We start from the raw sequence: 144,179 nt of genomic DNA on the forward strand, positions 1-144,179 counted from the left end.
AAACAAGCAGTGGGGAAGCAAACTAATCTGCTAGGAGAAGTTCAATGGTAGCTCTTAACCAAGGGGTAAGAACATGACCATGGACCAACTGAAAGAAAAAGATGAAATAACATTTGTAGTCAAAGGTAAAAAAGACATGAAGTGACAACATCTGGGGAAAAATACAAAAATAGGAAATCTAAAGCAAAAGAGGTAATTGGAATAGAGGTACAATGAAAGCAAGTAAAGTTAAAACAAAGCAAATAAATATATTAAAGTTACAGGTGAATGTAAATAGAGAAAGTGTAACTAAGCACAAAACTAGCACAGAGGCCAGGAAATATATACAAGAGAGTGGAAGTATAAATCTCCAATAAGAAGTTAGATATGCAAACAGAATGGGTGAGGAGAGATAACATTTAAAAGAAAACTGGCAATACAAGCAGGAGTGGTGTATAGAGTGGTGTATAGAGAGTGTGAACAAGCTCTTGCAAATGACAAACACAGAACATTAGCTCTAGCAATGAAACAGAAATGTTAATATGCTTTTGTATATAGTTTTTCTAAATGTAAAGTGCTGGGAGAGGGAAACAACTTGTGATTTTTTGATACTTGGCTTCATACATTCTCAGACTTTTCAAACAATAAATGGGAGACATGAAGACAGGAAAACAAGAAACTTACATAGGGAAGGAGATGAGTAATTAATAAACATGGGAGAGCCAACAATCAAGATGACATTACTGATTTTTATAATATAAAAATATAAAACAATTATGGAATGTAAATGGGCCAAAAGAGAATAGAAAGGAAGAGAGAGTGCTCTAATATTTACAAAGGTATAAGGTGGATGTAGTGATACTACATGAAACTCTCCTTAATAAGAGGGAACATGCTGGAGTTATTAAAAAGACTAGAATGCAGGGATATTATTCAGCTATGTAAGGATAAAACAAAAGAAATATATATTTTATGAGAAAGCACTCACTGGATTTAAAGGTAGAAGTAAGTTTAAAGGATAAACTAGAGAGAAATGCAGTGATATAAGGATTTTGGAAAGGTAAAAAGCAGACACTGGCAGGGGTATATTTGCCCTTGGAGACAAAAATAAAAGAGATTAAGTGTGTTGTAGGGCAGGAGATGCCATTCCATCAGGAAATTACAATCATAGCATGGGATTGGAAAATGGTTTGTAAAAGTTGGGACATATCATGGGACCAGAGTCATGAGGGAAATAGCTTAAAATATTTGAGTGTATTTGGAATCCTAGATGTTATGAGATTAAGACTAGGTGATCAAACAATCAAACAGGGAAAACACTTTCTTCTATATTAAATATAATACCTGGGCAAGGCTGGATAGAGCATATATAACAAAAAAAAACATGTTTACTTGGTGAATGACCAAGTACAACACCCAACAGTAATATCACACCATGCACTGAAAGGAACACTGGTAATTCCCAACATACTTGATGAAAAACAAGTTATTTGTAAATGGATAGACTGGTGTTTGGATATGGAGTTAAAAGAGTTTGAGAAAGAAGTGGGAAGATATAAAGGAAAATGGGATAAACTAAAGGAGAGGTTAAGACAAATGATAACATGTAAGGTGAGTGAGATATGGAAAAACAGCAGACAGAAATTTTGGAGGCACTGGAATCAATAAGGCAATCACAGAGGACAATACAGACAAGTTGTTCCCAACACAGGGATGAGCAATTCAAAAGAGCTAGTTGAAAGTGATAAACATCCAAACGAATTATCCACACATTAGATTATTTATTAGATTATCATCCATTAGACTGTAGCACCTCAACATTTCCTACATACATATAAGCTAGTAAACAAGTTAAAGGAAAACTCCACTTTGGAAGGTCTGCAAAATCAGAGGTGAAGATGAAGAAAAGGCTGGCTGAGTATGAGACTGCTCAAGAAGAGATGTTTCAAAAAATGGTTGAACTAGAACACAGAGCATGCAGGGAAAACCTAAGATTTCTGCTGTTCTAGAAATTGGAAGGAACAGACAATATTAATTTTTATGAAAGCACAAAAAAGCAACTAGATTGGTATTCTACAGCAGGGGTCATTAACTGAAAGGGCACGTCATGTGTGTGTTCCAAACCTGGCCATGAGAAAGCTGCCCAGACCAGTATTAGTAAAGATGCAATCATACCTGCAGAAAGGATAGGTCCTGACAAAATTGTGGCAGAAGGGCAAAGTATTAAAAACTGGAGGCAGTAGAATGTTTGTGGAAAATGATTATTCAATGTACACCAGGCAAAACAGAAACAAATTTATGCCAGCAATCAGGGAATGTTGACAGGCAGGTGTGAGATTTAAAATGCTATATCCAGCTATCTTCAGAATATTTTTCCTAAAGGCTCAAAATAATTTATTGATGCAGAACAATCAAAGGAGGAAATACAAAAGTTTGTACAACAAAAAGTGAGCCATCAAACAGAAGGGAACACTTCATCTCATTCATCTGAAAATAAATCTCCTAGAAAGACTTTGCCAGTGAATCATTTTCCAATGTTCCAAAGGAAAATTCTTCAGAGACAGAAAAAAACATAAGATCTGACTAAAAAAATCAGAACTCCTTGGACTTGAACCATTGTCTGGAGTTGGGAGATGGGGATGAAAAAGGAGAAGGCCAGCAACAATGAAATTAGTGAATAAATGTGAGATTATAAAACATCAGTCACTTTTGTCAAAGATGGCTGTACAAGAATAAATGGAAAGACTGGACCTTTGTTGACTTTGTTAAACTTGTGGGGGACTGAAATGTATATGCCTCACCTCATGTCATTAATGTTTGGAAGGACACTAAAGTGAAGGGAAGAAAAAAAGAAAAAGGTAATTGTAAGTAAAACAATTTTTGTTCTTAATATTTGTATAACACATATCATGGTATAAATTACATGTTATGTTTACAAAGCATTTTCAGTTATTGTTGTATGTGATACTAAAGTAAATGAGTCCTCTTTTCTTCTTTTTTAGTTTTAAAAAATGTAGGCATTACTATGTAAAATGAGAAGAAAGGCTGGACAAAAGCATGTTTAAGTTAATATGTTGTAATCTTGGGTTGTTGAGGTGGGGGATGTGGTGTAAATGTACACAGAGCATAGTATATGTAGAGACAATATGTTTTCTCTTACTTTTGTATGGGCTTAATCCAATAACAAGTTTTTAGTGTAAGTAAATAAGAGAATAGTGAATGTAATGAAAAGTTTTGCTTTAGCAAATAAATGCTCAGTGTGAGTTGAGATGTCTGCAGCTGAGGGCAGCTGCATATTTTGGGCTTATGTTTACACTGAGAAAAGCTGATTAAAGGTCATTGCAATAAAACACAGACCACTTTTTTTAAGGTTAAAAGTAAATGTCTCCTGAAAGAATGTAAGCTGTTTTTCACATCTGGGAGGGGAATAAAGGTAAGACAGGAACAAAGCAATCAGTGTAAGTAGGAGCACAAGCTGTAACATGCGTCTTAGCATGGCTAAACTTAAAGGAAAACTTCACCCTAGAACTAAAAAAACTTTTTTTCACTCTGTCTTTGTTTTCTGACCTATTTTTACACTTCACAATCACTCTAAGTGCTTTATTTGTAAATTTAGCCTGTTTTCCACAACATGGCTACCAATGGGGCTTGATGTATCAACATGAACTTGTACTCCCTCAACCCTTTCTCTTTCCCATAATACTTTGTATGACTCATGCCAGACATAAGGAAGTAACTTTGAATTCCCATGCCATTGACATATAATGGGATTTGGGAGGGTCAGCTGTTATTTTCTTTACCTTCTGTAAAAGGACTGCTTCTTTTCTGTCTCTAATCACTCTAATTTATGTTTGGTTCAAACCTTGTTTTACACTATACTTAGATGTTATCCAGCTACAACCAGAAAAGTAACTAAACGGCAGGTCTTTGTTCAGTGTTTTCTTTTGTAGTTCAAGAGGAACTGAGAGTCCCACCCCCACACTAGTGCAGAGGTGTTAAAACCATCACTGCACTCAGAGACCCTTGCAGAGTCAATTCCTTAGACTACAAAAGAAAACCCTGAACAAAGGCCTGCAGTTTAGTTACTTTTCTGGCTGTAGCCTGAAAACTTCTAAGTATAGTGTAAAACAAAGTCTGAGGCAAACATAAATGAGGGTGATTAGAGACAGAAAAGCATTAGTCCTTTTACAGAAGGTTAGGAAAATAACAGTGACCCTCCCAAATCCCATTATATGTCAATGGCATGGGAATTCAAAGTAACTTCCTTATATCTGGCATGAGTCATGCAATGTATTATGGGAAAGAGAAAGGGTTGAGGCAGAACAAGATCACGTTGATACATCAAGCCCCATTGGCAGCCATGTTGTGGAAAACAGGCTAAAATTACAAATAAAGCACTTAGAGTGATTTTGAGGTGTTAAAATACGTTAGGAAACAAAGATAAAGTGAAAACATGTTTCTTTTTTAGTTCTAGGGTGGGGTTTTCCTTTAATTAGTAGGACTAATTGCCTGTACAAGACTGTAGGCAGTGCCCAACAGGGAGAATTACAATTTCCCTGTGCTATTTCATGCAGGGGGAGACAAACTTTTCTGCCAAAATGTGTGAGAAGTTAAGCTTAAAAAATGTGTGGATTTTATCTTCCATTGATTCCAATACAGGGAAATAAACGTTTCATTAAGTACAAACAGGTTTCTGTTACCTAAACAATACTGAAATCATACCGTAGGGAGAAAAGCAGCATAAGTGTTGAGCTAAACCATAGGAGAGGGTGAACTTTTCATTTAATTCATTTGCTATTGTTTAACCAGCAGAGCATGAATTAAATGCTCTTTGTCATAAGGTGTTTCTCCCAATATTCTCTGAAACTCTGCTCATGGTATGAACAGACATGTCCACACTTCCCACAACAGTTTTGTCCATTAGGACACACAGCCATACATGCCTTGCCTGCAGACACTTGGAGCCCTGAGTATGTTTCATGGTAATATCTGTCAGTGCAGACAATTAAGATTATGAGCTGTTAATGTGCTGCATCCTACAGTCCATGGTTTAATTCCATCAGCCTTCATTTACCTATTTTGTGACTCTAAACAAGTCATTTAACCACACAGTTTTCCCACAGCACCCATGGAAATGGACACTTGAGTCCAGTAGAGTTACCTCATCAGCAAAAACAAGAAGCTTTTTGTGTTACCTTCATGTACCACATTATGGATATATCCCCCCAATAAAAATGCTCAATCATGCATAAGCTAGGAGGCACCCAGTATTAACTTAAAAATTCTGATGTTGCATTATGAGATTCATGTTCAGTCCTTCCAGCCTCACTTCTATTGCTGTTGTCAATGACCAAGGTTTCCCTGACAGTTACCAGAACCATCTGGTCCATATGAATTGTTTCACCATCACTTAAATATAGGCAGTCCTGAGGATTTCATTCCAGCCACAAGCAAGCATAAGGTTGGAAAGCAAAATCCCAGGCATTGGATTTTGGAGATCCACTCAGTTACTGTTAATTCTATATCCCTCAGGATGACAGTAACCACTGTACCTTGAGATGCGGCCCATAAGCACACTGCTATTTCCGAAAACAGGTCTCAAACCAAGTTCCATGATGTTCAACCATCTCTCTTTCTGAGAATGTAAGATTCACAGTAGATGATTCTCTTCCTAGATGGTCTCTTTTCTGTCTTGACTGCAATCTTCATGGCCATCACCTGGAGGGCAATTTTGCTTTCATCTGAACATGATACAAAATTGCTGGCCTTTACATCTTACTGAAATACACAGCCTTCAATGGCAAGAAAATATTGTGGAAATACATTGAAGGTACTGCCTTATTTTTTAACAAAAAAGCCATGTATACTGTATTTTTGTTAGGTTTTGATTGGATTTACAAAATAAACTTGTTTTTATATAAAGTCTACCTTTGGTTACTACATGACTTTGCCTGCACTGCAGTGCTGTACTGCAGGAATGCTGCTATGAAGTGTATCAGTGAAAAATTTTGATGCAGCAATGTACACAGAAATATGTAAAGTAAACTGGTACATGGGCTGGATACCAAAAGACAGTTGCAGATTGTGCAGCATGCTAAAGGAAGACATCACTGCACAAGGTGGATGCAATTCCATAACATATGCGAAAACAAGACCAACTAATTATCTATTCAATGTAGGATAATTGCAGACACCACTCACACCCACCAGATTCCAAAACACTGTGGGTGCACCCAATGCAATTTAAATGTGACACTGTACATCACAGACGATTTTCTGAAAGCCCTCAGCAGAGGCCATATGTGCTTAATTTTAATGCTACTATATTTAATGAATTCCTAGGGAATCCTATGGATTCCATAAACCTAACTTAAAAAAATGCAGCTAGCATTTAATGCATTACATCAGGCTGGGGTACTTTGAGCCATAATAGAGGACAATCTGCAAAGGCATCCCAGAAAGTAGCCAGCCAGGCACAGGGCCAGACTACAGTTAAGCCAGATCTCTGAACAGGAAATAACAGACAGATACAGATTAGGCAGAGATCTGACACAGGCTGTGTACAGGATATATGCACCCCACATGTATGCTCACAGTCTGATGGGTAGCTCACTACCAGTAGAAACAAAAGTGTGCCTGAATGTAGGTATATTGGCCTCTGGGACATTTCAGTGGCATGTGTGAGATGCAGTAGGATTGTTCCAGACAGCTGCCAGTCACATTCTCACACAGTTCCTGGTAGCAATGTGCACCAAGCTGGATGACTACATCCACTTCACAACAACAGTCATGAAGCACAGAACTGTCATGCAACAGTTCTCTGCTATTGTCAACTTTCCCATATCCCTGGTGCAGCAGACTGCACTCATACCAAATCAAAACCCTAGCTGTACCTGATGCTGAATGGTATATCGGTAGAAAGGGGTGGCCATTGTTCAATTCTCAGGTGGTGTGCTCTGCAGATGGCTTCATTACTAATATATGGCAACACAGTCTGATAGTTATAAACCACAGCAATAACAAAAATAGTACCCACAATGGGAGATACATTCCTGTGGCAAAACAGCAATAAGTACATAAACTTTGAATCATAGACAGGAACTGTATCAGCAGTTTACCAGCTTCCACCATGCTTAACTACTAGCAATATTATAGTCCATAGAACTCAGTGATGTTAAATAAAACTTCTTTATTTGAACAGAAAGTAAGTGCTTTCACCATTAGGCTTCTTCAGACTTCAGGAAAGTTTTATTTAACATCACTGAGTTCTATGGACTATAATATTGCTCGTAGTTAAGCGTGGTGGAAGCTGGTAAACTGCCGATACAGTTCCTGTCTATGATTCACAGTCTGATAGTGTTCATGATGCAGCAATAAGGAGGCAAAGTGCCCTGAGGTCTACTTTCCAACATGGTGAAATACTGAATGGGCTCCTACTAGAAAAGTACATGACCATCGCTATATGGTAAGCAGCAGCCAGACATTGCAACAGGAAGCAGGATTAACAAATATAACTGAAAACAGATAATTGTTGTTATCCATTAGAGCCTTGGCTAATGACGCCATCCATAGCCTCATCAACCCCTGCTAAGGATGTATACAATGGAGCACACACTGCAACATGAAACACCATCAAGCGTGCCTTTGGCATGCTGAAAGCAAGATTGAGATGTCTGGACACATCCAGGGGTACACTCCAATACACACTAGAAATGGCATCACAGATGGTTACTGTGTGTGCCATGCAGGACCGGCCTTAGGTCAACAGGTACCCTAGGCAAAAGGGTTCCCACGACGCCCCCCACCACACCACCCAGTGCCCCCATCCTGGTCTACCTACAGTAAATAAATACTGAAAAATTGCCCTTGCTAGAGCGGCGCCCTAGGCGACTGCCTAGTTGGCCTATGCCTAAGGCCGGCCATGGTGCCATGCTTCATAACATGATAAGGTCAAAAATGGTGGTCTTCCAGTCATGTGTGTGGGTGACCTACCCTAAGAACTCCATATGTCTGACAATGAGTTATCAGAGCTGTCACAAGATGATCAGGAGGACACAAGGATGAGAAGGAATAGATGTGAGTGATGGAGGATACGGCCACAGTTCCAGCCTCAGGCAACATGGAAGCATCTTGAAAGAATTGATTATACTGTAGCATGCTGGAATTAACTGGAAACAACTGAAATGAGACTGGAATAAAAGTCTTTATCTGTTAATTACCCAAATTTTTGCTGAACAGGTGCCAGTCTATCCTTTATGGGCCAAGTCTTTTGTATTTTTCAGAATGAATTCTCCAAACACTGTAGTTCAGTTAATAAGGCTTTATTAGATGTTCACAATATCTGTACTGTCATTAACAGTGCTGATAATAACAGTCTGTAGAAATGCTGGAATGCTGTTAGTAATAACAGTGCTGCTAAATATATCCAGAGTTTCTGCACGTATATTCTGATTGTCTTGAATAATATAAACTGAAACAGTTTTTATGTGATCTGTCTTCTGTACTCCAGCTCAAGTATCTGTATTGCACAGACCCTTTTACATATAAGTCGAAAAGCTAACTTCCTATCTGAAATGCTGGGTATTTCATCTTTTCTGTATGCCAGTCCAAACTAACTAACTTACTGACTTCACTCACTGTATATGAAGTATATTTTAATAACACCTTCTTCTTCTTCTTTCGGCTTTTTCCCGGTTAGGGGTCGCCACAGCAGATCACATGTCTGCTCATAATTAACAGTGGAGTTTTACAGTGTTGAGTTGCCAGCCCGGCGCCCAACCTTCCATGGAAGGCACACACACGCACGCACTCACACCTACGGCCAATTTAGAGTGTCCAATCCACCTACAACATGTCTTTGGGATGTGGGAAGAAACTGGAACACCTGGAGGAAAACCATGCGACCACAGGGAGGACATGCAGACTCTGCACAGAAGGCACCCCAGCCAAGGATCGAACTAGAGAACCTCTTGCTGTGAGGAGAAAATGCTAACCGCTGCACCACCATGGGTGCCCTATATTTTAATAACACCAAAACCGTGTAATGCTTTACATGCCTCCTTAGCCTTGGTTACCTTGGTTTTCAAGCCCTGTCTTGCATGTGGCTCATTCTCTAGCATTCCATTGTTATGTACATCTTTCCTTGAGAAAGGAACATTCTGTAGCCGGCAAGATTGTATCTTTCTCTTGAGAAAGGAACATTCTGTATTTTTGTATTTTCTGCACATTTCATGCTTACCTTTCCTTTCTAATACACTGTTTTTCTCTGAAACTGATGCATACATGTCTGACTCTATATTTTCAGGCCTTATTCTACCTTAATGTACTATAGTGAATTCACCGAGAATACCCTAACTCTAACACACCTTTGAGTCATGATAAACCACATGTACAAATGTACACAAATGAAATAGTGATGTTCACATAGTTTTGCCCCACAGCAGCAGCATGAGGATAACTACTGATAAGAAACATTAGCTGTCCACATTGAACACTATACACAACAGAAGCATATGATATACCTGTAAGACCATATACACAACATTAAGCAAGGAGCACACCAGGCTGTATACATAGGAAACATCACTACAGGAAGTCTCCCTGCAAAGTATATCACCAAAGAGGGCCACCCTGCCACATGTGTGGCACTCAGGAGATGTGCACAATAGAAGGCGTTGTTGTATAAGTAGGATATCATCATACATATAGTTAGCATGAGAAGGAGGCTGTAAAATAGCAAATACCACATGAAATAATGGTTCATGCAGTATGTGGGAATGTACCAGCACAAACATTACCTAAAAGCAAAGTTTGTACACTAACATCAATGCATCACACATAACATGGTGTGATGTGTCACTGTGTTGTACAACACAGTAAACAGCATGCAGTAGCATGAGTACTGACAAACATCCCAAGTACAAGCCAAAATGAAAAATACCACAAACAAGCCTTACATCCCATGCCTAACATGCAATATCATACATAAGGCAATGCATCAATGCACAGGTTACTGCTGAAACATGACTAATTTAGAGGTAAGAATACATTTATGCAGAGCATCAGTGACAATGAGTACACATCAGAAACGGAACATGCATAAATGTTTGGTATACAGCAACAGAGGTATATATGCATCTGCATGCAATCAGTGAGATATGGGAAGGCACACATGAGAACTACATGTCAGCATGTGGATACAAAATTAAAACTGGTCCATAGAAATACAGTGAATGCTGAGAGTGAGGCATGTTCAGTACTATATTAAATACCATAAGTTACACTGGCATGCATACAGAGGCATACTTGTGCATGTGGGAATTACAGACAACACAGAAATGTGTAATGTAGCAATCAGTGCTGGATGACTAAGATAACATGCTGTTAACCATGAAAATATGTGATTTATGTCAACTAGCAAAAGTTACAAACATAGAAAGATGGAGATTGTCACATTGTGAAAAGCATTAGTGTTGTGAGTGTTTGTGCTAACATATTAATGACAAATATGTATTTACATATCGCATCTTGAAGCTAACCACTTAGGTGAGAGAAATACTTTGAAAAATCCTGTGACATCAGGCACTTGAAAAATCTATTACAAATAGATTAGTCAGCGATCATCACAGTGGTCATCATTGCCACAGGGTCAGAATGACAAAACAGGACCCACACTTGATCAGCTGTCAGTGTTGCTCTAACACAGTCTAGGGCACCCAAGCTGATGGCTCACATTGCAGTCCTGGCTGTTCCTGCCATGTCTTGAATCACTTGGCCCACTGTGTTGTACCATGGAGCTGGATGTAGTGACACTAGCATTTTGGGACACCATTTGTGTAGGTACAGTAGGACAATGTGTCTGTCTGGACATGACTACTGGGCTCACAGATGAGTGACCTGCAGCAGATGTGTGTGCACATTACAACACAGGCATTAATGTCTGAGGGCCATGTATAGGTCAAATGAGAGGGGTGTTTGCCTCTCCCCTCTGGAGGTAATCTGTTCACTACAGTTAGGGCACATAACACCTGGTTTGTACTATGGCACTGCTCCTGCACTGCTGTAACAAGGCTTTCAACAGAGCGTACCACAGATACCAGACTGTCATGCTGTGCAGCCAATACTGCCACAACCTCTCCAAGTCTGCGCTCCTGATCTTCATGTAACACAGTTGGTGTTCTACATGATCACTGACACAGGCAATTGTATGCAGGTCAGAGTCATGGTATCAATGTGAACTTTCACATGGCTGTACTGTTAAGCGAACATCCTCTGACATGCTTCCAAGTACATTAGCTACATTCCCATGTGTACTCTGATGAACACTATCAGTCCATTGAGAGGAACAGTTGTCATCATTACCAGACTCTACACTGGACAGTGGGTCACTGTCATCATTATCATGCCTGTTATCTGATGTCCCTACATCATCAGAATGGCCAGCCACATTATCCTCCTTATTGGAGGCTACACCTTGAACCACAAGTCTGTTCCCTTCTAGGCTGGACAATTAACCCAGTGCAGGGACCCATGTGTCATGAGCTGTACTATGAAACTAAGGCACATCACATCCCCCCTCAGGATCAGTGCATGGGCTACTGGAGGAGACAGGTAGTGGATGTGCTACAAAAAGAGAAGGATGATACATGTCACATACATTCACAGTGGTCAAATGATGCAGCACAGGACTGAAATTTGGGGCAACTATATAACTACTATGTTAATGATAATGTGGACTTACCAGGTCATCGTGGCAGTTTGTGGTTCAGAGGTCCTATATAACAAAGATATGCCATGTCACTTTCATATCAATCAAATATGACAGATAATGTCAATACAGCTACCTATCTGATATGTCCTTCTCTAATTCGACAACTATTGAAGAAGTTTGAACTGCTGCTGTTATGTGAAAAGATAAATGTACGCTACTCACTATTAAGCACATATAAGGCATCATGTACCATTTCATCTGACACATGTCACTCAACAAATAAGATATACACATACTGGATGGGTGCTGATGACATTTAAACTGCAGGTGTCTTATGCAGGTGAACAAGACTGTATTAGCCATGAAGGGCAAAGATGTAATTAACAATAGTGAAATGATGCAAACATATAGATTGCCTTACCAGGTATGTCCTCCCTGGTCAGGAAACATATCCGAAGGAAAGCAGAACCTGTATTATAAAAGGGCACTCAAGCAATAACATGTGATTATAATCCTAATTCATAACAGGAGGTGGAGCCACACAACAACTGTGGATAACACTAACAGAATATGGAGACACTTACGTGACAAATGACACTGATGTTGTGGATATACCTTTGTAGGGAACATGCCAACATTAATATCATATATCACAGCTGCGCTAAACAGTGACACACTATTGCAACATTATGACTAACCTTACCAAGTTTGTCTGTGCCTGATGATTCACAGCCCATCTCTTGTAAAGATGTATCTCTAGGTTAAAATGGCATGCAAACAAGTGAGTATATACTCCACAGTCCTAACAGGAGGTAGAGGCACAGGCACACAACAGCTATGGATTATATGATCAGGATATGGAGACACTTATGTGACATGTGTTGCCGATGTGCTGATGTTGATGGGACTGTGCAGCTAAAAAGCACAACATAATACATGTTGCTGACAGTGTTGTGTATGTACTGTGTAGGTAAGATAATATGCTATTACACTTAAATTTTGCATCCAGATCAGATGTGCTGTCATGACCACTGCATAGTTATGCTACTGTAATACAAATATAACTTTATTGTAAAATTTGTGAATGAATGTCCTTTAGTGGGGAATAGGTGTATGCTGCAATATTTGTGAATGTCAGACATACCTGTACATCCTGGAACACCCGCCTCAATACCTCCCAGGTATCTGACAATACCGACAGGTGTTATGATGGAAGGATAGGAATGTTGCTATCTCATCTGGGGGAGGCAATTGCGGCCAACATTCAGTGGAATTCCTCACCCTCTCATACTGGTGGAATATATTGACTGCATGGACAATCATTTCAGAGCAATGGCATCAGCTGGATCCATTGTAGCCACCTACGGCATTAATCATGCATGTAAGGTCCATCCACACTTGATTTCTCTGCACAGTATTATGGGTCTGTCTGAGCAAGTTATGGCCATGCTTGTGCAGAGTGTCTACAATTTTATTTTTGCGTGATCTGAAATCATCCATCCTATTGTGGTTTAATATCTGGAAGATAGGGTGATATGCACATCTTAGAGTTTATATAGGTTTACATATTGACATGACAATGTTAAAACTATATGTCAAATGAATGCCTCACCCCTCATTTACATCGTATAGCTATGCAAAACCATCCATGTCATGTATAACAGCATCATGTACAGATAATTGCAATGAACATAAAAAGTATGTCTGAATAGCTGATCCATGTACTATGACATCATCAGCATACATGTGCACAACTATTAATCCATTCCACAAGTTTGAACATGTCATATATGTAGAGGTGAGATCTGAACCCATGTCAGTGGATATTATGCCAAGTAAGGGCCAAACACATAACCAATGTGTCACAACTTTAATAATCTAACTATGGTATTGTTACAGTTACATGCAATCCAAATACCCTTCCAATTCTACTGCACAGTGTATGATGCTTGGACTACCAAGATGGCTGTACTTAAAGCAACATCTTAATTTCAGCTCTCCCAGTGTGAAAAAAGAAACTGAGAGATAAGGGTCAGTAACTCTTAACAGTTTTAACAAATTCAGTTGCTGGATAGTAAGTACACTGCCTGGTTGCCAGCAAAGAATAAACTTAGACAGCATGAAACTCAACTAGAAATGGTGAAAAGAAAACACTGACTGGGAAGAATCCTGTAGATATTCAGCAAAAAAGCAGTTTAAATTCTAGCTTGTATGCAAGACATGGCTTCAAGTAATCTAGAGGAAAAATAAATCAAATGTGCTCAAAGCTGATTAAAATAAATGAAACATTGAAGGAGTATATTGACTCAAATAACAAAAGGCTGAAAAGTGGAAGAAGCTTTAAACAGTTATTCAGATGAACTGATAAAATGGCAAAATCAGAGGTCAAGATGAAGAAAAGGTTGGCTAAGTATGAGATTGCTCCAATATCCTAGACCTGGTCATTACCAACATGGGAAATCAATGCTCCATGCCTATGGTCACCCCCTCATTAGTCAGGTCTGACCATAAGCTAATCACCCTTAACATCCACATCCCACTCCCACCCCCCCAGTAAAGAAACCACCATAAAAAAACTTCTCCAAAGCCAATTTCATGCTACTCAAGTCAGAAGTGACAAACTTCATAACACCCATGCAGACGGGAACTGAAAGTTCAACTGCTGAATCCTACACTAAGGCACTGTATGAGCACATCCACTCATGCATGAATCGTGCCATCCCAAATAGAACCAAAATGCTCTCATCCAAAAAAGGAAGCCAATCTGGTGGTCCCCTGCCATAAACAAACTTTACAACAAAAGGAAGAAACTTTTGCAGAAAAGAGGAAAATCCCAGGATGCAAAAAACTCCCTTACTAGCCTCAGTAAGAAACTGAGATGCCTCATAAAATCCTCCAAAGCTAGTTACGAAAATAAAATCGCCAAAGATTCCAAAGACAACCACAAAGCATTCTATAACTATGTCAAGAATCTAAATGGCAATGCTCAGATCTGCTCTGAGCTAAAACAGAATGGCATTAAATATACTGATCCAAAGGATATTGCCAATATCCTGGCAGATCGATTCAGTGCCAACTTCACCTCCCTCTCACCCCCTATATGGCCCATCTCAATACCAGAAGATTGCCAAATTCCAGTAATAACGGCCACACAGGTACAAAACGCACTCTCTAAAGCCAAGAATACAGCATCCATGGGACCAGATGACATCCTGGGCTGTGTACTACATGAACTACAATATGAACTGGCACCTCACCTAAGTGTAATGTTTAATCATAGCCTCACCTCAGGTTTCGTGCCCACTGAGTGGTGCAGAGCTACAGTTATCCCAATCCACAAGGGGGGATCCACCTTGGATCCTGGAAACTACCATCCCATCAGTCTGACAAGCCTTATCTGCAAGGCCATGGAGTGTATTATCATGGAACTTATAAACAAAGACATTGGCAACCTTCAAACACTGGACCCCACCCAGTTTGGGTTTGTGAAGGGTCGATCTTGTCTCCTGAACCTGATTGACTTCTTTGAATCAGTCTCCAGAGCCATGGACAAGGGTAAGGTGGTCCACACAGCCTATCTAGACCTTGCCAAGGCCTTTGACACCATCCCTCACTCTGGAATCATAGATAAACTTACTAAGTTGGGCATTAATCCCTATGTCACCCAATGGGTTGCTAAATGGCTTACTGATAGAACCCACACTGTAAAAGTAGCCGACTCCAAATCCAGCTCCAGACAAGTGACAAGTGGAGTACCTCAGGGTTCAGTTGTTTGGCATTTACTTCTCTGAAGTACAGGTCAACACTAAGGGACTCTGGCTAACAAAGTTTGCAGATGACTGCAAAATGGGAGCCATTATTGAATCCCCAAATGATGTGGATACTCTACAAAAGGGCCTTACAGAAACAGATGCTTGGTGCCAGAGCCATGGGCTCAAGCTCAATGCCAAGAAATGTATTGTTATCCCCTTTGGGAAAAAACATGTATCCATGAATTACCATATAGGTGGCAGTACACTAAACACAGAAAGTGTGATAAGAGACTTAGGGACACAGGTGGACAGTGGTCTCACCTTCGATAACCACATCGCCACAACAGTCAGGAAATCCTTCTATGTGGCACACCTCATCATGAAGGGCTTTTCATCCAGAAAAAGGAGGTCATTGTCCCACTGTCCTCATCCCTCATTAGACCCATTATAGAATACAACGCCCCATTTGGTATGTACCTCTCAAGACATCTGCAACAACTGGAAAGGCCTCAGAAATACCTCACTAAAAGAATCATAGGCCTAAAGCAGATGCCCTACGCTGACCGCCTTAAAAACTCCAGCTATACTCTGTCGCATATCGTCTACTCAGAGGCGATTTCTGCTTAACATACAAGGCCATGTCAAACCCAGAGCTGTTGGACATGCTACACTTAAAGAAATCCCAATCCCTCAGAGCTACACGCTCCAGGGATCTAAACCTTGTCATCACAATAAACAAAACATGCTGGAGGGATAGGTTCCTGACCCAGAGACTCCCCAGGCTCTGGAATAGATTGCCCATCCATGTCAAGCAGAATGCCTCTTTGGACCTATTCAAGAGGAACCTTGACGATTGGATGGGAGAAAGGAAATTCACCCCAGGGATCACGTCAGTCGCCCTGCTAGACAGGGGTCCAGGAAAGTAAATAATGTGGGAAGAAATAGCCAGGGAATTGTTATGGCTAGGCTTGTATAGGCCCTAGGGCTGATAGCCTAGTACCAACCTATGAACCTATGATTCAAAAATGAGTAGAATTAGAGGACAGAGCATACAGGGAAAGCCTGAGATTTTCTGCTATGCAAAAGAAATTGGAAGGAACAAACAGTATTACTTTTATGAAAACAGAAATAAGCAACTGGACTAGTATTCTACAGTAGGGTTTGTTAACTGAGAGGACACACCTTATGTATGCTCTAAATTTGGCCATGAGAAAGCAGCTAAGACCAGAATTAGTTATGATGCAATCATACCAGCAGAAAGAGTTGATTCTGCCAAACTGTGGCAGAAGGGTAAAGTATTAAAAATTGGAGAAAGTAGAATGTTTGTGGAAAATGATTATTCAATGTACACTGGACATAAGAGAAGCAAATTTATCCTAGCAATCAGGGAATATTGAGAGGTAGGTGTGAGATTCAAACTGCTGTATTTAGCTGTCTTCAGAATATTTTTTTCCTGGAGGATCAGTCATTTTTTGACGCTGAACGGTCTAAGGAGGAAATGCAAACATTTGTACAACAAAATATAAGCCATCAAACAGAAGGGGACACTGCTTCTTATTCTTCTGAAAATAAAGCTCACAGAGAAACTTTGCCAGTGAAACATTTTCCAATGTTCCAAAAGAAAAAGCTTGAGAGACAGAAAACAAACAGGAGTTGATTAAAAAAAATCAAAACTACCTTGGACTTGAGCTGCAGTTTGGGGTTGAGAGATTGAGATGAACAGGAAGAAGACCAGCATCACAAAATCTAGTGGATAAATGTGAGATTACAAAACTTCAGTCACATTTGTGAAATATGGCTATACAAGAACAAGTGGAAAGACTGGACCTTTGTTGATTTTGTTAAATTTATGGGGGACTGAAAAGCATATGCCCTACTTCATGTCATTAATGTTTGGAAGGACACTAAAGGGAAGGGAATTAAAAGACAAGTGTAACTGTAAGTACAATAACTTTTGTTCTTAACAGTATTTGTATAAATCATATTGTGATATAAATTGCATGTTATATAAGTAAATCATTTTCAGTTATTGTATGTGATACTAAAGTAAACAAGAGCCTTTTTCTTCTTTTTTTAGTTTTAGGAAATGTAAGCATTACTGTGTAAAATGAGAAGAAAGGCTAGACAAAATCATGTTTAACTTTAGCTGTAATCTTTGGTTTTTCAAGTAGGCGATGGGGTGTAAAATGCACAGATCATAATATATGTAGAGCTGAGTTGTTTTCTTTTACTTTTGCATAGGTGAATGCCTGGATAAAGACCTTTGATTTAATCTAATAAGTGTTTAGTGTAAGCAAGTAAATAAGAGAACATTGAATGTAATAAAAAAGTTTTTCTTTAGCAAATAAATGTTCAGTGTGAGTTGAGACATCTGCAGCCATGGGCAGCTGTACATTTTATTCTTATGTTTGCATGGAGACAAGCTGATTACAGGTGCTTGCAATAAAATCCAGAGCACTTTTTTAAGGCTAAAAGTAAATGTTTTCTGAAAGAGTACAAACTGTTTCCACATCTGGAAGGGGAATAAAGATAAGAGAAGAACACATAGCAATTAGTGCAAGTAGGAGCATAGGCTGTAACATGCATCTTAAGCATAGATAACCTTATTTTTAGGTATACTAATTCCTATGTGTGCAGCTGGAGAGTTGGGACAATTGTTCCCATTTGTTTTTATTTGAGGGTTTTAATTAAAAAGTTTTGTAAGATGTGACATGGGTTCAAATAGAGATGAAAAGAAAAGACTGTATAAAAGATCAACCTGCCAACCATTAGTGGGCACATGTAGCACCAAAGCTGGAAACAGACATTTAAAAATTTATAGTAGATGGGAATGCTAACTTTTTATCATAATGGCTACACAATCCATCTTATTATGGAATATGAATAGTCTCACAGGTTTAGACAAAAAGGAAAAAGCATTGAATTGTATTAAGAAATACAGAGAGTAAATAGCAATGCCACAGGAGGCACATTTGGAAAAATGTTAGCGTGTGAATAGGATTTCAGGGTGGATAATTTGCAGAGTGCCTGAGACAAATGAAAAGAGGAGTACTTATGTTAATTGCTAGAGGAGCTCCAATAGTGAGAGAAGAGGTAAAAAAAGATAATAATTGAAGATTTGTGGAAATGGGAGGATGATTATGTTGGCATGTATTTATATTCCATCTAAAACTGGTATTATGGAGCTTAAGAAAATGTTGGGAGAAATAATCAGCTTTCAGCACGTAATATTACTTACAGTTGGGGAAATAGGATTTGATTTGCAACAGTGATGATTTATGTGGGGAACCTAGAAGGGAAAATGTAACAAAAGAGAATAGATTTCAGAAGAAATTTATGAAAATATTTGATATGGAAGATGTCAATTCAGTAGTAGAAACTCAGAGAAAATTTACGTGTTATTCCCCAAGGTACAATAACTGGACTACAACAGACAAAATTATATTTCACAGGAACATGTGCATTTAATTAAAAGCTTCAACACACATCCAATAAATATTTCAGATCCTGTGCCTGTAACAACTAAGATAAAAATGCAGGGCAATGAAGTAAAAATGAGACACCGTTGCTTCCCCAACTCAATTTTAAAAAGAGAGGAATTTAAGGAATAGGTAGTAGAAATCATTTGAGAGTTATTAGGGAAGACAGAAATTTCTTCAGAAGTTATAGCTAGTGAGTGGAGGTGAGTGGAACAAAATGAAAATGGAGTTTAAAAATAGGGCATAAATAAGAAATGAGATATGGTTACGAAGTAACAGGAATTATTTTAAAGGGCTGAGAAAGATTAAAGTATTGTAGAATAAGAAGAATCTCAGAGAATAAGAGGTACAACTGCAGAGTGCTAAAGAGAAAATAAGGGAGTATCTGGATAATCTGGACGAGTTTCAAAAGATTGCTGTTAAGAAACTTTTTTTTTTTTATAATGACTCCAGAGCACAAAAACTTTAGAACAATGACTTTGGTGACAGAAAGCAGAAAAGGTTGCTGCCAAACTTAGGAAGCATGTAACAAGAAAAATAACCAGAGATCCTGTAGCGGTATTCAAGATATTTATGAAATTTTATGAAAATTTGTTTAAAGCAGAGAAATGTGGAACTCAAGATGCAGCGTAAATAGAAATATTTATGGAAGACTTAATTATGCCAAGGTTAGGGGTAGATGAGGCTCACAATTAACAGTTAAGACAAGAGGAGATTATATCAAAATGGTGATGTACAATCAATCTGCAGGAAATTCTCCAAGAATAGATGGTATTCCTGTGGAAATCTGGAAGTTAGGAGGGAAGAAAGTGATAAAGATCTGGACAGTTCTGTTTATCAGTGTTTTAAAAGGAGGGTAAGCACCAACATCCCAGTAAAAAGCTGTGATGACCATAATACCTAAAGATGGTAAAGACCCATCAGTCCCAGCTTCATATAGACCCATTTCAATTTTAAACAATGATTATAAAGTGTTTATGTCTGTAATAGCTAAAAGAATGGCAAAGATGTTGCCAAAATTGAAAGATATTGGATGGGTCTATATTATCGAAACCACTAAAGAGCGAATGCTCTTTAGTCGATATGTAAAGGACGAAGTCACAACACAGCAAAATCTCGGAACAGTGATTTTTTTTCCCAAGAGAAAAAAAAAATCGCTGGGCTGTTCTCAAGACTTTGCTGTTTTTTACACTGAGGTGCGATCTCGGAGTTGGTATATTTAAGTAGGGGGGGTGTGGGGGGCCCAGCCCCCCACATGGGGGGTGTGGTGAGCGAAGCCCCCCACTTTATTTTGTGTTTATTTATTTATTTAATTTTTTGTGGGGGGGGACCAACGATTTTTTTCCTGGGAAAATAATTGCTGTTCCGAGACTTCCTGTGTTGTGACTTCGTCCTTTACATGTCGACTAAAGAGCGTTCACTCTTTAGTGGTTTCGATAAGATAATATGGACTCATAATGGATCAGTGTAGTTGTGTGGATGGTAGGCAAGCATTTGGAAGCATTAATAGAACAATAATGATCCAGAGGGAAGCCCAGTGTAAGGAAATACCATTGATGTTGGTAGGCTTTGTCACTCGTCTGGTAAGGTTAATTTCAAGCAGCTTTATTACACATAAATACATCAGGAATGAGGCTTTGTAACAAACTTAAATAAACTTGTAAACAGACTGACTACCACATTTATACATATTTACACTCTGGCTGTTCTCTCAAAATGGCACTGCTGCCTGCACGTGCTCACTGTTTATATGCACATGCTTACATCTGGAAATGCTTCTTAAAGGTACATACACACAATCTGACTACATTCTCCCTCTTTGAGAAATAGTCCGTATACGAAATGACAGTATTCAAGGACATACAATTAACAGAAATGATCTTTTGACATGCAGAATTAATTATTTGACATTCAATCATATAAAATCAGGCACATGAAAAACAATCATGTTCAGGTTGCTGTGTTTTTTTCACTAGATCTGGAAATACAGCCTGATCATGTAACATAAAAGTCAGAATTGGATCTAGCAACGGGGACTGTCTTCAAGGAATCTACAACTTTGGGGACAACTGGGACATCATCAGGACCAGGAATGGATACTGAGACATGTTCTTCAGTATGAACATTGTCAGGGTTGCTCTAAGATCTAGAGTCTGTATCACAGGTATGATGCTGTAATATCATTTCTGATACAGGAAGAAGATGCCTATGGTTTCTCCTGTATTCTATACCCTCAGATTCCACTAAGTAGGATCTCAGCTCTGCACATATACCTCTCACGTGACCAATTCGATCAAAGCCTTTTGCCGTTTGCATCCTTGCTGTCTCTTCTTCTTTTAATGGACAAAGAAATCTGCTTGTTTTATCATAGCTGGACTTCTGAGAAGAATGCTTCTTAAAAAAATTAGCTTTGATTGCTTTATTGTTTTTAGCATTAGGCACCAACAAACTAGAACTGATAGGTAAGGTTGTTCTGGTTTGCCTAGATAGAAGTCTCTGAGCAGGTGAGCCAAGTAGGTTGTCACGAGATATATTTCTAAGATTAAGTAAATTCAAGAAGATATCAGTATTGTCATGCTTTGACCTGTCTAGTAATTGTTTTGCACTCTGTACTGCATGTTCAGCAAGGCCTTTTGACTGTGGGTATTCAGGACTACTAGTAACATGGATACAGTCCCCACTCTTCTGCAAATCTCTGAAACAATTGACTGGTAAACTGAGAACCTTTGAAAATGGAAAGGCAAAAAACAGTAGAAATATCCAGCAAGAAGATGACCACTTCCAAATGAACCACCACACTTTATTCACATCAATCGCTTTTCTCTCCACTACAGAGGCTTCATCAGAATAATTTAGTACACACACCCAGACATTTAAATACCCACCCCCAATTAACCAATTCACTTTAATTCACATTTAAAACAATATGTACCAATAAAATCACCCCTGCCAGGTTGCAAAAACCATGAAAATATCATAAAAAAATAATTGGGGGTGGGTATTTAAATGGCTGGGTGTGTGTACTAAATTATTCTGATGAAGCCTCTGTAGTGGAGAGGAAAGCACTTGATGTGAATAAAGTGTGGTGGTTCATTTCGAAGTGGTCGTCTTCTTGCTGGATATTTCAAACTGAGAACCTTTGCCAGAAATAACTTTGCTTGGACTACCATGGACTGAGAAATGACATTTTATCTTAGTAATGACAGCATTAGACGTTAGGTTAGGTAGCAAATTTATCTCAAACCAGTTCAAATAAGAGTCTACCAACATGACGTAATGTTGATTGTTCCACTCAAATATGTCACTTGCTACTTTTGACTAAGGTACTTCAGGAATATCGCTTAGCTGACATGTCTCTTTTTGCAAATGTGGCTTAGTACTGTTACACACTGAACAAGAAGAAAGCACTTTATCAATGTCTTTTGATAGAGAAGGTCAAAATACTAGTCCTCTTGCCCTTCTTTTGGTTGAATCAGGACCTGGGTGGTCATGATGCAAAATCTGAATGTATTCACACTGTATGGAAGTATGAACAATAACTTTTGGACCTTTGAAAATGATAACATCTTCCATCAGCATCTCATTTATGTATAGAAAGTAAAGTTGTACTTCTGACGGTACACAGGATTGTGTTGACAGCCATCCAACCTTGATGAAGTGATTGAGCTTTTGCAAAATTGGATCAGTCTTTGTCTGATCTCTCAGCTCATCAAGTCTTGTGGTAGAAAAATTATGCACTTCCATGACATCAAAGTCAAAATTCTCTGCATCAAGCTGTTCCATGGTATTTCTGGGCGATTTGGATAAGGTATCAGCCAGTTAAAAAAGTTTACCTTTTGTATAGATCATTTTGAAATCGTACTTTTGCAATTTGAGCATCATTCTTTGTAGTCTTGCTGGAGTTGAATGCATAGGCTTCTTTAAAATAGTGACTAGAGGTTGATGGTCAATTTCTATCTGGATAGCTTGGCCATAAATATAATCATGGAACTTCAAACATGCAAACACAATTGCCAAAAGTTCCTTCTCAATTTGAGTATACTGCATCTCAGTTTGGGTAAGAGTTCTAGATGCATAGGAAATTGATCTGTCCTCTTGAAGAAATAACTGCACCAAGACCGAACTTTGAAGAATCACAGGAAAGAACTATTGGTTTGTAGACATCATAGTATCTTAATATACTGTAGTTGGGTTAGCAATTTGCTTTTTGAGGTTATCAAATGCTGTCTGGTGTTGTTCTAACCATGACCAGGCAAAACTTTTGCATGTCAGCTCTCTTAAAAGCACTGATAACTCATTAAAGTCAGAGAAAAATTTGCCCAAATAGGTAACCATATCAAGACAACGTTGTAGGGCTTGGACATCGTCTGGAGCTGGCATCTCAAGAATGGCTGCTTGCTTAGAAGGATCTAGTTGTAAGCCCATACTGGTAAATAAATGACCTACATAAGTAACTTCTGTTGGTCTGAATTTGCATTTCAGAGGACTCGGCTTTAAATTCACTTCTGGCACTCTGTCCAGAACTTTCCTGAAGTTTCTGTCATGCTCTGCTTCACCGTTGCCTTCAACCAGTAAATCAACTATTATTGGACATGGGTAGCCTGAACAATTTTGCTCCATTGCATGCTGACAGACTTCACTGGAAGAATTTATTCCAATAGGCATCCTGAGGAATAATCTACCAAATGGGGTACTGAATGTGGTCAGTAGTGAAGATTTGTGGTCAAGAATCACTTGCCAAATGAACTCTTTATATCTAAGACAGAAAAAGCTGTGGTATCTGGCATGAGCGTTGCAATCTTCTTGACTGTATGCATAGGATGATGAGGTCCTTTTAGTGCCTTGTTTAAAGCTCTTGGGTCAATGCATATTCTGATTTCATCTGAATTTTTTTTATAAGCAGCTACCATGGAAGACACCCACTCAGTTGGTTCTGTTACTGGACAAATCACACCTTGCTGCACCATTTTGTGTAACTGGACCTTGACTTTGCCCTGCATAGCTGTTGGAACTCTCCTTGCTGGTCTGACCACTAGACTGACCTCTGGGTCAACTTTCATGGAGTACAAAACTGGAAGTTTGCCTAGCTTGTCATCAAACACATAAGCGTACTCTGAGAAAATAGCATCAGTAAAGCTGGAACTGGGACATGTGCTTACATGATGTACTTCTTTGGTAAAAGAAAGCTTCAGTCTCAAACTGTCTCTCCAACCTAATAATGACTACACAGGTCTTTGGATTATATAAAATTGCAAGCTGTAACTGCTCCCAGCCGAATAGCATAAAAGCACTACTGAGCCTTCAGTTTGAATCTCTTTACCTCCATAGCATCAAACTCCACACAATTAGCCAAATTAAGTTGCTCACCAGCCCTCACCTTAGCAAATGTTTCTGCTGACATTATATTATACTTTGAACCAGTGTCTACTTTGAGCTCTGTGGGTTTACCATAGATCAGGACAGTACAAAATACTTCATTCTTTGTCAACAAATCTACTGCATTAACCTTTTTACTGACCACTGATACTCCATCTACATAGAAAGTAGGGTTGCAGCTCACTACATAATCAACTTGCTTTTTTGAGTAACCTTTGTTAATAACTGAATGAGGCTTGCTTGGTATACAAAACTTTTGAAAATGGTTCTGTTTTTTACACTTGTGTCATTGCTGGCCAATTGCTAAGCATTTCTCTCTTTTAGACTCATGACTGGCTCCACAATTATGACAGTTAACAATAAGACTTGACTTGGCTTTTGCTGACTCACCCTTATACTGTACTGAGCATGTCCTTTTTGCTGAGATAGTCTTGGAACTTGCTAGAAGGCTATGGGTTCTCCCTGCCAAACCCACAGGGGTTGCAGCTGTCATGTGCTTAGGTCTGTTTTTGCTTGTCATGTGTTACATGCTGTCTACATTTGCTCTAGAGGATGCTGAAACCATGCTCTTATCATATTTGTGTGCTTTTCTGTGAGCTCATGGATTTGACAAATCTCTATGGCTTTGCTTAATGTTAAATTACTGTCACGAAGCAAAATATTTCTCACTGCAGCACTTTTAACACCACACACAAGTCTGTCCTTTATTAGCTCATCTTTCAAGTCAACAAATCTGCATGTTTTGGCTTTATTTTTCAAGTCTGTAATATAAGCTGCAAAAAGTTTCACCTGGCTTTTGGTCTCTTGTATAAAATAAGTGCCTCTCTAATGTAACATTTGTCTGGGGGTTATACATTTCTCTAAATTTGCATTTTAAGCATTCAGGGTACTCCCTTGATTCATTTGGTGCCAGAATATGGCAGTTTTTCCCCCTGTCCTGCATATACTTTTGGTCCATACACAAATGAATGCTCTCTTTCAATAGCTTCTGACCCAACTAATTTAAGCAAAATGAATGTCCTAGTACGTGCATCTTTGTCAGAAAAAGCTGCTTGTATGAAAATATTGTATTCTTGCTCAAATACTCTCCAATTTCCTGCTATATTATTATCAAACACAAGCAGACTTGGTCTGCGAAATTCCACATCCATATCAGCACACAGTAGTGTAGGTACTTGAAATTATGTATGAACACACACACATAAATATATATGCCAGAACTTTATGCCAGTACTTGTAATTATGCCCAATAGCACAACAAACTCTTAGAAATAACTCCACTTTGCCAAATAAGTATGTGTAGCATACGAACACTGAAATCACTGTAGTTTATGAAACTACTCCTTATCAGTGCAAGAAATACTTCTAAATGACTATATTTTGTGAATAAACTGTACACACTGGACAAAGCTAAGCAGAAACACTTTGAGATGAATGCACTTTGCAAATAAACTGTACATAGCGCAAGAACCTTTCAAAATGGCTGTACTTTGTGAAATAACTGTACAGTGTAAGAAACACTCTGAAATGGTGGCACTCTGCGAATAAATGCACACAGCACAAGAAACTTTTCAAAATGGCTGTACTTTGACTGCACTTTGCAATATAACTATTTTGCACACAGCAAACTCTTTGAAATAATTGCACCATAATAAAGCACACACTCTGTAAAAACTTTGCACACTCTGAGATACTTCAAACAACTCTAGTCATGCTTTGATTGACTTTGGTCAATGCAAAATAGTAGTTTGTGCCCAAAACACGGTCTTTTACTAAAATAAATGCACTCACCTTGCTCTTTAAGCTTAATTTGCCCTTTATTGTACTCATTATGCCCTTTTAATCCCCTATCATACTTTTTTTGTGCATGTTTTACTTTAAACATGCTCGTTATACAAACCAAAGGTAATTCTGAGCCCCTTATGAATATTTTTGCTAACTTTATCAAATATCGTAGTTTCAAACATTTCATTTAAATAATAATGTGGTTTGTGCCTTTCATTTGGTTAATAATATGTCTTGTACTACTTGCTTGATTAATAATGCATTCTGTGCCTTATAAATGCTCCGTTTCATTTTTTTTGCCAAATAACTCATTTGTGTAGTTTTTGTTACCTTAAATTTATTTCTGGCCCTTTTTTGTTTGTCTGAGTTCTGATTCACTCAACCTGCTTAATCTGCCTTCACCTTCAACTCTGCACCTCATGACTTGAAGAAGTTGTTCTCTTAATCCCGGTTCTGACACCATGTTGCTCGTCTGGTCAGGATAAAACAGACAAACATCCATGGGTTCAGTTCAAGCAGCTTTATTACACACAAATGCATCAGGAATGAGGCCTTTGTAACTTAAATAAACTTGTAAACAGACGGACTACCACACTCACACATGTTAACACTTGGTTGTTCTCTCAAAATGGCACTGCAGCCTGTGTATTTATATGCACGTGCTTACATCTGGAGATGCTTCTTAAAGGTACATGCACATGATCTGATCTACAGGTTTTGATGCTGAGTAAGCATTCAACAGTGTAAGCTGGGATTTTTTGAGTAGGGCAATGAAAAAACATTTGCATTGCCTGATACAATAATCAGGTTAATGTGGGAAGGTTCCTCTCTGACAAATTGTGTCTGAACAGGGGAACCAGGCAGGGGTGTCCTCTTTCCCCTTTGTTATTTGCCTAATATTTAGAGCTGCCAGGAAAGAAAATAAGGGACTCAGAAATTCAAGGATATAATTGATATGGTAATAAAAAAACTGGCTTTATTTGTAGGTAATATAATTTTGTACCTGATAAAACCAGAAAAGGACATTTCAGTGTTGTGGAATATCTTGAGACAGTTTCAAGTCTTTTTGGGATGTAAAATTAATGAAGATAAAACAAAGGTTGTAGCAGTAAACTATGTACCCACACATGAATTGTACCAGCAACACTGATATAAATGGGGACATAATAAAATGAAACGTTTAGGATTATGGATTACATGGAGTCTGTTATGACAGATAAGGATATGTTGGAAGAGTCTAAATAAAAGATAATACAAAAACTGAGAAACTGGAAGCTCTTGTTTATGGATATGGATAGCAAGCTACAGCAGTGAAAATGATTTTAGTTCCTTTAGTATGTTATACAGGCCAGGCATATTTCAGTAACCAGAGAAGTTGTGGGCAATAATTAATAATATATTGAAGGAATTTATCTGGGAAAGGAAAAAGGCAAGGGTCAAGTGAGATAAGCTGATCATTCCGACAGAACAATGTGATTTAGGATTACCTAATTTGAAGGGATATTTTAAAACTACACAGTTAAGTCCCATATACATGACACAAGCAGAAAACTGTAAATCAAAGTGGAAAGAAAGATGAAATTAAGTGATTCAAGAAATGGGGGAGAGAGTGGAGTTTTGAATGCAGATCCTTAAGGAGAATGACAATAGCCACACAACAAGTAGAATTGAAAAAAGTAAGAAAAGTACAGAAAGTAGACTGTAAAAAGGGGAAAAATCTAAGTATGGCATGGATTAACTACAAAAAAGCAGTTGATATATCCCTCATTCATGGATAAAAGAGTGGTTAAAAATGTATAAGATACACCCCACACTGATCGACTACATAACAGTGACCATGAAACAGTGGCAGACCACTTTGCAATTAAGCCACGATAAACCCCAAATTGTTATCCCATGGATAAGAATTCAAAGGGGGATATTCAAGGGTGACTCTCTGTCACTGTTACTATTCTGCCTTGCCCTTAATCCATTAAGCTGCTTATTCAACAGTTTACCCATGGCTACAATCTGGCTACTAGAAAATAACAAAGTGTAAAGACTTCTCACCTTCTCTTTGTCAATGATTTAAAACTGTATAGCTCATCAGATGAGGAACTGAAAGCACAACTGCAAGTTGTCAAATCTTTTTCAGATTATGTCATTTGGTGTTGATAAATGTGCAAAAGCAACCCTTAAAGCAGGAAAACTGCAGCACCAAGAAAACATCAGTTTGGGACAAGAATGTGATATAAAAGAACTGAGTAAGAGGGAGTGTATAAGTATTTGGGAATTGATGAAGGATCAGCGATAAAGCATGAACAAATACAAATGACATTTAGTAAGGAATACTTTAGAAGACTTAAATTAATCCTGAAAACAGCCTTGACATCTAGGAACAAAATTCAAGCTATAAATCAATTTGCTGTTCCTGTCCTAACTTACAGGTTTGGAGTGATGGAGTGGCCCCCAAAACATGTTGGCTAGATTAGACAGGGAAACAAGCAGGATGCTTCATGCTCACCAAATGATTTATAAAAATCAGTGCATACCAAGATTATATATTCCCCATTCTGAAGGAGGGATGGGCCTCCTTGAAATTAATTACATGTATAGATCTGCAATTCTGGAAATTGGAATTCTGGAAGAAATGTAGACAATGCATAAATATAGTTGTAAGTATAGAAAACTCTTGGAACAGCCTCATGTTGATCAGGATCAAATGCAGGAATGGTTAAGGAGAGGCGAATTCAAATCGAGAGATGAAAGGTTAATATTGGTGGCCCAAGATAGTGGACTGCATGCACGTTCATTTATAAAGTCCATTAAACACATGGGAGAAACAGACAAATGTAGGTTTTGTAAAACAGAACTAGAAACAGTTGCACACATCGTTGCTGGTTGTGACATACTAATGGCTAAAGGACTGTATACTGAAAGGCATAATAATGTGGCACGACTGTTGTACTAGGGATTGTGCAAACATTATGATACTGAAGTGGCTGAAAAACACTGGAAATATTACCCACAAAGCATTATAGAAAATGATGAAGTTTACATCACATGGGATCAACCATTACAAACTGTTCAAAAGAGAGACACTAGAAAACCAGATATAGGTTCATAGGTTCATAAGTTCATAGGTTGGTACTAGGCTGTCAGCCCTAGGGCCTATACAAGCCTAGCCATAACAATTCCCTGGCTATTTCTTCCCACAATATTTACTTCCCTGGACCCCTGTCTAGCAGGGCGACTGACGTGATCCCCGGGCTGAATTTCCTATCTCCCATCCAATTGTCAAGGTTCCTTTTGAAGCGGGCCAAAGAGGTGCTCTGCTTGACATGTATGGGCAGTCTATTCCAGAGTCTGGGGAGTCTCTGGGTCAAGAACTGATCCCTCCAGCATGTTTTGTTCATTGTGATGACAATGTTTAGATCCCTGGAGTGTGTGGCTCTGAGGGATTGGGATTTCTTTAAGTGTAGCATGTCCAGCAGCTCTGGGTTTGACATGGCCTTGTGTGTTAATCAGAGATCACCTCTGAGTAGACGATATGTGACAGAGTATAGCTGGAGTTTTTTTAGGCGGTCAGCATAGGGCATCTGCTTTAGGCCTGTGATTTCTTTAGTGAGGTATTTCTGCAGCCTTTCCAGTTGTTGCAGATGTCTTGAGAGGTACATACCAAACGGGGCATTGTATCCTATAATGGGTCTAATGAGGGATGAGTACAGTGGGGCAATGACCTCCTTTTTTCTGGATGAAAACCCCTTAGTGATGAGGTATGCCACATAGAAGGATTTCCTGACTGTTGTGGCGATGTGGTTATCGAAGGTGAGACCACTGTCCACCTGTGTCCCTAAGTCTCTTATCACACTTTTGGTGTTTAGTGTACTGCCACCTATGTGGTAAATCATGGGTACATGTTTTTTCCCAAAGGAGATAACTATACATTTCTTAGCAATGAGCTTGAGCCCATGGCTCTGGTCTTATAAAAAATAATCTACAATCGTATTTAGATATGATACCAATACATGTAACCCTGTACAAATTGCAGAAGGAGTCATCACTGGGCACATTTCAGGTGTTGCGAAGAGCACTTCTGGCTGATGTAAAATACTGAAACAATACTAATTTCATGGACTTTAATTGTACTCTGACTTAGAAATGGTGTCCATTCCTGTCATGGTTTTAGAATCCCAAAAGACTTGGAGAAATTAAAAAAAGTAGCAAAACTATTCAAAGAAATAAGCCAGCACAAGAATGGAGAAAGTAGATTTTGCTGATAAGGATGACTGCAATTAGAGGTGCAGAGAACAGGCAAGAGGGGGCTGGAATTTATTGGAGAAAACTGGCAAAGGAACTAAGGTATTTGGAGCATATAACTTGACAGGGAAAGGCAATGAATGGGAAGAGGCCAAGAACACATTTTGTCTGTAGACTAGAGACTGCCTTCCCTATCAGGGAATGATATCAGAGTGCAGACCAAGAGGATTGATAGGGGAATCCTGAGTGAAAGGCCTACGCTTGTAGAGTTTTTAATTGAATCTAGAACCTAAACTGCTGTTTAAAAGAGGATAATTAGTAGAGCATATAAAATATTGCACAGTAACTATAGGAAACAACCAGAGGAGGGTAGAAACGATTGGGAAGAGGGACTGGATAAGCAATTCATAAAGAAACAATAGGAAGGCATATGCATGGCATACAAGTATGCAAAATAGTCTAGAAGATTTATCATTTTTGATTTGAAGTGTTTTCATATGCATTTTTATATCACAAGTAGATTCCAAATAATTTTACTGCAGGTAGATGGCAAATGTTGGAGGTGTGAAGGGGAAGAAGGAATAACTGAGAGCATATGTTTTGGGAGTGAAATGAGTTGGCAGATTTCAAAAATGTGTATAATTACGGAAATTATTTTTGAGCTGGGATACAAGATCTGCATTGCCTAGACATAATAAGGCTTGCAAAGTTTAATTCCCGTGCCTGATAAAAAGCAATTATTAGAAAATGAAACAAAAGTCTGAACCAACTGTATTTGAAATATTGCATATTGGAACAGAGCTAAAAGAACAGGAAGTGAGATCTTTAGAAAAGGATAGGAGAAAATTAGATAGAATAAATGGAAAGTGTGGGAACAATACATGCAGAATAATGTTTTGGGGAAGGAAAGAGATTTAAGGGAAGGCAGAAATTGAGCAATTTACATAATGTTGGATTGATGATAGTTATACAAAAAAATGTGATGTATTATATTTGTAACTAAGAACACGTTGATATGGTTTGTTTTCTTGTATATGTTTATGCTTGCCTATGTCTAATGTGATAATTCAATAAAGATGTTAAAAAAAAGAATGTAGGATGCATCGCACATATTGTAGCAAACAGCATCACAAATGTGACCATCATAATATGGTAGAGAATACAACTACTGAAACTTATACAGAAACAAGGCAGTAAAACATCAGCTTATGAAAATTACCTGTTATACACTCATAACTACATATAACAGCAACAAGCAATGTCAATGCTAAGCCATCCTATTGTTTCCTATATTCCATTCAATGTGATCACAACTATATGATTAAGCATCAAAGAGTATCCATAAATCAGCCACTGAACGTACAGCATGGGAACAACCCTGTATGTTGCCAGTCTCTGCAAACATACAGTACATCAGATGTTATAGGGAATTCTTTTATGACTATGGATATATGTTGATTCTGTCCATATCTGTAGTTCACAGGACTGGCTTATTGTAGCCATACAACTGCAAATGGGGAAAACGTTCTTGTTAGTGATGGACACATACCCATATGCATGCATATTGTTGAAGTTTTCCACCTTCCTTTGTGCAACAGACAGATGGTAATGCAGAGAATTTCAAACAACATATGCATGAAAACATGTTTCAATTGTTTTACAATGCATGATATGAACACAAGTATGTGATAATAGCTCTGTATTCCACCATAGCAATGCAAGTAGGTGACAGCTTACCTTTGGAAGCTAACAGTCATTTAGCTATATCCCAGTGAGGTTAGCTAAGCGCACACAGCTTAAATGCCATTTGCACCATACATAATTAAGGAGGTTCATTAACGTTCAGTGTTTTGGAATCCCATTAGCGAACAACCGCATAGCTCGGTGCATTAACCAATAATTCAGCATAAGTATGTAGTGCTTAGAGCAACTTACCAATAGGTATCAATAAATGGGAATATCTGTAACACATGCCCTATGATCTCCAATAGTGTGCTACTGCCCTATATGTGCCAACTTTAAAATGTAATATTGATACATTGTCTTATCATATCATTGCTACCTGCGAACTCAGTGGGACCTCAGTTAGCATTTTTTTGGATGGTGTTTGAAAGAAGGCTTTTAGAACCATACTGAGGATGCCAACTGAGAGGGGCTTTGGCAACCCTAGGTGCCAAACTGGACAGACAAGGAGATCACACAGATGCTCACTGTGTATGTTAAACATGAGCAGAGGATGCGAGCAAGCCCCATGAACTTTGAGATGATCAATATCTAGAACCAGATTGTGGGGGAGCACCGTGACAAATTAGGATCTACTGGACTGTTGTGCAGGTCCTCTACTGTTATGATGACCTACATCAGAGGCATGTAGAGGATCTTCACTGGAGGGTCACAGAGGTCTGACTCCAGCCACCTAATGCCTACAGTAAGTTACATACTCCACAACTTAACAACTACATTACCATATACATATATGATACATTATATTTCAAGTGTACTCCATGATTATCTGTAATAATAATAGCAATGTACATGAAAGAATAAAGTGCTATAATCACTAAAGTTAACATTCATGTGTCGACACATTTGGAATGCATCTGCAACTATACTGGGCTAGTATGTACATTATACAGAACTGTCTATTATAACTGTATGTTAACATGGACTTCAGACATACTATTATTATTGCTATTCCATAGCATCTGCTTTTAAAGCTTCTAAAGAATTGTGATGTCTCTTAACACAACCTGTTAAGCAATTTGGCAATCTGAATGTTGGTTGCCTGTGTATGGGATTAAATTCCAATGCATCCAATTTTAGAGAAATTGTTGGCAGCAATTCATTTAATGTTGCACGTCACATATGGATGATATATATTTGTTTAGTAGCTTATACAGTATAGATTTTTACACTTCTAGCATGACCATGGTGCATTGACACCTATAGCACTTAGGTTATGGTGACAATGCATTTCTCCGTTATCCCCAAAGCTTCTAGAAGCATCATGCAGTTACTTCTGTATGTGTGAATGGTGAGTAATGCTTACTTTAGTAAATGCAAATTCAGAACAGTCTTTTGTAATCCTATCCTTCTTTCATCAGTTTAATGAATGTTAGACCAATGCAGGTCATCATTCCTGAATTATGTAAACACAGTGCAAGTACAAGAAGTGTGGATCTCTAATCTTTATATTGTGTTATGACAGTAGGGTTAGCACTGTATGTGAAGTCATTGGGCTGGATTGTGTAAAGTTCCCAGAAGTTATTTGCAGACAGTGCAGAATGCTGAAGGAAGGCTTTAGTGTGCCAGCTGGATGTAGTTACAGAAAACACATTGAAGGCACTCCTAGTAATTAGCTATTCAACATAGAATAATTACAGATTCTACAACGCCTGTCTGATTCAAAGCACATCACACATGCCCAATGCAACTTAAATGCAACAAACTGCAACACTGACTCTGTTTCTGAAATCCTCAGCATATGCTGTATGGGCCACAGGGAATGGAAGCTACTACTATGGAATCTGCCATATTCTGTAAAAATACCCAAAAAAAAGAAAATGCAACCTGCAGTTAATGCACTGCAACAGGCTGCAGTGATACAAGCCATAAATGAGGATGTGGCTGTGCACTCTAGAAGGCAGCCAGCTAGAGTCAGAGCAAGGCTACAGTTAAACCACTTGTCAGACCAGCAAATAATCAACAGGTAGCAGCTAGACAGACAGCTGGTGCAGGCTGTCTGCAACATGTGTGTCTCACACATGTCTGTGCTTACCCTGCTAGGAAATCCCAACACCATTGAAACCAAAGAGTGTTTCCGCCTGGGTGTACTTGCAGTTGGGACATTCCAGACACACATGGGGGAGGCTGTGGGAGTGTCACAGACAGCTACTAGTTTTATTCTAGCAAAATTCCTGGCAGCAAGGCAGCAACGTGTAGCAATGTAGATGATTACATCCACTTTCCATCCACCCCCATGGAGCAGAGAACAGTAATGCACCAGTTTTGCAGCACTGCAAATTTCCCCATGTACTTGTTGCAATAGAGTGCTCACACACATTCCTATCAAGACCCTAGTACATCCTGAAGAAGACTGATACATAAACAGAGAGAGGCTGGCCATTTCTGAACTGCCAGGTTGTCTGCGCAGCAGATGGTAGCATAACAAACTTCAAGGCAATACACCCTGAAAGTGTCCATGATTGCCATGTGGATGGAATGTGAACTGAGGGCTACATTCCAGTAAGGTGAAATACCTGAGGGGCTACTACTGGAAGTCCAGGAACACAGCTAGGATATAAGTTAAGGATATCCCTCTCAACAATATCCATGCTGACAAAATGTGTGTTCACGCCCCTCATCAGGTACTGTGGTTAACCCTTTTTTTTTTTAATTTCTCTAAGTCCTTTTGGTTTCTAATACCATGATGGAAATGGACCCCGTTCCTAAGTCAAGGTATGGTTAAAATTCATGAAATTAGTATTTTTTTCAATCTTTGATGTTAGCCAGAAGTGCTCTTTGCAGCACCCACAATGTGCCCAGTACTGACTCCTTCTGCAATTCATACAGAGATACATGTATCAGTAACATATCTAAGTAGGATTGTAAATCTTTTTTTATAAGACCCATTGCTCCTACTACTATTGGAACTGTCTGTGTATGCTTCTTCCACATTGCCCTCGTTTCCACCTGCAGTTTCAATGATCAATGCTAGTTTTGTCATCTCTTCATGACTACAATATCTGGTTTTCACTCATCAATTTTTCAATTGCTGGTAATAAGTGATCCCATGTGATATAAACTTCATAATTTTCGATAATGCTTTGTGGCTCATGTTTCCAATGTTTATCAGCTACTTCAGTATTATAACATTTGCATAATCCCCAGTGCAACAGTCTTGCCACATTATTATGCCTTTCAGTATACAGTCCTTCTGCCATTAGTATATCACAACCAGCAACAAGATGAGAGACTGTTTCCAATTCTCTTATTAAAAAAAAAAAAAAAAAAAAAAATTTTTGTTTCTCTCACATGTTCAATGGATTTTGTACACCAGCATGTATTTAGTTCATTATTTTGTGCCGCCAATATTAACCTTTCATCTTTTAGTTTAAATTCACCTCTCCTTAACCATTCCTGCATTCGATCCTGATCAACATGAGGTTGTTTCAAGAGTTTTCTATACTTACAACTATATTTATGCATTTTCCACATTTCTTGCCTTCTCATCTAATCCTTCATCTTATATCCTTTTTTTTTTTTTGGCACATTCATTTGCTGCCTGATTTTAATCTACTTCTGGTTTGATTTCCATTCCGTTTTGACACAATATACTTCTGTTAAACTAAGCAGGCAGGTCATCTTATCCCTTTGAGCCATGGCTAATGATCTCATACTGTGAACCATCCAACTCTGCAGAGGACGCCTACAACAGAGTGCACACAACAACCAGAAACAACACTGAGCATGTGTTCTCCGTAATGAAAGCTAGGTTTATACCTCTCAATTGCCCTGTTTTTGGTGGAAAATACCGAATTCTGGCTTAAAATAATGAGGTTTCATGAAATTCTGTGTGGACCTTTTAAATCACGATTTCTTGTTCTCTTTCTCGACAGCCAGAGCTTAATGAAGTTACTATATTCAATATTCAGATCCCCATTACAGGAAGTAGTTTATACAGCTAAATTCAAGCTCTGAATCAGAACATCTGGCTAAAAGGGGCATCTGTTCACTTCTCAGTAAGTACACAGCACATTACTGAGGATTTTGGCTTTTTACAGTTCACTGAAGAACGATTAGAAAGTTATGCCAACAAGTGGGTTTAAGGAGCTTTTTCAGAGCTTCAAAAATTACACGTCTGTTAAAACACTAAGACATTGCAAATTATGTGATCTTAGGACTGTCCCAATCAAAAAAGAATTGCTAGTTTTTTGGGTCACAAGGTTCCACAAAAAGCAAATTTACATGAGTACTGCGAGCCCTTATTTCTTATTTAACCATCTCAAAACGTGTGTCAAAATCACTTTAACACAGTGTATATTCTCCAGGGCTGAGTGGAGAAGCTTCTTTATCTGAGGTACACAGAAGGTTTTTTATATATATACTAGTTTGATATTCTGCTAATTAGTTTAAATTGCCCTCAATCAAAAACTCTGATACAATTTTTTTTTAAGTAGCTAGGCAAAGTGAACACTATTAACACTATTGCTTAAGCAGTGCTGCCACCTGCTGGTGTAGTAAGTAAACACAATAAATGTGCTGTTTAATGTTATTTTGCTTTTTCTGCAAAACTACTTTTGAAAAAGCTTTATCCCACATTTGTCATTTTTTAATTTGTTATATGTAAATGACACATCAGCTACAATCCAGTACAGACAATTTTTGTTGAAGTAAAACATACTGCATCTCATTTATTTAATGTATTTTTTTCTTTTACGATTTTATTCATTTGTTAACATTGGGTAAGTCTAATAGGTTTATTTACCCGAGTGCCTTCTGTGTGGAGTCTGCATGTCCTCCCCGCGGTCGAGTGTCATTTGATAGACATGCGTGAATGGGCGTGCCTTCACTGAAGGTTGGGCTGACAACTCGGCACCATAAAAATCTACTGCCAATCATTAGCAGACCGGAGTTCCACTGTGGCGACCCTAACCGTGAAAAGCTGAAAAGGCAAACACATTTACTGTTGTAATCCTGGAACACTGTTTGGTCGAAGGACCAGTAATAAAGCTTGTGAAAACTGCTAGAATCAAACTCCCAACTGTAAGATAAAACTGTACTGCCTTCTTTTTCACTTTTGGTAAAGTGTCCAAGTTTGAGTCTGACTGAGATTAAGTCTAGGAATTATGTGGCAGTATTCCACTGTTATTGTATTTCTTCCTCAATAACAGTTTTATAGCAAAGTTTCTGAGCTGTCCACCTGTGTAGCAATCAGTTTTACAATTATGCACAGTTTCAGAATTACAAATTGATTTCAATATGAGGCATTCCCCTTTCCTTGTGGTGCAGTGATGTCATTTCACAGTTAATTTTATAAAGTGTCTGCAAGGAAAGACTTTTTGTAATAGTGAGTGTGACAGTCTTTTTATTTTGTATTAATCTGCACTGACATTATTTTTAAACTTGTGCTTTGAAATGGAGATATTCTGTAATCTTACTGGAAGTGGGAGGACATTTTTGATATGCAAATGACATGATAATTAGTTGTCCAGATTTCTGGCTAGATGTACCTACTTTTTAAGAGCCATTGTCTAGATTTTTGATGTATGCAGGTTGAGAGCTATGCTGGACACATCCAAGGTGCACTGCAATACACACCTTGGACAGCAGCACAGATGATGGTGGTCTTCCAGCTGCAGGTGTAGGTGAACTACCCCAAGAGCACCAGATGTCTGAAGATGACATCTTGCAGGTATCAGAGGATGAGCAAGAAGACATAGGGGAGAGAAGACATAGGTATAGGAAACATAGAGTATGACCACAAATGCAGGCTTAGGCAATACAGCAGCATCTGACCCACAAGTTTATGTAATGACAAGCCACATGTACTTACGTACGCAGATTAAACATTGATGTTCAGGTGTTACCCCACTACAGCAGCATGGATTGCATCTAATGGCAATTACCCACTTGATGTACACACTGAGCATCAGAAATAGCACCATAATCATAATATACAACATTATGGACATATACAAATCTGTCACAACAGGATCATCTACTCGGGGCACAACTGACACAGGTACATATACAGACTCAGATTGTTGTATCAGTGTATGGCACACAATAAGGGATACACAGTGCAACACATTCCTATCTCTCCACTATAAAAAACTGCAAACAGGTAAACAATGCAGGACATAATGCAGAACTATTAAAATCTCAAGCCAAATATATCACTGTAAAGTATGGATAAAGTAATGTAATAAATGGAGTCAACTATGTTTATTAAAATTGCTGGACTCATGTGGCATCAGACAGCAACAAACAAACACAGATGACACTGTCAGTGTTCTGCACAGCAATAATCCTTGCCACAGGGTGAGACTGACACTATCAGACAGAGTAGATCAACTGTCTGTGTTACTCTAATGCAGTCTAGGGGGCCCATGCTGACAGCTCACACAACCATGTGGTCTGCCCTTACCAGGTATGGAAACAGGTTGCTCCACAGAAGAGACTGATGGGGTGATACCAGCATGTGGTGGTGAAGGAGCATGACTGTGACTTGTCTTTCTGGTTGTGACTGCTGGACCCATAGCATGGGCCAGCAGCTGAAATGTGTGAACGTATGAGCATAGACATTTATGTCCAATGGGCAAGATTGGTTCTGCTGAGAGGGGGCTTGCCTCTCCCATGTGGCAATCAGCTAAACACAGTCAAAGCATGCAGAACCCTGCTTGCACTACAGCACTGTTGTAATACTGTAGAGGCCAGGAATTATACTGACCATGCCACAGATAACATAGTTTAATTCTAGCAGCCATTGCAGTCATTTCCTCAGTGTGTTTGTGCCCCTGTCCTTCATGCAGCACACCCAGCTAATGTGCATCATGGTCTGTGGTATGGGCAGGTCCATGGATGTCAGATCCATGATGTTGCTGGGAACATTCATTTGCCTGTAGCAGTATGCGGACACCCTCTGACACCTGCCCATGCACACCAGCTGCACGCTGATGTCTACTCTGATAGCCAGTATCAATGAGTTTACATGTATAAAAGATAGGTAATAGTATATCACTGACAGACCCACTCTGTTGTGAGTTTGTGTGTTGTACTGTGGATCCTGCAGTGGGAAGGTAAAGAAAAATACAGCACAGGCATGTATGCAGGCAACAGGATACTGACAGCAAGACCTGTACAACACAGTAACAGGGGATGCAGATACTCACATGATAGATGTTGCACCTATTGACCATATGTTCCTGTGTAAAAAAACAGTGACATTAATATCATGTATCACAGGTCTGCTACATATTGGTGCAAACTATGATGCACTTACTTGGCTTGGACCCCCACTGGATGTAGCTGTCGTGCACAGTGTTAGAGAAATATCAATATGATAGTAAACAGCAATGCCATGAGATGAGGCTGAGGCAATAGCAAGTAGTGGTCATAGTAACACTACATGGAGATACTTACCTGCCTTTCCCTGGTGTTGTCCAGAAGTAAATGGACCTGTGAATATTAATGCAGACAGCTTTACACACATTGGTTGCACTGTTCTGTCTGTACTGCAGTTGTATGAGTACATGTCATTAAACTTAAGTTCATCATCATCATCACCCTATGTGGATCTGTGCATATGATTCAATTCTGTTGCTGTAAATCCAAAATGACAATAAATGAATATGTATGCAATGGCAATATGTGATGATTGACTCTATAGTCATCCATGTCATGTAAAGTAAGATATACATGCTCACTCTGGAACTCTTGCTTCTATCCCACCCCGGAAATGCATTACTCCACACTCACTGTATGCAAGGAGGCAAGAAATACTGTGATCTCATTAGGGGGTGTCAATAGTGGTTCACCACTGGTGGCATCCCTCGATTTCTCATACTGTATAACCTGTTGACTGCATAGAGGATCATGTCAGAGCAGCATTGTCAACCATCCTCATGGGATCTACTGCAGTTTCCAACTACATTAATAATGCTGTTGTTTTCTGACAACACTTCATTCCTCCATACTGTATTCCCTGCAGATCTAAGGAGTCTCCATTCATTTTTCTGAGGGGAGAAATTGTCATACCTAGATCTGTTTGCCTTCTGAAAGACAGTGATATGCACAGGATCATATTTCTTTGGGGGACAAGTTATTCAGATGATTATTTGGACAGGTTATGTCACCATAAACAGTATGCATTCCTGTGCAATGCAAAAGTCTATGAAACACTAACTGTGACATATAAAAAGTAAAAACAATGCCTGAATACATAATAGTTGTAAAAGCAACACACCTTGTGACATGTATAGAGGCTAGCAGTTGGATCTGAACTCCTTACACTACATATCTGTTGAATGGAGGTCCAAAGCCAATGGCATCATACCACAGGAGTTTGCATGCATTTCACATTAAAATACTACACAAATTATTAATTGAACAAATTACGGAAAACACTGAAACCCCTCAGTATCTGTATGCAGGCCACAGACAGTACAGATCCTTTTTATACTGAGACAGTAGTTATACGACTTGTGTTAAGAATGATCAATAAAGAAATATCCATAACAGCAAAAGGAGATAGTACATTCAGATACTGTCAGAATCCATAGGTTTCTGTACATACACCACAGAGTGTAAGAAGTTACCAAAAAGACATACAGATGATCCGTAAATCCATCTTTATGTACTGTTCAGTTTTGCTATATAAATCTGTCTGTACAACTGCATATGGGAAATGAATGCATTTACTTAATGCAGATGGCAACACCTGAATGTATAATGGCAAATCAAACAACACTCCATTAAGTTACAAGCATTTGTCTTAAAGCACATGTTTTCAATAACTCTAAACATGTACATTTGAGAATGAGTAATGTTAACAGAGATAATATTCACCAAAACAGAAAGGCTAGCAGTTGGCAGTTTATGTTATCAGCTACCAATAACTCAGGTATCACTGAAAATAAGAGCACCTAATGTACATTCATCTTTAAGTGCCATAATTAATGGAGTTCATTAAAATTCCTAATGTACATTCATCTTTAAGTGCCATAATTAATGGAGTTCATTAAAATTCCTAATGTACATTCATCTTTAAGTGCCATAATTAATGGGGTTCATTAAAATTCCTAATGTACATTCATCTTTAAGTGCCATAATTAATGGAGTTCATTAAAATTCCTAATGTACATTCATCTTTAAGTGCCATAATTAATGGGGTTCATTAAAATTCCTAATGTACATTCATCTTTAAGTGCCATAATTAATGGGGTTCATTAAAATTCCTAATGTACATTCATCTTTAAGTGCCATAATTAATGGAGTTCATTAAAATTCCTAATGTACATTCATCTTTAAGTGCCATAATTAATGGGGTTCATTAAAATTCCAGGTTTTGGAATCCCATTTGCACACCTCTGTATAGCATCTTGAACTTCAATGAATTAACTAATAGTTTGGCATAATGGCAGTTGCTCTGCACAAGAACCCAATAGGTATTATGAAATGGTACCGGGTATAAAATGTGCCCTTTATCTTCCAATGATCTGACAACATAATATATGTGCCACTTTTAAATATTGATTTTGATACATTTACAGGTCAGGCCATTGCTACTGGCGAACTGAGTGGGACCTAAGTGAGCATTTTTCCATTTGTACTATGTTTTTCATTGGAGTATCCACATGGCTATTTCCAGAAGGCTGTGACATTTCTGGGTAACTGGACCAAGGCAGAAACCACACAGATGCTGACTGTCGATGCTGGAGTGGAACATTGAATGAGAGCCAAGCCAAGGAACTTTGCAATGACTGACATCTGTAACCTGATTGTGAGGGATTATTGATGATGTATGTGAATCTACTGGATTGGAGTGCAGGTTTGCCACCGCTACGATGACCTGCACTGGAGTGATGCAGAGGAGCTTTGTCGGTGGATTGCTGAGGTGTTGAGATAGCCAGTGGATCCCTACAGTATGTGTCACAATCCTACGTATAGCTGAGCATTCCTATAGAATTTAGAGATATAGCTGTGTCCCATATATATCAGATACAAGGTTTTTATAACCATTAAGTAGCTTTTTTAAAATGAGCTCATTTGCATAATTAAAAAGATGTGACTGCTCTCCGTGTAAGTATGAGTTGTATTCCCATACTGTTAATTTATTTAATAACGCTTATAATATACATAATTCTGAACCTTTAGATGTACATTTGTTTTCCACCATATAACAACATAATTTCCCACATCTGCTATAGTCGTGTATCACTCATGTGTATAGCGCCTAGGCCGCTGATGATTATGCATTCCATAGTTATCCGTTATACTACAACAGTGTCGCCTACTCTAGCTGTATATGTCTGAACAGTAACTCACATATAATTTCTTTAATTCATTCTGCCTAATAAAATGAAGACTCTTACTACATTACCATTTGTTTAAGCCAAGAAGAATGCCTGCCCGACTGATTACACACATATATGTTCAGTTATGTGTTGATATCTGTTAATTCTTTAGATTATGGCCAGTAAGTGCTGGAAGTTTCTGTATTCATCTGTTATCCATAGGAATATGGATAAACACAAGCAGTACCTATTTGTTAAGAACAAATACATGCTGCCTGTTAGCTCATCCTGTAAGGGACCTAACCAGTATTCCTATATTTTGGCATGCTGTGGGCTAAAATCCACATAGGGAAAGCATATTATTAAAACATTCTCTTGGTTTATTTCACACATAGTCAGATATTCTTCTCTACATAACTCCTCATTGATATTATAATTTATTTTGTGCATGTTTACAAATAACTAAGTTATTTGTTGAATTACTATGAATATATTTGTAATCTGTAATGGTCTGTTAACAGCTGTTCTTTAAGTGCAGGGTTGGTAAATCTTGCTACAGACTGTTATATATCTGACAAAGTTTTGTGCAATATAGTGCTATTTTTAAAAGTATAAAGTGTTGTTTTGTCATTCATTATTAAATTCACTTCAGCAACCACCTTATGCTTATCTTTTGAGGGAGTCAGATGGTTAGTATTACAGGTGAAATGCAGAACAGAGACATACAGCGATGCATATATTTGATATGTGATGTACACTTTTCCAAGGACTATCTTTAAATGTAATCCACCCACCATAGGTCTCAACCTCTTAAGAGGTCAATGTGGAACACAGACCCTGACAATGTGTGGCAAACAGGCAAAATGTGGAACACCCTATTTTCACACTGCACGAAAACGCACCATTTCCACAGTGCCAAGCTGAAGTGGTCTTTCAAGCAAAATCAGTAAGTTGAAGTATATATGAACCATAAATCTGGCCACAGTTTGGAAGAGACATTTAATTTTTAAACAAGTCTGAACATTTTGCATATAACTATGAAGTAGCTGTGGCAGGTGACAGATAACTGTTGTCTCAGTGCATGTCTGGGGGAGATGTTTGGTCACCAACATCAGTCACAGTACCTCTGTACAGTGATGAAATTTGTAGATTTGTAGATGCACTATGAAAATTTAGTAGTTTAGCATAGCTCCTCATCCCCTACCTTAAAAGACAGCCACCTTCTGTGTACCCTGTGATGTAACACTGGGATGAAAGTGAAAAAAAAAAAAAAAAAACAGAACACAGTAACATAATTCAATTTTTTTCTGTCAGACAAATAGCCGAAAAGTTAGGCACATGTATGCACACTTGATGTTCACAGGTTAGAAATATGAACACAAATGGATTCCTAGCCTAACAAGCTTGTTTAAACTCAGTGAAGGAGCAAGCCAGATCATTATAAGCAAAGTATTTGTTCAGTCAAAAACTGTCGTAGCTGTAAAATAAACAGATATACAACAGGCTGGACTCATTTCTTATTTCTGACTAATAGATTTAGAACCTAATCGCTGACTCAATCTTGACCTGGCTTTAAGTGATTACATTTTTTTGTTTTCTCATCTATAATTCTAATAAAAAGCATTAAGTCATTTCCGAGCAGGTGATAGCTGTTAAGGTTAGGAGTCTTTTAAAATCAATAAATGAGCCATGGATTAAAAAGCGGTCTATAGTTTGCAAACCATTTCTATGGGTTCAGTTTTAAGTCATATTGAGTTCTTTATTTGAGTAGATAGATGTACTGGGTCGAAGGTGTAGTGAATTAACTTGTATATGTTGTAAACTCTTATGGTTTACCTATGCCTACTTATGAACTATAACTGCTGAGTAAGCATGTTGCCATATATATATATATATATATATATATATATATATATATATATATATGTATGTATATATATATATATATATGTGTGTGTGTGTGTACATACATACATGCTCTTACATGTGCACTTATGATAAATTATTTATACATGACCAAGACGGTTTGCACCTGAGCGGTTAATATTTATGTCATGTCACTCTATTTTATTGAATAATTGTTAATTAATTAATGAACTGTTTGTTGAGTATATAACAGTGTTGTTTGATCATGTACATTTTTTCTGAAGAAGTCTTACTGACAAAAGCGTGAATAAAAGGTCTTGTACACTAAAAGTTTGTTTCTCTGACTTTTATTGACCATCAGGTATCCTTGTCTTTGAAGTCTGTGGTTGTTTTTTGGCTGAACATGCCTTTTTGTGGTGTGTTTAACGTAACTGTATTGCAATTCCTTTTTGAATGTATTTTACTTGAGCTTACTGTATGTGGTGGAATCCCACCCTCAGGAACACTTCGTTGATTGGCTCGTAAACCACTACTGCGATTGGCTGTAATTGTGGTATATGAGCCAATCAAAAACCTTGTAGCGCAGCCAGTGGTGTTTTACGAGGAACAGCAGAATGGTTATTTGATTGGTTTGTATACCGCGATGCTAATTGGCAGCAATTGTGGTATACTAACCAATCAAAATTTGTATAGCGGAGCCAAAGCTGTTCAATGCGGAACAGCGGAACAGTGCGCTAGTTAAGGGCTAAATGTGGTGCATTCTGCATAATCCAGGGCACTTGGTTGCCCAGCCATCCACACACCTTACTGTATCCCTAATGTGTACAGCACCTTTGTTAACAGAAGCTATGTGATACATGACACTGTCCCACTGTATGAGGAATGAGGGGTTTTCATTGATGTTAATGTTTGTGACCACAGTGCTGACATGAATTCATTCTTGATAGATATTTCCCTACATGCCCAGCACTTGTTCATTTTTTGAAATCCTAAGCCCTGATCCATATTAGTAGCCCATCCCCCATCTAGCTGATATAAACATAAACATAGACATAAATCCAAGTCTTTATACATGTCTATAAACATATAGACATAAATCCAAGTCTTTTCACTACATTCACAACATGCACTTTCAGTTGAGATGTATTAGCTTGGTAATTAAATAGCAAGATTAGAGTCTGGGTGTACATTAGCATTTTAGGTTTGAATCTCATATCCTGTAACTGTCTTCAAAGATGTAAAGCCTGTGTGTAATATTACAAAATGTGTATGGTGATTATCTGGTATTTTTCAGGACATGATCTGAGCAATGTATATCCCTGCTGCTGGAGGATAGTTGCTCTTCTCTTTTTTCAGGTGATAAAGATAGGACACGGAATCATGCCATATGCATAGAGCAGGTACACATGCTTAAGAAGCAGTGAGCGAGAGAGGTATGTTGTTTAATTTTTTTGTTTTGTTAAATGAAATGCATCTGATCCTTGTTACAGGCCTGTATTTTTTACAATGACATGTATAATACTTAGAATGCCTGAATGCCCATCATGCCTCAGTAAGGTAAGTGCAATAATCACACTATACCTGTGTCTAAAAGTCTGATTGGAAAGAGATATGTTGAAATATCATTTAGCAGGAAGCCATGTTTTCTGAAGATAATTTTTGAAATGTAGACCATAACCTAAATGACAGTTGAGTTTGTGCATCTGTCACACATTTGGTTGAGGTTGATGTTTTGTATGCAATTATTTAGTGCTATGATTTGGAATATATCTGTTGGCACACTTGTATGTGTTTTCCAGTGACTGATCTGTTTTCAGTAGCCTGCCTATTTACAGACTGAATAAGTGTCTGTTGTGCCAGCATTCACAGTGTTGTTTACAGACTGTGTGCATGCCCTTCTGTTTAACATTGGTATTAAAATTGCCTGCAACACCTCGGGTGCTTTTGTTATACCATGTTTGTATTCTGTGTTTGTGGATACTTGTACAGATAAGCATGTTTTTACAACACTTCATAACCAGCTAGCATCATCAGGGTGTTTGTGTTTTAAAGGCTACTGATTGCAAATAATTGTAGGTAGATCATGCATACAGTTGTACACATACAGTAATGTTAGTACAACATACAGTATATTCTCATGTGTCACAGCCTGTTATGATTGAACATTATAAATATTTGTTATGGTGTATTCACTGTATTCATGTACGTTCAGTCAGTTACCTGGCTGAGATGTTTCCATAATATTGTCATCTCACTTTGTCTTCATTTTAGCAATGTCAGTTCGTGGCTGTTCATATGACTCATTACATGCAGACAATACAACTTACATGTACACACAGACATAACTGCTCAGGGAACACATGCAAGGGAAAAAGAAAGGAACTAATGACATGCTGTCAGACACTCAGATGAACAGCTTAATGAAGCAGACAGCATTATCAAATAGTGCAGGTCCCAATAATATTGTCATGCTGACATTTATAAGCTTTTATTTTGTCAAATGTCAGTTATATTAATGTGGCATGAGGCAGTGTTAGGCATAATTCCATTCAAATGTCAGGATATGTTACATGTGCTTGCTTTGCATATGCTTGCAATGCTTCATGGTGGCTAATATTCAAATGTTCAGGTGATGTCATCATTTCCACTGGGTAGCTGTGTTATGCAAGACATTGCATGGCCTTGATTGAACTGCTCACATTTGTGATGGATACATTCTCCCTGACATGTTCTGTTATTGGACATGCCCATAACTATAGATAAAATGACAGAGGGAAGTTGTTGTGTACATTAGGAAACATTCACTAGCAGCAATTGTGTTGATTGTAATTGTGCTATTTACTAATGTTTGCACCATTTCAACTTGAACTGAGTTTTAAATATGAAGTTCAATGTCATCTTCAGGCTCATATTTGTATTTGCAGAATTCACAAGTGGATGAAATGTTAATTAAAGTATGTTAGATTTCAGATGTGTACATTAGTTTCATTTAAGGTCAGCTATGATCTTCATAGTAATGTGTGGTGTGATAGACATTTGCTTTTAATTTCTGATTTGTTTTGCAATTTATCTTGACAGAGCATGGAACCCGTGGATGATTGCTGATCAGAAGCAGATGACAAGCACATGCCAGGCCTCTGCTGGAGTCCTCAGATGATGATGATGATGATGAAGAAGCTGGACTCGCACCTGCCTGAACCATCATGACTGCTGCACCCTTGAGAAGATGATGCCAGAACCAGAAGAGAGATGATTATCAGGGGGAGATCTGGGAGGTTGTGACCAATGTGTTTTGAACACTGATGAGGGGCATAATGGGGAACATGTTCCAGTACATGACACAGGCTATGCATGACTCATTCAGGGAGATAACCCAGGAAATCATTCATGAGGATCATCCCCATCAGGCTGGTCCCTCATATCAGTATTGTCTGTGTATTCCACAAAAAAGGCAATTCCCATAACAACACATAAAGCCACATTTCATTGTGCCTCACCTAGCAAGCCCATAAGTCTAAACACTCCAAAATCCAATATTCTGGTCATAGCAGATGCCATTGTGAGACACAATGATGTCCCTCTTACCAGACTGGATAAGGGGAAGGTTACAGTTAGTCACCTGTCAGGGGCCAGGATTCACCAGATCACACAAGCACACAAATCACTTATCCTTAAGTACCAGAATGATTCAGTCATAGTCCATATAGGCATGAATGACCTGAGACATACCTCCTTGGACTGTATGAAGAGAGAAATGATTGAGCTCTCAGAATATGTGTCACAAGCAGGTATGAGCCTTGCACTGAGCAGAATTATACTGTCTCCAAGGATGATCCTATGATACCAGCAGAAAATGATTGAATTTAACAATTGGCTTAGCTACTGGTATCATTCCAAAGGGGTCCAATACTTGTCATCCTGGGAGGACATGGTTGATAAGCTACACTGCTTTTCCAGGGATCATCTTCACCTGTCACTGTTAGGCTTTTTGATAATGGCAAAAACAGTATCCACCCCTATAGTGCCTTTTTTTAGGCATTGCCAAACAGACTAATCATACATCATAACAAAAGCTACTCAGGACAAGCTAAAGGTATTACTGATCAATGCTAGGAGCCTCAAAAAGAAACTGGACTCCCTGGAAGCTCTCCTCACCCTGAAGAATGCTGACGTCTATGCAGTTACTGAAACATGGTTTAAAACCACTGAAAGCACTCTGGCAGTGCATGGCTATAATGCCTTTCATATATTCCGATCACCCACTGAGCATAAAAGAGCAAAAGGTGGAGGTATCTATCAAAAGATAAGCACACCTCAAGACTGGTCAAACAATATGACATGAGTGATCTACTTCATGTACAAATAACCATGGGAAATATCCATTACCATATTCTTGCTATAGGTTCCCCACTATGAACCAAGAAATCCATACATCATATGTGAAGTTACTAGAATCATTCAACATCCAGCCCAATACCATACTCATGGGTGATTTTAACTACCCCTCCATTAACCACTAGTAAGCAGGACCAAAGATTTCTAGACATTGTAAATTCAAGTGTCCTGGAGCAGATGGTCTGCACTCCCAAGAGAAGAACAAATATCCTATATCTGGTACTTACAAATATGGGAAAGTGCTGCACCCCCCCCCCCGGGGTTATGTCCTCACTAGTAAGATCAACTCACAAAGAGGTGTCCCTTAAAATAAAAGAGTCTATATCATTTCAGCAAAAAAATATTTGTTGAATAACTATTCATTGAACCCAAATTGTTGAAACTTCTCTTTATAGAATGGCCATTTCATCAAACTTTTTCAGTTTTGTTTTCAGTTATATCTGCAATCATATGGGCAACACCCAACAATGTGCAGAATTAGTTGTAGATGGCATCACCTATACTCAGCCGGATTACATAGTAAACTTGCTGGCCAACAAATTCAGCTCAAATGTAACCTCCCCATTAGCCCCAGTTATCCCCCCAAGAATACTCTCCACCACTCCACTGCCGATTATCACCAAATAATAGTTTGCCAACATGCTTTCCAAAGCTAAAAACATGGCTTCATTGGGGCCTGACAATATACAAGGTTGCCTCTTAAACAGCTTAAATCAGGACTTACCAGGCTGATTAGGATCTCTATTTAACCACAGCCTCTACACTGGCTTTGTCCCTACAGAGTGGAGGACAGCAACTGTCATCCCTCTCCATAAAGGGGGACCATCTACTGACCTGGAAAATTACAAACTCATAATTTGACTAGTCTTATATGTAAACACATGGAAAGAATAATCATGGACCTCATAAATAATGACATAGGAGACTCCCAAATACTGGACCCAACCCGATTCGGCTTTGTCAAGGGCATGTCATGCCTTCAAAAATTGGGGAATTTCTTTGAGAAAGTCACTAAGGCCATTGATGAGGGTAAAACAGTACATGACACCTACCTTGATCTGGCCAAGGCATTTGACACAATTCCCCATTCAAATATTATAAATAAACTGACAAAACTGGGCATAAATCCCTATGTCACCAGATGGGTAGCCAATTGGCTCATGGACAGGACACATGGTTAAATTGGTTGACTCCAGATCCAGCAAGAGGCCAGTTACACTACTAGTATGCCTCAGGGCTCAGTACTGGGACCACTTCTGTTTGGAATATACGTCTCTGAAGTCAAGCCAAATGTGGAAGGCCTCTGGATGACAAAAAATGCTAACAACTGCAAGCTGGGTCAATCATCGAATCCTCCAATGACATAGATATCCTTCAGGAAAGTCTAGATAGACAAATGATTGGTGCCAGAACCATGGCCTAAAACTAAATGCAAAAAACAATGCATTATCATACCCTTTGGGAAGTCAAATACCCTGCAAATTGCAACATCAGTAGCAGTCCCCTTAGAGTGGACTCAGAGGTGAGAGATCTAGGTACACAGACAGATAGTAGCCTGAACTTTGACTGTCATGTGTCCACAGTGGTGAGGAAATCCTTTTATACAGTGCAATTTATAAGCAAAGGTATGACATCCAGATCTAAGGAAATTATAGTCCCACTGTATTCATCCCTAATTGGACCAACAATCAAGTACAGTGCCCCATTTGGCATGTACTGACTAAGCAGTTGCAGTAGCTGGAGTGACCTCAGAGGTTCCTCAGAAAGAAAATACAAGGTGTAACAAAATGAACTATGTGGATAGACTTAAAGCCCTCTCTTTTTACTCTGTCGCCTATTGATTATTAAGGGGTGACCTATACCTGACCTATAAAACACTCAGAAATCCAGCCCTGATGGAGCTGCTACACATTCACAAGTCAAACAGGACAAGGGTTACCCGATCTAGGGATCTAAACTTAGTTAGCAACTCAAACAAAACATGCTGGAGAAACAAATATTTAGAGATTGCCCTTTTCTTGTAACAGAGCCCTTCCCTGGCCCTGTTCAAATGAATCACAAATTCACAACTAGGTAATGCCTATGACCCTTATGGACAGGGGCAGTCTGTATGATACTCAAAGTGCAGCACAAATCTATGCTGTCCTCTTGCCCCTTAGGGGCCATATATTGGGTAAAATCAGATTATATTGGCTAGGCTTGTAAGGGTCCTTAAGTTGTTAGGCTAGTAATTTCCTATGAACTTATGAACATGTCCTTATTGTTTTTTTTCCAACCTTCGTCTATCATGTGTTGTGATATTTGTTCTGTGGGTATATCTGCTGTGATGGCCTTCTCTTACTTTTTGCCTATCTTTAGTTTTCCTTCTATTCTTAAAAAAAGAAAAATTATGCATATCCCCCCCCCAAAAAAAAACATATATATATTTATATACATTCTCCTCTGACTTTCCTCCTGATTTTCCACTTCCAACATCCTTCTTGTGTGTCCCTCATCTTCACCCGTACACCCACTTTCTTTGGGTGCATGTGTGTTACCTGCATTGCTAATGCAAGTCCTGCATGCATTTTTAGGTAATGTTAACCGGGGTGATGTGACCGTGATTGCCCTTCACCTTTATTAATTTTTTTTAATTAGAAAATGTAAGGATTCCAACAGAATTAGTAAGTGAAAGTTAACATATTTTTGTGATAACAGAGGTAAAATGATATTCCGTAGTCGTTCTTAAGCTTACTGGAGAGATTCTGTTGTAGACAGGTATTTCAGACTGTCAGAATGCTTGAATTTTGAGATTCTTTCCATAACTTTATGTACTTCACACTTTGACAGTGATTTTTCTTTACTTATGAATTACTTGTGGGTACTGTTTAGTGCACCATTAGTGCTGAGATACTCATTTGTGTGTATATTATATACAATGTGATGCTAAATGTATGTAACAGCTTATGTACTGCACATGGCAGCATTTGTAAGATTCATTTTTGGTTAAATATATATGTACATGTCCAAATGACAAGCACATGTACCCCTACAGATATATATATATATATATATATATATATATATATATATATATATATATATATATATATATATATATATATATATATATATATATATATATATATATATATATATATATATATATATATATATATATATATATATATATATATATATATATATATATATATATATATATATATATATATATATATATATATATATATGTGTGTGTATATATACTTATTAATTTGTATTCTTGCATATGAACATTGCAACTTTGAGTATCATCATATATGTGTACACAATTCTGTTGATTATGAAGTAACAATACACTAGGTTTAGCATAAAATAACTGTGTGCATTTGTAGGTCTTTGTCCACATGGTTAAGTATATCTTTGCAGCTAGACAATGTCATCTTAGACTGATTGGCACGCTTCATAGTTTGTGTAATGCTTCACCTATTTGTTCACAGATGCAAGTTATTTGACTTCCATTAATTCATACAATCACAGAAAAGATTGATTAGCTAGGCAGGTAGGGTTTTGCTTTGTATTGTGAGCAGATGAAAGCATAGTTTTGAACCCAGCTTCTTCCTGTTTGTCTGCAGTAATCCTCATGTATGCACAGCACTGGTAGTGACTGAATATCCAAAATGTGTTACTGCAGTAATCCTCATGTATGCACAGCATTGGCAGTGATTGAATATCCAAAATGTGTTACTGCAGTAATCCTTGTGTATGCACAGCATTGTCAGTGACTGAATATCCAAAATGTGTTACTGCAGTAATCCTCATGTATGCACAGCATTGTCAGTGACTGAATATCCAAAATGTGTTACTGCAGTAATCCTCATGTATGCACAGCATTGTCAGTGACTGAATATCCAAAATGTGTTACTGCAGTAATCCTCATGTATGCACAGCATTGGCAGTGACTGAATATCCAAAATGTGTCACTGCAGTAATCTTCATGTATGCACAGCATTGGCAGTGACTGAATATCCAAAATGTGTCACTGCAGTAATCCTCGTGTATGCACAGCATTGGCAGTGACTGAATATCCAAAATGTGTTACTGTATAGCAGGGCACTTCTTACTAACATGTAATGATGACTACATTTTCACTGTTCTTTTGTTGTATGTAGCAGCCATGTCAAGGAGGGTTGTGGGCAGTATCCCCAGTAAGAATTTATGGTGCCCCATCCACTCATCCAGGTTCCTCTTAAACAGTGTCATAGAGGCAGTCTGTTTCACATGAATTGGCAGCCTGTTCCAAAGATGTGGCAGTTGCTGGGAGGTAAGTCTGTCCCTCCAACATGTCCTTTTAAGTCGCAGGCCATATTTAAGGCTCTGAAATGGGTGGCCATGGTCCCATTTGATTTTTGGATATGTAGCAAGTTCTTTAGGTTTGGGTCTTGGATTGCTCTGTAGGCCAGGCATTAGTCTCCCCTATGAAAGCTATTCAATATGGAGATATGGAGTATAGTGACAGAGATTTTAGTTGATCCATGTAAGGCACATGCTGGAGCACCTTGATCTTCTTTGTTAGAAACATCTGAGGTCCTTCTAATTGCTGCAGGTGTTTAGTACAGTACATGCTGAATGGGGTGCTATACTCAATTAAGGGCCATATAAGTGCCAAATGTAGGGGGTTATAACATCTTTTGCTCTTGAGGTGATGCCTTTTCTAATCAAGTGTGCTATGTAGAAAGCTTTTCTTAGTACATTAGACACATGGTGGTCAAAGTTAAGGTTGCAGTCAGTTTGCGATCCCAGGTCCCTTACTACTTCATGGGTACTTAGGGTACTGTTGTTGATTAGATAGTGTGAAAGGACATTGTTTGTGCTGAAGGAAATGATGATGAATTTATTTGCTGTGAGACCCTCTTGGAATATAGTGACATCATTTGGGGATTCAATGATTCACCTAGTTTGCAGTTGTCTGCATACTTGGTCAGCCACAACCACTTAGTTGTGACCTGAACTTCTGAGAAGCATATACCAAATAGTAGGGGGGCCCAGCACTGACCTCTGTGGCACTCCACTGGTAACAGGTCTGCTGGTTGATGTGGAGTCATCCACTTTGATAGGGTGTCTGATTTGTGAGTCATTTGGCAACCCATCTTACAACAAAGGAGCTTACATTCAGTTTGCTAAGTTTATCAGTATTGCTGAATGTGGGAGTGCGTTGAAAGCCTTTGCCAAGTCGAGGTATGATGTGTGCACAGATTTGCCCTTGTCAATGGCCTTGGTCACATTTTCAAAGAAATTCACCAGATTTAACAGGCAGGATCTGTCCTTCATGAAGCTGAACTGGGTAGGATCCAGGGTTTGCACGCACCTATGTCTTTATATATGATGTCCATAATGATATGTTCCATGGCTTACAGATATGGCTGGTCAGGCTTATGGGTCTGTAATTAACCCTGGTCTGTTGCTAAGCCACCTTTGTGGAGGGGAATAACTGTTGCTGTTCTCCATTCTGCAGGAACAAAACCTATGGTTAGGCTATAATTTAAAAAGGTGCTTAGTGGTGATGCTAGTTCATGTTTTAGCCTGTTTAGAAGACAGCCTGGGATGTCATCTGGTCTGATAGAGGCTGTGTTTTTCCCTTGGACAAGGTTTGGAAGACCTGGTTCTCAGATATGTAGGGTGGTAGGGAAGTTTGAGGGAAGGTTGTTGTAAGTTAGGAGGAGATAAGGAAGTGACATTTTCACCAGAACTATCTGGAAGCAGGTTTGCTATCTCTTTGTGGTCAGTGTATATGATACCATTGGCCACTGTTTCTGCACATGCTTGGGTCCTAGCCTTTGGGTTACATACATAGCTATAAAGGGCCTTATGGGTATACTTGGCTGTACTTGCTAAGTTTCTCTTAAAGGAGCCCTTAAAGGATTTAACAAGTTGTCTTATTTGCCTGTTGAGGCTGAGCAGTGTGCTTTTCCATTGTTGGGGCATTACCTTTGTTTTCTTGGACAGCAACGTTTTGCAATTATTGTAAAGTTTGTTGATGCTGGATGTCCACCATTGCAGCTTGTTTTTACTTGGGGCTGTGGCTTTGATTATTTCTGGTACAGCCAAGTTTATACACTTATGCAAGTAATTATATAGGGCTTTAGTGTAAGCTTCAGCATAGTTACCACTCCCAGTTTGGGGTGGGGCTTGAAATTCATTTATACCTTCACCTAGAAGGGTATGGTTTGCCTTGGTGAAGTTTTTTAGTCTGATTTCACCCTTTGTGAGTTCTAATGCTAGTGCCAGCTTGAAGGTGACTGATTTGTGGTCAATTTTATCTAATGAGTGTCTGACAGTTGTGGCAATGCATCTGTTTGACATGTTGTTGAGAACCAGATCCTGAATGTTTGTTCCTCTTGTCAGGGTATGGGCAATTTGTTCCAGGGCATTTGAATTAAGAAAGTCAAGGAACTTTTGCACTAGCAAGTTAGGGCTAGCATAGGTTTCCCAGTTGATGGTGGGATAATTAAAATCCCCCATAACCAGTGTGCTCGGTAAAATGTGGATTGTCTCCAGTTTGGTTAAGTAGGCTTTATGGGTATTGTGATCCCTGGAGGGGGATCTATAACTGGCTATAACTTGAATGGGGTCTTACCCACCATAACCAGGCTATGGAGTGACTCCATGGAGTTGTCCAGTGTAACTAATCAGGAGGTGAATTTATCTCTAATATATATTGAAACACCACCTCCACTGGTTTTCAAACATTCATTTTGTGGTATAAAGGTATGGAAGGCATTGTAGCCTTGCAAGACTTGGGTAGTCTCTGAGGCCTTGAACCAGGTTTCTGAGACTGCACAGACATCTACATCTTCTAGTGATAGAAGTGTTTGCAGGGAGTGCAGATTTGGTTTAAGCTCCTAGCATTTAGCAGCATGACCCTTATTTTGTTTTATTGGTTAATTTCACATCATTAATGTTATTTTCAAGACCTTGCCTAAAAATGAACTAAGGGGAAAGCAGGAGCCTTTGCCAGCAGCTGAAAGCCTAGAGGTTCTTGGTGCACACTGTCTCTGGCAAAGCAGTGAGGTTTGCCGGCCATGGCTTCCCAGGCTGGCAGGAACTGGATCCCCTTTAAATGACTCCAAACACTGAGCCAGTTACTGAAATCAATCATTTTTTGTTTATACTATGACATCATTCTATGTTAAGGTAGTATGCTGCTCAAGGCTAGGGACATACCTGCCAGGGACACATATTCAGAAAACTCAACCACGTCTCTCTTCATATAGTCCAGTGAGGTACGTCTCAGATCAGAGTCATATTGGTACTTGTTGCTGAGAGACTTGAGTCCATGTGTGATCTAACAAATCTTGGCACCGGACAGGCAGCTGACCGTGACTTTCTCTTTGTCCAACCTGGTGAGAGTGACATCTGTGTGTCTCACTATTGAGTCTCCAATGACAAGAAAATTGTTTTTTGAGTGTTATGCCTTACCGGCTTGGTGGGTGAGAAACTGGTGTTGCTATGTGACAAGTGTGCTATGGGGGCTGTGTTAGTTGTAGCAATCTTGTGTTTTTGAGGTCTCTGGTGTTTCAGAAGATTTTCAAGAGAATCTCTGTGTATGTGGATTTATGTGTTTGATGTGTACTGTGTGTTTGAGTAGTGGTATGTGTATGAATAGTATTACTATGTGCATATGTAGTAGTGGATGAAATGACAACCTTCTCCGTATTACTGTTTTGAGTGAGAGAGAGAGTGTGGACTCTATATTCTTGGTGTAAATACATCTCTCTTACTCTGTACTAGAGTGTGTTATTAGTAGAGGGTTGTCTGTGTACATAAGACAATTGCTACACTGCCTCAAGAGACCCATGTCAACAAGGTTGGTAGAAGAAACAAGGGTAGTCTAACTGTTCATAATGCTAGGTTGAAGACTGTTGTCACTATGGGTAGCATTTCAGAATCTAACATGGATACCCCCTCAGTAGATGAATATTTCTGCCTGGGTCTTAGGGAAGATTTGTTAAATTTAACACTCCGGCTTTGGAGCACAATTGCGTGGCAGTGCACAGTGCTGCACCATGCGCAAACAGAAACTTGCTCAAATGTAGGGCCTAAGTACCAGAAGATAAAAGAGAAAACTTTAGAAATATTCTAAAGGATCAATGAGGATTCTTATTTCAAGCCCTAGATCAGCCTCCCTTTACCAGACAGGTCCCAATCAGCACAATTCTCTCACAAAAGTGCAGATAGGCCCCTTCCAATCCAAATGGTCTGGAAACCATGCTCAGAACAAACAAACCACTACAAACAAGTCCAGAAACTGCAAGCCTGTATCTGGACTATGCTACAACTACTAGCTAGCCTAGTTTCAGCAGGAAACACTATAGAATGTTTAACACAGCAGAAAAATAATAGTGATACACTAAAAAAAACTTTTAAAACAGCAGAAAATCAGCAGGGAGGCCCTAAAGAATATTTTAAACAGTTAACAGATCAGCTATAACTGCCTTGCATGAAAATCAGAACAAGCAGAAAAGATAGCTTTAAAATAGGGAAAATATCCGTAAATACTTAATAAATACCAGTAAATACTTAATAAATACCAATAAATACTTAACTAACAGTGATAATAACAAAAAGCTATGTAAACAGTAAAACAGCAATAAAATTTGATTTAACATGAACAGTAAAACAGGCAATTGCAGCACAACAGTCTGGTTTAGTACACAATAAATAAATACAGTATGTGGTAGGCAACAAAAAGTGCAGTAAATAGTATCAATAAGCAAAAAAAAAAAAGCAACTTATTTTTTTTGGAAGCTCAGAAGCCTCTAGTCATCTAGTATCTCAGCTTATAGTTGTGGCTGGTAGCCCACCTCAGTTTAGCTTGGTACAAACAAGCAGAAACCTGCTCAAATGCAGGGCCTAAATATCATAAGCTAAAAACTTGAAAAATTTTTAAAAGATTCTGAAGGACCAATGAGGATGCTTATTCCAAGCTCTAGACTGACAGGTCCCAATCAGCACAATTCTCTCACAAAAGTGCAGATAGGCCCTTCCAATCCAAGATGGCTTGGAAAACATAGTCAGAACAAGCAAACCACTACAAACAGTTTCAGAAGCAGCAAGCCTGTATCTGGACTATGCTACAACTACTAACTACCTTAGTTTTAGTGGGAAACACGAATGTTTAACACAGCAGAAAAATAGCAGTGAGGCACTAAAAATGTTTAAAGCTGCAGAAAATCTGCAAGGAGGCTCTAAAGAATGTTTTAAACTATTAACAGATCAGTTATTTAAACACTGCTTGGCAGGAAAACCAAAACAACCAGAAAAGATATCTTTAAAACAGTGAAAAATACCAGTAAATTCTTAATAAACAGTGAAAATAACAGAAAAGCTTTGTAAACAGTGAAATCAGTAAAAAATAAAAAAATAAAATTTGATTTAACAGGCACAGTAAAGCAGACAATTGCAGTACAACAGAGTAGTTTAGTACACAGTAAATAAATACATTATAAAAGTAGGTGGCAGGCAATAAGAAAGTGAAGTAAATAGTATAAATAAGCAAAAAAAAAAAAAAAAAAAAAAGATTTATCCCTGATATCAAATAAAGTCTTATAGCTGGATAAGGTTGGACAGTAGTGTGACATCACATACATCACTGTTATAAGACTGTGCAATTTTCACCTGAATTTTCATTCTTTCATCATTTTCAGGTTAATATTTATTATGTATGCATAACATTTTGTTCTGTGCTGAAATGCAACAGAGCATGGGACCCATGCTCGCTCATTAGTCAGACAATGATGACAATGAGCCAGACCACTGCCATCTGAGTTGGACTCCTAGGACTATAGTGACTATGACATGGACAATGATAATGAAGGATGATGATGACAGACTGAGATCTGCACTTTGCCACTGTTCCTGCAGCTCATTGTAGAAAATGTCCACCACCACACTAGGCTGATGACTTTCTGGACCAGATCTGGGATGTAGGGACAGATATGTTTCAGATGCAGATGAGGGATTTGATGAGTAATTTCTTTCAGGTCATGGCACAGTCCACATGTGACTCCTTCCGGAAAATTGCTAGAGGGATCTTTAGTGATGTTTGACTCCATCAGGGTACCCCCTCAGGAATGTATGTTGCTGCCACCAGGGTGTTTTCCATATTACAAGTTTTGCAGCCTAGGCACAATTGTGCAATACCCCATATTGCGGGTTATGCTTTTCAGACATATGTTATAGTGAACACTGCACATATCAGGTCATATGTGGCTTTATTTTACTACTACCGTATGGTACATATTAACAAATGACACGTTACCATTATTCTTTATATGATCACATGCTGTCATTACTGCACACATTGCTCCATGTGGGCAGGGGTGCTACTCCTTCAACGTGTGTGTGTGTGTGTGTGTGTGTGTGTGTGTGTGTGTGTGTGTGTGTGTGTACTCCTGTGCATGCAGTGCAGCATAATATTGTTATGTCTGATAACTCTGACCCTATATGTAACAAATATGCGTGTTGCAGTTAGCATAGTGCTAGGTAGGATACAATTGATCTGCTTGTGTTGCTCTGGTATGTACTTATGAGGGATGACAGCAACTCACATACTACATTATTCCCTTTCTTCTCACATACCATGGTGAGGTCAGTCAAGTGTGTTTATTTGCACGTTATCAATGTGTATGTATTGCACCCATTTGTTTGTTGATTTTTGCTGTCATATGTCTGTTCAACAATATGACATCTCCTTGGCTTTGTACCTTATGTAACACTGTTGGGTCATGCTGTCCCACTGGCACAGTGACCTTGTGCATGCCATATACTGGCAATTACTGTGCCATGTAATACATCGTTTAATACCACTATTGTCTTAGAGTACTATGACAGGTGGATCTGAACATGTATCCTTCAAATACTGCATGGTTGCTCACTAGTCCCTTATTGAATATAAAGAGGTGATACTTTGTTTAACATCATTTGTGACTCCCTTTTTTGTCTGTATCTTGCTTATAGTGCTAGCCAGTATTTCTGAACATAGCTTATATTAGGAAATGTATGCAAGGGTTAGCATACATGTCTGTGTGTACGCATTTGTAGCACATATGCAATGATTTACATGCATGTACATATTTATGGCAATAATATAATCAACACACAACCATGCTTGTAATATGTAACTGGTTACATGTACTTATTCCATTTTGTTGTGCTGTATTTGTGCACACAGGACTATCCTTTTATCAGTCCTACATATATACTGTGATATTTATATCAATAATGGTAACTGTGCCACCTGTTGTACTATGTTTTCATAGTAGCATTTATGGGTATGCAATATTCAAACTTATTTTTGTTGTGTACCTATGTCATTTTCTGTTTGACTGTTGCACATTGGTGTGCTTTTTCTGTTATTTGTACAGAGATGTGTTTATAGACATCTTGAATACACCTTGTACATGTGTCAGATGTTGGCCATTTTATTCAGTGTACCTTGAGAGGACTTGCAGTCTATCTTATGTTTTGGAAACATGCATGTGAACTGTGTCTCTTTAGCTATGGTTGTCCTGCTTTATTCTGTGCCTACTTTTTCTTGCTGGTATTTCCTCACTGATGCGGGCCTATGTTGTCCATCTCATTTCCCCATTATAGTTTTGGCCTATGTTTCATAAATACATGGCATATGTACATGCATATGTTTACCTTCCTGCAATGCATCATCATTGTAATGCATGTGTACTGGTACAATATGACCTAGTGCCTTCATAGGATCATAGGAGATTACTAGGCTATCACCCCACAGGTCATTTTAAGCCTAGCCATTTCAACCCAATGTAATACCGTAGAGGTACTAGTCAATACCCAAGACTGCATTTAATGATGACTGCCCAACTCCAGGAGGGTTGAGGGTGCTATCCCCAGTAAGAATTTATGGTGCCCCATCCACTCATCCAGGTTCCTCTTGAACAGTGTCATAGAGGTGCTCTGTTTCACATGAATTGGTAGCCTGTTCCAAAAACATGGCCATCACTGGGTGATAAATCTGTCCCTCCTACATGTCCTATTTAAGTCACAAGCCATATTTAAGTCCCTGGAATGGGTAGCCCTAGACCCATTTGATTTATGGATATGTAGTAAGTTCATTAGGTTCGGGTCTTGGGTTGCTCTCTAGGCCAAGCATAAGTCTTCTCTAAGAAGTCTATATGATACAGCATATAGTGATATGGATTTTAGTTGGTCCATGTAAGGCACAAGCTGGAGGCCCTAGATCTTCTTTGTTAGAAACCTCTGAGGTTTCTGTAATTGCTGTAGATGCTTAGTACAGTACATACCAAATGGGGTTTTACTCAGTTATGGGCTGTATAAGTGCCGACTATAGGGAGTTATAACTTCTTTTGCTCTCGAGGTGATGCCTTTACTAATCAAGTGAGCTGCATGGAAAACTTTCTTTACAATGGTAGACATATGCTGATCGAAGTTAAGGTCATGGTCAACCTGTGATCCCAGGACCCTTACTACTTCATGGGTACTTAGGATATTGTTATTGATTTGATAGTGTGATGGGACATTGTTTGTGCTGAAGGGAATGATGATGTATTTCTTTGCAGTCAATTTGAGACTGTGACTAATACACCAGTTGTTCGTCTGTATGAGACCATCCTGGAGTATACTGGCATCTTCTGGGGATTCAATGATTGCACCTAGTTTGCAGCTGTCTGCAAACTTGGTCATCCACAACCCTTTAGTTTTGACTTGAAGTTGTGAGAAGTATATACCAAACAGTAGGGGGCCCAGTAATGAGCTCTGTGACACCCCGCTGGTAACAGGTGTGGTGGTTGATGTGGAGTCACCACTTTGATAGTGTGTGTCCAGTGTGTGAGCCAGTTTGCAACCCATCTTACAACAAAGGGATTGACATTCAGTTTGCTAAGTTTATTGGTAATGCCTGAATTTGGGATTGTGTTGATAGCTTTTGCCAAGTCGAAGTATGCTGTGTGCACAGATTTGCCCTCATCAATGGCCTTGGTCACACTTTCAAAGAAATACAACAGATTTAACAGGCAGGAACTTCCATTCACAAAGCCTAATTGGGTAGGTTCCAGGGTTTGGAGGTCACCACTGCCTTTATTTATGAGGTCCATAATGATATGTTCCATGACCTTACAGATGAGGCTGGTCAGGCTTATGGGTCTGCAATTCCCTGGGTTTGTTGCTAGGCCACCTTTGTGGAGGGGAAATAACTGTAGCTGTTCTCCATTCCACAGGATCAAAGCCTGTGGTTAGGCTATGATTGAAAAGGGTACTTAGTGGTGGTTAGTTCATGTTTTAGCCTGTTTAAAAGATAGCCTGGGATATCATCTGGTCCCATGGAGGCAATGTTCTTTGCCTTGGAGATGGCTTTGAGGACCTGCTCTTTAGATATGTAAAGTGGGGGGAAGTTTGGGGGAGGTTTTGTTGTAAGTTAAGAGGAGATAAGGGAGGGAAATTTTCACCAAACCTATCTGCTAGCAGGTTTGCTATCTCTGGGGGGTAGTGCATGTGATACCATTGGCCACCAGTTCTACACATGCTTGGGTCCTAACCTTTAGGTTACGTACATAGCTGTAAAAGGTCTTATGGTTATCCTTGGCAGTACTTGCTAGGTTTCTCTCAAAGGAGCTCTTGGAGGATTTGACAAGTTGTCTTATTTGCCTGTTAAGACTGAGGAGGGTGTTTTTCCATTGTTGGGTTCCTGTCTTCGTTTTCTTAGACAGCAACTTTCTGCATTTATTGTAGAGTTTGTTGATGCTGGAAGTCCACCATGGCAGCTTGATTTTACTTGGGGCTCTGGCTTTGATTCGATCTGGTACAGCCAAATTTATACACTTATTCAGTGATTTTACAGGGCTTTAGTATATGTTTCAGTGTAGTTACCACTTTCAGCTTGGGGTGAGGCTTAGAATGCATTTATACCTTAACCTAGAAGTGTATAGTTTGTCTTGGTTAACCTAGAAGTGTATAGTTTGTCTTGGTGAAGTTTTTATAGTCAGATTTCTCCTTTTGTGAGTTCTAGTGTTAGTGTCAGTTCAAAGATGACTGATTTGTGGTCAGTTTTAACTAATGAGGGTCCAACAGTTGCAGCAGTGCACCTGTTTGACATGTTGATAAGGACCAGATGTAGAATGTTTGTTCCTCTTGTTGTGGTATGGACAATTTGCTCCAGGGCATTTGAATTCACAAATGCAAGGAACTTTTCTGCTAGTGAGTTTGGGCTGAAGTAGATTTCCCAGTTGATGGTGGGATAATTGAAATCCACCATTACCAATGTGTTTTGTCTTCTGTTTAGTTAAGTAGGCTTCATGGGTGTTGTGACCCATGGAGGGGATCTATAACTGGCTAGGACTCAAATGGGGGTCTTACCCACCATAATCTGGACCTGGAGTAAATCCATGGAGTTGTCCAGTCTTAACTAGTCATGACGTGAATTTATCTCTAATATAGATTGAAACACCACCTCCTTTGGTTTTCACTTGTTAATTTTGCAGTCTAAAGGTATGGAGGGCATTGTAGTCCTGATGGGATGGGGTACTCTCTGAGGCCTTATACCTTCAGGATGGCATCATAGTCATGCAAGGCATGTGCACACAAGGTGGTGGCAAATGGGTAGATTCCATCAGTGTTTGTGTTGTGCATTACCCAGACATTAGTGTGTTTCCTGCCTGTGATCAAGCTGGTGACCTTAGCTTTCATTAATCATATATGTATCATCATTTACTTCATATTACTTGTCATTGTACGATGAGCTTTCTTTCAGTTTAATTTCTCCAAGACTTTTGGGTTTCTAATACCATGACAGGAATGGACCCCATTCCTAAGTCAAAGTACGATTAAAGTTCATGAAATTAGTATTGTTTCAATCATTGATGTCAGCCAGTAGTGCTCTCCACAGCACCCGCATTGTGCCCAGTAATGACTCCTTCTGCAATTCGTATGGGGTTACATGGATTGGTAACATATCTAAATATGATTGTATAGTCTTTTTTATAAGACCCGTTGCTCCTACTACTATTGGAACTGTCTGGGTATCTTTCTTCCACATTGCTTTCATTTCTGCCTGCAGATTCTGGTATTTTATGACTTTGTGTCTCTCTGTATGCAAGACACTGTAGTCACTGGGTGTAGCTATTTCAATGAGCAATGCTACTTTTGTCTTCTTTTCTTGGACAACTATGTCTGATTTTCTAGCATCGATCTTTTGAACTGTTGGTAATGGGTGATCCCATGTAATATAAACTTCATCATTCTCAGTGATGCTTTGTGGCTTCTTCTTTCTGTTTGGCTTATGTAATGTCATTGCATATCTCACATCTGCTTTGTATACCTGTACACCCATGTAAGCTGCCTCTAGCATTATATATCAAATCCATTTCTCCTGTGCTTGTAGTGTGTATACTTATTTGTTTATTTCACAGCCACATTAATTAATTGCTGTGGAACTGCTGTCTGGTACTGTCTTAGTTGTTTGCCTTTCACATGCAGGGTTAGAGGTTATTATCTGCTTCTGTATTTCCTTGCCTTGATTGGATCATCCTTGCTGTTGCTTGGCTTACACATGCGCTGCTGACAGCCAAGTGGATGATTGCCTGTTTTATCCACTGTGTGTAATGACAACACTCCTCATTTAGTGTTCTATCTGCCCGAGTACATGCAACAGCTGGAACATGCACAGAGATACTTATGTAGTATCGCAACCAGATTTGCGACATGCTATAGTTTCTTGTGTTTTACTTAAATAACATCTTGTATGTGTAATAGTTTTAGCTAAACTGTTAAGAAGTGTTCTTGTATATATGTGATGGGTTTGGAAGACGATTAAGGGTTAAAATTTAGGATTTGTGGGTAGCGTGCTTTATGGACATCAAGCATTGAATTAAGCTATTACAGGGGTCACGTGAATATGTATGTTGGCCTGAAATGACTGTGGGAATTAGTGTCGGTTATTATACACACGCATAGTTCAAATGGATCAGCTGCTGTCATATTGTAGAAAGGATTACTTTAAGTCTGACTTATTTCTTTTATCTGACTTGCTATTCTTATGTCAAAAGGATTACTTCTGAGCTGTAACCTGTACAGAGTGGGAAGAGGCCAAGTGGGAGACATGAAAATCTATTCTCGGAGTTGCTGTTCTTCTGTCGCAAGGGTTATTATTGAGCTGTACCCTGTACTGTGGATTTAATGGTTAAAAGAAAAACTGGGAGACAAGAAAACAATTTTTGGTAAACTGTTTATTTATTATAGCTGCACATACAGTGTTTTTAAGGAAACTTTACAATATTCTACTAAGTATGACTGTAAACGGTGACATGAGATGCCGTCACTAAAGGGGATACCCACAATGAAACATTATTTTTTCATTTATTTAACTTATAAACCTGCCTAAACACACACAGTCTTAAAGAAAACATGGTTTCTGTGCTTTTCAATACTTTTTAGTACCAGTTTACACAATGGGAAGCCATACTTCTCAAGCGTACCTCATTATGAGGAACGTATCTCATTTGCGGTCTTAAAAAGTTCATGTTCCTCAAAATTCCACATTGAAAGGGTCTGTCACACATTCTGTATTAGGACATTTTTAACTGATATTCATGGTAAATAGAAATGGATCATAATAATTCATTAAAAGATTATTTTTATAAGTAAAAGGAGCGTATTTAAACAATCCTATGACCTGCCTAGTTGAAGCTGTTAGTATGTGTTCCACAGTTTGCCCATTTGTTCCACATTATAAGAGCTAGTGTTCCTCATTTTGGAGATGGAAGGTTGAGAGCTATGCAGGAAGCAACCAGCATTAACTCGAAAATCTGGTTGTGATAATACATAAGTACCAAGATACCTTACTGGAAAGATACAAGTCATACCTCTCAACCTGGAAACATCAAAAATCTGGACAAAGGAAAGGCCTATGGAAAAATAGGTACAAATATGTATGCTGATTAACATAAAAATTGCATACATAATTACGTAACCCTGCCCACTCCAATGGAATTGTGGGATACCAACTTTTAAACGTAAACTGAAGAACAGACAAAATATGATCATGAAACACAAAATAAACAGAATAGTGTTTTATTTATATTAATATTTGAACTTGTATCAAACTTTGAACTTGTGCAAACTGCAAAAGTAAAATACAAATTTCTTTTATAAAAACAAAATTAACTGCTTCAGCTTTCTACAGCCAGAATACAAATGAGTTGGATTTACACAGAGGAAATCAGCAGATAGGTAGATTTACAGACTGAGCGTTTTTTGGGAAATGCAATCAGTTCTTCCAAAGCAGAGAAGTGTAGTAATTGATTGAATTCAAATATAACTGTAATACCTTTAGTCAGTCTCTCTTCCATGCAATACAGTCCTAATAATAATAATAATAAATGAGCTACAATGGAAGTGGTGGTGAATACCAAAAAAATCATTCACACTTGCTGCAACAGAATCTTGGGGAATATAAACAACTTCTGCCCTACTATGTATCTAAATTTAAATTGTTTTTTTACTAGAAGGCCAAGAAGTAGGAAGAGTGTCTGTGTCTTCTATTTCCAAAAAAAAAAGTTGGAATTAATCAAATGAGCATTATACAAGCCAGAACCCATTCAGAATAAGGCCCATATATGGTTCAAATCCTAAATAAGCATTCACAAATGTAAAACAAATACACATTTGTTTAATTTACATTCCTCCTCATTCCTCATTTCCAAAGAAGAATCTGCAGAGTAACAATTTCCTACTGGATGCAATAACAGTGTCATTACTGTAGAGGACCTCAGTTTACATACCACACCACATGAGACTCATACCTGCAAGGATGTTGTAATTTAAAAGGCTTAGACTCTCTTGTGAACCAGCCAACAAGACTATATCCCTCAAATGGGAATGGCCCCACTCTTGATGTCTTCTTAAACATAATGTACAAGTGTAGAAGGGTTGAAATCCATCACCATAATCTTAGTGACCACTATGGAATGATGTCAATACTGGCATATAAAGCCTAAAAAGACCCTCACAAACTGTCACTAGAAGATCATTTTCTGAAAGCAAAGACTCAAACATTCCTGCACATCTAGAAATTATAAACTAGACTCCAATTTGCAACCAAAGAGATCTATACATTGCTGTCCTCTTCATTATACAAGTTTTATTGTTTCCTGTGACCTGTAAGTATTTCAGAGGGCAAAACAGCCCCTAACAGCAAACATAAAGCAGTGATACTGCAGAGAAACTTTTAAAAGTACAAACTATCCCGAGTAAACAACTCCATCAGATATATTTTGAACTCAGAAAGTAATGTAGAATAAAATGTATTCAAGTATATCCACTTATCTATGACAGTAGCAAAATTTCTTAATATCTTGTCCCAAACATTTTTAGAAAGCAAGTAATACATTGTAGAATCCTTGGCTACTATAGTTACAACTGTAAAGCATGCTTGACACAGACTGCACATTTCTATATCACATTTCCGAAATCCATTACAAAGCAAGAACTCACTTTACCACTAACAGGAGTATCTCATCTAAAAAGTATTTTTAGTGGATGCCTGGCCAAATATATCTCTGCCAAGAATTTTGCAAAACTAGAAAACGATAGACAAAAAATCTGGCACTAAATTCAGCAAATTGCACTCATACCTAACTCATTAAACCCTAACAATAACATCAAGGGTTTCTCTAGTTTCTTTCCCTAAACAAGTAAAACTGACTGTGCATGTTTACATTAATAATTCCAAAGTCACGCAACATACATAACGTGTCAGATTTTAATCACAAAGTCTATGTGTCAGACAGCAGAATCACACTGATTATTGACTTCCATTGCAATTGAAAGGGGGGTGGACAGAAGACAGCATGTCTGGACTGGAAAGAATGGAACAGACCCATTCTTAACAGCTAAAAGTGCTACAAAATAGTCCCTTTTGTTTTCCTTAGTTGGAGGAGCTGGGGAAACTCTGCTGCTGCTGCAGACCTGCAGTCTGTCTCAGATGCATGCATGTTGCTTTTACACATGTTACTGCTACCCATAAAGATAAACAAAGTACAGTGAGTCAGTCAGTCAATAGTCCCACCCCCTCAAGCCCTCAGCCGAATTCCAACAACCTGGAAGGCTGCTCATGAAGCTGACGTGATTGCGCACACCTCTGTATGTGATGACATCAGCAGAAAATTGCCAAAAAAAAAAAAGTCAGGAAATTTGGTTATTAAAAGGGGCCACTCAGGAATTTGTGGCACCCCATTATTTAGACCTCAAAACCGGTAGATGCCAAAGAATTTGGTACGGTTGAGAGGCATGATACAAGTCCTACATGGACTGACTCAAAGCCCTGTCACTATACTCAGTATCCTACAGACTGCTAAGAGGTGACCTGTGTCTGGCATACAAGGCATCCTCCCACCCATTACTGATGGATTTACTGCACATCAGCAAGTCAAATGGCAACAGGAATACTCAGTCTATGGATCTAAACCTCTTCTGCAACATCGACAGAATGGTTTGGAGGCACAGTTATATTTTGCAGAGGATAACACTGCTGTGGAACAGACTCCCCAAGCACATAAAACAAAGTTCATCACTGTTCATTTTCAAGAACAAATTCGATTTATGAATGGAAAACAGAACATTAACACTAGGACTGGCCCCGTACTACTAATGAACAGAAGCAGCTCCTAAATGTTTTAGCTATTGCATGGGTCCCCTCAAATTATCTATGGTATGATCCTAGTTATTCTTATTAGGGTAATATATAATTATCAACAAAGGGATAGTTAAGGCCAATCTATAAGCAAATGGAATAGGTTGTTTCAAGCATAAAAAGAGAAACTGGCTAAGCTTAAAATGGTCTGCAAGGGCAGCTAGCCTAGTACTTAACTATGAACCTATATAAATATAAACTTCTGATGCAGCAGTCTAGTGTTGTTGAGTGTCATAGTTTGTATCAGACTGTGCAATAACATGTCACACCTCAACTTTTTTGCTCAAGAATCAGGAACAAAGACAAAAATAAAAAGGGGACAAAAGTCTAAAATCAGGGGCAATATTTAGGTATTACTATAATTTACTTAAAAAGTTAACAGAACAGGTTTTGCGTCAACATTCATTTTTGAACAATAAGAAGTATGAAACTTTAGTGTCTAACATTACTGATTGGCTCCAATCTTCAGTGATTTACCAGAAAATCAAAACATTTACAAGGGACAGTTCTGAAATATGAGGCACAATCGGGAACATTCTGCAAAGTAAAGCACAGTTAATAATGATAATAATTTGTTAACCAGGTAAGCCCACTAAACACACAATCCCTTTTCAGGAGCAACCAGGGGCAATGTCAGGATAAGTGACTTGCTCATGGTCAGGATTGGAACTCTAACTCACAGCCTTAACCCTCTGCTCCACATACTTTGATAGGTATGGATCTATGCATTTGTTATACTTTGCTGACATAAACTATATTTGTTTCACTGCACCTTTATGCTTGTAGCCACAGACCCAGTCTGTTTCTGGGGGAAAAAAAATCATATAGGTCTTTTACCTAGTTATCAAAAACAAACTCACCAAATAAAATAAGTTTATGATACAATACGCTAAGGCATACCTCTCAACCTGTTAGCACAAGAAATCTGGACAAAGCCAAAATAATGGGGGACAAAAACTCAAAAATAGGGACAGATTTTAAATATTACATGTATAAACCTAGAAGTTTGCTAGAATAAAGGCTTTGTGTTAGCATGCATTTTTCTGAAGGATATGAAGTCTGAAACTGAAATAGCTGTCATTTATTGACTTCAGTCCTAAATGACCTGCCAGAAAACCACAATTTTTTTATGAGGGACAGACCAAAAATATGAGGCAAAAATCTGGACAGTCTGTGAAAATCTGGGCAACTGAAAGCTGTGTGTGTATGTGTATGTGTGTGTGTGGGGGGGGGGGCTTGGCGATAAAGGCCAAAAATAGGGACATTTTTTAAATATTGCTATTAACTTAAAAAGTTGCTAGAATAATAGCTGTTGTGTTAGCATGCATTTTCGGAAGGATATGAAGCCTAAAGCTAAAATGTATCATATTTAGTGACTTCAATACTCAATGATTTTTTCCAGAAAACTACAAATTTTATGAGGAACAGACCAAATATATGGGTCAAAAACCTGGACAGTCTGCAAAAATCTGGACAGTTGAGAGGTATAAGAAAATTAAATTCTTGTGTGCTAAGAATTTAACAATTTGCATGCTAAAACAAATGCTAAAGGTCCATTAATAAGTCATTTTAGAAAGTGCAAAAGCAGACCAGCTGTGCATGGTTTTAACAGCAGCAGTTAGAGTTGTGCATGGTTTTAACATCAGCAGTTAGAGTTGTGCATGGTTTTAACATCAGCAGTTAGAGTTGTGCATGGTCTTAACATCAGCAGTTAGAGTTGTGCATGGTCTTAACATCAGCAGTTAGAGTTGTGCATGGTTTTTAACATCAGCAGTTAGAGTTGTGCATGGTTTTAACATCAGCAGTTAGAGTTGTGCATGGTCTTAACATCAGCAGTTAGAGTTGTGCATGGTTTTAACAGCAGCAGTTAGAGTTGTGCATGGTTTTAACAGCAGCAGTTAGAGTTGTGCATGGTTTTAACAGCAGCAGTTAGAGTTGTGCATGGTCTTAACATCAGCAGTTAGAGTTGTGCATGGTTTTAACATCAGCAGTTAGAGTTGTGCATGGTTTTAACAGCAGCAGTTAGAGTTGTGCATGGTTTTAACAGCAGCAGTTAGAGTTGTGCATGGTTTTAACAGCAGCAGTTAGAGTTGTGCATGGTTTTAACATCAGCAGTTAGAGTTGTGCATGGTTTTAACAGCAGCAGTTAGAGTTGTGCATGGTTTTAACATCAGCAGTTAGAGTTGTGCATGGTTTTAACAGCAGCAGTTAGAGTTGTGCATGGTCTTAACATCAGCAGTTAGAGTTGTGCATGGTTTTAACATCAGCAGTTAGAGTTGTGCATGGTTTTAACAGCAGCAGTTAGAGTTGTGCATGGTTTTAACATCAGCAGTTAGAGTTGTGCATGGTTTTAACAGCAGCAGTTAGAGTTGTGCATGGTTTTAACATCAGCAGTTAGAGTTGTGCATGGTTTTAACAGCAGCAGTTAGAGTTGTGCATGGTTTTAACATCAGCAGTTAGAGTTGTGCATGGTTTTAACAGCAGCAGTTAGAGTTGTGCATGGTTTTAACATCAGCAGTTAGAGTTGTGCATGGTTTTAACAGCAGCAGTTAGAGTTGTGCATGGTTTTAACATCAGCAGTTAGAGTTGTGCATGGTTTTTAACATCAGCAGTTAGAGTTGTGCATGGTTTTAACAGCAGCAGTTAGAGTTGTGCATGGTTTTAACAGCAGCAGTTAGAGTTGTGCATGGTTTTAACATCAGCAGTTAGAGTTGTGCATGGTTTTTAACATCAGCAGTTAGAGTTGTGCATGGTTTTAACAGCAGCAGTTAGAGTTGCTGCCTTGTGCACACAATACCTCTCAACCTCTTAGCGTAAGAAATCTGGTCAAAGCCTAAAATAATGAAGGACAAAGGCACAAAAATAGGGACAGATTTTAAATATTGCTTTTATAAACTTAGAGAGGTGCTAGCATAGCAGGATCTGTGTTAGCATGCATTTTTCTGAAGGATATAAATTCCGAAACACAAATTTATCTCATAATTTTGTGACTTCATTCCTTAGTGATTTGTCAGAAAACCACACATTTTATAAGTACCAAATCAAAAATATGCAACATAAATCTAGACAGTTGAGAGCTATGCCACACATACATTTTTTTAATCTGGTTTGCGTCTTGGATAAGATGCATGTTGCTTTCCACGCAGAAGCCACAGCCATACAATGTCACCTATAGGTTTTCCCGATAGTGCAGGTTTTCTGTTTGCCCATTCTCTAAGCTATCATAGCTTGCAGTAAAACTATTTGCATTTCCCACTTCTGCAATCCAGTTGTGATGTCATGTGCAATGGATATTACATCTTGAAGTAGTTGCACAAACACTATTATTTTAATATACTATGCTGCATGCAGTAAAACGATATGAATCTTGGTTTCAAAAGTGTTTTGACCCAATAAAATATTAATGAAAAAATATATAATATATATATATAAAATTAAAAATATATAAGTGACTAAATCCAATATACTCAGACCACATGTTTTATATACTGTAGATCCGAAAGGTGTATGCTTGTATGAAATTGTAATATATATAGATGGTTTTACTGTTGCAGTCATGTGTGTGTGTGTGTGTGTGTGTGTGTGTGTATGTGTGTGTGTGTGTGTGTGTGTGTGTGTGTGTGTGTGTGTGTGTGTGTGTGTGTGTGTGTGTGTGTGTGTGTATATATATATATATATATATATATATATATATATATATATGTATGATTTTTAAATTATTTGCTGAAGTATGACTATGTTTCATAGTGTGGTAAGCTTTAGTTAATGTAAGCATTTACCCAGTACTGATAATTGCATTCTCTATCAGCAGTGAAGCTAGATGGTAGGCTTAACAAAGGAGGCATATATGTAGGGATTGGATCCCAGCATGAATGTTACTAAGAGATATGCTAGCTCATCTGTGAGATAAGATTGTAATGGGAAGTGATGCATTTTGCATATGTTCCACCCCATCTGCATATAAGTATACTCTGTAGCTTCAACAGCTCATTTTCTCTGTTTTGTTTTGGTACAGAAACAAAATCACCATATAGCTTTATCTTCCAAAACTGGTTGTGGGTGACAGCTCTAGGAGACCTAGTTTTTTTGTCCTGTGATAAACTGTCCCCCAGATTCATGAAACACTCTGTGCAAGAATACACTGTTCTTGCACTGAGTGTTCCATGTAGGAATAGAGCAGTCACATGCCCTACATATTAATGAGAGCGCACGCTCCTCTATTTCTACACCTACATGATCGTGTAGGAATACAGCAGGCATGTAGAAGTGCTGCACAGAGATTTCTGCATGCTCCCTGTACTCCAAAAGTGCTGTATGGCTCTTTCTGACATGGAAGTGTATCAGAATAGAGTAGCATATAATATTAGAGCCTGGCTCTAATATTATGTACTACTCCAGTGTCCGTAGACACTGAAATTAAAGGCCAAACATTTTAGTGTCTGCGGACACTGAAAAAAGGAAAAAAAAACATAAAACACACATACCCCTAGCAGGCAGCTGCCTACAAGTGAACCCCCCCCCCAATGTCTGTACTCTTGCCCTACAATCAGTAGGGCAAGAGGGAAATAATAAAAGTAATAATTAAAAAAAAAAAGAAGTTTAATAGCCATGCAGCCCATTTGTGCAGCGTGCCACTATGCTCAACCAGGCTGAAATCCAAAATGATAGTCAAGTACTTCTGTGAATGCAAATCTCATATAGCTGCTGCACCATAGTGGATTAGCCCTGGTTTAGTATGTAGTACATGCAGGGTTCAAATCCTCCTCGACCAATGTATTTAATGCACTTTACATGAATGTGAATGATAGATGTCAATCATATGTCTCACGTATAGTAGTGTAGGGGTGGGAATATATCAAATATAAATGTAAAAAATGTTTTTTTTTTGATTGCCAAAATATATTTAAGCAATCCTTAGCTACTGCAAGCTTTACTTAGTTGGTTTAAGCATTGCTATGCGGATTTGCACAGAGCTAAGCATAGCTTAGCATTTTAAAACTAGCCAATCACAAAAAAGTGCAGGAAAATAGCTCTATTTAAACCCCACAGGAGCCATTATCATTTCGTATTGATCGCAGTTAGAGTAAATGGCTGGAGAAGGTGAAGGAGTGCACTTCCGGGCACAACGCTGGGGCATCCAAGAGTCCAGGGTCATGGAAGGGCTCCTTGAAAAAGCCATGAAGCCAGATTGCTGCAGGGTCAGTACCAGGGCTCCCAATACAGAGTGGTTGCCTGGAACCATCTGGCATGTGATCTCACCAGTGCCACTGTCATTTCCCAGACTGGTGAGCAGGCGCGTCATCGCTATGATGACCTAAAGCATTGGAGGGGTGAACTCTTGGCCCAGTGGATCCAAGAGGCTCATGTTCCAGGCATCCCAGTAGTCTGTAAGTATGCAGTCTATGTATTGAAAATTTCAAACTGTAACTGTGCATGTGTGCTTAATGTGTCTTCTCTCCCCATACAGCTGCTACTGAGAGATGCCAGAATGTGGAGGCTCATGGAGACCGCTTGGCTAGGCTGTGCAAGTCATATGGTGAGTACAGAATAATTCCTAATATCAGCAGTAATAAATCAGAAATAGTAATGTTAGTACTGTCTGTATATATAATTGTGCTCTAAAAGTCAGGAATAAATGAATGAGTTAGGCTGCCAGTCTTACGACTGAGTAGCGCCAGCTGCTGTGTAATACAGACTTTAGTAGCAAACAAGGTACAATATGCAGGAGAGGAATAGTAGAATATTTATGAGTTTGTCTGAGTGAACCTGCCAAGAAGGTGCCATGTCAGGGCTACTGTAACAGAAATGAGAATCAGTCAGTCTGTACAGATCATGCAGGAATACTAACTGTGGATTTCTGAGGTTTACACAAATATGCATGTGAAAAGTAATAAAGGTGATCCCAAAAACTGGTGTATGTCATTTCACTTGTACCTGAAATATTCAAATGTGTATGTCCTGCAGCATGCATTAACTGAGATGAACTGATTTAGCCGTGCTTATCTGCATAGTTTAGAATGTGCATCTCAAATGACTGAAAACCAGCAAGAGTACATATTTCCATCACTAATCTGTTTTACAGTGTTTCTGCCAGCATTGTCCTGTGTTAACCTTTCTATTTCAGCTGTATGTAGCCCTGAATGTACTAAAAAATGTATAAGGCTAACAGGTGCAGACTTAAAACTGACACCACTGTTTAGTAATGATTCTTAATTGCATTAAGTATTTTTAAAAAAAATCAAATGTGCAATTCACCTACTATGCACACAATTTTCAAAGAGTGCATCTAATGTGTGTTGTATATGTATAATTGTAACTGAAAATGGGAAACAAATAATGCAAGATGTGATAAGAAAAGTACTGTGCACAAAATTTATGTACTAGATAGAATATCACAACTGACACCCAACACCGCCCCCAGTAGCTCAGTTTACTAAGCAGTAGGGCTGTAGTTCACACACACACACACACACACACACACACACACACACACACACACACACACACACACACACACACACACACACACACACACACCACGGTTCGAATCCAGGGACTGCTACTAACAAGTCAGTGCAGCTCTACATTGTAAACTGCAATCTGAATTGAAAAAGTAATGTACTGTAACACATATTTTCCCCACAGGGCCCACAAGTAAAGAAATCTGCATATAAATAGTATGAGGTGTATAATTATGAAAAGCATACAATTGTTCTGTTGATCAGCCCCAGTCCAACAGATAGATGCAAGCTTGCCATCCACACTTTGCAATCTTGTCCAGACAAACCTTTCAAGTGTCACACTGTCCTGGATAGTTTCCCCAGTTGTCAAGAAGCCTGCTCACAGAGAATGTCACAGAAGAAATATGTCAAAAGCACAACACATACACACCAGGGCCTGCTACTAATATGTGAGTCTGTTTCAAGAGCTGTAAACTGAAATATGTGTAGAAACAATAATCTAATGTACAAACAGTTCATCTGCACAGAGCCCACAAGTAAATAAATCTGCATATAAATAGTATGAAGTGTATAACTAAGAAAAGTGTACAAGTGTTGAGATGTACAGCTATTGGTTTGCTGTAGCAGCCCCATGGCCCAGATAGAGTGTAAGTGAGGTCAGAATCTAGAGTAATGAATATTACTGTATTGAGAAATATAATTGAAAGCAGTTGTTAACTGAATCTATCTTCCCCCACCATGCAACTGGTCCAATAATCACACATAAACCAACATGGGTATGTCCTTACAAAAACTACTGCTGGGGCCATTGTTCCAATTCATTTATTATTGTTAAAACTGTGTGCATACTAACATTCCTTGCTGAATAACCACTGTTGTTCCTGACATACCTCTAACTGGCATTCTGTTGCAACTCTGAATGCCATTCCATATCTGCATGTGTTCTGTTTGCTATGCCACTGTTATAATTGCTCTGTTCTGGGTAAATGTGAATATCCATGCATGCTATATTGACTAATGTTGGAATGTGTTGTTCATAACTAACCAATATGCGTTGTTAATTCCCACACCATAGCACATATGGAAAGGCAGATCCCGGCAGATCCGCCTCTCCCACTCCACCTGGCCAAGGCACCGAGTCCCAGTGCATCTGGGACCCAACCCGGAACTCCCTCATCTGCTGGTCCTGCACCACCCTTGGGCGGAACTGCTGCAGGGGTGCTGTGAGGATGTTGTCACCCAGCAAGAGGTTCGTGGCATGGTGCGCAGTGTCCTGCAGACCGAGCTGGATGACCGCCTGCACCAGGTGGAGGGCAGGCTGATGCAGCTTGATAGGCAGGCCGGCCCTCTAGCTCAGCCCCCAGCACAGCCACCTTTGGGGCTGTAAAGGAGTAGTGGTGACTGCCATCGGGTGGGAACATCAGTGCCACTACTACCATCTGGGGGGCTCATGAGCCTCCGATTCCCAACCACCCTTCCCATCATGGTGTTTACTCCCCCATGTGTCATACACTGCCCCTGTCTGCTGTCTTGTCTATCTGATTATGCAACCTCTCCTACCAAGCCTCCCTCACCACACTTACCTGCACTCCTTCCTTAACATCCCGCTCTCACCTTAAAAAAAAAAAAAAAAAAAAAAAAAAGGCATCTGTCCCACAAAAAAATCACGTCCCATACATAGCTCTGCATTTTTTCCCATATATGGTCCCATTATTACAATCTAACCCACTAATTATCATTATTGCATGTTGCCCACACCCCTCCTTGTGGGGTGTGAGGCTCTACATTTCAAACTGTCCACCTTGAAAGCAGCTGTTGCTGCCGAAGAAATGCAGAGTTATGGTCCTTTCCTACTCCTATCCTATACATCCCTACCTGTTTCTCATCTTGTTTTTTCCCCTAATTGCCCCAAGTTCACCACTTTCCTATCTCCCTTTTTTCTTTTCTTTTTTAAAATTAGCATGGGTTTAAGAGGTCATAAGCGGGAGTAAGCAGAGCTAAGCTGACGTACACACATGTAAGCATCGCTTAGCTCCACCTAGCTCCACGCAAACCTGCACAAACCTGCTTACAATTGCTTATAACTGCTTTTAGCACTCTGTGTCATCCACAGAGTGTTCTGCTAGCAACAAAATAACTGGCCCTAGCAGGCCTTGAAGCCAGGACCCTGTACACCATAGTCAAAAAACATACTACTAGGCCCTCTGGAATTTGGGAAATTAATGGGTTTACACATATATGTTTCAGTACAAACATTCAACAGTACACTAACAGTCTGTACAAAGTTGTTGTGTTGCGTCTTTCGGCTTATCCCGGTTAGGGGTCACCACAGCGGAACTCTGGTCCACTAATGTTTGGTAGTGGATTTTTACGTGTGGAGTTACTGGCCCTGACGCACAACCTTCAACGAAGGCATGCCCATTCACGCATGCCTCCACACAGAAGACGCTCTAGCTGAGAATTGAACGGGACAACGTCTTGCTGTGAGGTGACAGTAAATTAGCTTTTCATATGTACAAATACACACATATATATGTATGGAGATGCATATACATGGAAAATATATGGATATTAAAATTATGTATTGACATATTACTGTAATACTGCTGGATATATGAATAAGTAAATATGTTGTATAAAAATTAACAGTGACATAAATACACATACAGCAATATAAAAATAAATACATATATACAGTTAAATAAATGTAAATGTACAATTACCACAGATACACACAAACACACACACACACACACACACACATATATATATATATATATATATATATATATATATATATATATATATATATATATACTCAGAAGATGTAGTGTACTCATACCCCAGACCCACACATGTAACACTCATACCACAGCCCATCTGGCCAAAGGCTATACAAATGAGGGGACAATGGCCGACAACTGGGGAATCAATAGTAATCATAACACTTAATGTCTACAATGTTCCCAGACTGGCAATGGTGCCTGCAGCAAACATGTTAGCAAGGAATTCACCACTCACAGAGAAAAAGTAATCCACAGAGTGTTCTGCTGAGCAAAGAAAATAACTGGCCTTGCCAAGACTTGAACCCAAGACCCTTTACAGTACAGTCAGAAACCATACTACTAGGCCATCTAGGATTTGGAAACTCAATGGGTTTAATCACATATATGTTTCAGTGCACTCATTTAACAGTACACTAACAGCCTGTACAATAACAATTACCTTTTCATATGTACACATACACATGTATATATGTATGGAAATGCATATACATGGAAAATATATGGATACTAAAATTATGTGCTGGCATATTACAGCTATACTGCAGGACATATGAATAAGTAAATATGTCGTATAAAAATTAATAGTGACATAACAACAAATGCACATACATCAATATAAAAATAAATACATATATACTTTTAATTAAATGTAAATGTACAATGACCACAGATATACATACATACACACACACATATATATATATATATATATATATACTCAGAAGATGTAGTGTACTCATACCTCAGACCCACACATGTAACACTCATACTGCAGCCCATCTGGCTAAATGATGTCCAAATGGGTGGACAATAGCCGACAACTGGGGAATCAATAGTAATCATAGCACTGAAAAGTCTACAATGTCCTCACACTGACAGGATTGCCTGCAGCAGACATGTTTGGAAGGATTTTACCACTCACAATAAAAAGTGATGACAACAGCTACTGTCAGACACTCTCATAGCACCAATTGGACTGTCCACAGACAGTATATAATGAATATGTGGAGCATACCACAAATATGGCCAATGAACCAGATAGTGTGAAACAAAATGGCCAGTCAAGAGGTAGCCTCACAAGCCCTTACTGCAAACAATCTACAACAACTGTGACAAAGGGGGGATATGAAAATAGGCACATATCTGAAATACTGGAATACAGAACTTGACACAGTTGCTGCAGTATCATATCATGACTGCAATACCACAAGCCCAAGAATAACGCACTTCACAGTACATAGTGACTGAAATCCACACATCAACCCACGGATGTGTCAGAAATACACTACTCTTGTGTGGGGCAGGCAACAGCATACCCAACAAATATCTGAATATAACATCACATTATGGAAACACAACCAGCTCCTAAGCATGTTACGAAGCATTGTCCACAGTACAGGCAGGCAGACACAGTAAGCAGAGTCTTGCATGAGGATTCACTCTTTTATTTGTGGAAAAAAAAAGGCATTACAGGGATGGAACAGCACTGCAAAACAGAAGCCATTGTGTATCTGCATACACACAACCAATCCCAACAAACCCACACTGACAAAGTGTGAAAACAAATCAACAGTACATCAAAAAACAAGGGAACGCCAGTCCAAAAAAACAAATAAAACAATAAACTGGTGGATGAGGCTGGAACCAAGATGAACTGCAACAGCTTAGCGTAAAAAACTTTTTATTAACACTTTCATCTGCAGACTTCCTCAGAAACATAACAGCAATACAAGCACCATTAATTTATATAGTAAAACCGTTAACACTTGAAACAATTAAACAATTAAATAATCAATTTTCTATTACTTAAAAAACATTTAATGTTAATGGAATCATTTAAACCCAGAAAACTGTGTGCTCCTAATCTCAGTTGCTGTAGAGTTTCCCTTCTTTCTACTTTGTTCTTATTATTACCCCCACCATCTAAAACTTGTTCTAAAATAGAAAATGAAAATGTTTTAGATGTCTCACAAGAATGTGTATGTCTGAACAGTGTGTTGTTGATGTCCTTAGTTTAATGGCATCATAATGCTCTCTTATCCTAGTACTGAGACATCTAGTGGTCATCCCTATATAGTATGCAGGACACCCAGAGCACAAAGCTATATATACCACATTGCAAGTGTTGCAATAATATCTACCAGATATTCTGATAGTATGCAACACTTTATCCAAACAAATATAAGGACTCTCGTGTATATACCTACAACTATTACAATTATAACACTTATAAGTGCCATTGGGTTTATTAGATTTAATGCCAAGACTGGTCTCCTGACCCCTCTCCAGCATACTTTTTATATTTAAACCTTTTTTATGTACAAACTGAGGGGTAGACCCTAAAACCAACTTCAGTTCATTGTTCCCGGCTATAATTTTCCAGTTGTTTCGCACAGTGGAAATAATCCCACTGCTCTCTACTGTCATTTCAACTGCTAACCTTGGAACAACTGAACTATTGGTCTGTAAAGAAAAATTCTTGTTATTGTCAGAATTATGATTTATATTATTATTGTTGTTGTTACTTAATAGACCTTGAGATAAAATAGGTGGAAAATCTCTCTCTCTCCTTCTTTTTATTTCTAAACTAATCTTATCCAACACTTCTAAAGGATATCTCCTTTCTACAAATAAAGAAGTGATGAAAATAATTTCTTCATAGAAATCAACTTCCTCACTTACCATTCGAGAGGCCCTAATCATCTGTCCCTTATGGATATTATGATTCATACATAAAGGGTGATTGCTATTATAATGTACATAATTATTCACATAGGTGCTCTTTCTGTGTAGTTTGCTGACAAACTGTTTTTTATCCAAATGCCAGCTAAGTTTGACATCTAAAAAACATACTTTCTGCCCAACATCACCTGCCACAAACTTTAAAAAAGAACTACTAGAGTTCAACTGTTCAAGAAAGGAACATAAATAACTAACTGGTCCTCGAATGAGAAAAAACAAATCATCTATAAACCTACAATAGTATAATATATTAGGAAAAAAACTTCCATCTCCCATCATCCCATAATGAGGCCTGCAAAGGCAGGGGCTACCGTAGCCCCCATCGCCACACCTTTTAACTGCTTATAATATTTATTATTAAACAGAAAAAAATGTTTTCTAACGATATTTCCAACAAAGTGTTATACATTTTGACACTAGAATCACTTAAAACAGTATATTTTTGTAAATAATTGGTGACAAATTCCAATCCCACTATCTGTGGTATAGAAGTGTATAAAGCCTGAACATCAACTACTGCCATATAAAATTCTTCGTTGTTCAATTGTAAAAATTGGTTACTGCAAGAAAACAAACGAATACCATCTAAAAAGAACCATGAATCCTTGATATAAGAAGCTAATTGCTGAACAAGCAGATTCAAAACTGAATCTAAAAATAGGGAAATCCCTTCAGTTGAACTCCCTGATGCTGAAACTATAGGACGAAACGGTGGATTCTCAACATTTTTATGTATTTTGGATATACCATATAGTATACCCACTTTAGGATTATCCACCACCAAAAAATTATAAAGCTCATTTGACATTTCACCATTCATCAGGGACTCATAAAGACAATACTCTACATATTTGTGATTTCTAAGTATCACATCAAAAGTGACTTCACAATATTCATTTACATTGTTCAACATTTGCTCAATAGCTGTAATATAATCATTATTATACATTAAAACCAATCCGCCTCCTTTGTTAGCTTTCATACAACGTATCTGCTTTTCTTTACCAAAATTCAACAAAAATTTCCTGTCCTCACTAGTAAAATTGTAAAAATTATGTCTTGGTTTTTCACTCAACAACATCCTTATATCTTTCTCACAATAACTTTCAAAAACTTTAAAGTTGTATGGGGGGGGGTTGTAAGTAGATTTGTGCAAATGCTTTTGAATATGAATGTCTTTCATTATATACAGCAAATTCAGTTTTCTAATATACAATTTTAATTTCAACAAGGAATTACCTACATTCTCCCTTCGGCTTGGAATGAAATTCAACCCCAACTATAAAACATATCTTTCCTTGTCAGATAAAACAATATCTGTCAAATTATACAAACTGTCTTTGCCATAAGTAGCAGTCCCAAGGTCTAATTCCTTTTCCGAAAATGGCTCCTCCCCCTCGTCTGCTTGGAACCATTTCTGTTCACTGATTTTGGTCATGTTCCATTTTTTGAACCACTTTTGGAACTAGACCCTTTTGAGGCATAATTTCCTTCCTTACTAGAAAGAACATTTTTACTGTTATCCATTGAAAAACTAGTGTTTGACTGAGCTTGGAAAACACCAGCCTCTGATGTCACACTGCCTTTCTGTTGCAAATGAAAGTTCTGATTTAAAGGTACAGTCCCTCATTTCACTGCTGCACTAAAGGAATTAATTGTGCTGTAAGCTGTCCCATTGTTGTATTCACTGACATCACAATCTAATTTATCCATCTTTCTCTGAGTGACCAACCTTTCAAGTTGATCAACTGTTTCAAAGATCCTAAAATAACTCTCATCAAATTCTTTATCTAACTCCAACTGTTCTTTAATGTCTGTATCAAAAATTTCAAGCTGGACTTTCAGGGACTCAATAGAAGCTGAATTAAGCTTTATTAACAGATTAAGTAAACTCAATTCCAGCATTGTTGATAAAGGTAACTACATCCTTAAAAAAAGGTTCGTCTTGTACTCCATTAGGCATTTTAAAAAAAAACGGAGCCCTTTCGGCACAATTTTAATGTTGATACAATGCTCAAAATAATTATTTTCTATAACAAGGGCCCGGTATTTCTTCAGCCTCTTTTATAATTGGAACAATTGGTCCGCAGGCATATTGGCGGATTTGGCCAATACAGGTGCACCCCCACTCTGTCCAAAGGGATTACTGGAGAAACTTAAAACTGCAGCAGTGTCTTTATAAAACAACGTTTTATCACAGTTCACTAACGATTTATTCCTTTCTTTTATAGGAATACCTTTGTTGTCAGTTTGTGACACCACACCTATTACTTCAGGCTGGAACTTTTTAGTAAGTGTAGCGAGGGATTTCTGTAACTCCTTCAAAACCATGAGGAATTCTCCTGTAGCCACATCTTGGCTGTCAGGCACTGAGTGTAAAGATATGTTATGCAGGACGTCTTCTGGAGAACAAGCCATCATCTGGAACCAACAATACGTCAAAAAACAAGGAACACCAGCCCAAAAAAACAAATAAAACAATAAACTGGTGGATGAGACTGGAACCAAGATGAAATGCAACAACTTAGTGTAAAAAACTTTTTATTAATGCTTTCATCTACAGACTTCCTCAGAAATATAACAGCAATATAAGCACCATTAATTTATATAGTAAAACCGTTAACACATGAAACAATTAAACAATTAAACAATTAAATCATCAATTTTCTATTACTTAAAAACATTTAATGTTAATGGAATAATTTAAACCCGGAAAAATGTCTGCTCCTAATCTCAGTTGCCATCGAGTTTCCCTTCTTTCTACTTTGTTCTTATTATTAGCCCACTACCATCATCTAAAACTTGTTCTAAAATAGAAAACAAAAAAATTTGATTTGAATAATGATTCCATTAACATTAAATGTTTTTTAAGTAATAGAAAATTGATGATTTAATTGTTTAATTGTTTCATGTGTTAACGTTTTTTCTATATAAATTAATGGTGCTTGTATTGCTGTTATGTTTCTGAGAAAGTCTGCAGATGAAAGTGTTAATAATTTTTTTTTTTACGCTAAGCTGTTGCAGTTTGTCTTGGTTCCAGCCTCATCTACCAGTTTATTGTTTTAAATGAACAGTACAGTACAAGACCTTCTGGACAGAATTATCACATAATGTATGACACACACACACTAAGACTGACATACTTCTGGGACAGAGGCCCACAAACAAGTCCATATCTGCAATATTGCTGCCATAAACTGACACAGCTGCAGGTGTAACAGGGTGTTGTGGAACATACATAGTCTGAGGGATATGGAGTTGGAAACACAAATGGATGATAGAATTCACTGGCTGCAATTTCCACAGTATGGTAGTGATATAACAGATACAAGACATGTCTGACAAACACAACAAACATGAGTGTTAAACACCTGGCCATGCTTCAGATTGGCCTACTGTGGAGAGTTATGTCAACCCTAGAACACTGTCAGACTTTTAAACCATACAGATAAGCCATGTCCATGTAACCCTGTTACACTAGCACCCATACAACTGTACAACAGCAATACTTACAGTCTGTCCCCTTGTGTGCAATATTCTCCCCAGGTTTGTTGGCCTGTCTTCACAGTGTACGATGTAACAGGTATTACAAGGGAAACTCAGTGATACTGTTGTTCACAGACCTACATGATGTTCTCCTCACAGGCAAGCAAAAGGGTCAATGCCCACAAGATGTACTCAATTATAGGAGTGTGCTGCTCGGTCGTTGGTTCTAGGACTGACAGCGCAGTTGTTCTGGATTCAATTAGAAAGTGGGGGACACCAACTGGTGCACAGGCCATCAGCTGCTCTTGAGCATTACCTGCAAAAGCCAGGATGCTGTGTATGCAAAACAGATGTGTTAGCTACACATCAGAGAGAGAGAGAGAGAAACATATCAGAAGACTGCAATACCAGCACACAGACATCTGGAAAAAAATAAAAAAAGGTATGTCAAACATGTAAGCCTGTAATGTTATGCAGTAGGGGTTATGTAGTAATGGGAGTTATGTAGTAATGGGAAAAGTTAAGTACAAGAAATATATGTCAAGCACACTTGTCATGAAATCATGCTGAACTGTATGGCCATTTCAAGTGGGTATGTCTGCAGTGACACAGATCACAGCACAGGGCCCTGAGGCACCCCAGGGAAGGATGGCTCACATATGCCAACTACAGCACAATGTATTAACTGTACTGACTGTGACAGTATATCAGATAGTAGGATGGAGTACATGTCCAAATGTTAATTGTGTGTACAGCTGTGATATACTTGAGTGTTTCAGAAATGTGAGTGAACTATGCAGGGTAGGTACAGTGAAATGAAACAGTATTTGCACCCTCACCAGTTTCTTATCTCTTTGCATGTTGTCACACCTAAATGTGTCAGATCAGCAATAACATTTACACAGTTTTTAAAAGATACCCAAGAAAACACAAAAAACATTATTTTGTAAGTGAAAAACAATATCCAAAACTACATGGTCCTATGGAGACATGTAATTGCCTCCTGAACCTACTAACTGGTTGTGGCACCCTTAGCAGCCACAACTGTGGTCAGGTGTCTGCAATAACTGACAATGAGTCTGTCACATCAATGTTGAGGTAATGTGGGCCACTCTTCTTTGATGAAGTGATTACAAACAGCCATATTGCAGGTTTTCCAAGCATGAACTGCCTTTGTAAGGTTATGGCACAGCATCTCAATTGCACTCAAGTCCAGGCATTGAGTAGGCCAACCCAAAGCCATCTGTGTTCTTTGCAAGCCATTCAGAGGTGGACCTGCTGGTGTATTGTGGATCCTTGTCCTGCTGCAGAACCCAAGTGCACGTCAGCTGCAGTTAATGAACTGACATCTGGACAGTCTCCATAAGGATGTTCTGGTAGAGAGCATAATTAATGGTACCAACAATCACAGCAAGTCCTCCAGGTCCATAAGCAGCCAAGCAGACCCAGACCAGCACACTACCCCCACCATGTTTGACTGTTGCCGTGATGTCTTATGTCTGAAATGGTGTGTCACTTATATGCCAGATGTAATGGGACACACACTACCCAAAAAGGTCAACATGTGTTATGTCGGTCCACAGAATATATTCACAAACATCATTTGGATCATCAAGGTGTGTTTCATCTAACGTGAGATGAGCCTGCATATTCTATTCGGTCAGCAGTGGTGTCTGGCTTGGTACTCTGCCATGCATGCCATGTTTTGCCAGTACCTTTCTTATGGTTGAGTCATGCACACTGACCTTAACTGAGGCAAGTGTGGCCTGCTGTTCTGTAGATGTTCTTCTTGCTACTTTTGTGACCCTGTGGATGAGTTGTCACTGTGCTCTTGTGGTATGTGTTGTAGACTGGCTACTTCTGGGAAGATCCACCTCTGTTCCATGTGTTCTCCATTTGTGGATAATGGCTCTCAACATGGTTTGCTAGAGTCCAGATGCTGTACAAATGGCAATGTTACCTTTCCAGAATGACAGATGTTGATTACTATGTTACCCATCTATTCTGGACTTTCCTTAGATCATGGCATGCTGTCTTCATTTTTGGTGTCTTGTGGCCCACTTCACTTTGTCTGACAGTGTCTATTGAAGTGATCTACTGATTCTACAGCTCTGCTGGTAAACAGGCCTGGGTGTGGCTACTGAAATTGAACTCAGCTATCCCAACACTGTGATTCAACACAGCTATGTCATGATTTCACAAGGGTGGCAATTACATCTTCATATAGGACCATGTAGGTTGGGATACTTTTGTTATCCTTAATAAATGAGGTCATCACTTAAAACCTGCAGTCTGTGTTTACTTGGGTTATCTCTGTGTCACAATTAAATTTGTTGTCTGTTCTGAGACATTTAAGTGTGACGAACATGCAAGTAAAGAAGAAAAATGGAAGTGGCTGACTATGTTGTTATTGCACTGTACGTACTGCAATACTGTTACAGATATTCTTGTATAACGGCATGTGATATACAGTGTAATGCAGACAGACCATAGGTGTGCCTCATAGTTGTAGTTAGGTAGTAGTAAAGCCGTATTGTGTCGGGAAAGTAATTGGCAACCTGTGCAGACTGACATTACCACATCACCCCACCATTTCCCTTGGCTGTTCCTGTTCCTGTTGTCCACATTGGATTATGTGTCCCCAATACCTACTGTCTCCTGCATGTTGCACCATTACAACAGCCACCTGCATATCCTCTGTCACCACATCCAGACATGCACCTGTTGCCCTACCACATCACCTCTTACCTGCCACTGTCATCCATAACATCCCATTCCCAATAATGTGAGCACTTGTCCACAACACAAGTCCACAGCAGCAGTATCACAGTACTCACTGGCACCCTCTACAAACTGTCTGACATGAGGAGGTGCTATAGCACACATATCCATAATCATGTCCACTCCTGTGACACCCAGTACAGTTCTCAGCATGTGTAAGTGTGGACAGCTGAGCTGTGAGTCCCATGTAGTTGTCACTGCCACTGTCTGCACCCTGTAGGACACTGCAGGTCTCAGTACTTTGTTCTACACCTTCACGATCAGTCATATGGTAGTCATGTGACACATGTTATTGCTGATACCCACTGCAACCCATCCATCCTGCCAGTACTGTCATCTGTGGCTATTCTCCACATGTGTCATAACTATGCACTGTCAATCCAAAGTGTGAAACCTCATTCACCTTGCAAAGCTATACTTCCCAAGTACTCACCATTCTTCTAATCTTCATCCCACCAAGACGGTAGTGCAATCAGTTACATATACCAGTATGTGTGGCCTACTCAATCATCATGTATCCTCTACAAAGGTGTGGATGGTGGACACTTCATCTCCACACAACAGTGACCCATACCATACAGCAACATCCATGCAAAACTGTCTCCTGCAGTAGGGTATGTAACTGTGGGAGTGCACATGTACAGACAATATATTATCAGTGTGTTGCCATGCAGACATACTTGCAGACATCATGCTTTTGCAATCCGAAAGACTCTGGTCCCTTCTGCAAGGACAGATGTACACATGTGGCACAGTGCAGATGTGCCATGCTGGGACACACCATCCCAAACACAATGATTGCTGTTAGGAATACTGAGTGTGCTGTAACAGTGTCATATCCTCAAGTCAGGTACAGTCATGCATCCAGCATACTGTACATAGTGGAATGCAAACAGGTTTCCCCTAGCCAATCTGTGTGTTCTTCAATTGCATTGCACAGCTCTGAGGTCACAGTACAGTTGTGTGCTGTTACCACAGACTGATTGTGCAGTCTTCTTATATGTAGAACATAGCTGGTTTGTAAAGATGGTTGTGTATACATACCATCCACTGTACGCATGGGAAGAAAAGAGTGTACACACATATGTTGTGACCTATAAGTACCCCACCATTGGATGTGTCACAGACATCACATGCCACTACATTGTGACAGCTGAACTCATATCAGCAGACTAAGGTGACAGACTGGTACAGGATGTCTGACAGACAGGGCAGATGTGGGCCACAAATATCGACATTCAGGGACACTATGCACAAGTGGGTGGTACGTCATGTATGACTTGGCAACATGCTATACAGGTGAACAGCAAGTATATGTACATGTCTGCAATGTGTGGTACTACTGTACCCATTTCCTGCTAACAATACCCACAAATCACAGAGGTGTACAACAGTTGAGTAAGGAAGTGTGTATGGATGCACTGCATGCTGTTTAGAGCATGTCCATGGTAAGTACTGGTCTACCTGGGTTGCAGATGTTAGCAGTTGCCTGGTGTGTGATGTGTGACTGCCGTCTTCTGTGTGTGTGTGTGTGTGTGTGTGTGTGTGTGTGTGTGTGTGTGTGTGTGTGTGTGTGTGTGTGTGTGTGTGTGTGTGTGTGTGTGTGTGTGTGTGTGTGTGTGTGTGTGTGTGTGTGTGTTATACTGCAGGTATTATGTTACATATGTTGTTCTTTTCCACACAGGTGGTCATAGTGGTCACAGTCCCTCCCGCTCAGTATCTGATGGCAGTATGTCCACAGATACTGCCAATGATGATGCTGATATAGAGGCACAGGTGGTATTGTCAGGGGCTGAATATGTGCCATCAGTTGGCATCCCTCACACAAATACACTGTCACCGCACACAGACACAATGCCCACACATGCCCCGTCACCAGTGGGCACAGAGGAAGGACAGTTGTCAGGTGGTGGTATGGAACACACATGTGTGGAGACTATGGCAGATGTGAGCTTACACATTGGCCATGGCCAGAGTGCTGGTGAGGTCCCGCACAGGTCAGTGCACAGGAATGCTTGCAGGAGAACTGTGGGTCATTGGGCTCATGTCATAATTGCCACAGCAGGTTTCACCAGATGAATGTTCTGGCCTGTGATGGATGCGCAGGCATGTACTGAATGCAACACCAGACAGATACTCAGGGTGTTGTGGCTGGGAATTCCTGGTTTATGTGGTGACATTCATGACCTTGTTGTGGCCACACACCATGTAAAGAGGTCAAAGATAGGCAGTGGGGTGAGACTCTGTCTCTCCTTGACCATGTCATGTCTAAGGGTGCATGCATGGCAAGTGATGTGCAGCTACCTTGTGGAAGTGGATCAGCAGCAACATCAGCTGAGAGTCTATAAGGCCATGTGCCTTCACATTCCCATAGTGGCAGTGACACTGGCAGCACTGCAGGGGGTTTGCTGTCCACAACACAGTAGGCAATGGGGATGTGGCCCTGGCCAGTCCTGTCAGGGATGCAGAGGTAGCAGACATCGGTCACCATCAGGGAGCAGTGCTGCTCCAGCCTTGGGCCTGGTGGTGCCAGTGAGACCCCTGGCAGTGGCAGTTCACGTGTCCATGGCTGGAGCTGCTGACCTGGACAACCTCCCTTGTACAGTCCACAGCTGTCCAACATATCCTTGTGTAGGGCAGCCACATGGCATGCATGTGTGCATACATACCCACATACAACTGTGTGTCACAGCACAGTCACCTCCACACACACACACACACACACACACACACACACACACACACACACACACACACACACACACACACACACACACACACACACACACACACACACGTGCATGTGCACACACACACACACACACACACACACACACACACACACACACACACACACACACACACACACACACACACTGTACATGGCCCCATCTGTTAGATCACCTGTACAAACACACACAGATGGATGTCACCCGTATGGCACAGCCTAGGTCTCTGGCACACCAACACCACACCCTGTGCATATGATAATACCTGTGCCACATCCCTGTCATACCATCACTGCAGGGGCAGGCTTATATGGTTCTGATGCACACGGTGTATATAAATGTACAAAATGGAGCGACCAGTGTTGACCAAAACCACTAGTACAAAACACACACTGACAGCAGTCAGGAAATCTCGAAAAGGTTTTCTTGTGTAGTCAAACACAAATAGCAGCAACCAAAGCATTCAGCAATAAAATCCACTTTAATAGTAAAACTGGAAATCCATCAGATTGAGCGCTTTCATCCCCTGACTGGGGATTTCATCAGAATCAACACTCACTTAATTTGAACCTATTAAAACACACATAAAATGACGTCACAAATTCATTAATAATAAATAACAAGTAAAAACACTTCTACCAATAAACTCATGTGTAATATCATATATAAAAATGTTAAAACTGAAAAGTTTTTTATCTTACTAATTTAATCAGCATATCTATGACAATGTCAGTCATTGAATTTTATTTAATGAAATATGGCTTTGTGAACCAAGATGGGCTTAAGGGAAATTGTTTCATTTAAGCCTGGGCTGTGACAGGCTTGTAACCTTATCTGCCATTTTGTCTCTCTTGCTTCTATGTAACTTCTATAGTCACCTCCTCTAGAGTTGGGCAATACTTTTTCTAAAATAGCAAATGTAAAACCATTAAAATTGGTGCATCCTTCTGAATGTTTAAAAAGTGCATTAGTGGTGTTGTGTGTGGATATTTGATAAATGTGTTTGTAAATCCTGTCCCTTAAGTGTCTCTTAGTCTTTCCAATGCAGAACGTGGGACAGGATTTACACATTGTCAAATACACTCCCTTTGCCTGGCAATTTCCTTTGCCAAACCAAACTTTGGATTTTAAAGTGTTATGTAGTGTTATATTAATCTTATCATAAATGTATCTATATTGAGAACATACATGCTCCACACCTTGCGGTACCTTGTTTGAGGTTACCATAACCTCTAGACTTTCCCTCAAACAATTTTTGAAGTTTATACCTGTTTTGAAAACAAATAAGGGCTCACATCCTGCAATGGACCACAGGGATGGATTACTTTTCAAAATGGCCTAATTCTTTTCTACTATGTTAATAACTTCATTTGCCCTAGTCCAATATGGAACAACCATGGCTCTTTCATAACTATAATTTTTTGCATTCTCTCCAACTGTAACTGTATTGTGAGATGTAAAAGGAATCCCTAGGAGGGGTTTATATCTCTTTCCCCACTCTTTAAGAATGTAGTCCAGGTTTTCCTTAACTAATTATTTGGGTACCCCTTTCTAAAAACATGTTGGCTACATTGTTTAATTCTCCTTTCACATCTTATTCCAGGGAAGTCATTCTGGCTACACAGATCAATTGTCCTTCAATGATACTTTTCTTTTGGTGTTGTGGATGGTTACTAGAATATTTGAGGTAGGAGTTGCCTTTTCTATGCATGTGTCCAAGTAATTAATACTTTGGTTACTAATGGTGTGGGTAAATTACAGGAAACTAGATGTTTGATTTAAATAATCAACAAATTATTTGACCCTAGTAGCTGTACCGGACCAAAGCACAAAGATATTGTCCAAAAATGGATGTAGAGTTTTATATCTTTATAAAACTCTCTCTTAAATACCTTATTGTTCTCCCATTGCAGCAAAACTAAATTAGCATATATAGGGGCGCATGACACACCCATAGCAACTCCTCTTCTTTGTTTAAGGTATTCACCCTCGAACGTAATAAAATTATAATCAAGGACAATTCCCATAAAGTCAAGGATTAGTTCTATCCTATCATTGTCAAAAGTTGTATTTCTCCTAATACTGTTTTCGAACACCTCCATGCCTTCCTCCCTGGGAATAGAGGTGAACAAGTCAACAACATCTATGGTCAAAAATATAATCTTGTCATCCCATAGATTACTAGAAATTCTCCCTAGGAAATCCCAAGAATCCTTCAGTAAATGTTGAGCATTGTTCACAACTTGCTTCAACCATTTGTCATTAACAACACCAAAAGGGTATGTTTTCGAACCTCTCCCTGAAACAATTGGTCTAAAACTAAGGTTTTCTATACCCTTGTGGGTTTTTGGGATCCCAAAAATAGTTGTCACAGTCAGGTCCTTAATTTTTAAAAAAGTGTTAAGTGCTGGGCACAATTCTCTCATCCAATAAATATTCCTCTAAAAAGTGGTCTATACGACTATACCCAATGTTCACTTCGTTAAGAGATGCAGGGGCATAAGTAGTGGTGTCATTCAACAATTCAAAAATTTCCTGTAAATATTGCACATGGTGTATATCATTAAGTATAGCTTTGTACATTACTTTGCATTACTGTCTGCCTGCATTTGTCATGGCTACACACAGTGGTTTATGTACCTTAGTAGCCATGATGCTATATTGCTGTCAGTGCCAGTACCTAAATGTACTCTAACATGCTGTATTCTGTTTGTTTTCTAGGTTTCTGTGTGTCTGCAGTCTGTGGCCTGCAGACAATACCAATGTGGAGTGTTGCAGACTGCACATACATTGCCTGTTTTTTATCCAGGGTACACCTTTACATGTATATTTACCAGGTTTGTATGCATGTAAGAGTGTGTGATGTACTCTGTTGTCTGACAGTGTGACATCCCGTACAGACCATTTGTCACAGGTAGCTCTCAGAGATGTCACTTCAGTTTAGTGTAGTACCACCAACAGGACCATACATGTGGAACAGGTTTTGGAGTACTGTCAGTAGGTCACTCTCCAGCTCATCCATGTTATTGACTGTGACAGGTGCACATGTGTGCATCTGTTGACCCTACCATATGTTACAATGACAGTCAAGGCTGATACAGTTGGTGAGGGCATACATGGCACTGTGTATGACAGGTTTGTGATATGTATTCTGCAGTTCACAGGGTGGATGTGGTACACATACTGGGGTATACTTAGCACTGACACACATAAGACTGACACAGGCAATTTGCATACAGTTACACAAATACAATTGCCACTGGACAGATTGTAACAGCAATATCTCCACTGTACTGTGGTATACTGCTACAGACATGTGACATGTTCCACATACCTGGACTGCATGGCACACATCCCAGTATTTCAACAACACGTAATGTTATGTTGGCCTGTCTGGATACCAACATAACTTACCAGCAATGGTAAATGTGGTCATGTTTTGCTCCTACAAGCCTGGACATTTGACAGGGCGACACACTTCACATCACCATGTAGTTCAATCATGTATGATATCTGACACTAGTGTGTGTGTAGGTACAGTAAATGCATCCTACTTGCCAGCAATATCACACGCATGGCCATTGTTGGGGGACACAGACCACATATGGGTTGGCAAGTAAAATCCTCTCTGTAGACATCTGTAAACATGAGTGCAGTGGCATGTGCAATCATGCAACATGCTGCATGGCAGGTACCAGACACATTCTAAATACAGTGATAGCACCAGCAGGTGGCACACAGCATGGATGGGACACACATGACAATGGTATACCCACAGAGTATATGATTCTGAAGCACAAAACACACACACACACACACACACACACACACACACACACACACACACACACACACAGTTGCCAGTAATGTGTGTAGGACCCTACCTATGTGGTTACTTGTACTATGGTATTACACAGTAATACACATGCCACAGAGTATGCTGGGCTGCTCATTGTCTGATATAGCTCCCAAAATGCATATCATCACACAGCCTGGAACACAGCGGGTATGGGTACTATAGTGCCCTCCACAGCCAGCAAACATGTTATTGTCAAAACACCCATACAGAAGATATGCTTTTGTCCCTCTCTCATGTAGAAACACACATACAGTTGCCACTGCTGAGATTAGAACCCTGCCTATCTAGTTAGTTGCACTATGGTATTATGCAGTTATATGGTGCACCACAACGATTGCTGGGCTATGCCTCATCTGAGGTTGCATCTATACTTCAAGACATCACACAGACTTGTAAAGTGTTGCAGATAAGATGCAGAATGATGCATTCTTATCTCAAAGCTACAGATTAATAAAAACTAAAATAAAAATATTGTCAGTGTCTACATTCCCCCAGGGAGGTACACAGACAGCTTTGAAGACTTCTTATATTGGTTATTGAATAACTACCCCATGAAACAATTGTTCTTGGGGATTTCAACATTGATTGGAACATTTGCTCTTGTGAAACCCCCAAAACTCACATAAACCTATATATATTTAGTCAAATCATGATCTCCACCACCAGAACAGGGAAACACAATAACAATGAAAGTACCCTAGACTGGATACTTGTCAATACCCATCTCCAATCCTATACATCGGGCACTTTGTATCACCTATGTGATCATGTTCACAGAAAACTGCTCCTACCAACCCACCTATAGAACATTAACAAACAACATTCATGTTATTCTCACCAAGTGTCAAATTTAACTTCAGGCATGCAACTGGTCAGTACTAAACAGTCTCCCCCTAGATGAAGCAGTAGCAGACTTTAACACCACATTCCTTGCTAGTCTGAACTCCCATGCTCCCAGCTGCTCTTTTAGAACCAAGATTAATATTGCACCGTGGCTTTCTAAAGATACCAAAAGCAGCTTTCACGCAGAAACAAAGCATGGGCCACCTAACAAAGTCCAACAGGCCCACTTGATCAACTCATATTCACACAGCTTTGGAAAGACCCCACAAAATCCACAACCTCAGACAGAAATTACTACTACTACCATCTAGTGCAAAACCACCGAAACAAACCTCAGAGGTTCTGGCCAGGAATAAACAGAGTACTCCACTCAGGCCAAGATGTCAGTCCACCCCACTCAGCTTCCCAACAGACATACATAGTAGACAGTGCTAATAACATCAACAGCTTCTTCACAGAGACTATTCAGTCTCTAGCCAGACAACTCTCTCCCAATGGCTGTAATTCTAATGCAGCCACACCCTTCAACCAAACATACTTCACCTTACAACCTGTCCCTGCTCAACTTATTCATGTCCTACTTAAAACACTAAGACCCAACACCCTGGCTGCCAACCTCCTTTAGTAGACCATCTGCAAAAGGTTGCTGATGCCATAGCATACTCCATCTCAATCTTGATCAACAGAGCTATATCTGACGCTACTGTACCCACTACATGGAAAATCTCCCATGACATACCTCTCCATAAAGGTGGCAGTTCCACTGAACTGTCAAACTGTAGACCCATAGCTATTCTGTCACCTCTAACTACAATTATGGAGAGGTGTGTACAAATACAGCTCATGCACTGCCTCACACAGAACAAGCTGTTGTCCAACCTTCAGCATGGCTTGAAGCCACACCACAGTACTACTTCTGACCTCATCTCTTTCTCTAACGTCATTATCCACAACCATAATAATGACAAACTATCTCCAGCACTCTTTCTAGATATATCTGAGGCTTTTGACATGGTAGACCACAAAATGCTCATAAACACCTTGAAGAGCTTCTCCTTAAACAACCATGAACTGCAGTAGTATCAATCCTACATGCAGGGTAGGCAACCATCAGTTGTATATTAGGACAAGTTATTATCCCACCTACTCATCACACTGGGAATCCACCAGGGCTCAATACCAGGACCCCCGCTTTTTACCATCTTTATCAATGACTGTCATTCAGTCATCCCAGATTCTACCGACATTCAATATGCAAATGACTCCATCTTGATTTGTTCTGACACCTCACCATCTACTCTATTCACATGAAACAAAACTACCTTCAATACAATGGGAAATTACTCTCCAGTCAGTATCTAATCCAAAACCCCAACAAAAGTAAGCTGCTGCTCTTCTCCCATATCCACAGGCGCCCCCTGCCATCCTTCAACATAACCGCTAACAATGGCACTATCATCTCCATGGAAGCCCAAAGTAAACTACTGTGTGTCATAGTTGATAACAGCATGATGTTCGGTGCACATAGCAATCAAAGTATCAAAACCATTCATAAAAAACATGAATCTCTTTACAGAATCAAAGCTTTCTTTACCCCACTTGCTAGAACTGCAATTGGCCGTTCACATGTACTATCAACAACTCTTCTGTATGCCTCACCTCTATTCTCCAACATAAACAAAACAGATCTTAATAGAATATCATCATGCTATGAGCATATTGTCAGATTTGATACTGATACAGCCTACCAGACACATCAGTGTCACAATCTACATCACCTAGGATGGCTTGAACTGGCTAGCTGACTGCAGTTCTGTCAGCTAATAGTGGCACATAACATCGTTTACCAACCAGGATATACACCTGCATTAGTAATATTATCAGCCCCTACACCAGCACCTGGACAGTGTTATCATCCACCAGACTCCTAGTTCAAAGATACTAATCCAACTACTCAACTAGTAACTCTCTGTTTGCCAACGCTGTTAGATAAACATGGATCAACTACCAGCTGACTTCACCCTAGAACCCTCACTAACTCAATTCAAAAACAAACTCATGAAATACTTCATAACTCATTGGTTATGTCCTTGCAGTATCCCCGACTAGTGACATCTGTATTACTTAGATGCCTTACCTTCACCTACTTGTAACTTTCTTATAACACACCATTTCTGGAAGGGTGGATTGTAGTACTGCTGCTCAGTGTGTCTTACACCTGAATGCAATGTGATGTATCTAAAACATTGTAAATAATGTTATGTTTTGTATAGTGTTGTTTCATACATTAGTACTATATGTAGTAAATGCTGTTATTGCTTATGACTGTCTCTGTTCTCCCACACCATTGCTAGGGAATGAAATAACCTCCCCCAAAGTATCTCCTCTGCACCATCCATCTCACTTTTCAAGACATCACAAAAGTCACACCTCTTGCAATCATGGCTCTGTCCCTGTATCACATAAAATCTTTTCTGCATTCATCCTAACTTGCAACACCTCATCTCCTCACTGCTTACCTCAGCTATTCTGTACTACTCAAATACTCCCTATCAGGAACTACTATCCTACAAACTATTTCTCACGCTATGACATATCTCCCAAATAGCATTATTTTCCAGATTCCATTCCTTCACTTTTATGCTTTGTACTACCAATACAGAATTCAAAGTTTTGTTATCTATATACCAAGCTTGCTCAAATCATTCTCTGATACGAATATTCTCCTTGATTGTATATATGCCACTATATAGAATTTATTTGTCATTCGTGGATTATGTGTTGTCATATAAAGACATGGAGCTCTGATTGTATATATGCCTCTGTACAGAAATTTTTTTGTCATTTGTTGTATATGTACTGTTATGTTACGGAGCTTTTCTCCCCTGGCCTACGCTGTAAATGGAGCTTGTTCCAGTCGGACTTTCCCGGTAAACAAATGTAAAATAAAATAAATAAAATAAATCTTCTTGAAACTAGCATTTACTGAATGTTCACTGTGTATTATTATCCTGGAGCTTGTCTCCCCAAACCTCTGCTGAAAATGGGCATATAACCAGTCAAGACTATCCCGCTCAACAAATGTAAAATACATAAATAACTAATGGGATACATACTGCCAATGTTTTTGTGTTTTCTACATACAGCTATGCAGGACATATTAGCGCTGACTCACACACACTTGCCAATGTTGAGATGAGAACCCAGCTTATCTGGGCAGTTGTACTATAGTAGTACACAGTTACATGGCATGCCACAATGCTTGCTGGGCTGAGCCTGGTCTGCAGTTGCTTCTATACTTCATGACATCACACAGACTTAGTTATTTTATTTATTTATTTATTTTATTTTACATTTGTTGACCGGGATAGTCTAACTGGATTTATGTCCATTTTCAGTAGAGTCCCGGGGAGATAAGCTCCAAGAGATTACTAGACTACTAACATACAGGTACTAGTTGTTATACAGTTAAATATTACACATTTTAAACAGTTCAGGAATCTTCACAGTTTATACAAAAAACATGTTACAGGCATTAGATAAGAAATTTTAGACTTTATGTACAAGACTTCATTAGTAACTAGAAAGTAATTGTTAAAGAAATACATACTTCAAGTTTCAACAGTTCAGCAATGCTCACAGTTTAAACAACACTTGTTGCCTGCCTTAGGTAGGATGCTTTAGAATTATATGCAGAAGAATTTAACTAGGTATTTTAAATTATCTCTATTCGGATAGGATATGTTTTTGCCAAGGATAGGCCTCGATCTAAAAAGACACAGAAAGAGCAGGAAGAGAGGGTATTTGGGATACAGTATGAGATTAGTCTGGATTTGTACAGTGACATAACCAATGGGTTTTAACATAGAGTTTCAGATTGTGTTTAAAAAGTGTAAATGAAGACAGTGATGTAAGTTCATGGGGGAGTTGGTTCCAATACTTTCCAAATGAATTTGAGAACAGAGCATCTCCTGCCATGTTATTAGATTTACATGTTGATACAAGTAGTTTATTAGATGAGCGTAAAGTTGAAAGGTTCTTATATTGGTAATGAGACTAGCAAGTATTGGGGTATTGGTAGTTTGGAAAAGGATTTTGTGCACAATGGTGAGTTGTTTAAAGTGAATCTAATTCAGAAGCTCTAACCAGCCTAATTGCTTCAGGTTATGGCAGTGATGGGTCCTAAAGGAGGAAGGAGTAGCAAATCTGGCAATGCTATTCTAAGCGTTGGCTAGCTTGTTAAGGTTATTTTTTGACAAGTTAGTATATATGGAAGAAGCATAGAGAAGTGTGGAGATAAGGTGGGAATAGGCAATAGTGGTTCTGGCTAGTGGGAAGAGAAAGGGTTTTATCCTATAAAGGGAGCCTAGTTTCCTGTTGACAGTTTTTATGGTATTGTTGATGTGGGTTTCAAAGTTCAGGTTTTTATTAATGGTTAACCCTAGAAGTTTAGTTGTTGGATCGGGAGATATGAGTGTACCATTACTGGATAAAACTGAAAAATTCACTGGGAGTGATTTACGGGTAGGAGTGAAGAGGAGGAGTTTGTTTTTTCTTGGGTTCAAGAGGAGGCAGCGTTGTAGAAACCAGTTTTCTGTTTTATTGAACATTGTCTGAGTTAGAGTCTGTAGTTGGGATTGAGATTTAGCTGAGCAGATTATTGTTGAATCATCTGTGTATTGTATATAGTTAGTTAAAGGAATAGCTAGGTTGAGGTCATTGATAAATATTGAGAAAAGGAGGGGTCCCAATATAGAGCCCTAAGGAACACCTAGGGTAACTGGGAGATGGGATGAGAGGTTGTTGTCCCATAGCACTGCCTGCTGTCTATTATCAAGGTAGGACTGGAGCCATTTTATAGTCTTTGTGTCCAGAGAGAAGGATTTTAGAATATTGAGAAGTAAGTAGTGTTTGACCATGTCGAATGCTTTTGAAAGGTTGATGAAAAGTGCTGAAGAGAGAAGATTGTTATTACAGTTTTTATTGATGCTGTCAGTGAAGGATAGGAGTGCAGTTGTTGTACTGTGGAAACGCCTGAAGCCATATTGAGATTTGGCCAGTAAATTCTTCTGGAGTAGGTGGTCTAGTAACTGTCTGTGGATGCAATTTTCCATTATTTTAGCTAATGGGGAAAGTAGTGCTATGGGACGATAGTTAGAATATTCTATGGAGATTCCACCCTTGTGTAGGGAGATAATGTAGGAGGTTTTCCAGATGTTGGGAATAGTGCATTTATACTTGTAAAGTGTTGCAGATAAGATGCAGAATGTTGCATTCTTATCTCAAAACTGCAGATTAATATAAACAAAAATAGTAACATTAAAAAACACAAAAAGTATGTATCGGGCAGCACACTTAATTACTAAAACCCACTCGATTTAATAAATCCATGACAAACAGAAAAGTAGAAAAGTATAAAAAACAGGCAAGTGTATGTATAAAGTGCTTTTCGTCTGGTATTCTACCCAGACTTCATCAGATACAATTAATTATGTTAAAAGTCTTCCTTATAAATCCGTTAAAATCAAATCATATGAGTTCCACACCATTAAGTAAATTACTTGCAAATGTTAACCCATTTTTAACTTTAGTAGTTGTCATTAGTGTCCCATCTCCTATATATATATATATATATATATATATATATATATATATATATATATATATATATATACATACATATATATATATATATATATATATATATATATATATATATATATATATATATATATACACACAAGTATAACTTAAACATATTTTGACAGACATATGTAAGACAATAATTTCATTTAAACTTGCTTAAATTAAAAAATATATATGTGTATTGTATATATACTACTCTACTTAACCTTTTATCTCATCAGGCTTTTAAGTTTTAAAATACAGGTAATCAAATAAATTTAATTTAAGCCTGGCGGATGACAAGTGTCTAACCTAAACTACCATAACAGTTCGAGTTTTTCTAAAAACAGGCTAGTAGGACCGCATCTTCCATTTTTATGTGTGAAAATGTGATCAATAACTCTAAATTTAAATGAGTGGTTGGGGCAGTCTATACAATGTCTAGCCAAAGCATTATCTTGTTTTTATTTATTTATAGCATAGACGTGCTCATATATTCTATCACATAACCTACAGTCCGTTTTTCCAATGTAAGAAGCTGGACATAACTGACACCGGGCCAGATATACAATGGATTTCGAGTTACAGTTGTATTTATTCTTAACTAGGTAATTCCTATCCCTAATTGTAAATCTCTCTCTCCTATTCCAACATATTTACATTGGTTACACATTACACAGTGGTACATCCCTACATTTTTCTGTGGCCATGCTACCTGCTTCTCTATTAAGTTTTTTATATTTGTACCCCTCCTAAAGATGGTAACTGGGTATTCTCCTACTTTCTATATAATATCTCTCTCTGTAGACTGTATGTTCCAGTTCTTCTTTAATATTTTATGTATCTCTTTAGCACTTAAATGAAATGTCAAAACAAAACTCGAGGGAAAGTTGGTCTCCCTTTCCTTGGTGTTAACCTCATCATGTACCTCAGAATTATTCTGGGGTATCATTGTGTTAACAGCTGTAACAATAATAGTGTTTTCTTTATGTAGTATAGGTTTATATATTCCATTCTCTCATTTTGTTTGAACCTCTGTGATATTTAGTACAAATTCATCTGGGTAGCCTCTATGTGAGAACATGCGCCTTAGATTTGAACATTCATCTTCAAAGTCTTGTTCCCTAGTAATCATCCTAGCTGCTCGCACCACTTGTCCTTTAACCACCGACTTTTTTTGGTGTAGTGGATGCGAGCTTGTGAAGTGCAGGAATTAATTTGAACAGGTGTTTTTCCTAAACAACTTTGCTATATATCTTTTTTGAAGTGTGTCTTTGTGTAGTTCAACATCTAAATAAGCTATACTTTCTTCCTGGTAGTCACTAGTAAATTTCAAAAAGTTTTTTGTGTTGTTAAAATAGTTCACAATGTCCATTGCCAACTTATAATCTCCCATTATGATGACAAAAAATATCATCCAGGAATCTAGTATAGTACGAAGTTGTTTTATCCATAAATGTATTATTAATAACAAATTTGTGTTCCCAATGGGCCATCACGAGATTGGCGAAACTCACCCCGCATGGTGAATCCATGGCAACTCCTATTCTTTGAAGGTACAGTTCGCTGTTAAATGCAATAAAGTTATACTTGAGTACAATACTCAAAAGTTCCTCTATTAATCTTTGATCTTTGTCAGGGGCTCCTTTTTCTCTCAACAAGTTGACTACCCACTCAATACCTATATCCTGAGGAATAGAGGTATATAGGTCACATATGTCTACTGTTAAAAATGAGATTCTTGGACAAATTCTAATGAGTTAGTATTGTTCAGAAATGTCCAAGAATCTCTGCAGACTTGTGATTCCTGACTCGCATAAATAGTAACATTGTCTGTGTCCACAGTCCCCGAGGGAGGTACATAGAAACCTTAGGAGACTTCTTATATTGGTTATCCATTAATTACCCCATGAAACAATTGTTCTTGGGGATTTCAACATTGATTGGAGCACTTGCTCTTGTGAAACCCCACAACCCACATAAACCGCTCTGGATGTAGTCTAATCCTAATCTCCCTCACCAAGACAGGAAAACCCAATAACAAGGAAGGTACACTAGACTCAATACTCGTCAGTACCCATCAGCAATCCTATAAACCAGGCACTTTGCCTGATGACCTCAGTGACCACTGTCTCACCTACGTGGTAACACTCACAGTAGACTGCTCCTACCAACCCACCTATGGAACATTAAGAAACAACATTGATTTCCTTCTCACCAAGTTTCAAAATGAACATAGGCATGCAACTGGTCACTACTAAACAGTCTCACCCTAGATGACACCGTATCATATTTTAACACCAAACTCCTTGCTAATCTTAACTCCCATGCACCCAGCCACTATATTAGAACCAGGGTTATTATTGCACTGTGGCTTTGTAAAGATATCAGAACCACACTTTCACTGTGAAACACAGCATGGGTCACCTACCGAAGAACAATAGCACCAGTTAATCAAATACAATTCAGACAGCTACAGAATGACACCACAAAACCCACAACCTTGAGAAATTCACTACTACTGCTACTACCATCTACTATGACAACACCAGAACAAACCTAAGAGGTTCTGGGCAGGGATAAACAAACGACTCCATCCAGGCCAAAACACCACTCCACCCCTCTCATCTTCCCAACACAAATACCTAGTAGACACTGCTAATAACTTCAACAGCTTCTTCACATAGACTATCCAGTCTCTAGCCAGACAACTCTCTCCCAATGGCTGTAATTCTAATGCAGCTACACCCATCACCCAAACATACTTTACCTTACAACCTGTTCATATTCAACTTATTCATGTCCTACTTAAGAAACTATGACCCAACACCCTGGCTGTCAACCACCTCCCGGCAGACTAACTCCAAAAGGCTACTGATGGCAGAGCATACCCAATCTCAATCTTGATCAACAGAGCTATATCTGAGGCTACTGTACCCACTACATGGAAAACCTCTCATGTCATACCTTCCCATAAAGGAGGGTGTTCCATTGAACTTTCAAACTTTAGACCCATAGCTATTATGTCACCTCTAGCTAAAATTATGGAGAAGTGTGTACACATATAGCTCATGCACTGCCTCACACAGAACAAGCCATTGTCCAACCTTAAGCATGGCTTTAAGCCACACCACAGTACTATTTCTGGCTTCCTCTGTTTCTCTAACATCATTAAACACAACTATAATAATGACAAACTATCCTCAGCACTCTGTAGATCTCTCCAAGACTTTTAACATGGTTGAACACAAAATACTTATACACACCTTGAAGGCCTTCTCCTTAAACAACCATGCACTCCAATGGTTCCAATCTGACCTGCAGGGCAGCAACAGGCAGTCATATGGCAGGACAAGCTATCATCCCACCTACACATCACATTATGAGTTCCCCAGGGCACAATACTAGGACTTTTACTTTTCTCCATCTTTATCGACAACTTTACTTCAGTCATCACTGATGCTAGCTGCATTCAATATGCAGATGACTCCACCTTGATTTGTTCTGACACTTCACCAGCTATATATTCACATTAAGCCCATATTCCTTCAATACAGCAGAAAAATGGATCTCCAATCAACATGTACTCCTAAACCCCAAATAAACTAGGCTGCTCCTCTACTCTCCCACATGCAGGACCCCCCCCCCACTATTGCCATCCTTCAACATAACAGCTAGAAATGGCACTATCATCACCCTGGACACCCTAAATAAAATACTGGTTGTCATAGTTGATAACAACCTGATGTTTTTTGCGCATATCAATCAAGCTATCACGACCATTAGTAATACACTTGGCTCTTTTTACAAACTCAAACCTTTCCTTAACCCACTGATCTGCTATCATGTCTTCTGTACACCTCACCTCACCTCTATTCTCCAACTTACACAAAGCAGATCTTAATAAACTATCATCCTGCTATGACCACATTGTCATATTTGCTACTGACACAGCCTACTGGATACACCACTGTCACAATCTAAATTGCCTAGGATGGCTTGATATGCCTAGCCTACTGCAGTTCAACCAGCTAATAGTAGCATATGAAGTTCTTTACCAACCAGACAATAATCTTGCGTTAAGAAATAATCTCATCCCCTACACCAGCACCCGGCCACTGCAGTCATCTACTAGACTCCTAGTTCAAACATACAATTCCAAAGACTCAGCTGGAGACTGTCTGTTTGCCAACTGTGTTGTATAGACATGGAACTAACTCCTAGCTGACTTGACCCTAGAATCATCATGTACTTGATCCAAAATCAAACTCAAGACTTACTTCACTACTCATTGGTTATGTCCTTGCACTAACCATGACTCGTGACTTCCCGAATACTTAGGTGCCTTACCTTATACTACTTATAACTGTTTTCTACCACACCGTTTAAGGAGGGATCAAGTGTATAACTGCTGCTCACTGTGTCTAAAACCTGACTGTAATGTTATGTATATGTAACATTGACAAAATCATGTTTTGTAAAGTGTTTATAATAAGTTAGTACTATATGTACTAAATGATGGTATTGCTTGTGACTGTAATCTGCTTGAGGCTATCATTTTCTACATGTTCAATATGTATTATTATCTTGGAGTATTTCTCCCCAGGTCTCCACTGAAAATAGACATATATCCAGTTGGACTATCCTGTTCAACAAATGTACAATGCATAAATAAATAATAGAACACATACTGCCTTCCATAAGACAAAAAATATGTTTGATATACAGCTATACAGGACATATTGTCTTTGACTCACACGCACACACACACTTGACATTGCTGAGATTAGAACTCTGACTATCTAGTTAGATGTACTATAGTATTACGCAGTTACAAGGTGCACCATGGCAGTTGCTGGGCTGAGGCTGGTCTGAAGTTGCTTCTATACTTCATGACATCACTCAGCCTTGTAAAGTGTTGCAGATGGGAAACATACTGCCCTCCACAGGACACAAAATATTTACTGTATACTACTATGCAGGACATATTATCATTCACAAACACAAACACAGCTGCTACTGCTGAGATTAGAATGCTGACTATCTAGTTAGTTATACTACAGTATTACTCAGTTATGAGAGGCACCACGACACTCGCTGGGCTGAACCTGGTCTTTAGTTGCTTCTTTACTTCATGACATCACTCAGCCTTGTAAAGTGTTGCAAATGGGAAACATATTGCCCTCAAAAGCACACAAAAGTGAATTTTCCAAACAGCTATGCAGGCATTTATTTATGTCGCTATCTCTCTCTCTCTCTGTTTCACACAGACACACACAAATGTACACAGTAGTCAGTATTGGGATTAAACTCCTACCTATCTAGCTATCTGTACTACAGTATTACACAGTTATGAGACGCGCCATGCAGCTTACAGGTTTTATGAGAGAATCAATTTGCTTCTAAGGTGAGTGTCATCTGACAGCACTGTATATTTTGGCAATGGCCAGTGTTGTTCTGTTGGTCAAGGTTGCAGGTAAATATCACCTGCAAACACACAGACAACAGTAGGTGTTGCCAGATTGCTTAGGCAATGGGACTTGGCTTCATAGAGGGACATGGCAGTAGTACACAGGGTGTGGAAGTGTCTGCAGCAGGATGACACTGTTTGCCTTTCAGTGTGCCTGTATCTGTGTATGACTGTGTGTGTATGTATTCTCCTCTTTCTCGCAGTCACTGTTTCTATATCTGTCTCCCTCCACCTGTATGTGCCAATGTCTGCTATATTTGTATGTGTTCACCTATGAGTCTCTCAGTGTTTGAGCATGCCCAGTGTGAGCCTCCAAACTGACTGTAGAAATGGAATGTGTTTTCACACTTTGGCAATATGGCCAATGTGACTCTGCAGAGTGAGTGTACTCAGGGCCTGTAATTCTCTAAGTGTTGGGGGGTGCCCAGTATGAGCCCAAATACTGACTGTCAACATGTGATGTGTTTTACAAACTGTAGGGATATGGAGAGTGTGACCTTACAGCCTGTGTGTGCACAGGGGCTGTCATCCTCTAAGTGTTGGAGTATGCCCAGTATGAGCCTTCATAGTGAATGTTAACAGGGGATGTGATTCTGTAACTGTGGAAACATGGCCAGTGTGACCCTGCACATACCTGTCAACTGTGCAGATTTTCAGCACATGTCCAGACTGTGGGCTCATGTTTTTATCCATTTCACATGAGAGTGGTGTGTTCTGCGATATATCATTGAATCAGTACAGGTTGCTATTCCAATATTATGACACACATTTAAATTTCAGACTTCATTTCCTTCAGAAAATCCATGCTACTGGACAACCGGTTATTTTACCATCTTTCTATACTTGTCATGAGATTATTTCTTCACTGTCCCTATTTGTGGTACTTTGTCTCACTTTCATTTACTTGCCTTCTTCAGATGTCTTGCTCTTACACATTCTGAGGTCTGATCCTCCATTTTGAGTGCACACATAGCCTGTTATTTTCTAAGTGTAGGAGCATGCCTAGTATGATCCCCCATAGTGATTGTTGCACTCCATTCCACAGATAGTTGTAGTCCAGTCCAGAATTTGTGTGCTACAACCATCAATGCCAAATATAAACAGAAGTGGCCTACATGTGCTGGGTTTGATTTAGCATACATGTTTTCTGATATAGGTTCATAGGTTCATACTAGGCTATCTGCCCTAGGGCATTTATAAGCCTAGCCAGAGTATGTTTGGCTTTCGCCACCCATTTTAAATTAATTTTGCTATGCCCTTTTTCGAGGTTAGTATACTGTGCCTCTGTCTAACAGTGACACAGAAGTGATACCGGGTAAACCTCGATCTCCCATCCACTCATCAAGATTCCTCTTGAAAAGAGTCAATGAGGGACTCTGCCTAACCTGGACTGGGATTTTATTCCAGAGTGAAGGGAGCCTCTGGGTTATGAATCTGTCCCTCCAGCATGTCCTATTTATTTCAGTGCTGAGGTTCAAGTCTCTCGAGCGTGTGGCTCGATGGGATTTGGATTTTTTGAGGTGCAGCATGTCCCTTAATTCCGGGTTGGACATGGCCTTATCGTCAGGCACAGGTCACGTCTGAGCAGGCGGTATGCCACTGAGTAGAGCTGGAGTTTCTTTAACCGGGCAGCATATGGCATCTGTTTAAGCCCTTTGATCCTCTTGGTGAGGTACTTTTGGGGTCTTTCCAGTTGCTGCAGGTGTTTGGTAAGGTACATCCCAAAGGGGCATTGTACTCAATTATGGGCCTGATGAGGGATGAGTAAAGAGGCACGATGACCTCCCATGATCTAGATGTGAATCCCTTCGTGATCAGGTGGGCTATATAAAATGTTTTTCTAGCCACTTTGGCCACATGGTTGTCAAATGAGAGACTATCAGCTTGGGTCACCAGGTCCTAATTACTTCTTCTGTACTTAATGGATTACCACCTATGTGGTAATTTGTGGGCACTTTGTTTTTGCCAAAGGAGATGACTATACACTTTTTGGCGTTTAGCTTGAGGCCATGGCTCTGGCACCAGTTGTCTGTTTCTGAGGCCCTTTTGGAGGATGCTTGTGTCGGCTGGAGAGTCGATTATGGCACCCAATTTGCAGTCATCTGCAAACTTGGTCAGCCACAGTCCTTCCGTGTTGGCCTGTACCTCCGAAATATATACCAAACAAGAGAGGTCCCAGGACTGAGCCTTGTGGGACGCCACTTGTAACTGGTTTGGAGTCTGACATGGCTCCAGCAATTCTAACCATGTGGGTTCTGTCCTTGAGCCAGTTTGCAACCCATCTAGTGACATAGGGGTTTATATTTAAGCTGGTGAGCTTATCTATAATGCCAGTGGGGTATTGTATCGAAGGCTTTTGCGAGGTCCAGATAGGCTGTGTGGACCACCTTCCCTTCGTCAATGGCCTTGGTGACTGTTTTAAAGAAGTCAACCAGGTTTAAGAGGCAGGATCTGCCCTTAACAAAGCCAAACTGGGTAGGATCCAGTGTCTGTAGGTCCCCAATATCTTTATTTATGAGGTCCATGATGATCCTTTCCATAGCTTTGCAGACCAAGCTAGTCAGGCTTATGGGGCGATAGTTTCCAGGGTCCGTTGAGGCACCACCTTTGTGGAGAGGGACCACTGTTCCTGTCGCCACTCTTTGGGTACATATCCTGTAGTAAGGTTCAGATAGAACAGTAGTTTTATGTTTGGGTTTAGCTCTTCTTGGAGTTCATGTAGGGCGCAGCCTGGGACACCGTGTGGTCCCATTGATGCTGTGTTTTTGCTTTGGAGAGGCGGCTCCACCTGAGCATCTGAGATGTCAGGGGCAGCACTCTGCTGGGATAGATATTTGCCCTTTTGGTGGGGGGTTTGCGCTGAACCTGTCAGCTAGGATGTTGGCAATGTCTGTGGGATCAGTGTATTTTTGTCATTTTGGACTAATTCTGAGCATATCTGGGAATTCCCACCCAGGTTCCTAACATAACTAAAGAAAGCCTTGTGATTATCCTTAGTGTCCTGTGCAATTTTTCTCTCGAAGCTGGCCTTTGACGATTTTATGAGTGCCCTTAGTTTTTTGCTAATACTGATCAGAGATACCTTCCCTTTTTGGGATTTTGCTCTATCATGTAGTAGCTTCCTCCTTCTATTGTATAGTTTGTTTATGGCTGGGGTCCACCAGACAGGTCGTCTGCCTTTGGAGGATTGGGTCTTGGTTTTATATGGGATTGCATGATCCATGCAGTCCTGAAGGTGTTCATAGAATGCATTTATAAAGGATTCTGCGGTCTGGGCTGTATTTTCCACAGGCCCGGGGGCTTTGAAGGATTCCACCTCGGTTTTGAGGAGTGTGAAATTTGCTTTAGAGAAGTTTTTCACTGTGGGTTTCTGGGTAGGGGGTGGGGTCAGGATGTGACTATCCAGTGAGATCAGTTTATGGTCTGATCTTACCAGTGAGGGATACACTTCTGGTCTGGAGCATAGAGTCCCCATGTTGGTGATGATCAGGTCCAGTATGTTTTCCCCTCTTGTGGGAGTGGTAACAAGTTGTTCCATAGCATTTGAGTTTATGAATTCTAGGAACCTTTGGGCAAGGGTGTTGGAGCTAGAGTAATGCTCCCAATCTATGTTTGGGTAGTTGAAGTCGCCCAATATAATGGTGTTTGGAGAGACCTTCATATTTTCCAGTGTTCTCAGGAAGGCCGAGTGGGGTTCCTGGGTTTGGGAGGGTGGTCTGTAGCAGGCTATAAACTGGAAGGCAGTTTTACCCACTGTTAGTTGCACATGGATAGTCTCTGATGCTTCGTGCTTTGCCACCAACCTGGAGGTGTGGGTATCTTTGATGAATATCGATACTCCCCCTCCTTTTGTGGTTCGGTCCAAGTTTTGAGTTCTGACTCTGCAATGCATTCTGTCATTCCCTAATGACAGACATTCTGAGATTATCACAGTGCTTTACCAGTGGAATACAGGAGATATCCTGCACACAACAATATTATGAGTGACAGTATGCAGATTCATGTTAAATAAGGCATGTTTGTAGGCATGTTACAGCCACTTTTTTGTTGGAGCTTAATGAATAGTCCAGCAAGTTGTTTCTTTAATGACTAGGCATCCTCTGCTTGTGCATTATTGTTCCTGACAGGTGATATCCTGCTGTTGACATACCTGTGCACATTACATTGCTGATGGGATTGTCCCACACCTTGACCAGCTAGTTCATGCAATTATATACAATGTTGTTGGTATGGTGAGTTACTTGCACGTACTTGCAGAGTGACAGCACAACCTACAGACAGACATTACTGTATGTACGTTCCTCCATGCAGGGAAGTCCTGGATACAGTAGACACCTTAGCCTACCAGTTTGTTTAGTATGCTGGGCAGTAGTCACTATACATGGCTATCATCTTGCAGTTGCCCCACTTTCAATTATACCCATGTCCAGATGTGTTGCTGTCACAGGTTTCTGGGTATGTGTGTGGGTACGAGTGCAGTCTAGTGTGCAGAGATGTCCAGCAAATGTATAGTATCTGCAGCATTGCAATGTTAGTTACAGTATCAGTGTCAAGGCAGTGAAAGGCACTTAGGTAACCCTGGAACACACACTTCTGTGTGGGTTGCTAGGTACTTCTGACATTATTGGTGTATGGGTCATGAGGACCTTCTCACACACACAGATGAGGGTGTAGGCCATTTAATAACGTCAGACCACAGAGATCATGTCCAGCAGAGACACAGAGGTATCAGAGGACATTAGTGTGTGTTCCCTTTGCACATGTACAGGTGACACATCAGTAGGGGTATTCAGGCAATTGTGCTGTCATGGCACAGGTTTTCATGTTGAATGTGAGAAGCCTTGCAATGTTTGCTGTACTGTTGTTTGCCTGCAAACATATATATGTTAGTACTTTTGTATGGGGGGGAGGAGGGCACCTGTGACCTGTACACATTTTCAGTGACTGCGCTGATTACATTTTCCTGCCATTTCACATGGTATCATGGGCTGTGTTGTAGACTTCTGGCATATCAGTACAGACACTGAGGACAGACTGTGTTTGTATACATGTGGATTTCTGACTTCTTGCCCTTCACAGCCATACTGCAACTGCAGAACTTGCTGTGCTATCACTGTATAGCTCTGTATGGGTGTGTATTATTATAATTGTCATTTGTGGGACTAAACTGTGCTAGACATTTGTTATGTTTGCCTACAGCTACATTGGTGGGTGGATGTGTGCGGGATGGGTATGGCACCCCCCACAGTGCCTATCATGCTTATGACCTCTGACCACCCAGTTACCTGGCCGACACACATTTACTGCTGTGGTATCATTTGCCTTAGGTCCTACTGCATACTGTTGCAAAGGTACTGTTGGCCGCACATGTTCTGGTTTCCTATAGAGTTGTCAGTGGTATTCTGCAATCCCAGTACCTGCCCCAGTCCCTTACATGCATACTGCAATACCGTAATTCTGGTAGGTGAACATTGTAATCCATTAAGTTATGGTTCATTAAACGCACTTACCTTGTGGATGCTGCAGAGGTGAGGAGGGTGCTTGAGGGCTGAATATGTTGGATGCACACATTTCACAGGCTATACAAGATGGGTGACAGATTGTGTGGTGTGTGTGCCATCCATTTTACTGTGGTGGGAGTTGGAGGGAAGTGTCAGACCCCTGGCCTTTACAGTGTGTGTGTGTGTGTGTGTGTGTGTGTGTGTGTGTGTGTGTGTGTGTGTGTGTGTGTGTGTGTATGTGTGTGCTATGCATTGTCTCTTTGCCAAGGCCTGGTCATACTGGGCATGCCTCCTTCTGCCTACAAGTGCAGGCTCAGGGGGTTCCTCCTCCAGGTCCCTCTGTGCCTGTGGGGACCTTGGCACTGGTGAGGAGCTGTGTGGCCCTTCCCTATGCTGATCCTGCTGCAGCTGTTTCCACAGAATCATATTGTGTAGCATGGCACTTACACTGAACATGTGGGCACATGTGGCTGGATCATACTGCAGGGCTCCACCGGATATGTCAAGACAGCAGAAGCGTGACTTGAGCATTCCAAACACATGCACTATTATGACCCTGGTTTGTGTATGTGCTCATTATAGCATTCTTCAGTGTGTGTGTGTGTGTGTGTGTGTGTGTGTGTGTGTGTGTGTGTGTGTGTGTGTGTGTGTGTGTGTGTGTGTGTGCACTTTTGATGGGTGCCATCATCCACAGTTCCAGTGCATAGCCAGCATCCCCCACAAGATGGCCATAGGAGATGTTCCCCCCTGGCAAATGCCTGGTACAGCTGTTAGGCCTGCCAGATGTAGGAGTTGTGATAGCTACCAGGGCTGCCAGCACACACATTTATTATTATGCCCTGGGCATCGCACATGGCCTGGCAGTTGACGGAGTGATAGTCCCTGTGGTTTATATAGACCCTACCCTGGTGACCAGGTGGTGCTTTGATATGTATGTGCATGTAGTCTATGGCAACCAGTACCTCTGGGTAGTCTGCTACATGGTGGAAGCGACGCATAGTGCTGACCCTCTCCTCACAGTTGTGAGGGAAATATATGTGGTCAATGGCATGCTGTATCATGGCATCCAGGAATTGGTGGAGTATCCTGGATGTGAGTGCCTGTGAGACCGCATCATGTCCCCATTAGGTCTTTGGAAAGTACCAGTATGTAGTATTCTTAAGGCTACACATACCTTGGTGTCCACTTGAATGCGTTCTCCTCTGTTGGTTCTGGATGTGAGGCGAGGCTGGCACAGCTGAATGATTTGCTGTAGTAGGTCCCTCTCCACCCTGTAACACTCTATTTCCAGCTCATTTAGGCCCTGGTAGGTTACTCTGGGTCTGAACACTCTCCTCCTCCTCCACAGCCTGAGGTGGTTGTCAACATTACCCTCTTCACCGCCCTCAGCCTCCTCCACATATTGATGAATGAGAGCAATTGCAGCCCCTATCCTTTTTCAAAGTTAAAATTCCCAGCAAGTGCTCATCTATGGTGCTAGGTTTGTGGGAAAACCTGACTCTGGGCTGTTTGCAGTACCTTATACTTCTGTGCTGTGAGTGTTGCCTTTGTAATTGGCTACCTGTGATGAAATCCACCTGCCAGGGTGATAATTGGTGCTTGCTTCCTGTTTTCTGGTAGTACCTGTAGGGTTTTTTTCCTATTTCCTCCTAGTTTAAGCCCCATGGCACTCCGCACAAATGTCGGGACTTAAAGTAAACAATGCTGAGCAAGTTTTGACCCCCCCTGGTGACGGACACAATATACATTTCTACAGGTTGGCTGCTGTCACTCAGCGGCCTGTGACACATACACCCCTGCTGAGCTCACCTGAGCTCCGCAACTCCCATTTGTGCGGAGCTCCAATGTGCTTACAGAAACCATGACACACCCCCCATTTCTGTTTACTGTTCTCTGTTCTTACACGAAAGTCCTTTTGTTCCTACACAGTTAGGAGCTATGTTAGACTTAGAAGAAATCTGTGATTCACGTACATTTAGACATTTTTGCCTAATTTGCATACCCCACTGAATAAGCCCTTAGTTTCTGCATGACTAAACAGCCTTTCCCCCTGACAACCAGTGTTGCAGATGTTGTTTACATTATGCATGCCATTGACTTTAATGGCAAAATGCAGACGTCTTTATTTTTTATTTTATTTAAAATTTTTTTTTTATTTTTTGGTCCTTCTCATTTGTGCGGCACTGCGCTATGCTTAAACGGCCAATACTGGCCTAAAAAAATTTATTTCAGATTTCATAAGTATTTTTCATGCCAATGGTCTTATATTTGGCCATCGGCATGTCTAATGCACTAGATACATCCATTTTTATGAGCTATCCTGGCTCCATTTTGTCATTTGCACACACGTATTTGGCTACTAGCTGAATACGTGTAGTGCAATGACACTGTTCTTGCACGGAGTCCATGCAGCTTCCTGGATTGCAAAATCAAGTCATCTGCATGGTTTTAACCAGCAAATGACTTGATTTGCATACTGAATGAATTCCGTGCAGGAACAGTGTAAGGCCACGTGTGCACGACAGAACGACCCTTTCGTGAATCGCAAAGGACCATTTTTCCATGCAGGAACTTCTACACTGTTCCTGCATGGAAATAAAAGGTTTGTGAATCTGGGGGTGTGTCTGTGTCTCTGTACTTCTTTGTTCTTAAGTCATCAGCCCAGGCATGTATGACAGGATTTCAAGAAATACATATTGATGAAATGAAAACAGTATATATAGATCAATAGTTTGCATTAAATACATAATGATGTGTCTTACGCTTTTTTCATGTTCATCTTGTCCACAGTTTGAATCCTAGGGTTCTGTCTTGTTCATATGGGCTGACACCCAAAAAATTAAATGTAGCTGTTCTTCAAGTTACATACTGTAGAGTATAATTATCAAGCAGAACAAGTAACATGCATCTCTTTAATGCAGAGAATTTGGGACATGTTGCTGTAAACAACTTTTTTTTTTTTTTGAGGGGGTGTGTGGGAGGGTGACATTCTGTGTCTTGTACATAGGGGAACCAGTATTAATGAAATGAGTCTTAAAAACAAAGATAAACTGAATTCATACTAAAAGGAGTGTTATCCTTCCTTATTTAATATACTTAGAGAAGATGGTAGGTTTTTAATGTATTGTCTTTCACTGGGAAGTATCAATGGTATTTCATTTCTGATGATGTTGAATGGAAAAGCATCCCACAACTTGTGGTTGGAAATCTTGGGACTACATGTATGCACTAGTTAAAAAATAAACAGATGGGCATTTTCTGGCTTTCCCTACATGGTTTGTCTCCACTAAGAACTCAAAATGCAGTGGTAACATTCTGGTCCTCAGGCTAACCAAAACTGTGCATCTGAAATACTGGAGTGACACAAGAAATGCAAGAAAACAGAATAAAACATGAAATAATGCAGCAGAACAAAGCTAGGCACTGATATTTATTTATTTATACACTGTTAACCAGGTTGGTGGACTGGCCCACAGACTATTTTTCAGTCATGATCTGGACCAAAAAGGTAGATACAAATCTTGAACAAGTATTACATTGGATAGACATCATACAGTCCAAGACAATTGATATTGAAAGTTATGATGAATATGCAAATAGTAACATTAGCATAAGAAATAAAATTAAGGCAGAATACAATCCAGCTCTATAAAATCTTTGCACTCAGAAGGATAACTGTTGATGACATAACAAGTGAGTCTGTATGTGAGTAGTATGGGACAATCAAGTCTAGAGAAAAGATACGCAGAAAATGTGGGAAATTATTTTTGTGAAGCAGAATAAAATGCAGATAATCATGTAGCCAGGGTTTGTATATTAAGAAATGAGATGGGGTGGGAATCAAAATTAATAAAACTAGTAATGTGGAAAATCCAGTAATGAAGACTAGGTAAAGTATGGTATGGCAAAATGTCCACACACAAAACTATATACTTTTACATAAATAACTATCACTAGACAGGCAATGAATAGCAGTGGAACAAACTCCCTCATGTACAAGGACAGCTGCAGCACCAGATAATTACTTTATTAAGATAGAAGGTGCATGAACTTGATTTGGGGGTAAATTTGAAAAATATTGGCTTAACTATACACTGAATTATGCCAGATATTGATTTTCCTTTCCAAGGGACCTGACTGATGGTAAATATGAAGAGCTAAAACCAGTATGTGTTATTTGTGTCTGTTGTACTTAAAAATATTTGAATTGCGTCTTCACTAGAGGTTTGTGAGTGACCAAATGAGGAGTACTGAACAAGAAGTTGCTGCAAAGGAATCATATTTTTAAGATATTCCATAATAAAAAATGTGTGCATTTACTAGGTATTGGAGAACAGGCTGTGTTTTGTATTCAATCACCCTGTTACAGTGAGTGTCCTGCCTCTGTTGGTTGTGCTATCCCAGTGCTGATTTACTTTCTTTCTAAGGGCATTAGTGTATTACATCATACTGAGGCTCACTGATACTCTCCAGTGACCCCAGTGGTGATTCACTTTCCTTTCTAAGTACATTAGTGTATTACATCATACTGAGGCTCACTGATAATCTCCAGTGATCCCAGTGGTGATTCACTTTCCTTTCTAAGTACATTAGTGTATTACATCATACTGAGGCTCACTGATACTCTCCAGTGACCCCAGTGGAGATTCACTTTCCTTTCTAAGTACATTAGTGTATTACATCATACTGAGGCTCACTGATAATCTCCAGTGATCCCAGTGGTGATTCACTTTCCTTTCTAAGTACATTAGAGTATTACATCATACTGAGGCTCACTGATAATCTCCAGTGATCCCAGTGGGGATTCACTTTCCTTTCTAAGTACATTAGAGTATTACATCATACTGAGGCTCACTGATACTCTCCAGTGACCCCAGTGGTGATTCACTTTCCTTTCTAAGTACATTAGAGTATTACATCATACTGAGGCTCATTGATACTCTCCAGTGACCCCAGTGGGGATTTACTTTCCTTTCTGAGGACATTAGTGTATTATGTCATACTGAGGCTCACTGATAATCTCCAGTGATCCCAGTGGTGATTCACTTTCCTTTCTAAGTACATTAGAGTATTACATCATACTGAGGCTCACTGATAATCTCCAGTGATCCCAGTGGGGATTTACTTTCCTTTCTAAGGACATTAGTTTAATACATCATATTAAGGCTCACTGATAATCTCCAGTGACTCCAAATGGAACTGCATCTTCTCCCATTTACTATAGTGGGAGACGTAACCTACATTCTCTCTTTTGTTTTAGGTTCTAGAAAAAGAGAGGGTCTTTTTCATATTTTCTCACTCCTCAGATCTCAAGTTAACTATGGAGTGCTCAAAATTCATTCCATGAAGCCTGCTTTCAGGTGTTGTGGTCGCTGCACCTCTGTGCAACATGGCTGATGCACCAAGTAAGCTAATTTGATTTATATATATATTTATTGATAACAAGTATAATTTTACATTTTGGAGCACTAGATTTACTGTACAGAGTCCAGGAAACTGCTTTATTTACTATATGTACTTTTTTGTGGAATTTTTGCATTCACTCCAGTTTTTCTTCCTGTTTTCATAAATATTTCATGTGTGTCACTCTTAAAATAAAAATGTGAGTGCCTAGAATCTGCTGCATTAGAAATGTTTTGCACACATTAGTTATGAACTTGGAGGAGTTATACTAAAGAATCTGATCACATTTCTTCAATTGACAAAAATAGATTAGGGCTAAAAGGTGGTCAGTGGAAATTCAGTGAAGTGGGATTCTGACATGGGTTAATACAGGCAGGCCAGGCATAGGTGTACTAATACAATAGGTGAAGGGTTCCACCTGGTCTCCCTCTCCCCATCTTAGCCTACTCAAACCATCCAAATTACTTTTCCCTTCCCTTTTTCAGAATTTTGTCTTACTCTTCAGTTTTTTCTTGCATTAGTTCATTCACTCAGCACATCCTAACTAGGTAAGACTGTAGTCTGATAACTGTAGAGGAAACAACTGCATTAAGCCCCAGACGCCATGAGTGTTATAAATGTTCTGAGGTGCATTTTATAGTTTAATCAAACTTTTCAGCCAACTGACCATGACTACACTGCAATAACTGTGGAGGAAATAACTGCATTAATCAGGATGTGTTGAAATGATGTAGGGAAAAAGCAAAGTTGAAGCGTAAGTCATTTCTTTCCTTAATCATGCTTTATTAAAGGCCATCATTGGATGAAAAGCCACTTTCAGTAATCCTGCAACAAAACATTTTTTTTTTTTTTTTTTACATTTTTACAGGAGGGAAGACCCCTGCACCCCACCTTCTACATACTAACCTAGCATTTGCACATCAGGGAGAAAAGGGTCAGCTCCATGTTTGCTGAAAGTGTTTTTTGCACAAACTGTTTGCAGTACTGTCACTCCCAGTATTTGTCATCAAACAGCTGTCATATCTCAATTTAATCTTAACACAAATTTAGTCTCTGGAGATGTAAATGTGCTGTTCCAATAAGTCTGGAGGCTGGTACAATGCTGTGAAAAATATAGTCCTTCAGTATCAGTATTGAAAAAGGATGTGAGGCTATACATTGACATAGCAAATGTAAAAAATCTACCATTCTGCATTTATTTCTAAGTTAAAGTCAACTTTTCAGAAAGTAGTTTTAATAACCTATAGCATAAAAGACAAGCCATTAAAGGAGTCTAAAGCAGAATGAAACATATTGTCAAATTATAAGCTATAAGCTACTATTTTATTCCTATGTTGGCCTAATCTAAACATTTTTATATCCTTTATCTGGCTTTCTCCTTGCTGTTTTTAGCGTGGCTTATTTTAAGTCCTAAACTGGCACATTTGGTTTTGTGTGTACTAAGCTAAGGATATATGGCAAATCTTACCCAAAGAATACAAGCTTAGGCTTACCCTATTTTCATAGCTCTGTTTATTACTTTCAGCTTTATTGTTTATTTACAGCTGTGAGAACAGGTTATGTGTATTGTAAGGCACATTGCTTCAGTACAATTATTTATCAATTGACATTTACCACAAGTGTGTATCGACTCTCTGGCTGGAGTTCAGTAGGTGTACCAGAGAAGACATGGACTCTTCCGTTAGCCCAGGGTGTTTGTCTGATGAACAGCTACTGTGATACATATCATCTTCAATACTAATGTACATATGAGAAAGTTACAGTAATATCTCTGACATCTATTGGGAACAGTATATTATCCTTTGCAGATGATATCATCCTTGATCCTGCTCATCAGAAAGGGAATGGGTTCTCTTAGTTGTAAAGAGCACCTTAGTACTGTCTGTCATTAGTAAATCCACTAAAACATAAAAGTATTTTGTGGCAAGACTTTTACTGTTCAGAGTAGTATTTGGCAGAGCTGAGATTACACATAATTCAAATCTAAATCATATCTAATAAAGCAGACTACAGACACTAACCTAGGTACATGAAACAAGGCACTTGCCAGATCACGTGACACCTTCTGCAATATTTTTTTTCTGATTATAATTCATATTCTTAAACTGACAGAAGAACAATGCAATTATCATTTGGAAATCGCTAAGACTTATATTTTAACATGTGTCATACCTTAAGCTGTTTCTCATGATCTCGTGTACATTAATTTTCCCTTTACCCAAACAATGCTGCATTCATTACAGAATTTGCAATAAAAGCAAAAACAAAACACAGTCAGGCAATCAGTATTCCATAGTATTCCTTTGTATATGGTTTATGGAAAGAGATTCATAAAAATGAGGATCATTCTTTTAGGTTTTTCTGTTATAGATGTAATAGATGTAGATCCTAGATGGGGACCATGGAAACTAAAACTTGAAAACAACAAAAAACTAATGCCATGGATCCCTGTGGTTTCAATGAAGTGATATCCCTTTCCTGATTTTTTTTTTATGAAGGCAATAAGTTATTGTGATCATGTGCATTGTACAATGAAATTTTTAGGTGTTTATTTTTGACCATAGAGTACAATCATCATGATTTAAATTATTGATTGTTTTACTTTCCATACAAATTTTAGAGTGCTTTTAATATTTTTGCATATAAAGGGAGGGTATTTCTATCACTGAACATAAGTTCTAGGTGTAAAAAAGGTATTAGTTTTATTTGTGAGAATAAAGTGTGTTGTAGCTTTAAATATTATGGTCCGCAAGTAACAAAGTAACTTTTGCTGGCTTTTACTGTTTTTAAACTGTGGTTATCATAGAGTTACTCTGATGAAGTCCTGCAATATGTATGGGAGGAAAGTGCTTAGTAACAGTTGAATTTGTATATAGAACTGTTTTAAAGATTATTATTTTAATATTCTTTCTTCTGAAGTTGCCATTTTATTTAGTTTTATTACCTTATTATGAGATTGTGGTGGATTAGTGGTTCAGCACTTCATTTTTCCATTTCCACACATAAGTGCCGGGGTCCTGTTTTTTTTTTTTTTTTTTTTTTTTTGGATTTTATTCCTTTGTATATAATAAGGTAAGCTTGCAACATGTATAGTTATAGCATGTTTCACAGAACAGAAATATGTTTTCTAGTCTTACCTAGAAATAATTCTGAAATATAGAAATGTGTCTTGAAAGTTGAAATGTCTTCTGACACTTATATTTTAAGTATTTCCATATATGTCTGTTTCCTCTTCATTTTCTCAGTTAATAGAGTAATTAAACTATATTTACTCAAGAAAGTGAGTATAAGAGATCTAAGCCAGAGCTATATCAGATAACTACCTGATTGTTTTATCCTCAGATTTGTACTTAGAAATAACTCAGTGGGATAGACATGGGTGCAGAAAAAAATGAACACTAAGTTAGAAACACATGTGCTGGCTTTAGTGTTTGAATAGTAGCACTAATTTCATGCATTTATATGCATACATACATACTCTGTATTTATCATTAAATCCTTAGTACCTATTTTGTACTACTTTTATTAATGTCCTAGATACGAAGCATAGCAAAATCAGAATTGTTACTGCTAGAGCTAAGAGCCTTTTAAGAATATTCTTCCCAACCTGAAAATAGATTGGTTACTTATAACATGGAAAGCTAACAGATTCTTTGGCATATGACAAGTGAAAAGTCTGTCACCTCCTTAGGTATACCCCAGAATTTCATTTTATTACCTGGAATGCTAGTGCAGTATTTATATCTCACAAATTTTCCATTTTCTCATTCAGAATAAATATATCTCTCATTTACCTGTGATAACATAAGAAATACCTGTCTGGTTAACCTTATGTAATAAAGGTCAGAATTTGACCCCCATGAATCCAGCTGCATATAACATTTACCTTACATACTTGTACTATTCTCACTGCACTTTCACAAGCCAGTCTACAACTTACATTTCTCTCTCTCTTTGTCTTGACATATATTAATATTGCATCTTTTGCAAATGCTACTTTTCTTAGTGAAATATCCTGTTAATATCCTTTTATTTGTCATATTCCATGATCATTTATTATTAAAATAATGTACCTACTTTGAAATTTGATTTATTGTATTCAGAATTGTATTAAATAACCTTTACTGTTTGTTTCTTTATGTAGCAATATGTCTCATTTTAACCAATGTATCACAATGGCATGTTACTTTACCCTTTAAATTGATATCTGAATACTGTCAGCTGTGATGCTGTGATGTCAAACTTGTGTGGTCAGCATGAAAATCATATATATATATATATATATATATATATATATATATATATATATATATATATCTATATATACATATTATGAAAATCAAATACTGTACATACCATGCATATTGCAAAAGCTATCTGGTAAATCTAAACATATAATTGTGTTTATTATCAATAAAATTCTAATAAACTCTTGTTCTCCCCTAAGTAATGTCCATTTGTTAACCAAGTATGTTCACTTGACACAGTTCGTCTTCAGAGACCACCTGACAGCAATGTCTGGATAAGTGACTTGTTCAAGCTCACAGTAGGCAAATGAAAACCAAGGAAATACACCCTGTACCAAAGGAACTGCAGCTCGCAATCTTAACTATCTGTGCCAACTGCCAGACTCTTTGCTGATCTCCTTTTCTTCAATGTAAGAAGCCAATCAAATCTATTTTAAAAAATAAGTCAGTTCCTGGATAGCATCACTATAAAATAAAACTATAATAACTAAAAGTATCTCATACTCTTCCTAAGCACCAATTCCCCAATTGTCAGACATGAAAATGTCATTCATGCTGTCTAATGTATCACATTTAATTTTACAAATAGTCCTGCTACTTTTGTCTCATAATTTTCAATGTATTTTCCATTATTTTCTTTTAACTTTTGGCAATTAAATTACCTTTCCTCCCTTTATCCCTAATTAACCAATTAATCAATAAACCAATTTATTAATTAATTAGTCCTATTTTTTCATGTTTCCTCAAAAGAACTTGAGAGTTAATAAACTTATGCAGGAAAAATCTGAAAATAAAATATTCCCAGGAATCAATAAACTCCGTGCATGAATAGTGTTATTCGTACACAGAATGTATGGTGTCCATGTTATTATCCCCTTCTCAGTAGTGCACTTTTAATATTAATGAAGGTGCACTACTGAGAAGGATCTGTAAACATGGAAACAGTGTAGGGTGTGTGTTGCAGTGCAGGGTGTGTGTCGCAGTACTCGCAGATCTGTAACACACCCTCTGCACTGTTTTAGTCCCATATGGCACTTTTGAAAATGTAAGCAAGTGTCTTTGGAGTTGGACCATACCTCTGAACTGTACAGGTCCTAGCAGAATGTCCAGATGTATGCCTAATGTGTTAGGTCTGTTGATCCTAAAATTGTGGTGTACCAGCAAGTTAGTGGCAATACATTAAGGAGACACGTAGATAATAGAATAACAGACGATCAAGTTTCAGACTTCGTAGTTTTCAGAAAATACATGCAAATGCAAAACCTTATATCCTATCAGCTATGTAGGTTTGTAAGTGCAATATTCAAAAATCATCCCTATGTGTAGCCCTTTGTCCCACATTCACTTATAGCTTTGTCCAGATTTCTTGCTTGAAGAGGTGGAGAGGTATACCATAGGCACTGAAACACACCACCCAATCTCATAGAGCAAGAATTCAGGACAGAAATCATGTCAGAAAAGTGGGACAAAGTCCCCAAAAAGTGTCATAGTGCTGCAATACAAGTGATCATCATAAATATTGTGTGTGCTGAAACTGAAAATATTGAAACATATATAAGTATTTTTTTTTCTCATGCACTGAATGTTTAAGCATAGCTGAGTGGGTTTGCATGCCATGGTACTTTGCTCAGCACTGCTTAAACATCCTGTTAGAGCTAAATATAAATGTATAGGAAGAATGCTTACTGTTAACTTAGTGTAGTGGGTAAAGCTCTGGCTTTGCGTGCAGTAGGTGCATGGTTCAAATACCAACACAGGCCAGTTAGCTTTTACATGGGAAAGCAGTTGTATATTAGTTTTAATTATTTTGAATGATATTTTAATTAATATGTGTCAAGCAGAGTAGTGTAGCCAGCCCAAAATGCCATTGTTATGTCATATAAATGCTAAGACTTAGTTATGCAAGTTTTTTTTTAATTAAAACTATTGTTTGCTCTAAGTTAAACCTGCCTTAGCAGTGCTAAATCAAGTTAAGAATGCTTAAACAGATGTTTCTTGAGCAATCCTTAGCAGTGGTTAGCTCTGCTGAGCTGGTTTAAGTATTGCTAAGGAGACTTGCACACTGCTAAACACTAATAAGCACTTGCTGCTTTAAGCACTGCTCAACTCAGCTTAGCAGGTTTGCATACTGCTAAGCATAGCTCACCATTTTTGAAAATAGTCCAATGATGGCAAAGGGCAGGAATATGGCTATATTTAACCACACAGGTGGAAATACAGCCATTAGCTATTAGAGTTTGATCACTGCAGGAGCTATGGGAGGTGTCGGCGAGGGAGTGTGCTTCCGGCCACAGCGCTGGGGCATTTTGGAGTCCAGGGTCATGATTGGACTCCTTGTGAAAGGCCATGACACCAGATTGCTGCAGGGACAGTACCAGGGTTCAAAGTACAAAGTGGAGGCCTGGGACCATCTTGCATGTGACCTCACCAGTGCCACTAGAATCCCCCGAACTGGTGAGCAGGCACATCATCATTATGATGATCTGAAGTAGAGGTAGGGGGAGCTCTTGGCCCAGTGGATCCAAGATACTCAGGCAAGAATTGCCCCAGTAGTTTGTAAGTACCTACTCTTTTGGGTTACCAAATTCTAGCCAGAGTATTTCCTATACAGGTGTGCTTAATGTCTGTTGTTTTCCCCCTACAGCTGCATAGGAGAGGGCTGCCAATCTAGAAGCACATTCACAACAGCTAGCGAGGCTGTGCCGAGAGTCTGATGAGTACAGAAGTATCCTGCAATATGTAGTGCAATAGATAAGAAAGAGTAAAGTTAGTACTGTCATTACATATAGTGTGTTCTAACTGTACTGAATAAATGAATCTGTCAGACTACCATTGCTATAAGTAACTAATGCCAGGTGCTGTGTAATACAGAGTTTTTGCAGCAAACAAGCTACAACTGATGAAAGGAAGGCAATACTGTATTAATATTGTGTATGCATCAACCTACTAATAAAGTGCTGTGTCAGGGCTACTGTAACAGTAAGAAATGAGAATAAGTCCTCCTCTGCAGGAGATGCAGTACTACTGAATGTAGAATCTCAACTGTAATAAACCACTGTATCATGTTATCCAAAATAATGATTATTACCACAAATTGTTGTCTTTCATTTGATAAGTATTTAAAAAGTACAAGTGTGAAGGTGCATCACAGCAAATAGGGCTATGGCAGCATGCATTAACTGAGGTTTATCTGATTAGCCAGTTTTATGCCAAACTGTAGATTGTTGAGCTGTAAAACAACACACAATGAAATATGAAATATGTTCTTTACTAAGCTCTAAACCTTGAATAGTAATGTGTAATGTGTTCTAGTGTGTTCCCTGCAGCATTGTCTTGTGTTAACCTTTGCATTTCAGCTGTATGTAGTCCTGAATGCGGGTATGCTGCTGTAGGCAAGTATGAGAGTGTAAGAGGTGTAGAATGCAAATATAGGCTGTGTAACTAAGTGTGTATTAAGCAGAAATCAGTAACTCAGTATGATAAGAAATAGGACTGTAGTTCACTTTTGCACACACAGACCACAATTTGAATCCAGGGACTGGTACTAACATCTTTTTCTAGTTATGCAGAAGTAAACCTGAATATTTGTAGAAACAGTCATCTAGTGTGAACAGATATTTTCCCCACAGGGCTGACAGGTAAATAAATGTTTGTATAAGATGTATGAAGGGTATAGTCATGAACTGTGTACAAATGTTCCAGTGGCCAGCTCCATGCCTACAAGTGACAGCAAGCTATCTATCTTCACTATACAGTCTTCCCAATACAAGTCTCTCAAGTGTCACACCATCTCTGATAGTGTTCACTGTTGCCAATAAATATGCACACAGATAAAAATCCCAGTACAAGTATGCCATCAGAACAGTCACACAATAGCAGTACAGGGTACATCTTGTTACTCATATCTATCAGTATGACATTGACATATACGAGTCCTCTCTTCCCATGTACTTAGAGTTGTCATAACTTGTCCATACCATGCCTGGTCGACAGATTAACAGGTGTGTATGTGCTGCAGTAGCTAAACGCCTCAGGTAGATGTAAAGTGAGGGCAGACATGTAGAGTATTGAGCAGTACTGTATTGAACAATATAAGCCTATGCAGTTGTTAATGGAGTTTCTTCCCTTCCCCCACCCCTTATGTGCACCAATAATTATTATTCATATAATACGGGTATGTTATTCTCAAATCTTAATGTTGGGACCTGTGTTCCATTATTATTCATATATATTTAAATGTTTGCATACTAACGTACCTTGTTGAAATATCACTGTTGTTGGCCTGTTGCCGTAAATGTAACTGGTATGCTATTGCAATACTGACTGTCATTCCATTTCTGCATGTGTCTCTGTTTGCCATGCAATTATTACAATTCCATTGCTCTGGGTTAATTGGAACACCCATGCATGCTGTTATGACTAATGTTGAAATGTTTTGCTCATGACTAACCAATACATCTTGAAAATGTTAACACCATAGAATGATTGGGTAGGCTGATCCTTGTGGATCCCCCCTCCCACCCCCATCTGGCCATGGCACTGGGTCTCAGCACATCTGGAACCCAACCTGGAGCTGCCTCCACCACTGGCCCTGCACCACCCTCAGGTGGAACCACATCACGGTACGGGGCCCATACCCCCTTGGCTGCAGGCATGGAGAGGATCCTGTCACCTGATGTGAGTTCCATGGCATGGTGCTCAGTGTCCTCCAGAAGGAGTTGGATGTCCAACTGCACCAGATGGAGGGCAGACTGGCACAGCTGGAGGGGCTGCCTGCCCCTGCTGTTCAGCCCCCAGCACAGCCATCTTCAGGACCATGAAGGGGTAGTGGTGACTGCCCATGGGTGGGGACGTCAGTCCCATTACTACCATCTGGAGGCTCATGGGCCTCTGATTCCTAACCATCCTCCCCGTCCAAGGTGTTTATCCTCCACATATGTCATACACCACCCCTGTCTGCTGTCTTGTCTGTCTGTAAATGCAACCTCTCCTACCAAACGTACCTCCCCAGACTTACCTGTTTATAAATTCCTGCACACACTCTTAAAAACTCCTTGTGTTCTGACTTAAGAGTGCTCTCAAAAAATCTGGAAATATAATCGGTGATAAGTATAATTCTTGGCACTTTAACTTTTCAGAGTTCTGCATTGTCTTAATTTTTGCCTGAATTATTTTATATATTTGTTGACTGAATTATTTTATATATTTGTTGGCATTGTTTTTTTGTTCATGATCTCTTCTGAAACTGCCCCCCCCCCATTTCTGTGGTGGTGTTAAAGTTTATAAAACTGGTCTAACAGCTTTTTTGTTATCTGGTTGCTTCAAGGCTTGCTGTTTTAAAATAGCCCCTGTTTATAAATTCCTGCATACACTGTTAGAAACTCCTTCTGTTCTGACTTAAGAGTGCTCTCAAACAATCTGAAAATATAATCAGTAATATGTATAATTCTTGGCACTTTAACTTTTCAGAGTTCTGCATTGTCTTAATTTTTGCCTGAATTATTTTGTATATTTGCTGACTGAATTATTTTATATATTTGCTGGCATTGTTTTTTTTTTTTGTTCCTGATTTCTTCTGAAACTGTTTTCTCCCTCCCACCGACCCTATTCCTGTGGTGTTTGTTATAGTTGGTGGCTTTGCCCTTGCCCGCCTCTATTGTAAATTTGATCTGGGACACTCCTCCCAGTCTAGTGTTCATTCTACCTATTTACAGAGAGAACATTTTTGAAGGCCAACCCACTTAGGTTATTAACCTTGAATTATCTTCCGCTCCTCCTTCCTCCCCTTGTACTTTACTAACAAAAAAATATCCTTATGTTCTGACTGAGTGTTGAGTTGCTTCTCAGCTGATAAGTATATTTTTTGGCACTTCTTAACTGTTCAGAGTTGAATAAAGCAACAATTGAAGTTAGTTCAGAATACATTTAGAATAACTTGCATTTATTTAAACTGTATTTGCTTTATTTTTAGTGCTGTTTTAGCTGCTTTTCGAAAAAAAAATCTAAGCTTATTTCTGCCTTTTCTATAACTAGTCTAGTCCAGATATAGATTTGCTGTATCCAGAACTGTTGGTAAGCGGCTGAGCCCCCCCAAGCCTTTTTGTGTTGGAGGGAAGCCTTCTAGCTTATCAGTGGGAGTGGTAAGCACTAGGTAGCCTATCCACCACAAGAAGAGTGGTTTCTGGCCCAGAAAATGTAGTTTATTGGCCGTTTGGGCAGTTTGTCCATCTCTTTCAACCCTTTGGTTTAAAATACCACTTTTGTGCTTGTTTCCTGCCTTTCCTGTAACTAGTCTAGTCCAGATAAAGATTTGCTGTATCCAGGACTGTTTCGTAAGGTTCTGAGCCCTCCAAGCCTTTCTGTATTGGAGGGAAGCCATCTAGCTTATCAGTGGGAGTGGTAAGCACAAGGTAGCCCATCTACTACAGGACGAGTGGCTTTTGGCTCATAAATTGCATTTTGTTGGACGTTTGGGCAGTTTTTCCATCTCTTTCAACTTTCTGGTATAAAAGTCCACATTTGTGCTTGTTTCCTGCCTTTCCTGTAACTAGTCTAGTCCAGATACAGATTTGCTGTATCCAAGACTGTTGGTAAGCTTCTGAGCCCCCCCCCCCAGCCCTTCTGTATTGGAGGAAGCCTTCTACCTTAGCAGTGAGAGTGGTAAGCACTAGGTAACTATCTACCACAAGAGGAGTGGTTTCTGGCCCAGAAATTGTAATTATTGGCTGCTTGGGCAGTTTTTCCATCTCTTTCAACTTTCTGGTTTAAAAGCCAGCATTTGCGCTTGTTCCCTGCCTTTCCTGTAACTAGTCTAGTCCAGGTACAGATTTGCTGTATCCAGTACTATTTGTAAGCTTCTGAGTCCCCCAAGGGTTGGAAGGAAGCCTTCTGGCTTATCATTGGGAGTGTTAAGTACTAGGTAGCCTGTCTACCACATGAGGAGTGGTTTTGCCCAGAAATTGTAGTTTATTGACCATTTGGGCAGTTTTTCCATATCTTTCTACTCAGTTTATTGACCATTTGGGAAGTTTTTCCATCTTTTTCTACTCTGTGGTTTAAAAGTTTGCATTTGTGCTTCTTTCCCACCTTTCCTGTAAGTAGTCTAGTCCAGATACAGATTTGCTGTATCCAGGGCTGTTGGTAAGTTTCTGAGCCCCCAAGGCTTTCTGTGTTAGAGGAAAGCCTTCTAGCTTATCAGTGAGAGTGGTAAGCACTAGGTAACTTATCTACCACAAGAGGAGTAGTCTCTGGCCCAGAAATTGTAGGTTATTGGCCATTTGGGCAGTTTTTCCATCACTTTCATCTTTCTGGTTTAAAAGCCCATGTTTGGGCTTGTTTCCTGCCTTTCCTGTAATTTAGTCTAGTCCAGGTACAGATTTGCTGTATCCAGGACTGTTTATAAGCTTCTAAACCCCCCCAAACCTTTCTGTGTTGGACAGAAGCCTTCTAGCTTATCAGTGGGAGTGGTAAGCACTGGGTAACCTATCTACCACAGGATGAGTGGTTTCTGGCCCAGAAATAGTAGTTTATTGGCTGTTTGGGCAGTTTTTTCCATCTCTTTCAACTTTCTGGATTAAAAGTCCACATCTACGCTTATTTCCAACACTTCCTGTAACTAATCTAGTCCAGATACATATTTGCTGTATCCAGGACTGTTTGCAAGCTTCTGAGCAGTGCCAAAGTCTGCTTTTCAATTTTCCCTTAAATCTGCTAGTTCTCTCCTCTCCTGCATTTTTACTTATTAGTTTAGCACTTTAACAGACTTCTTGTAGCAATTATTGTAGCACACAAAAGTGCTACCAGTGCTAAATGTTCTACAAGGAAACAGCTCCAGTATTTATTAATGCCCACCCCTCCAGGCATGTCTAAAGGTCAGTTTCCTGTGCTTTCTCCTAATAATCTGGTGAACTTGGGCATCCTGAGGCAATGTAGCAACTGCTTCATGTACACTGACCACCCTCTCCTCTTACCTCTCAACACTAAGACTTGTGAGAGCTGCACTTATATATCCAAATTGGAAGCCACACACTCTCCAGCCAAGACCGGAATAGCTGGTCAGGAGCAGAAGGTCAACACTTGCACCACACCACATGGAACACATAGCCCTCCAGAACAGACACCAGCACTGCCTTCACATAAAAACACAAACCACACACCCACCTTTGCAGAGGCTCTCAATAAAAATCTACACAAACAGCAGAGACCTCCAAGGCAGAAACACACCCAACCACCACAACATAACACTAATGATGAGACACATAACTCTCCTAAACAGTGTGCCACTCAACCAAAGCCCCTAAGGCAAAACAGCATGCCCAACACACTAGTCATAGGTGACTTGATAGTGAGGCACACTGATGTCCCACTCACTAGGTTGAATAAGGAGAAAGTAACAGTCAGCTGCCTGTGAGGTGCCAGGATCCACCACATAATCCACGCACTCAGGTCGCTCAACAACAGGTACAAATATAACTGTCATTGTACATGTGGGTGTGAATGTCCTGAGACATACCTCCCTGGACTACATGAAAAGAGACATGGAGGAGCTATTGGATTATGTAGCCCAGGCATATGTGACCCTAGCCCTGAGCAGCATCCTACCATCACCCATAATGATACCACAGTACAAGCAGGAAATGATTGATTTCAACAACTGGCTAAATTTCTGGTGTCATTCTAAGAGGAACCAGAATCTGTCTGCCTGGGAAGACATGATTGACAGACCTCGATGTTTTTCCAGAGATGGCCTGCATCTGTCACCCCTGGGCTTCCGGATACTGGCCAAGGCTCTTGCCACCCCTATAGTGCCTTTTTTAGGCAGTGTTCCAAAGACCAAATTACCACCATCGCAGCTACAAACAAATGCAATCTGAGAGTCATGCTGCTCAAGGCTAGAAGTCTACATCTCAAAATACACTCGCTCGAAGCACTCCTTAAAATGGAGAACATTGAAATTTGTGCTGTAACAGAGACCTGGTTCAAGGCAGCAGAAAGTACCCCTGCACTACCAGGTTATAACTCATTTCACACCTTTTCGGCCCAAGAACTTGGACCCAGGTTCCAAAGGCAGTGGTGTTTCCATATTCATAAAGGATACGCACACCTCCAGACTAGTATCCCAACATAATGCATCTGAGATACTTCAGATGCAGCTAACACTGGGTAAGACAGCGATTCAGGTTGTAGCCTGGTATAGGTCCCCAACCATGTCCCAAGACTCACACTCCATATTCCTAAACACCATGGAGAATATTAGGGTCCAACCTAACACTGTCATACTGGGCGACTTCAACTACCCCTCCATTAACTGGGAAAACTACTCATGTACCAATACACTTCCCAATGCTTTCTGGAATTCATTAATTCCAATGCTCTGGACCAGTTTGTTCTTACCCCCACTAGAGGAAACAACATCCTTGACCTGGTAATTACTAACATGAGCGACCTTTGCTCTACACCAATAGTTAACTCCTCCCTGGTTAGATCTGACCACAAACGAATCACCTTGGAAATCCACATCCCTCCCACCCCCCACAAAGGTAACCACCATGAAAAACTTTTCCAAAGCTAACTTTGGGTTCCTAAAAACAGAGGTGGCTAACATCACGGCGCCCATGCAAATGGAGAATAGTTGCATGACTGACGAATCATACACCAATGCACTGTACGAACACGTACACAAATGCATGGATCTCACCATACCCAAAAGAATAAGACACTCTCCTCAAAACAAAGGAAGCATTCTGGTGGTCCCCTGCCATAAACAAACTCTGCAACAGAAGGAGGAAACTGATGCAGAATAAGGCGAAGTCCCAAGACTAGAAAAACTCCATTATCAACCTCAGCAAAAGGTTGAGATCCCTCATCAAATCCTCTAAAGCTAACTATGAAAACAGAATTGCAGCAGATAGTAAAGACAAACACAAGGCCTTCTATAGTTATGTAAAGAATCTCCCTGGCAATACCCAGATTTACTCTGAGCTACTGCACAATGGTACCTCCTATACAGAGCCAACAGATATTGCCAATATACTGGTTGACAGATTCAATGTTAACTTTACCCATCCCCCTCCCCAAAGGACCAATCACAATACCAGTCGATTTCCCGGCAACCTGCATTACTGCTGCACAGGTGTCTAAGGCCAAGAATGCAGCTTCTATGGGACAATATCCCTGGCTGTGTTTTACATGAACTACAGAGTGAACTGGCACCTCACCTGTGTGCTCAGTTCAATCACAACCTCACCTCAGGCTTTGTCCCTACCGAATGGTGTACTGCTGCAGTCATCCATCTCCAGAAAGGAGGAGTGACTACAGACCCTGGGAATTACTGCCCAATTAGCCTAATGAGTCTGATATGCAAAGCTATGGAACGCATCATCAAGGACCTAATAAACAAGGATATAGGGAATCTCCAAACTCTGGATCCTACACAGTTTGTTTTTTGTGAAGGGTAGATCATGCCTGCTCAACTTGGTCAACTTCTTTGAGTCAGTCGCCAGAGCTGTGGATGAAGGCAAGGTGGTTCATACAGCCTACTTTGATCTGGCTAAGGCCTTTGTTACCATTCCCAACTCAGGAGTCATAGAAAAACTCACTAAGCTAGGCATACTAGGTGGGTTGCAAACTGGCTCACAGATAGAACCCACAGTGTGAAAGTAATTGACTCCAAGTCAGATTGCCAACCAGTCATGAGTGGAGTCCCACAGAGTTCAGTCCTGGGTCCTCTCCTGTTTGGTATCTACTTCTCTGAAGTTCATGCCAACACAAAGAGACTCTGACTGACAAAGTTCGCAGACAATTGCAAGTTTGCTACTATAAACTCCCCAAGTGATGTTGACATCCTACAGAAAGGCCTCAATGACACTAACAACTGATGTCAGAACCATGGCCTTAAGCTCAATGCCAAAAAAATGTGTCATCATCCCCCTTGGGGAAAACCAGGTTCCCTTGAATTACTACATTGATGGTAGTCCAAGGAACACAGAAGGTGCTATAAGAGATCTGGGAACACAGGATGACAGCAACCTCTCTTTCGACCACCACGTTGCCACTGTGGTCAGAAAGTCCTTCTGTGTGGCACATCTCATTACTAAGGGTTTTGCATCCAGGAAAAAAGAGGTCATTGTCTCCCTCTACACTTCCGTCATTAGGCCAATCATCGAGTACAATGCCCCATTTGGCATGTACCCTACTAGACACCTGCAACAACTGGAGAGGCCGCAAAAATACCTCACAAAGAGGATCCTAGGCCTTAAACATGGACAGACTCAAAAAAACTCCAACTATTCTCTGTCTCATGTTGCCTACTTAGAGGCGATCTCTGCTTGACTTACAAAGCCATATCTGACCCAGCTCTGTTAAAAATGCTACATCTAAAGAAATTCCAATCCCTCCGGACCACACGCTCCAGAGACCTCATTATCACAGTCAGCAGAACATGCTGGAGGGACAGGTTCATAACCCAGAGACTGCCTATGCTCTGGAACAGACTTCCCATACATGCAAAGCAGAGCACCTCACTGGCCCTCATCAAGAGAAATCCTGATGAGTGGATGGGAAATAGAAAATTCACCCCAGGGATCACTCCAGTGGCTCTACTCGACAGAGGCACTAGGAACTAAGGTCAGGTGGCATGATGTCAGGGTAACTCTATGAGCTAGGCTTGTAAAGGCTCCAGGGCCATTAGCCTATTACACACCTATGAACCTTCCCCAACATCCCACTGTCACCTTAAAAAAAAAAAAAAGTGGCATCTGTCCCCACAACAAAAATCATGTCTTATACATAGCTGTCCATTTCACCCCCACATACAGTGACATTACACAATCTACCCTGCCAATTATCATCAATGTATATTGCCCCACACACCTCCCTGGGTTGTGAGGCTCTAAATTCCAAATTTTCCACTTTGAAATCAGCTGTTGCTGCAGAAGAAATGGAGAGCTATGGTCCTTTCCTACACCTATCCTGCACATCCGTAGCTGCCTTTCATACTGTCTTTCCCCCTGCTTTTCCCTATTTCACCACTTTCCTATCTTCCCTTTTTTTCTTTTCTTTATTTAAAATTAGCATGGGTTTGAGCGAGGATAAGCAGAGCTAAGCAAATCCAAGCAGACATAAGTGAAGCTAAGCAGACGTAAGCAAATGTAAGTGGATGTAAGTGAAGCCAAGCAGACGTAAGCAGACGTAAGTGAAGCCAAGTGGACGTAAGCGTTGCTTAGCATTGCTTAGCTCTGTGCAAATCTGCCCAAATCCACTTGAAGTTGCTTATAATTGCTTTAATCATCCTGTGTCATCCACATACTGTTTTGCCTAGCAACAAAATAGCTGGTGTTACCAGGGCTTGAACCCACAACCTTCGACAGTATAGTCACATCAACATACCACTGCATCATCTGAGATCTGGGAAGGTAACACTGTTTTTTAAAATATATTCTGCATTAAAGTCATGTAACATTCATGAAAAAACACAGCACCTTTTGAATTACAGTCAAAGCAACACACCACTAGGCTATTTCAGATGTGGGAAAGTAGTGGTGTTTTTTAAATATATTCTGCCTTGAAGTCTTGTAACATTACTAAAAAAGACAACCCTGCCACATATTGAGGCCAGGGCCTTTGGAATGACAGTCATGGCAATGCAGCAGTAGGCCATCTGACTTCGGGGGAATTACTGTTGGTTTTGTAAAATATGTTCTGCAGTAAACTCATTTAACATTACTGACAAAACACAGGGCTGGCAACTATTGCACCCAGGTCCTTCTGAAGTAAAGTCACAGCAACGGACCACTAGGCCACTAGGCCATCTCAGTTCTGGAGAAGTAATGTCTTTATTTTTACATATACTCTTCAGTGAAGTAATTTCACAGAACTGTAAACACACAGCCCTGCCAAGTTTAGGAACAAGGATTCTATGAACTACAGTTCACTGCAATACAGCAATAGTCCACCTTAACTGTTGGTAATTACAGCTTTTGTTAACAACATATCCTGACAACCAGTGGCACTACTTCTCCACATAATGTGCTAACTGACAGCAGACTGGGGCCTCTGATGCACCCACTGAATCTGTAAACAGCTAAACGCATGTTGATGGATTCACAGGAGGCCTATCATGTCAGGTACAGCTCACAACATCACACATGGCTGCAGAAGGATAGAATGAATAGTAATTACCCTGTAGCTGTATCTGCAACATTCCCAGCAGGAACCTCCATGGCAAAGGCCAGGTTTGTTCCAAATTACTATTTAACAGTATCACATATACTGATCCTGTTGACTCAGGCAACCTGCGAGCAGATAGGTTCAGTGCAAAATTTACCCCCGTGTCCCCCTTAAGGCCTGTCCATCATCCATGATAGTTATCCCGCACCTCAAAACTCCATAAACCAAGTGTTGTAGGCCCTAACCAAGGCAAAACACACTGCTTCCATGGGACCTGGGACTATCCCAGGATGTATTCCAAAACATCTCCAGCCAAAAATGCCTTCACCATTGAGCATCCTATTCAACCACGGCCTAAATACTGCCTTCATTGCAGCATACTGGATAATAACCATTCCCATCTCCTTGCACAACAGTAGTTCCACTATTGACCATGGAAAGTATCAGCTCATTAGCTTGACAACTCAGATCTGTAAAGCCATGGAGCATAGTATTATGGATCTCATAAACAAGGACATAGGCAATCTGCAAGCACTGGAGGCCACCCAGGTTGGATTCATCAAGGCCAATCCCTGACTGTTGAATCTGGGTGACTTGGTGGAGACTGTCACCAAGGCCCTGTATGAGAGAAAGTCAGTACATGGGCCTTACCTTGGTAGGGCCAAGGCCTTTGACAACATCCCCTAGTAGGTCATTATAGAAAAGTTGACAGCACTTGTAATATATCTTTATCTCCTCATGTGGGTTTGGAAGGGTAAAAATAGGTAATTATCTGTTTGGTTGTTTTGCATTGTACCCTTTTTTATGGTTGTATTAGGTTTAATATATTGTTTTGATATAAGCATGTTTTTATATAATACATGTTTTAATAATTGTATTAATTAGGCAATATGTTTAATATTTATGAGATGAATGTGCTTATTGGTTCATTCAGTCAGATGTTTTACAATCATTTTACTATATATGAGTGGTGTTGTAACTAGCTAGCAGTTCTGACGAAGTCTTGTCAGTGAGACAAAAGCGCTTGACTGCTAATTTGTACCCTTGTACTGTTTGTATTAAAGGATTTTGGAGCAGCTGGACCACACTTGTGCCTTCATTTTGGCTCTAAGTTTTGGCCTACTGGCTGACCGACATGACCCTCAAAGTCAACATAGGCACACCCAGCTCCAGTACCAGACCTGTCAGTATTGGTGTTCCCCAGGGATCTGTCCTGGGACCCCTACTGTTTTGCATCTATTTGTCAGAGGTACAGGCAAATATAATAGACATGTGGCTGACCACGTTTACCAACGACTGTCAGTTGGGTGCTATCATTGACTCCCCAAACAATGTTAACATACTGCAAGAGGGTCACACAGCAACTGATTACTGGTGTCAAATGCATGGTCTCAACCCACATGCCATAACATGTATCATCATACCATTTGGCAAAGACACAACCCCTAGTGATTACCACATCAATGGCAACTCACTAAGCACACAACCTGTGTTGAGAGACCTGGGTACTCAGGAGGATAACAACTTCACATTTGACCATCATGTAGCAGCAGTGGTCATAAAATACTGGTTGGAACAGTCCTCAATATGGGATAACCAGCACACACACACAGAGGATATGGTTGTCACACACACACTCACAATCGGAAATGGTGAGATCAGAACCCTACCTGTCTAGTTACTTGTACTACAGTTTTATGCAGTTATTACATATGCCATGGAGATTACTGAGCTACAGAGGGTCTGAAGTTACTTCTATGGTGAGTGACATCAGAATCCCTCATAAAGTAGGGCAATGGGTACCACAGTGGGTTCAACAGCCCTAAAAATGATTTCCTGTTGTCCCACATAGCTGTCACTTATCTGTTGCTATGCCGGTAGGCCACCCCATTCCCTTGCATACATGCAGCAATGACATAGATATGCTACCACAATAGACTACACTATATTCATTCATTGGTTGTTAAGAAGAGTGACTTACCTTGTGCCAGCAGCAGTTGTGAGGACAGTGCTTCAGGGCTGACTGTGTCAGATGCACCCTTACACAGCCTATACATGGTAAGGTACAGATAGTGTGATGTGAGTGGCATCTTTTTTACTGTGTGTGCAAGCTGGAGAGAGGTGCCAGTCCCCGGGTCCCTAGGGTGTCAGTGTATGTACTATGTGTTGCCTCATTGACAAAGCCAGGCCATACTGGGCATGCCTATGTCTGCCTACAGGGACAGGCTCAGGAAGCTCCTCTTCAGAGTCACTCTGTGCCTGTGGGGACCTTGGCAATGATGGGGGGCTGTGTGTCCCTTTCCTGTGATGTTCCTGCCGCAGCTGTTTCTGCAGGATCATGTTGTGCAGCATGGCACATACTATGAACATGTGTGCACATGTGGCTGGGGAGTACTGCAAGGCTCCACCAGATATGTCATGGCAGCAGAACCATGACTTGAGCAGCCCAAGCACACACTCTATGATGTTCCTAGTTTGTGTGTGTGCCTCATTATGGTGTTCTTCAGAGTGTGTGTGTGTGTGTACGTGTGCATTTCTGATGGGTGTCATCATCCACAGTCCCAATGCATAACCAGCATCCCCCATGAGATGGCCATATGGGATGCCTCCCCTGGTAAATGCCTGGTACAGCTGTGAGGCATGCCAGATATGGGAGTCATGATAACTGCCAGGGCTGCCAGCACACACATTGAGGATAATGCCCTGGGCATCGCACATGACCTGGCAGTTGATGGAGTGATAATCCTTGCGGTTGACATAGACTCTATCCTGTTCACCAGGTGGTGCTTTGATGTGGACATGAGTGCAGTCTATGGCACCCAGCACCTCAGGGTAGTGTGCTACATGGTGGAAGAGATGCATATTGCTAGTCCTCTCCTCAGGGGTGTTCGGGAAATAAATGTGCTCACTGGCATGTGGTACCATGGCATCCAGGAACTGGTGGAGTACCCTGGATGCTGATGCCTGTGAGATCCCATGATGTCCCCAGTAGGTCTTTGGAAAGTATCTGTAGCTAGTATTTGTAAGGCTACCCATACCTTGATTTCCACTGGGATGGGCCCCCCCTCTGTTGGCTCTGGGTCTGAGGTGAGGACAGCATAGCTCAGTGAGTTGCTGTAGTATGTCCCTGCCCACCCTGTAGTGCTCCACTATCTCTGGCTCATGCAGCCCCTGAAGGTTACCCTGGGTCTGAACACTCTTCTCCTCAGTCTGGGCTGGTTGTCAGCATCATCCTCTTCACCCCCCTCAGTCTGTAGCACGTATGATGTAGCAAAGCAGCAGCAGCCCCTATCTTTTTGTAGGTTAGAATTTCCAACTGCATACTCCATTGGTGCATTATATGTGGGAAAATGCAGATTGAAGTGTGTTTCCAATACTTTATACTGATGTGCTATATATGCTGCCTGTGTGATTGGGTAACTATGATATATTCTACCTGCCAGCTACATAATTGAGGAGTTGATTGCCTTTTGTCTGCTATTTCCTTTTTGTTTTGTTTTTTCCCCAGTTTCCTCCATGTTTAAGCCCCATGCAAACCCGTGGAGCTAGTGTAAACATTGCTAAGCAGATTTGATCCTTTCCTCTGCATGGCCACGCTCAGCTTTCTTTAAACTAGCTTAAACACACTTAGACACACACCCCTGTTTAGCTGTGTTTAGCTGAGCTCAAACAGGAGCCGTGGAGCTCCAATGTGCTTACAGAAACTCTGACACACACCCTTTTCATGTCAGCTGCCTCTTCTCCTTACACCACCGCAGTATAGCTCCAACATGATTAAGTGCATACTTCCATGGTGGCCCATTTTGCTATGCAGTAAACTTTGCTCATTTGCATACCCCTCATTCCATTTACCCTGGTTACCACACTACACCAGGGCCTATGTCCTTAGCAACCACTTTTACCTGCCATTGTTTTGATTCTCCATGTTGGCCAGTATAATGGGGAATTTGGGTTTTACATTTAATTACATTTTTTCCTATTTTTTTATTTTCTGCCCAATCTTCTTTGCAGAGCACTGTGCTCTGCTTAAACGGCCCAATTTTTGCAAAAAAAAAAAATGATTTTTATATTTTTGCACCACTTAGGCATGCCAGTGGCCATAGTTTTGACCATTGGCATGCCTAATGAACAGAATGTATGCTTTACTTGCCAGTGTCATGGTCCTGGTTTTTTTTTTTTTTTTGCAGAAATGTATGCTGTTACTAACTGCATACATTTCTGCTGTGGACACGGCTCCAGCAAGGATGCCTGTCTGCTTACTGAATCAGTAAATCATCTCATTTTCATGGTTTTCACCAGCAAATGAGGTGATTTACATCCCATGGTCGCATCCATGCTGAAATAGTGCTGGGAGGCTCTTGCATACCCCCAGCACTATTTTCTGGATTGCACAGGCTCCAAACTCCATGTTCGAGCCATGCCACTATGCTAAACAAGAGTTTGGCTCCATGTTAGCTTTATTGAATTCCTCCTATGTCTTTAGAATGTAATCTTGTTTAATCTTCTATAATTTCAGAAAAAAAAGGTTTTTGTAAAAATGAGCACATAGGCATATGTTCCAAGTGATCTGGACACAGCTATAATATCATTTACCTGAAGTTTGTTAGTTCTTCTTGGTTACCCATAATTTTACCAGTGTCAAAATCCTTTTGGAAAACTAATGTCAATTTATTTTCTCAATCTGTGGAATAAGCATGAAAACATTCCCCAGATTCACTATCCTCCCATGGAGGACTAACTTAGTCCTGCACGGAAGCAGCCGTTTAGGAGCAGGATGGCAGCGCACCCATGCATATCAATGAAGGCGCTGCCTGAGCTCCTAAATGAACATGGAGCATGTATGAGTTCAGGGGGCATGTTTGAGAATAGAGCTCTCAGAATATACATGCCCCTGCAAGGAACAGCAGTGTATAAATAAGAATGAGCGAGACCGATCACAGGTGCTCGCATACCCCCAGCAACATCCCCCCAAAGTTACAAGAGCAATAGGTAAAACATTAAATATAAAGAAGTGTTTTTTTTAATACAACAGATTAAATTTAACCATAGGTGCACGGGTTTGCCCATCGCTTAGTTACGGTTAATGCAGCTTGAATGACACAAGGGGATAAAAAGCAAGATATATGCAAATGACGCAGTACAGTAATAGTGTAGTGGGCAGAGCGTTCACCTTACGAACAGTCATTCCTGGTTCGAGTCCCACTCCAGTGCAATCCATTTTCCATGTCAAATCACTTTGTGATCAATTTATTTTGTTGCATAACCTACGACATAACATATATTTGTGAACTGGAGTACTGCATTAAATGCAGATCTGAGGTGTCATTGTCATAATGTTGTAAAGTCCACAGATAATCACAAGTGCCCCATACAGTATATGTACACAGGAATCAGGGATACAAATGGAAGGTAAAATGTGTAATGAATGATAAATCCATACAGTTTCCAAATCCACCACCTTCCCAAGAACCATTAGACATTACTGTCTAAATTAGTGGTGGTAAGTGGGAGTTAGCAGTAGTAAGCAAGAGTAAGCATATTTAAGCAGTAGTAAGGGGGAGTAAGCATATTTAAGCAGTAGTAAGTGAGTTTAAGCCTGTTTGCGTGGAGGTAAGCAATGCGCACACAGGTTAAGCACTATTGAAGCTAACTCTCTCTTAGCATATTTAACCAGACGTTAGCATTGCTTACCTTCACACAATCCCACGCAAACCCACTTGCAATTGCTAAAAAGTGCCTTAATCACTCTGTATGCATCAGCCACTGTTCTGGCCAGAAACAAAATAAACAGCCTTTGCCAGTCTTGAACCCAGGACCTTGTACACTACAGTCACAGTAGTTAACCACTAAGCCATGACAGCACTACACAAAGTTGAGGTATCACCAAACAGATCCTCACTATAGGAAATATAAACTGAACATATGAAAGGAATCTATATACAGTTTTATATTGTATAACCTACTAAAGAACATAAATATGTGAACTGGAGTACTGCATTAAGCCCATATGTGAGGTGTCATTGTAATAAAGAGTTGAAATCCCCTAATAAACACAAGGATCCCATACAGAGTATGTACACATGAATCATGAATACCAAACACATATATAATATGTAATGAATAATAAATCAATGCCAAAATGCAAATATAATGCAAATTTGATATTAAGCAATGCTAAGCATTGCACAGCCCAGCTTAGTAGGTGTAAGCAATGTGTAGGCCAACTAACTCAGTCTGCCCATTGGTATACCCCTTTAAGCAATGCCAGCCTTAGGTAAGCAGGTTTGCCCATAGCTTAGCATTTTCAAAAACATTCAGTCACGGCAAAGTGTGGGAAACCAGCCCTATTTAAACCCTACAGGTGGGAATACATCTCATAACTGGTTGTAGCTTCACCATGTAGGCACTATGTCTGGAATGGGAGAGGGTGTGCATTTTCGGGAGCAGTGCTGGGGCATCCAGGAGTTCAGGGTCATGGTAGGACTCCTTTTGAAAGACCATGACCAGAGACTGATGCAGGGCCAGTACCAGGGTTCCTAATACAAGGTGGAAGCCTGGGACCGTCTTGCCCATGACCTCACCAGTGCCTCTGGAATACCCCAAACTAGTAAGAAGGTCAGGCATCACTATGCTGACCTGAAGCAGAAAAAAGGGGGATCTCTTGGATCAGTGGATCCAAGAGGTTAGTATCAGTCCACTACCTGTTTAATAATTGCCACCTCATGTATATTATGGATAGGTATGTCTAAATATTCCTCTTATGTCAAACAGCCAAACAGGTCTGCCCTGCAATGCAATGCCAATTGTCACAAGTCTCATAACCTCAACCCAACACAACATGGGCACAAGATGTTAACAGCAATCTATCCCACCTGTATGATGTCAGGTTGGTATCAATAACATATCATGCAGTACAGTCTGGCTACCATAGGGAATGTACAATGTGGAAGCAATAAACTTTCCTAAGATACATATACACACACACACACACACACACACACACACACACACACACACACACACACACACATATGCAGATACATATTATATATATATATGTATATATTACATATATATGTAACTACACGTACACACACACAGATATGTATTGGAAGATACATATTTAAAGGGTACACACCATATGGAAAAGCCAGAGTTCCTACAGTTGCCACCTTATCAAATGGACACTGTATGAGTCACCCATGCAAAAGACAATTGTTGCCTGAAACATATATCCCACAGAGAGGTCAAAGGATGTAGCACCACACACAAGTTTGCATACATGAGAAAGCTTTATTTGTGTACTATTACAGTTGTATATGCCATGTCATATAGCTGTTTAGCCTTTGAAATACATATAAACAGATTGATGCAACTCTCAAATAGATCAATTAATACAGTATTCTGGAAAGCAAAACATATGTTGCTGTCCAGGCCAAGGCTTTCAAGTAGTACAACAGTATAGATAGACTGGGCCACAGGATAACACTCAATCAACAGTAAGTAATACAGATGTATAGTCCAGCAGCCTCTAACTACACTCTGTATGCAATCAGTGGGGGAAAAGACTTCAGTTGACACAATGGGATGTATCTGTTTCATAACAAGGCATAACTGAAACCATCACAATCACACTGACAAACAAAACAGTCTGTTTGACAGGAAGCAGTAGGCCAGAATTTTCCCAAGGTGAATTGTATGGTAATGTACAATCAGATACCTTAAGGCAGCGTATTCCTGATATCCCTCACATGTTGTAACAGCCTAGGTTATTTATGGTCTATCCCCCCCATAGACTGACATACAGGGGCATATACCACTGCTACATACACTGACCTCTAGACTGCAGAAGGGCACACATGTATTGTACAGATGAAGCCCATACATATATGGACCCAACCCCACAATATGTGTGGGGAGTCACAACAGCAGTGGAATGATGGCAGGAATGGCAGCATGACATGCTCACAGGCAACTACACAACAACCCCTGACTGCATGTCATATGGACAAAATCTGGTATGTAGGTGGAGGACAGAGGCTGGAACACAGGCCCATATGTGAAATAGTGTTGTCATACACTAAGCAAATTGCTGGTGTTACAGGATAGTCTGCAACATACCCTTAGTCAGGAATATGAAGTCAGAAACATAAATGGATGTAGCCATGTACTGATAGCACTCAACACGTACACTGCCAGTGATATATCTGACACAAGACCAGCGTGGTGGACAGACAAAACATAACAGGCACACCTCTGGCCATCAAGTGGATAGGCCCACAGTTGAGAGTTATGCAGACAGACTGCATTCCATGTTAAACTAGTATGTACACACAAACCCTATAACACTGGTGCTATACAATGCATACAACAACACTACTCACACTATGTCTGTAGTTCTGGAACCACATACAAATATGTACCTGGCCTGACTGCACAAATTCTCTTGTAAGAGGTATTGCTGCCTGCTGTCTGTAACACTGCTGCCCAAACACAGGAAGGATGTCCACCATACAGGAAAGGTAAAGGGACCACACCCACATTATGTAGGGATTTATAGTAGTGGGTTGTCATGACAGTGGTAATTGGAAGTACTACACAGCATGCTGCATGCAGGTAGAAAGTGGAGGACACTGACTGGTGCAGAGGCCATCACCTGATCATGTGCATTACCTACAAAAGCCATGCTGCAATCTTTTCCAAGCAGCTCAATTCATTTACTAGAGAGAGAGAGAGGGGGGAGAAAAAGAAACCAAAACCAAAACTGAAACAGAAACAGAAACAATCAAACAAACCTATAAATAATGTAGGCTAAATCCAAAGCCAAGGAGATAAAAAATACTCTTACAAGGAAACCACCGAAAAGAGAGCTCATTCCCACAACAGGTATGTGAAGTATATATGCATGTAATTGACAGTAGTACTTGGTCCTTAATACTGAGATAGATGATGTGGAATGATATATATATATGTGCCATCAGGCATTGTAATGATGTTCAGCTGAACAACTGCTATGGACAATAGAGTTTGTTCCTGTGGGTAGTGGGCCATACCCTTCCACTGTGCAGAGCAGCACTGACTGACAAGATGTAAGCCAACATAGTGTGTGTTGTGTAATGGAAAGGATGTATATTACTGTGGCCAAGAGCTGGTGGTGGAAGTAATGCCATAATGATGGACATGTGGGTTCCAGAGCCCACCATTTGCAGGACACTCAGGTTAACATGTATTGAAACATGCTAAAATGCCATAGGTGTGCAACAGGCTTACCTGCAATCTGGTCCTATATATACCCCCCACAATGTAAGGCTGTGTCCATATGTGGCACCTGTCTGTGTTGTAGCAAGGCAGAACAGTATATATATATATATATATATATATATATATATATATATATATATATATATATGGTTCCCATTCAGAAGCTGAAACATCATCCAACTGACCCTAAACCCTAACCTCTAACCCTAGGGTCACTATCGTCGCACACTCTGACCTGCGCGCGCCCTAACTAACTCACTCACTAACCTTCCTAACATCTAATTTCTGTCACTATACCATACATGCCTCTAACCTGCTCCTATAACTCACAAAACGCCCCTAAACTCCTAACAAACCAACAAAACCAAGCTTGCCCCCTTTACCTGCTAACACCACAATAACAATAACAAGCCACAATGACATCAGTTTGTGTTTTCAGGATTTTGAGTTTCAGGATTTGGGCTGGGATTTTTTGAGTTTGAGATTCTGAATTTCTTCAGGTTTTTGGTTTCATTTTTTTTTTTTTCAGGCTTGATGTGTCAGGCTTCTGAAATGGAACCATATGTATGTATATGTGTACACACACACACACACACACACACACACACACACACACACACACACACACACACACACACACACACATACACACACACACATATATATATATATATATATATATATATATATATATATATATATATATATATATATACCCACATGTATGTCTACAGATATACAGACACCCATATGTATATATATATATATATATATATATATATATATATATATATATATATATCAACACATATATACAACATAAAATATATCTATACACACACACACACATATACACACACATATATATATATACACACACACATATATATATATATATATATATATATATATATATATATATATATATACATATATAGATATATATATATATATATATATATATATATATATATATATATATATATATATATATATATATATATATATATATATATATATATATATATATATATATATATATATATATATATATATATATATAAAACCAAACACACACACACACACACACACACACACACACATATGTATATAAATACATATCCCCTATATTACCACCACAGTGCTGCATGCTATGTGTGAGGGAATATCACACATAGCAGTACACACAGATATATAAAGCTATAAGTGTGTGCAACATTGACAGTTATGTCACATGTGAACCTCTTGTTGGGACCACATTGCCCTTGTCTGTGAAGTAGGGAATGGGAATATGGGGAAAGATAGCAGGTATATTTGTGGAGGTGGTTTGGGTTGGTAGATATAGAGGACAGCCTACAGGGGTGGTATATGACACATGTGGTGGGTAAACACCCTGGATGGTGTGTGTGGTCTGTGATGTGGAAGCCCCATGGGCCCCCATATGGAAACAATGGGAACATGACCCCCCCACCCATTGCTAGTCACAACAGCAGTTTCACGGCCCTG

Source organism: Protopterus annectens, chromosome 10.part0 (genome assembly GCF_019279795.1).
Source record: "Protopterus annectens isolate FY-2018-M chromosome 10.part0, PAN1.0, whole genome shotgun sequence".
Classification (NCBI taxonomy): domain Eukaryota; kingdom Metazoa; phylum Chordata; order Ceratodontiformes; family Protopteridae; genus Protopterus; species Protopterus annectens.